At 38.9% G+C, this 104,786-nt stretch overlaps 1 protein-coding gene across 1 annotated transcript; it reads right to left on the bottom strand.

Annotated features, from left to right (window-relative positions):
- Window positions 1-355: 355 nt before the first annotated feature.
- On the bottom strand, window positions 356-89,232 carry LOC139156276 (sodium channel protein type 2 subunit alpha-like). Its single transcript, XM_070731701.1, has 27 exons — window positions 89,197-89,232; window positions 64,549-64,872; window positions 62,662-62,780; window positions 61,393-61,482; window positions 59,156-59,284; window positions 57,301-57,392; window positions 53,984-54,220; window positions 51,479-51,542; window positions 49,966-50,107; window positions 49,333-49,539; window positions 47,475-47,756; window positions 43,050-43,379; window positions 40,227-40,356; window positions 37,158-37,396; window positions 36,244-36,417; window positions 32,421-32,777; window positions 27,027-27,476; window positions 15,766-15,886; window positions 12,902-13,056; window positions 9,449-9,622; window positions 7,504-7,626; window positions 5,902-6,171; window positions 5,054-5,107; window positions 3,580-3,721; window positions 2,590-2,690; window positions 2,147-2,417; window positions 356-1,837 (listed from the first exon to the last, which is right to left on the bottom strand). The coding sequence occupies exons 2-27, from the start codon at window positions 64,819-64,821 to the stop codon at window positions 666-668; spliced, it is 5,898 nt and encodes a 1,965-aa protein (XP_070587802.1). The 5' UTR covers window positions 64,822-64,872; window positions 89,197-89,232; the 3' UTR covers window positions 356-665.
- Window positions 89,233-104,786: the final 15,554 nt, after the last annotated feature.

The raw sequence follows: 104,786 nt of genomic DNA on the forward strand, positions 1-104,786 counted from the left end.
GCTGGACAATATTTTTTCCCCCATGATCAAACTTGCAGGTCTGAAGGATCTTGCAGATAAACTTTGGACGAGCCTACAAATGCCTGACAAGAGTTTTAAGCCTACAATAGTTAAGTTCCCCAATGATCCTATCATTATTATAAGTAATAAAGTTATATGTATATATATGTATATTTATATATAAATATAAATCTGTGAAAAATCAATTGTTGCTGGACATAATCACAAACAATGATTTGTGAACAGAAATACAACTGCACTAACAATTTTGTCAAATATGACGTAAATGGCAATTGAGATGTACACATTGGATACAATTATGCAGCAACGGAATAATTTTTGGTTGTTGTTGTTAACACACACCACATACACACGCGCGCACACACAATGCTAATGCATTCTTGCAGCCTATAGTAATTTTGTGAGTCCTCTTCATCTGTGCAAGCTGGTAAGAAGAATTGTTCTTGTCCTCATAAGTCTGTTACCATACTATGCAGTCAACAATAATATTACAAGTACCTTGGATGCATGAATATATTACGTTGATATAGTAGAAATGGTCAGTTTGGCATAAGCTTTCAGCATGATTCCTGTTGGTATCAGTTATTACCTTTCTGATGCTGTAAAAAATTTGGTATAGATAGAATGATAGCCCTGCTTCAGGGTTACTTTCTATAACCCTTGTCATCTTTACCCTTTTCTTCTTTTTCTGACTTTTCTTGTTCATATTTGTCTGGTTTTGTTACACTATTATAGGAAGGAGGTGAAGTTGTGGAGGAGCTTTTTTCTGTCTTTTCCAGAGTTAAGCTCAAACTTAGTTTATCAAAATCCATTTCTGCTTTGCAAGGAAAAATATCCCCACCCCTGTATAAGTATGACATATTGCACACTGGTTTTCTCAGGCGATAATGCCTAAAGGCTCTCTGAATAACCTTGGCCGATTGCTCCTCAAGTTTCCGTTTCAGGGTGGTTGTAATTGGTTCATAGGACACTTTTGAGGGATTAGCAGCCATAAACCGGTCTTCCATTTGCACACGGAGGGCATCCGTTTCATTGCTTTCACCCAAAACACGCTTTGTAAAGGCAAATAAGATATCAAGGCAGTGAATCCTGTCACCACTCACAATGGGTAGGTCCATCGCAATTAGCTGAACTTTGTTTGGTTTTGGTATTAGCAGAGGGGGCTCTAATGAGGCAGCAAAATCAAAGAGCTTGCTGTACTCTATAAACTGTGTTGCACCTGGATCAAATTTTTCCCAGACTTCATAAAACATCTCAAAGTCATCTTCCCCTAGTGGTTCAGCACTTTCTTCGGTAGCCACACTGAAGTTCTCCAAAATGACAGCAATATACATATTGACTACAACTAAAAATGAGATGATAATGTAGCTAACAAAGAAGAAAATCCCAACTGAAGGATTGCCACAGTCTCCTTCAACTGAGCTTCCTGGATGAACTTTTTTAGGATCACAGTCTGGCTCCTTGTTGAGAATGGGAAACAGCAGATAATTCCAACCACCGGAAGTGGTAATTTGGAAAAGGCAGATCATACTGTTAGCAAAAGTTTCAAAATTGAACATGTCGTCAATCCCAGATTCCCTTTTAACATAGGCAAATTGGGACATTCCAAATATGGCATAGATGAACATGACCAGGAAAAGGAGGAGACCAATGTTAAATAAGGCTGGGAGAGACATCATCAGGGCAAATAGCAGAGTACGGATTCCCTTTGCCCCCTTGATTAGACGCAGGATTCGGCCTATCCTGGCAAGTCGGACCACTCGAAACAAAGTGGGGGATACAAAGTATTTCTCAATGATCTGTGACAGGCACATACCTAAACAAAAAAAGGACAACACCCACTATGAGTTAAAATTGTATAGTTATATTTCCATACATTTACTGTATATTATTGTAACTTTAAATCAGGATGAAATAACATCCTTATGATTTCGTTTATCTTAAATTGGCTCTATCCTCTTTTTCTAAGTGATTAATAAAACAGGAATAGAACACTAATTCAATGTATCCTGTGCACAAAAATGCATGTTTTTGGTTTTTTAGTAAAGGTGGGAGAGCTATTGGAAAGTAAAAAAAATATATGCATAGTATAATTTAATCTGATTTTACTTCAAAAGTTTCTTACCTATAATGGAGAATATGATAACCACAAAATCAAATATGTTCCAGCCAATGGTGAAATAATAGTAACGGAGAGCAATCAATTTCAGGAGACACTCCCCAGTAAAAATGACAATGAAAATCAAATTAATCCAATATAAAATATCTTCTACAGAAGAATCCTGTTCAGCTGTTTCCACCATCATGGTAACCATGTTAAGGCAGATAAGAAACATGATGACGATATCAAAGGCTTGTTTGGTTACAAAATCAAAAACAAAGCCTTGTATTTTATTCTAAAGAAGAAGAAAAACAATTTGTTATTATTTCCCGAAGGATTGGAAATCATTTTACTGAGTTATTTTTTCAGTTATTGATAAAAGGATAAATTTTTAATTTCAATAAAACAAAGTATTTTATTTCTATTTATTTGTTTTATGCAGTTAAATAAATAACAAGCATTCTTACTGATGGCCTGGGTATAGGTTTCTGAGGTTTTTTGGATCCCAATTTTTTCATGGCATTATAATATTTTTTCTGTTCTTCTGTCATAAAAATATCTTGACCTCCTAAGTAAAGAAGTAAAACAAGATGATTATAACCATTTACCTCACAAGGACAAAGCTGTACATGGTAGTTTCAAATGTTTATAAAGAAATCAGTTGTTTCCTCAATAAATTAATTGGTCACAGGATAAGAAGAAAAGTTCTTCCTATAAAATTCTACTAACCAGCTGAAACAAAACTATGAAAGATTCTCAAAATGAAGGAATGCGGAACAGTGGAATTTTACAAGAATTTCTGTTGCAACTAATGGTTATTATGTTTTCATAAAATGTTCTGGAGTTAAGATGAAACATAGAAGATATTAATACTACATTACTAGATTTTAATACTACATTAATCAGGATACACAGGATACATGGAATAATAAAGGATAGCAATGAGTTCCAAAAAATGTTTCCAAATTGATGCAATGGAATTAAAACGGCACAAATAATTCAATGTACAGGTAAGCCCTCGACTTATAACCATTATTGAGGCCAAAATTTCTGTTGCTAAGTGAGACATTTGTTAAGTGGGTTATGTGTAGAAGTTACAACAACAACAACAACAACAACAATAATAATAATAATAATTTATTCGATTTGTATGCCGCCCCTCTCCGTAGACTCGGAGCGTAAAATGTAATATATAGTTACTAATTTGAATGAAACAATTATATTGAGAACTAATTTAAACTCATTCAGAAAAATGTCATTCCAGCCTTTTAATTATAACAATTAGTATACTAAAGTGAAATCAAATTGTTTAATTTTATTTATATATTTATGAAATTTATTTGCCACCCATCTTGTATCCAATGACTGTGAGCGCCTTGCAACATTAAAAAAACACATTAAAATCATCCATTATAAAAACCCAGCCAATAAAAACATTAACAGACATTAATGAATACTTATCTTCTTTTTCTGTTGGTTGAAATTATCAATGATGACTCCAATGAAAAGATTTAAAGTGAAGAATGAGCCAAATATAATGAAGCCAACAAAGTAAAGATACATATACAGGTTATGCTCATACTGGGGTTGCTTTTCTATCTATAAAATAAGGAGGCATGGGAAAATATTATCCAATGAGCTTTCAGGAATGATGAAGAATTTGCGTGCTAAATATTTGCTGAATGTCACCATAAAGGAACAATGAAATAATATACAGAACTTTTCATTTTTTTCCTTCCTAGCATATTCTCATAGATGCATGATCCACTTTTTTGGATTAACTGAGCCTTGAGCCATTGGTTGATCCATTGGAATTGACTGACCAGTTTGTCACAGCTGTGGGCTAAGGTAGAATGACTGACCCAAAGTCACCCAGCCAGCTTTCATATCTAAGGCAGAACTAGAACTTCTGGTCTCTGGATTTCTAGGCTGGTGCCTTAACTGCTAGACCACACTGTCTCTCTATATGGAATGTATAGTTATATCTTGAAATCAATTTTCTTCAATAATTTCCCAGGAGATCTGTGAGGAAAATACTTTGTATGACATTAGAAGCCGTAAACAAATGCCGAAAGAGGTCCACCTGGGATCTTTCTGAATATAATTCTATATTATCATTGGATATTCTTATAAGAAAAGCGGTGTGGGGTGCACTGATGCAATAATGGAAGAATCTGGTATTAGCTTCCTTAAAAGTTATTCTCTTCAACAGTAAATTCTGGAGAGAAGACTGAGAATTCAATTTAGATGAGCTGGAAGATGATCAAACTAAGTCCCAAGGAGTTCTGAAGAAAACAAAATGGCTGCTCTCTTGGTGAGGAAAAGTTCAGCACATGTACCATATAGTTTTCAAATGTTGCTACTACTGCCAAGACAAGTAAAGGAGATGAACGACAATTTTATTTATTTATTTATTTATTTATTATTTGGATTTGTATGCCGCCCCTCTCCAAATTACTCAAAGCTCCCTTGGGAAGGAGTAATAGGATTTTGTCTCAGTATTCTTGGCTATTAGTGAGACTCCTCCCAATATGGAAAGGGGAAAAAATGGAGAAAAGCAACATTTGTCTACTATACACAGATCTAGGTATCTGACAAATAATTACTCTGAAGATCTTATTATTCTTACCAAAAAGAAAAAAAGTAAAACCAATGAGGCAAAAATTAGGAGATGGTCCTTGCTGCTCCTAATTTATAACCCAGGATAAAAAGTCAAAATTCTGCTGCTTGGCCTAATGAATAATAAGCCTTCTAAACTCCAAGTTATCTTCTGATATCTAGAGACCAAAAAGATGTTCAAAGCATCTGACCACTGAATGAATCTTAACTGAAAAGAGTAAGATTAATTCAGTAATGCTCCTTTATATGATCTGAAAGCAAAGCAAAATCTAGTTATTATGAACATATGGAGATTTGTCATCCTATACTTACTCCTGTTGAATCAACAGCAGCATACATTATTTCCATCCATCCTTTAAAGGTAGCCTGAAAAAAAAAGTGTCAGTGTTGGTATATGGCAGATGCTGTTCCATTAATAGAACTATGCACACAACCTTGACTTCAAAAGGAAAACCTTTATTTGGAATAAAATGAAAAGCATCAGAATAATGAACTGTGCTAGTCTACAAATGACCCTGAACTAATTTTAATGGCCAAGTAAATATTCTGTAATTTTATAATTTAGCTTCTGATACCTGGGTAAGATGCCCAGCAATATTGACTAATGCTAATGCATACTTAGCATTGCCTGGATGAACTTTAGATATAGTTCTTTATCAGGACTGTCAAACACCTGGCCCATGGGCGGGATGCATTATACACTAGCCATATCTGGTTTAGCGAAGGGGGGGGGGAGTCCTGATACGTCACATGATGCTACTGTGACAATATGAGTTTGACACTTCTGTTCTTCACTATCCTTATTTTTAATGGAAGAATAATAATGAAGAATTACATTGAAGCAAAGCATAAATATATTAGAAGAAAAATTGAAACAGTGAGTCATGGCTATTTTACAAAAATCACTGAATTTACTGGTTTGTATCAGTCCAATGGCTTTCATTTGACAAAAATGGTGAAGATACAGGACGAACTCTTCCAAAGAAAATGTTCTGTTGATATGTTGTTCCTACATGCTAAGTATTGGTTGCTTGAAAATAGGGATGTGGATTGATAAAATTTGGCTAATGACATCACTTGTTTCCATTTTTCCTATGAAACCACAGACTACATAGTTTAGATGGAAAGGTATTACTAGTATCATACTGATAGTTACTTACAACTTGAAGAAGAGAGAGATATCCAGCTCCAACATTGTCAAAGTTGACTTTAACATTTCTCCACCTGGCATAATCTAAAGTCACGCAGACATTTTTAAATGGAACAATTAAATGTGAAATCCTTACTCCATCCGTTTTATTAACACATTCAAAGAATGTACCAGCAAACAGATTTACACCCATGATGCTGAAAATTAGCCAGAATATAAGACAAACAAGAAGCACATTCATAATCGAGGGTATGGCTCCAACCAGAGCATTCACCACCACCTGGAGAGAGAAGAACAAAAATTGTGAAAAAGTTTGTAGATCTACATCCAACAGCCTTATGGCAACTTGAAAGATGAAATACATTTGTCCCAATACAGAGTGGGCTCAGATGAACATATTATCCTAGGTTTGCAAAAAAAGAAAACAAGAAAAAAAGCAATGAAGCAGAAATTGCCTGCAGTGTAAATATATAAAACTAATCACAGATCATTTACTAGGCAACATTCACAATAAACATGCTGATGTGGCCCACCAAAAAGCAGCAGCTAGCAAGAATTGTCCTTCTCTCAGGAATATAAAATAGAAGAATCTTAAATATTATGTTTCCACAATTAATTTATAAGGTAGATTTTTTTTTTAAAGGAATCAGGAATTTCGGGGAGTGACAATTCATAATCATTCCATTTGACATCTTTGCACTGATTTGTCAAGAAAGTATGCAAGTTTTATAGTGGAAGAGGAATTCATGTTAGTCAAATACATTAGTGAGGCAAAGAAGATTCACTGAAATATTGCAGTGATGTATTTAACAACCATAGCAAAAAAAATGGTCATGAAAACCAGGCCTTACTCATTTAACAACCGTCTTGCTTACTACCCCCGGTTCCAACTGGGATTGTTTTAAGTTGAGGACTACCTATGCATTATGATTCTGTCTGCCCTGGGAAGACATCTAGAGTAGGATCTGCCCCAGGTTGTGTTCTTTGTGGAAAGAATGAGAAATAGAAGGCAAGACACCTTAGTGGGTTTGGGAGAACACCCGCCCTCCTCCTGTTTCATTTGACAATTAGGTCTTGTTACTGCTGGGTGTTTCTTTTATGCTGCATTTATTCACCTTTCTTACATGTAAGATTTTTTTTTTCATAATATAAAATTAAATCTAATTTATTTTAATTAGATTATAGATGTCGACCCATCTTGACAATCAGGATCTACATCTTATTTTTAATTAAAATAACTCTATGAAGTACTCATTTTTATATACTTTTTTTCTTTTTAAATTACAGCTTGTTTGGCAATAAACAAAGCAATGAAATCTGTTCTGGGATTAATTTACGTTGCCTTATGTTGCAGTTTTGCATAATGTGTCTCTCAAATGGTTCTAAGGATAGCTTTAAAAGAACAAGGCACTTGGCTGTAAAAACCATTCGCCAAAGTGACTGTGGCTACGATAATCTTCTCTGCAAATCTTTATCCTTGTTACAAGGAATGTTCCTAATAGTGGAAAAGCCAAACAGCAAATAACTTCACCCAACAAATTACTCTATGGAAACCCCCAATGAATCAGCATCTACAGAACAGCTTGTTACCAATAACTTTGGTCTTACTTACCCTCATTCCTTCAAAGCGGGATAAGGCCCTTAAAGGTCTCAAAGCTCTCAGGGTGCGAAGCGATTTAATAGGACCAAGTTCAGAATAGTTCAAGGCGTTGGCAATTAAACTGACTAAGGAAACCTGTTCAAAAACAAGAAGTACTAGCAGATCAAAATCATGTCACTGAAGAATTGCTGGGGGGGTGGGGGGAGTGTCCTGTTTAAAAACATAATTAACAAAAAAGACTTAAATGATCAAACGGATTACCAGATTAAAGTGTCTGAATGGAACGGTTTAGATATTTAACCTATATTTTTAGAGTCTGCTTTTTTTCACTGTGAAGGAATTCAAGGCAGCATACTAATAGAACTATAGTATTTTTAAGCAAAGTTATTTCATTAACTCAGTGATGACAAACCTTTTTTGTTTGTGTGCCAAAAATGAGTGTGTGTGTCTGCTGGCATGCACGTACATGCCATTGCCTCCCCACATCCATATGCACCCCCCATGCTGTTCAAGCACACAACCTTCCCTGTCCCCGTGCATGAGCACAGGCCTCACTGAAGCCTGGGTTGGTGAAAAAACGGGCAAACAGAAGAAGTTCCAAAAAACAGACTTCTGGTTTGTCCATTGTGCTGTTTTTCATACTCCGGAGCCTTCAGGGAAGCTTCCTGAAGCCCTGGAGTGCAAAAAAACAGAACAGCAGGCAAAACAGAAATCTATTTTCTGAACTTCCGGTTTGCCCACTGAGCTTTGGGGGTTTTTTTGCATTCCAAGGCTTCAGGGAAGCTTCTCTGCAGCCTCTGGAGGACGAAACAGCCTTCCCCAAGGCCGAAATTCAGCTGGCTAGTGTGCGCATGCACGCTGGAGCTGACAGTGTTACGGTTAGGGTTAGATGCCCTCCTATATGGATCTGCGTGCCACCTGTGGCATGTGTGCCATAGGTTCGCCATCACAGCATTAACTGTTCTAGACTAGCTTGTTTTGACATATTAACTGCAATGTGTACCTTGGTCACATGACCACAAAAAATGTCTTCGGACAATGCTGGCTCCCTTGGCCAAACCATGGAGATGAGCACCAGGGTCCAGGGTTCAGAGTCAGATATGGACAGGGAAATCTTTACCTCTAAAGCAGGGCTGTCAAACTCAATTTTATTGAAGGACACATCAGGGTTGTGTTTGACATCCGGGGACCGGTGTAGACATGGCCAAAATGGGTGTGGCCAGCTCAATGTCACTCATGTTAGGGGCGCCTATGGTGGTCCGAGTGCTCTGCCACAGAAAAGGGGCTTCTGAGCTCTGTTTTTGGCAGCAATGGCCTCTTGTAACCCTCTGCCAGTGAAAATGGAGCTTGGGCGTAAAAGCCCCCCTAAGCTCCATTTTTGCTGGCAAAGCATTGCGTTTCAGTCCTTCACTGTTTCCAAGGAAAACCTGCGGGCCACATCTAAGAACTCCAGGGGGTCAGATCTGGGCCCCGTGCCTTGAGTTTGACACCCCTGCTCTAAAGAGTCAGTTTTCTTTCCAATTACCAGGCAATATGAAATATTTATACACTAAACCAAAACTAAAGAATCAATATACTAATATAATTAGCAATGACACCCAAACTTAAGTTTATTCATTCTCTCAGCACTGGGGAAGAGACAAGGGCAAAAATACTTCCAAAATCTGACAAAGAAAACAGGCAATCATCAGGAGCTAACACTGACTCAATTATCCCCTGCCCTCCAAGACAGAAAATATTAGGAGATGCTTTGTGAGAATACAAAACTCGTGCCAAATATGATAATCTCAAAAGTTTTTAAGAATTTCTCTTTTAAAATAAAACTGTTAATATTATTTTAAAAATTAGATTATGGAGACCAGTGGATGCCCCTGTGATTGCTCTGGTGTCACATACAATCACTTGCTGCATTGTTAGGTTCAGACTAAGACATTAAGTAAATGGAGTCAGGACTTACATCTACAATCATGAAATCCAGCCAGCACCAGGCGTTGGTGAAATAGGTTTGAAAGCCATAAGCCACCCACTTCAGAAGCATTTCTAAAATAAAGATGTAGGTGAAGACCTTGTCTGCGTATTCCAGTATGGTCTTGATAGTCTTGCGCTGCTCAATGTATATGTCTTCGAAAGCCTACGAATTAAAAAAAATAAATGAAAGTAAGGTCTAAAGGTAAAGGATTAAAAATGGAAAAGGAAGGAAGATAAAAAAGAAAATACCGTCCCCCCTTAAAAACACTGGAAGTTTTTAAGAAAAGATTGGACAACCATTTGTCTTAAATGGTATAGTGTTTCCTGCCTGAGCAGGAGATTTGACTAGAAGACTTCCAAGGTCCCTTCCAATTTTGTTACTATTGCTATTGCTATTACTGTTACTATTTTCTTCTTCTTCTTCTTCTTCTTCTTCTTCTTCTTCTTCTTCTTCTTCTTCTTCTTCTTCTTCCTTTTCCTCTTCCTCCTTCTTTTCATTAAACATGAAACTCAGTCAACTGAGCATTTAAAAATATATCACAAATATAATTGATTAGCACTAACGATTGACATGAATTGCTGCCAACATGCTAGGTATCAACCAAGTATCTTCTTAAGATGTATGATATTCTAAGTAGCATAGTTTTTTTTTGCAATTCTGCTGGTGTTATTGCAGAAAGCTGCAATTTCTTGATGTATTTTTTAAAAAAATTTGGGACATGGTACTAACTGCCTTATTGACAATGGATATCACTGTCACGTTTCATCCATAATCGTATAGTTTCAATGGGCAGGGTTCGTGATTTGTTTTCCAGTTCTTTCTGGAGATTTCTGGAGTCTCTTGGTACAGCAATATTGTATGTTTTGGTTTTAGACAACTGTGATATCTGGCGTGTTGTGTTACAAATGACAATCTGTCTGTATTCGAAAGTCCTACAAGAGCTTCACCTTCTCATTTTTGACAATTTTGTCCACTTTATGTTCTCATGCTTTTTTGGATACAGGTAAGTCATATTTTTTATATAATGACCAGTGGATTAATTTAGCAACAATGGTCATGTCAACTGCGGAGAGGGGCGGCATACAAATCCAATAAATAAATAAATAAAATAAATAATTAAACTGTGTAATCAGTTTGCGTGATTTTATTTAATTGGATTTGTATGCCACTCCTCTCTGAGGACTCGGGGCGGCTCACAACATGTTGCTGCATTAACATATTAAATGTGAAACAGTTTCAACGTTTGTCATTGAAAAGTCCGCAGTTTGTACCGTCAGTGATTTTTTTTGTGTTTTCACTTTCATGGCGTTAGTTTGTAGTGCTTGTTCTTGAGCAGCAAATATTAAACATTCTGCTTCTTTCTTGATGGTTCCCATATTAAGCCATGCCCATTTCAAGTTATTATCACATTTTCCTTCAAAGTTTTTCAAGTGTGGTCCATTTTTATAATGTTCTCTGTTTTCACAGCCTGCAGCAATTTTTCTGTGTCTTGATTCACATAGTCATTCAAACTTCGTTTTTCTTTTTCTACAGTTTGATAGATTTATAATAGACCTGTGCCCCTATTCTTCTTGGCAGCTACAACATCATCATCATCACTTTATTATTATTATTATTATTATTATTATTATTATTATTATTATTATTATTATTACTACTACTACTACTACTACTACTACTATACATCACGCAGTCCTAGGTGCTTGGGAAGTGCCCGACTGGTGATGAAATACGAAATCCAGCATAGTGATCTCGTTTGCTGTGTTGTACTGACATTATTATTATTATTATTATTATTATTATTATTATTATTATTATCCCCATTATAAAATACTTCCTGTATTTCAAAGTCATGAAGACAAATCTGTTTGCCCCAGTTACTTTGGGACCTTCCCATTTTTGTTTCCATTTACCTTTTCTACCTGTCTATCCAGCCTAGTCTTTTTCTTCTATCTCACCTCCTCTAATGTAATAACTCATTTCTCTTATTCTCTCCTACCTCTTAATTTAATTTAATTTAATTTATTTGATTTATAAGCCGCCCATCTCCAGACGGACTCTGGGCAGTGTACAACAATAAAAACAGTATACAATAATTAAAAACCCCAGTATTAAAAGACATTCATTCACCCATCTATCATTCATCACTTCTGGGTAGAGCAGGGCCTATCTTAACAATCAGTGACAAAGAGGTTCCTTTTGTACACTATTTCTATTTTTTTTTTTAAATCAGTGTGCAACAGCAGGCAGGGCAATGCTGGCTAAATTGTAGCTCTTACCTAAAGGGGTAGATTTAAGACATCTGGTAATAATTCTGCTAGCTTAATTCAGAGCAACTTCTACTTTCCCAACATCTGCTGATTTATACAATACTGGGCAGGCATATTTACCTGCCAAGTAGCAAAGAGCTAGAGCTGTTGTGTTACGGACTCTTAGCTTGGCATATCAGGTAAAGCTCATTAATGAACTCTAACTGGATCAGACCATCATATGCACTTAATGGACCACGTTGTATGAATGGTTTTTACATAAATGCTGCAAACATCCAAAGAGAAGGGAGACCGTTAAGAACCAAAGTTTTTAAGCTCTTCATCGCCATCTGTTGGTTGTGTAGATTTTAAGCCCATATATAGCATTTTTATATCCCATACATATGAAACTCTGCAAAATCCTCATAAATGTCCAATTAATCATAACTGACATTTTATGTTCAATGTACCACAGCACAGGACTTTAATAATCATTTCATATTCTCAGAACTGAACAGTATTGAGAGCCAGTTCCCTTGAATTTATCAATGTTTCAAACATTTATTAATATTTTAATGAGCTTCCAGATAGAATCTGTTTGAATTGAGGCTGGTTCTATCATATCCTTTATAATATATTCAACAACGTCATGACAGAGAACTAGGAGCTTAGAGACAGAGAAATTTTTAAAACTTATGAGGATGCTACAGAGAAGATAGGAAATTGTGGTCAAAACAGTTAATCTCAGCCAAGTATTACTAACAAATAATTATTCAGATTATTAAATGAAGCAAAGGAAAAATAAACGAGAAATAACAAGGATACAAGAGAAGAACATCTGGAAACATGTAGAGCTATCATATGATTTCATATGTCTCTATATTGCGTAAATTAAACAAAATCTTCCATTGGATGTTGAAGTGACCACTGATAATACCAGACAAGTTTTTCCCATAACGAGAGTATCACCATAAATGTTTTCTCTCCTTTAGTGGTCATGTACTCAATTTCCTTTGTATAAATAATAAGACTGCCCCTCCAATTAATCTAATTATTTCATTTCACAAACAATAGAACTTGTATGGGAAGTAATAGGGAATCCTGTTGTAGGATAAGCAACTATTATCCTAGATGACTTGATTATCCTACAACTGTTCCATTTCCAGTTGGATATGGAATACATTCCACTTACCAAAGCACCACTGCTTAGAAGAATCATAAAGACAATGAAGGTTTCAAACCAATTGTGTTCCACTATCTTAAAGCAAGTTTTGCGAAGGTTCCACCAGCATTTGCCTTGCCCAGACTCTATATCGATCTGACAACATTTGAATTTCTGTACACAGCCTAGAAACCAAAATATTTGCATTAAACAAATATAACAGCCCTAAAAAAAGAAGAACCATTTTCTATGACAACACAAACTTTTTATAGAAACCCCTCCACTTTGTTTCCAGAACTGGGTTTTGCACATGGAAAGTGAGTTTCTATTAACTGACAAAATGCCAATTCAATAGAAGTCTTAGAAACAGAAGGGAAGGAGGTGACATTTCAGATTCCACTTCCTCTGCAGATTCCTGGGCCACCTTCCACACTGTCCTGAACCCCGAAGCATCCCATGTATGTGTGCCAAATGTTGAAATAGTATCCTATTGTGATGATACAAGCTCTGCCCTTTACATATGTGTCTTCTGTAGCTTCATATACATACGGTGTTTTGAGTGATCCTTGTCCACTTCAGGTCATGTCTGATTCTGAAGAAGATGAGCCAGGTCCCTCAGGGTACCCTGGGCCAGGGGGGGCTGCCAGAGGAAGCTGAGAGTGAGGGTGAGGCAGACTGTGACTGGGGAGAGCCTGAGGGGGCTGACGTGACAATGGGAGATTGGTCCCTGTCAGACAGTGAGGAAGACATATTAGTGGAAAATAGTTGGATTAATCCACGCTATAGAAGAATAGCTAGAAGGTGGGAGGAGATTCAGAGTAAAAGGTATTAATTCACAGCCTTAGCTCTTTGAGGTGTGATGTCACTTCCAGGAAATATAAAGGAAGGGTTGTAGGAAATGGCATGGATTCTCAACGTTTGTTCCATGGAACAGCAGAGAAACTATGGTGTTCTTGAAAAGAAGTTATAAAAATCATGATCTCTGCCTCAAAAGACATTCTGTGCTGGATTTCTCTGCTTACAAAAGTCTTCAGTGAGTACTGCCTATATTTTGAGTAATGAGAAAAGGGTTATCTAAGGAATGTAATAACGACCGAGTTTGGCACACTTCCTAGACTCAGAGTCGAAGCTGGTTTTTTAATGAGATATAATTCTGCTTCTATGCTACTTTTAAATATGCATTACATTCATGTATCCTGATTGAGTGAAATAAAGACTGAGTTTTATTACTAAGAAGTGATTTTCTAGGGATTGGAGTTTATTGGAGCCCACAAACAGAATGTACGCAAAAGGGCAAAATTGGTTTCACAAACAATAGAGTGCTAGTTTAATCATTTTGGCAAAAGTAACATGTATGCAGATGCTTCATATGAACCCAAATGGTTGGAATCAATTTTCATTAGGTACAAGTAGGAGCCAAAGACACCAATTGGATTGGCTTTGTTATTATGCTATTTCTGCTCATAAATTTCTGGAGTCTTTTCTTAAGTATTATACATATTCCAAAGTCATGGATACAGCTTGTTAGCACTCAATGTATGAATAAAAAGATGGAAGAATCAATACAATCCCCTTGATAACTTGGCTCATTGTTGAGGGACGAAGAATACTATGACAGTAATTTTCTGCTGTTCACCTTTAAATTAGCATTAGATTCTTTTACATCAAATTTTATAAATCACTAGTACTAAATTTAACATGCACGATAGATAATAAATTACTATTCAATTAAATTAATTAGATTTGTATGCCGCCCCTCTCCGAAGATTATATCATCAACATACATGGCATTGAATTTGGAGAGCTAGCAGGTTGGCTCACTCAGGTTTCTTCTAATCTGGCAGGGATTCCTCTTAAAGATCTGGGGAATCTTTAAGAATCCACAAGGAAATAAGCAATCTTTTCAAATGGTCACTCTCTCTGTGTGTATATGTGTGCGTGAGTGCATAATAAAAGTCTACTTGTTTGCTTTGTTGTCTGGAATATGTTTTACTTTCCATTTATTTATTTATTAGATTTGTATGTCGCCCCTCTCTGTAGACTTGTAGCGGCTAACAACAATAATAAAACAGCGTATGACAAATCTAATATTTAAAATAACTAAAAACCCTTATTAAAACCAAGCAAACACACAAACATACCATGCATAAATTGTATAGGCCTAGGGGGAAAGGAGTATCTCAATTCCCCCATGCCTGACGACAGAGGTGGATTTTAAGGAGCTTACGAAAGGCGAGGAGGGTGGGGGCAATTCTGATCCCTGGGGGGAGCTGGCAGGCATATTGTTATTTTCAGAAATAACAGCATGAAGATTGAGGCTGACAAAAGGCTGGAAGCCTAAGACCAGACAGGACTGTTACCAAATCAGGGTACAGGTGCCCTCCATTTCCACAATTAAGAAATCGTCTTTGCACTCTGCTTAATCACATGAAGAAAATGAATCAACGTATAAGTTCTTATTTTGCAGTCTGTAAACGGCAAATTTAGTATCCATATCCTGGCAAGTGAAAAACTGTCTACAACCTAATTCTCATTCTCTAATTCCAAATGTTCCTGTCAGTCACATTACAAGTGAGCCTGAAGTTTGAGTCTTTCATAAACTTGCATTTTCTTTTCTTTATCGGCCAAGAAATTGATTCTGTAATAAATGATTTCACTCATAACCTTTCAGTAGCTAGCTAGCAATGATAAATCAAGGTATACAGCAATACAAAGATAATTACAAATTGTAGGTTCAGATAAAAATTTCTGGTGGTATCATATACAGATTAACAAAGTACGTTTGTTTGTTTAATGCAAGGGCTGAAAAAGGCAATCATTTGCAAATCTCCCAAAATAAATTTACAATGAATACATACAATCACCACAATAAACTTGGTCCCTTCGATACGTACCATCAGTAAAACAAGGTTTGGGTTGTGGTGGGCCTTTGGGTGCATCATCAGATTCTTTGTCTCCCACAGGTTCCAAATTAATTGTGCTACCTTCAGTGGAACTGGATATAGTACATGTTTTCTGCAAAGAAGATCCCACAAGGCATTTTAAAGAAAACAATACTTATTCCAAATGGATGTTAGGCATGCAATTGTGATACTTTTTACTTTTTTTTTTTTTGAAGAGGACCTACTCTTTCCTGTTCTGACCATCTCTTACTACAGGGGTGTCAAACTGCCGTCATCACGACAGGGTCACATGATGAATCGCAACTTCCCCCCTTCATTAAACAGGGCATGGGTGTGGCCAGCATATGTTGTATTCAGCCCGCGGACTGCAAGGTTGCCATCCCCATCTTAGATGGTTCTTCCTGCGTCTACTGAGAGGAATTATTGATTCTGTCAATAACAGTCTGGTTTGGTACAACAACCAAACAGGACAGGTACAAACTTCAATGGATAGTTAGGACTGCAGAAAAAAACCCAATTGCAACCAGCCTGCCTTCTATTGATGGTCTGTATACTGCATGAACCAGAACGAAAGCAGAGAAAATATCTACAGATCCCTCACATCCTGGGCATAATCTGTTTCAACTGATCCCCCTCAGGTTGCTGCTATATGGCATTGCATGTCAAAACAACTAGACGCAAAGATAGATCCCCCTGCCTCCACTGCTTTTAAAAAAACATTGGCATCAATCTGGAGAGAGTTGTGTTTTAGCCATCAGTAAATGTTCTATTCTGTTACTCTGTCAGTCACAATCCCTTTTAAAAAAAGCAAAACAAGTTATGTCTCAGTCAATGGTTTAGATTTACATTCATCTCTTCCTCATAAATATCTCGTGTTATCTGCTGAAGGCTCAAGCTACTCATAAGAACTAATGGAAGTTTCAGATTAATATATGACATGGTGCAGACACCTGAGCAAAGATGATGATAAAAATGGCGTGTGCTGTCTGCTATATGTGCACTTAACACAGCAGTGGGCTACGAGCTGGAACGCTAAATTGCGCTTGGTGCCGCGGCTCATAAGTGCTTACGGAGCCAGTGTGATTTTGCTTCTGCACCTGTGGAGGTAGAAAAATCACGCACGGAGTTGCAGGGAAAACCTTGCCTAAACACGGGTGCATCTGCGGCTCCATGCGCGATTTCCACATGTGCAGAAGCAAAATCGCGCTGGCTCCGCAAGCACTTATGAGCCGCAGCGGTAAGTGCAATTTAGAGTTCCGGCTCAAAGCCCACCGTTGACTTAACATATTGTAAAGTCAGTTTGCCACTTCTTATCATGGAAACATTTTATTTAACTGAAGTTCAATTAAGCTAGGGAAAACAGTGCTAAAATATTAAACAATATTTCAACATAGCCAAGCAACACTTAAATCACTACTGTACTGTGATAGATAACAAATAAATTGCATTCCAATAGCCTCTGTTTTGCATCCTTTCTTGCTGAAGCACAAATGTGTCGATTTTGGCACATTTTAAAACTATTTGTTATTTTGGTACACATATAGATATGGATATCCAGATTGTTCCGGGGGGAGGGAATCAAATTGTGACTATATTCATTTAATATCTACCAATCTTGAAAACATCATCATATATGTAAATGTGATTTAATGTAGCATTCTGGGCAAGGATGGAACAGATACAAACTGGATAAACAATCGACATATATGATTTTCCAAAATAAAGCAAATTAGTTTTGGTAATGGTATTTTCCGATCTGTTGCAATGTTATTACCATAAAGTATAACATCAGAAATGAATTCAATGCAACACAGCTGGATGACTATAATGAACAATGAAAGCATATGTAAAACAGTATAGGATCATTCACATCAAAATTGCTGCAATCCAATTTTCCTTTTTTTAATTTGAAAGATACAAAATAAAAGATACAGAATAAAATATATTTTTTTTTTATTTTTAAAATAAAAATACACACATTTATACATTTATACATTTATACATTTAGATTACCAGATCCTGAAGATGAAAGTCAAATACTTTGGCCACCTAATGAGAAGGAAGGACTCACTGGAGAAGAGCCTAATGTTGGGAAAGAATGAGGGCAAAAGAAGAAGTGGGAGACAGAGAACGAGGTGGCTGGATGGAGTCTCTGAAGCAGTATGAGCTTAAATGGACTCCAGAGGATGGTAGAGGACAGGAAGGCCTGGAGGAACGTTGTCCTTGGGGTCGCAATGGGTCGGACACAACTTCACAACTAACAACAAAATAAATTTATTTTGTTTTTCATTCAGTTCCACTCCTTTTTTTAAAGGAAGCCCATGAGCATAAAGTGAATGAAAACAAAATATTTATTTATAATATATGACTATTTGTCTGCCACAGCTTCACTGGGCAGCATTATCCAACCCACGCATTGACATTTCACAAGGAAAGGAAAGTCACTTCATCATCCTGCTACATGGTCTTCCTTGAAATTGTCTTCTATAATTACCTGGGTGAGAAACAAACTACAGGGTAGATATTCAAATATACTGTCTACACTCTCCTAATGAGAACCACTGGAGTTTGAACTTCTATTGCATAAGGCTGCATAGGCCTTGGGTTCACTGAACTTTGGCAACACTTGTCTAATCACTGATGGTCAAAAGAAAGGATGTCATAGGAACATTTTCTCCCATCTTGGCTGGGGAAGAATGCTACCAGAAATCTCCCAACTCTTGGAGAAAGCCTCAGCTGGTTTTATGAACAAGACAGACGTGTCATCCCCAAACCCCCAACACTTTACCCTTAGATTATCTATGGTTGACCTATCCAGATTCCTAAGAGGTCAGTAAGGGGCAAGTACAAGTGCACTATTGATATGTTCTATTTGTCTTCTTTTCTATTATTTCTTAGATATATTTTACTATGAGTATCTCCTCTATAACCTTCATCATGTATTTTATTATGTGTATATAGATATATACCCACTAAAAACCCCATTGTGTATTGGACAAAATAAATAAATAAAAATAAATCAATCAATCAAAAATCAAAATGGGTGCTTGTACGTAGAAGTGAGAAGACAATGGGGAGGCCAACTTAGTCCCAAAGATTCATTACAACAATCCCTCCTCTGCATATTACTTAATCTTCTGCAGCTTTCTGAGGAAATGGAAACTTTTCCATTCTGATTACCGAAGAGCAGATAAACTGCCTGAGGGAAGACACTTGTATTCAGTTCCTTGCCTGTTACACAAATGACTTACGCATTATTGGAAAAACAGGCAATATAAGAATTGCAACCACTCACAACAAGAAAGCTATAACAAGAGCCGGGGTGGCGCAGCAGGTACAGTGCTGTATTGCAGCCCACTGAAGCTGACTAGATCTCATCACTGGCTCAAGGTTGACTGAGCCTTCCATCCTTCCACGGTGGGGCAATAGCTTGGCTCTGTTAAAAAGTGCTATTGCTAACATGTTGTAAGCCACCCTGAGTCTAAGGAGAAGGGTGGCATAAAAATAAAATAAATAAATAAAATAAATAAATAACTAAATATAAGAATTGTGTCTGTTAAAATAATCATATGCAGTGGAACCTCGGCTAACGACCACAATCCGTTCTGGAAAGTTGGTTGGGACCCGAAATGTTTGGTATACAAAACAATTTTCCCCATAAGAAATAAAGGAAATAGATTTAATTGGTTCCCAGCCCGTTGACTTGCTAATAAAGTGATCCCATTCCAGGACCACCCACGATAAACGAAAATCCACAAAATGGGATTTTTTTCTCTCCCCCCCACACACATTGTCCCTCACTCCCCCCCTCTCTTTACCTTTCGCCTCTCTGCCTTTGCCTCTCTCTTGATGAATCCTCGCCAGGAGCTCCTGGAGGCTCTGCTCTGCATCCAGCAGCAAAGCGTCGCTTTGGCAGGGACAAGGCAGGTGTGCCGCTGAACTAGATGGTCCCGCTGGGGCTGGTGGCGGCAACTGCTGAGGTAGCTCCAGCGGCTTCCCTTCAAGGAGCAGCAACACTGGGAATGTCATGTCCATGTCCCAGGCCCCTACCGCAGCCACTGTCCTTGAAGGGAAGCCGCCAGAGCCGCCTGGACCGGCTAACTCAGAAGCGCGCCTGCCTTGTCCCTGCCAAAGCGACGCTTTGCTGCTGGGTGCAGAGCAGAGCCTCCGGGAGCCCCTGGCAAGGATTCCCCAAGAGAGAGAGACGAAGGCAGAGACAAGAGGTAAAAAGAGAGTGAGGGACAATGTGTTGGGGGGGGGGAGAGAAAGAAACCCCCCTCGCGATACTGCATGAGAACATGTGGCATTGTAAAATCAGGGGTGACTTCCCTTTTGTGTCACTTTCTGGTCAGTCACATGTGATTGACATGGCTGTTTGGTATCCGATTTTTGTTCGGTAGCTGGTGCAAATTTTAAATGAAATTTTGGGTTGTTATCTGAAATGTTCACTATCGAAGGCATTCACTAGCCGAGGTTCCACTGTATCACTGTCCTTATTATTGTCGGCCGAACAGTAATGTTTTCTAATCATTCTAATATGGACATTTTTCTTACACCAAATGTTACAACAAGGACTGGAATGAACATATGCATTCTAAACTGGATTATGAAACAAGGGTAAAGAAAATGTTTAAGTAGCTAGATATGTATATCATCAGATTGTTTTAATTGTTGTTTAATAGCCAGAAAATTCTGGGAGTTGAACTCCACAAGTCTCAAAGTTGCCAAGTTTGAAGACCTCTGACCTAGTACCTATCATAATAGTTGTAGTTATAGCTAGTCATTGTTAGTATAGTTAGTATTGTTTTATACTTATAGGAAGACCTATTCTAATTGTTTTCTCAGAAGGTAGCAGGACAGTCACTTATACATGTAGCAATCATGTTATAAATTTAAGATAACCTTGAGTGGTTTATGGACAAAAACTTTAATTTGTATAATCAAAATCTGTATGTGATTTATTGTTTTCTACTCTAAGGCTAAGCAAAAACCTTGAACTTCAAAAAAAGCTCCACTGAATATACCAGTACTAGAAAATTAAATATCACATTATAATTTTAGCATTGTAATGTTCAATTAGGTTATGTTCAGTAATTCACTTCCTATAGAAAAGACCATAGACCATGCATTAAAATGCTATGTAACAATAGTCAGACATGGTGAAGATTGATCATTGATCATGCTGTAATGAAGGCACATGACTCAAATACTAGATCAATTCATACATGTTTCTATTCATTTGCAATGGATGGAAGTGGCAGTTATTGTAAACTGATTATTAGCATGCATGCCAGTCAATTGTTATTCAACATGGAACATGTAGATTTGCTAAGACAACCTGTTCAAAAGAGGCGACACATGATGATCTGCCTTGTTTAAAAGCACCAGAGGTGCACTCTTGTCTGATCCTGCTTGATTTAAGTCCTGTGGGAAGTAAGAATGATAGGAAACAGGATTGAAGATATAATTGGTTTCTGTTTCAGTAAATGTGATGAACATGGCTTCAAACGTTTCTACTACAACATTCAAACAAAAAAAAAAACCCTGTGAAAAGTAGGGCAAACATAGCAAGTGAATAAAAACTCAATTTTTAAAAAGTACACATTAGGAATATTGCTTGCTGTGGCTTCAGGTGTGAGCCATAACTGACTGAAGAGACCTATGCGAAGGAGGAGAGATGACAATTTCTGTGAAGAACTAAAGATGAGCAAGTGGACAAGGCCTTCCGATCTCTCTGGAGAAGAGATAGAGAGATCCACCATGAGTGCTCTGAATTGCAGCTTCTTTCTAGCTTCTTTCTAGGTTCTAGTGGACCATTCTAGTGAACCTAAGACCATTGGAAAACACATATTTCCGAGGGTCTTAGGAACCAAAACACCGCTCCTCTAGGCGGTGTTTTGGTTCCTAAGACCCTCGGAAATATGTGTTTTCCAATGGTCTTAGGCCACTCCACTATAACACCGCTCCTCCAGGAAGGGATTGGCAGCAGGGTTTATAGATTAGGGAAGATTATCATAGTAAGAACGGCAGTGAAAAATATCTAGATTAGGGAAGAATATTAATACTTTGGTTCTTTTTTTTTATGGAGGATACTTTTTGCAACTCCAATAATGGAGCAATAACAATTTACATTTATTTTGATTTGTTAAAATAGAAATGACATACTGATATAATGAAAGAAGTGGAATAAATGAATGGAGTAGGGAATGTATTTTAAAATTTCTAATAACAACCCTTCCTCCTATGTATGGATTAAGATATGATATGAACAGCGTTTTTTCTTTTCCTATTCTTTTCCGCTCTTCTTTTTTCTTTTCTTTTCTCTCTTATTCTTTCTTTATTTTTATTTTTTTCTCTTTCCTTCCTGGGCTTTTAAAGAGTCATAAATTTGGATACTTTCTATTGTTAAGGGAAGTTATGATAAAAAGAGGTTTTTGTTTTTTTAAAAAAAATAAAAGTAGGAATGTGTTTTCTAAGAAGGGACTGAAACATGATGGAATAGCTAAGAAAACCAGCAAATAGCCAAGAGAAATTTAGATAGCTATAGCATTTTAAATATAAATGAAAGCGAAGAACGTTATCTAAAATCCAGATGATAGCATTTGGAAAGGAGGTAGCATAGGATGAATGATATGTACCATAAAATAATTGGATGAATAATTTGAAAAATTTGATTAATTTGATTAAGAAATTGGCATTTGATATTGCATTGTATTATATTTTAATTTGAGGTATGTAAATTGGAATCTCTGCAAAGTGTGAAAAACAATTAAAAAAAATTATACCCAGGAACCAAAACACAGCTCCTCCAGGCAGGTCGACCCACATGGAAATAGACTACTGCAAAAAATATATATCTGTACCATGTGAACTTCTGAGCATGAGCAAAAGCTGAATTTCCACCACTGTGCATCTTGTTTTAGTGGTGGGGGCTTTGCTATTTTAAAAAAATGGCATTGGGCATGTGTGTGCAGGAGGAAGTGAACCAGCAGCAAGGTAAGCTAGAACCCATCCCTGAGTTTCCTAATATTTTTATTATTTTATGGTTGGAGGTCACCACAACATGAAGAACTATACTAAAGGGTTGTGGCATTAGGAAGACTGAGAATCACTGTTCTAGGGGATCATAAAATATACTGCTCAAAAAAATAAAGGAAACACTTATATAACTCCAAGTAAACCAAACTTCTGTGAAATCAAACTGTCCACTTAGGAAGCAACACTGATTGACAATCAATTTCACATGCTGTTGTGCACATTCAACTTTATGCAGAACAAAGTATTCAATGAGAATATTTCATTCATTCCGATCTAGGATGTGTTATTTGAGTGTTCCCTTTATTTCTTTGAGCAGTGTATAATATCTCCAACAGGTTTGAGCACCAGGAACTGAAGGACACAACATCTTTGCTCTCTTCAGTGGTGGAGCCTTTCATAAGGACACTAAGTCAGCAGAGATTTTAGTTACATTTGGAAATGTTCAATTCAACCATATGGATATTAGAGATCTTCAAAGCAGGGAGATTAATTTGAAACCTGATAAGTTTTACCTTCTTCTTGGATTTAAGAAATTTTAAGAAGAGATTTAAGAATTTAAAATAATATACAAAAAAAGCAAAATAAATGGCAAAAAGAACAAAAAGAAAAAAAGAGTGGATTTAATAAATTTTTAGATGGAGTGGGAGACTAGAGAGATTTGGAATCTTGATTATTTTTGCCCTACGATTTGAAAAATAAGTATATAATTTATTCAATATACTTAGGGAAAATGACTAAAGTGGAACCTGAGGCTCGATGAAGCCTGCACATGGGCACTAGAAAAAACTAAAGGATCAGGCAGAAAAAAATGTGAAAATGGCTGTCAATTATAATTTTATCTTATCTGGAAGGAAGTTTTTGAAATATGGATTGAAATAATAATAAGTAATATTTCAGTAAGGATACAGACTTAATTGGATAAACCTTTAGAAGATACAGAGAAAAACTAAAAAAAACCCCAACACTAACACAGACATTATAGAGTCAGGGCACAGAAGACAATAAAATCGAGGTTACCAAACTAGGAGGCAAATCAAGAAAATCTGGGCAAGAAATCCTGAACAATGCCTCCTTACAGGATTTACTAAATAAGCTGGTAAAACCTTTGAAGACTCCTTTTAAATCCAAAGAGTGATGAAATGTCAAATTCTGAAATGCCATAGGAATGATTTAAAAGTCAAGATTTGCAGAGGGAAAAATAAAGAATGCAAAGTTGGACTATTTCACCAGGAATAAACTATTCATTTGATATTTCTGGGAAAAGTCCCTAATTGATGTTTTGCAGAATTAGAATTTCTAGATTGGGTTTACTTACAAACTTAGGCTATAGGGAGATTTTTTTTTTGTAACTTTAAAAGAGGGTGAAAAGTTAGCATACTAGCGTAGTTTTCTTATGATGAAGGTGGGAAACACTTCATTATTGTCTTTGTTGCCTTTTTTCTCTTCTTTATTCTACACCTTTTGAACTTTCTTCTAGTTTAGTTTATATTCATTTTTACAATTATTTTTTTATAATATAGTAATAGAGAATTTTTAAATGTACTCATTTGCTGCAAAGCAAATTGGAAAATTCTATTTTCTTTCTTTCTGCACTTTTGCTTTTCTTCTTCATTTGCTAATTCTGTTTTTTATTAGCTTGAGTCAACTTTCATGTGTTTTGTAAAACCTAAATATTAAAAAAGTTTTACTATGTTTATTAAAGATTTTGACAATTATCAACCAAAAGGAATATTGTGGAAACCTCCACAGAGCAATTCCAGAAAAAACATATGTTAGTCCAGAACAAATCAATTCCAAATAGATTAATCTGTGCATTACACTTTTATAGAGGGTGGAAATTTTCCTTTGGAAAAACTGTTGTGGGATAAGGAAAGAGAAAGTCATCTATGCAACCTTGAGATACTCCAGCAAATTCACATGGATGCTGTGGGACTTTAACTGCTTAATAAACAGAAGGGAAAATAGAAAGAAGAGTGAGGTATGTTAGTTGCCTTGAGTTATTTATCAAAATAATAAAAGCAGAAAATGAATGCATAAATAAAATAGGTTCATTATATTAGATATGTAGGATAATTCGCAGTAACCTTCCTTTCTTTTCCTGTGCATCTCTAAAGTTGGATACTGAACTTTATATTATACAAACATGATAATCACAATACAAAATTACAGTCAATCTTAATCACAATAAGCAAAAGCAGTAATGTGAATAAAATTTGATCTGAAGCTGAATTGTTCCCATTAATCTAACAAAGTTTAAGTAAAGTTTGTCTATGTTTGTCCAAAGCTTCTTAACTTGGAAAATAATAATAAAATAAAATTGTTCATCCACTGTTCTTTTGTACCTTATTCTTTGCCCCTTCCTCTCATAGTCATGTTGGTATCAAGTGCCCTGTTGGTTTCAAGTGCCCTGTGTGCCCTGTTCAACAGGAGAAGATAATGTATGGTACTAGAACATCAAGTGGCCTTAACAATCTACTAGAAGGTTAGATAAAAAGAAAGGGGTTGGTGGAAAGAGAGAGAAAAGGAAAATGGTGTTTTTGACTCCAACCTCAACTAACCTCATCTTCTATAGCATTCAGGGTTTGCCAACAGCTGATAAACAATGAAGATGCATCTTTACTTGGAGGACAGAATACCATTTATGTGCACAAATAAAGAAGTGAAGTTAAATAATAACATCCTGTGTTTAAAATTCTTGGAGAATGAGGCAGGCCTACTAGTGGAACGGAAAAAACCACCTGGTATTTATACTGCTTTTATATGTTGTAAGCCGCCCCAAGTCTTCGGAGAGGGACAGCATCTAAATTTAATAAATAATAATAATTTATTTATTCATTTGTAAAATTTATTAGACATCTGCCTTTCCACACTAGGGCGAAATCCTAGTTCCATAATCTAATCTCCCCATAAATTTGGGAAGTTCTAAGTTCAAATCCATCCTTAACCATAGAAGCTCACAGGTTGACATATGACTAGTCTCTATCCCACAAGATCACTGTGAGGGAGAAAAGATATCTAGTTTGAGTTCCTGAAGGAATATATATATATATATATCTAAATAAATAAAATATTATTACATGATTGTTATTGTAATTAGTGCTCTTTCGGTTAACGCTAGCTTCAAAAGGACCCTGGGTATAACTATTTTCAAAATTTTGACTACCTACTTCAAACACAACAGCATTTTATATTCATACATTCATACATTCATTAAGTCAAGTTAAAGATGTATCTCCCAGATATTTGGGTTGAAAAAAGTGTAAAAGTTATTGAGGTTTCTATGAAAATCAATTTTGAGAAGTCAACAACCTAAAGAGCTGGGTGGCGCAGCAGGTAGAGTGCTGTATTGCAGCCCACTGAAGCTGACTGTAGATCTGTAGGTCAATGGTTCAAATCTCATCACCGGCTCAAGGTTGACTCAGCCTTCCATCCTTCCGAGGTGGGTAAAATGAGAACCCGGATTGTGGGGGCAATATGCTGGCTCTGTTAAAAAGTGCTATTGCTAACATGTTGTAAGCCGCCCTGAGTCTAAGGAGAAGGGCAGCATAAAAATAGAAAATAATAATAAATAAATAAATAAATATTTCAGCCATTAATTTGAAGTGTGTAGATGGTATTCAACAACAGCATATTAACAGAATTATTCAAGCTTTGGCATGGTGTATGTTTTACTCCTCACAGCATCTTCTCCCTAACTTTTAGACTGTGTGAAATCTGTATTTCACTCTGCAGATATGTTGTATTGTATCTGTCATGTGCACTTATATTCAAAAATATGTTAGATGTCATTCTGTGAATGAAAGGACACATACCATACATAGTTTTGTATTACATGGTCAAAAGATAATTAGGTTGTTTAATGGTCACAAGTCAATACTAATAAAATTAGTAATTTCAATGAAACCCCAACTTACCAGCTTTTGACACAATAGACTTCATATCCACTAGAACAAATTTCTTTAACTTTTTGTAATTTATCTACTCGTATCATTAAACAAGTGATACAAATGAAGTAAATTGCTACAATGCTCTATTTTTAAATTCTACTGGCCAGGCATGATTCACAATTAGTCCAATAAAAAGATATTTCACTTTATTCAAAAATTAAGAATCCTTTAAAAGATTTAAGTCATAGAAAACTAATGGCACTATGGTATACATCGACAAATAACTCAAGCATATAAACAGTATTATTGTATAAAATAATGTCTTACTTCTTTGTTTTCTTCAAATTCGGATATGCTGCTAAGTTCCTCTGTGTTGAAATGTTCAAAATCAGACTCTCCCACTGCAATCGGTACAGTAACAGTAAGATTTGGGTTATGTATGAATGACATGTGATCAATGTTGTCGACGCAGCTGGTAATCATTCTAGGCCTCTGATAAACAGTTGTTTGGTTGATCTCCACTATGGTGTGGTTAGGAATGCCCTTCTCTTTCTTATCGTTTTGTTGATTAGGTGCACTTAATCCAGAAGTGTCCTTGCATCTTTGCAAAAAAACAATTTGCACAAATTCACATATCTTCCTCTTTATGTAATTTATTCCCCTCTGAATTCTTGATATAGCAATCTGTAGATTATTTGCTTCAGTTTCCTGCTCTGGAGCAGCAAGGCTGTCTGAACTGAAAGAACTCAATAATAATGCCAGGAAGAGGTTTAGAAGCTGGAGGATGGAGTAGGGAAATACATTAATTAGATTTTTTCCCCTTCTCTAGTTAATCATTTTGACATCTTGCTTTTGACTTTCTACCAATTGCATGCATTCACCTTTTAAGTTCTGATCATAGTAAAAAAACAACCACAATTACTGATTCTAGGTTTTCACCTTTGGCAGACAGGAAATCAAATTTATTTGCAGGATTTGTGTGTGGGGGTGGGGGTATCAATTCCATAAAAAAACACATTTGTATAATAAGACCTATGGTATTTTCAAAGTATATGATGCACCTTCCCCCCCCCCCCAAAAAAAAAAACCAGGGTAAAAACTTGGGTGCGTCTTATACACCGAATTTAGCCCCACCCATCCACCCCCACTCTTTGGTCTCTGACTGCCAGCAATTTACCTCCTCCTAACAAACAGCTGCAGAAACTGCTTAGCATAAGTCACTGATTATCTGCCTCCTGACACTCAGCTGACTGATTGAAGTTGCCAGCAAGCTCATGTGCTAAAATGAAAGTGAAACTAAAGCTGCAGGGAGGCAAATTGCTGGAGGGGTCAGACTGTGCTGAAACTGGCTGTTTGTTTTTTGCTGCAAGGAAATACAGTGGAACCTCAAGATACGAACCTAATTGGTTCCAGGGGGAGGTTCGTAACACGAAAGGTTCATAAGACGAAACATTGGTTCCCATAGGAAACAATGTAAAGTCAATTAATCCGTGCAACCCAAAAAAAACCCCCGCAAAAAACCGCTGCCGCCGGGCTGTGACCTTTTAAAACAGCCGTGCGGCTTCCCAGCCGGGCTGGGGGGCTTCCCAGCAACCCCCCCAGCCCGGCTGTGACCTTTTAAAACAGCCGCGCGGCTTTCCAGCAGCCTCTGAACGCCAAACGCGGAAGTTTGGGTTTGGCGTTCGGCTTCGGGAGACGGCTGGGAAGCCGCGTGGCTGTTTTAAAATGTCACAGCCGGGCTGGGGGGCTTCCCAGCAACCCCCCCAGCCCGGCTGTGACCTTTTAAAACGGCCGCGCGGCTTCCCAGCCGTCTCCCGAAGCCAAACGCCAAACCCAAACTTCCGCGTTTGGCGTTTGGAGGCTGCTGGAAAGCCCCCCAGCCCGGCTGTCACCTTTTAAAACAGCCGCGTGGCTTCCCAGCAGCCTCCGAACGGTTCAGAAAAAATTTGCCTCTTCTTACGAACTTTTTTCGTGATACGAACGCCAAACCCGAACTTCCGGGTTTGGCGTTCGGAAGCTGCTGGAAAGCCGCGCGGCTGTTTTAAAAGGTGACAGCCGGGCTGGGGGGCTTCCCAGCAGCCTCCGAACGCCAAACCCGGAAGTTTGGGTTTGGCGTTCGTATCACGAAAAAAGTTCGTAAGAAGAGTCACATTTTTTCTGAACCCCGGGTTCGTATCTTGAGTTGTTCGTAAGACAAGGGGTTCGTATCTTGAGGTACCACTGTAAGTCAATTTGCTGTAATGCCTATAGAATGTTCAAATTATTCTACTTATTTTTTAAAGACTGCTTTATTATTAACTTAACAAAATGAAGAAACTTTTTACAACAAATGCTTGATCTGAAGAGGCCCAGTGCTTTAAATAGCAGAGAATACTTCCAGAAAGCCACAGCAATTTTAAAGATCTGTAAAAGTATATTCTGAAATATAACAGTATCCTGTTTTAGTATTAAGATAAGGCAGCTGAGTTAAACTCTGACTTAGTCATGTTTAGAGTACCGTATTTTTCGCTCTATAAGACGCACCTGCTGATAAGACGCACCTAGATTTTAGAGGAGGAAAATAGAACAAAAATATTTTGAGCCAAAAAGTATCTATCACACATGAGCAAGTTCTTGCATCCATAATTCTATCCTTTCTGTGTCTTCCTCCCTCTTTCCTCCCTCCCACTTTCCTTTCTATCTCTCCCTCCCTCTTTCCTTTCTATCTCTCCTTCCCTCTTTCCTCCCTCCCTTTTTCCTTTCTATCTCTCCCTCCCTCTTTCCTTTCTATCTTTCTTTCCCCCTGCCTTTCTCCAAGCCCTTCCTTTTCCCTCTCCCTAACTACCCCCTTCTCCCTCCTTTCTATCTCTCCCTCCCCCTTTCTCTCTCCCTTCCTTCATCTTTCATTCCCTCTCTCTCCATCCCTCTTCCTTTCTCTCTTCCTTCCTCCCTCTTTTTTGTTCTTTCTCTCTCCCTCCTTCCCTCCCTCTATGTCTTTCCCTCCCCCTTCTTCCCCCCTCTCTTTCTCTTTCTCTTGCTTTCTTTCCCTGTCTTTCTCTCTTTCTTACTTTCTCGCTTTCTTTCTCATTCTTTCTCCCCTCCCTTCTTTCTCTCTCTCTTTCTCTCTCGTTCACCACGCCGGCAACAGAGAGAAAAAGAGAGAGAGAGAGAGAGAGTGAGAGAGAGTGGAGGGCGCCGTTGTCTTCGCCTCTTCCTGACAGCTCTGCAGCGAAGAGGAAACAGTCGCGCACCGCCTCCCGGGAGCCCAGCCGATTTTTGGAGCCGTTTTGTTTTCAGTTGGGCTCCCGGGAGGCGGAGCGTGGCCGGGTACCGTGTCTTCGCCTCCGCGCGCTGCCTCCGCCCGGCCGAAAACAAAACGGCTCCAAAAGTCGGCCGGGCTCCCGGGAGGTGGTGCGCGACTGTTTCCTCTTCGCTGCAGAGCCACACGGAGGCGAAGACACGGTGCCCGGCCACGCTCCGCCTCCCAGGAGCCCAGCTGAAAACAAAACGGCTCCAAAAATCAGCTGGGCTCCCGGGAGGCGGAGCGTGGCCGGGCACCGTGTCTTCGCCTCCGTGTGGCTCTGCAGCGAAGAGGAAACAGTCGCGCACCGCCTCCCGTGAGCCCGGCCGACTTTTGGAGCCGTTTTGTTTTCGGCCGGGCGGAGGCAGCGCGCAGAGGCGGAGACACGGTGAACGGTGCTTCAAGACCTCCCCGCCTCCTGAAGCGATTCCCGTAGCCTTCCCAAAGGCTCGGAACCGCCAACACTCCTCCGGTGCCGCTCCGCCTCCTAAACCTTCGCGGTGGAGGCGTCCCCCGGCCGAGCACTCCCGGAGGCCGAAAGGCGCGGCTCTCTTCAGGGTTGGGAAGAGGAGAGGCGGCGACAGAGGCGGGACACTTTTGGTGAGTATATCGCCGCCCCCCCTCTGCTCCAGCGCCTCCCCCCTCCCTGCCTGCAGCTTCGCTCCATAAGACGCCGCTGATTTTTCATCCTACTTTGGGAGGAAAAAACCTGCGTCTTATGGAGCGAAAAATACGGTAGATCTATTTAAATAATTGGGGGGAGTTAGTGTGATTACATTTAAGAAAATTTTCTGGGATTAATATACTGCCATAATATACATTTCTCCAATTCTTTGTTATTTCTATGGGTCAGACACACATCCACAGAAATACACAGCAAACAGTCTATATCATTTGTGCCATCTGCTGTTTGGAAAATTGCTGGGAGGCAGAGGCCTTTTTTCCTTGTCCCCCCCCCCAAAACCCCCCAACAACTAAGGTGCATCTTATACTCGGGTGCGTCTTACACTCCGCAAAATACGGTAAATTGGCTGGTTGGTAACACCAGATCAGCACTGTTTTGAAGATAGAATGGGATGGTATAGTGCTTGGGAAATAACAAATTAACTTGTAGGGGGAAAAAACCCCAAGGAGAATCTGTGTGATGAAAAGCAACACAAACATATAGCTAAAATACAGGCCTGCTAATACAGTCCAACTAACTTTACCTCTAGGCTACACTAAGTCTGCACAGCAAACTGTGGATGGTTAAAATATAGTAAAGTAGTAATATTTTACTGTTTTCACCAAGCAAGTAATAGAATAGTCTTGCTTGTGAAGTAAATGCCTGTAAATATGTAAATCGATTACTTGAAACAAAAAGAAGATTGCCCACCATATTTTTGCAATTACAATAGAGGAAACCGAAGGCACAATACTTGAATTTGAGTTGCATAGACTTTTAAGTTTAGCATTATGCCAGAATCAACACTATGCCCATCACAACACTTTAAGGCTGTGACAGCTATCTAAAGTTGCAGAAATCACAACAGTACTGAAAAAGTGATTTTTTCACACTTACAATTATTGCAAAACATTCCCCCAGCCCAGTCACATGATTTACATTGGGCTGCTTGATATCTGATTCATATTTATGACTGTCGCAGTGTCCTGGGATCATGTAATCCCCTCTTGCATCCTCTTGACAAGTAAAGTCCATGGGGAAACCAGATTCACTTAACGACTGGGATACTAATTTAACAACTGCAATGATTCACTTAACAAATGTGGCAAGGAAAGTTGTAAAATTGGGCAGAACTCACTTAACTTAGCAACATAAATTTTGGGCTCAATTGTGGAAGTATGTTGAGGAGTACCTGTATAGGGATCTTTGACATTCCTTGTAACTCTCGGATTATACAAAAGATATTTGAAAAGATGGACTCTAAATTTTGGTGGGAATCTGCAACAGCAGTTTTCTCAGCAAAACTAGTTAACTGACCTCATCAACAATAAGAGCTGTATAATATCAGACAATGCAGTAGAAACAATGCCATAACAGCTGCATACAACAGTGTCTACAAATACTTACCACCAGACTCCAAGGTGCTTTTCAAGAGGTAACTGGACCAATGGTAGGTTCCTACCAGTTGAGCCCGGTTCACGCGAACTGATAGCAATGGCGGCGGGAAGCTCCACCCACCCAGAATATCATCATGGAGCTTCTGCACATGTGCAGAAGCGTCATGCGTGTGTTCCGTAGCAAAGGTAAGTGAAACCCACCAATGAACTGGACTTCCTTTGTTTTTTCTTTCAAGACTTTTTTTCCCACTTCTGAAAAAGTTTCTTGGTAAAGAAGCAAAACGTTTTCAAGGAAAAAACAAAGAAGTCCATTTGCCTTTTGAAAAGCACATTTCGGACAACCATGATCTGAATAACTGAGAATCTCCATAGCTACTTACCACCAGGTTTCCAATCACCATCACCATCATAAAAACTGTCAGGCAAAGGGGTTGACCTGAAACCTCCATACAGTCCCACATGGTTTCTATCCATTCTCCACAAAGGACTCGAAACACGATCAAGAATGAGTGGAAAAAGTCATTCATATGCCAGCGTGGAAGTGTACAGTCTTCTGAAATTTTGCATTTACAACTATCATAGTTTTTACCAAACAGCTGCATACCAACCACAGCAAATATGAAGACAATGATAGCTAGCACCAACGTCAAGTTTCCTAAAGCTCCTACTGAGTTCCCAATGATCTTTATTAACATGTTTAGAGTCGGCCAAGACTTTGCCAGTTTGAACACTCGAAGCTGAAAACAGTAATGGAGAATTCATATGTAAGAAAATTTTATATTATATAAATGAGGTATTGGTACAGGCTGGCTAAAATGCAGCCACACTATTAGCTGTAAACGTGTAGCCTGTGAATTGTTTTAATTCCTCTTGTACCCATTTATAATACCACAAACCCTCTCAGATTGCAAAACTCTCAATTTTTAGCAGTAAGGGGGGGGGGTTGTTCTTATAATTAATTCTCTCTCAGAATACTTTAAAATTCTCTAATTACTTTTAAAAAATAACAAATCAGAACTCTGCTTCTATGCCACTTTAAAAGTGAACCCCATTTCACTAAATGGGGTTGAAATAAACACAAAATGAAAGAAAAATATTCCAAATCGGAGGGGGGTGGAAAAACGTCGGAAAGTAGGGCCCTGCTCTACTTACATATGTTACATACTGAACAATGGGCTTCAGTTACAGCACTGAAAACATAGACTTCTTTAAGTAACAATTGCCAAACAATGTTCACGTTTCAGTTTTCCTAGACTCCTTGCTCTGTTTTTTTAATTCTTGGTGTGCTAGCACGAACTGAGAAAATATATTAATGCTTAAAAAAAAAACCCAACCCAAATCATCCAATATTATTTCTTTACCAGCAGCAATTTTTGGAAGGAAAATAAAGGCCTCATCCACAGACCTTCCTCACCACAGCATCAAAATGGATTGTTAAATCTACCGTAGAGGTTACACCCTTATATGGAAGTGTCAAGAGTCAGCATCCCAATTAAGCCAGATCAAGATGATCTGCCAGTGTTCATCTGGGAAAGATACCGCCTCCCTTGCAGAGAGACTCTGAGGTAGATCACTTGTAGTACCACTGCAGCAGAATGGGTTTCAAATTCTGTCACTATCGGTTCTCTATTGCAGTGTTTCCCAACCTTGGCAACTTGAAGATATTTGGACTTCAACTCCCAGAATTCCCCAGCCAAAAAAAGCCTCTAGAGATGTTAACCTGATCCTATGCAGCTTTTGCTCAGGCAATCTCACTCTACTCGCCCACAAAACTTTTGCCAGACCCATCCTAGACTACTGCTCATCTGTCTGGAACCCATACCACATCTCAGACATCAACACCCTTGAAAATGTCCAAAGATATTTCACCAGAAGAGCCCTTCACTCCTCCACTCAAAACAGAATGCCCTACGAAAATAGACTAACAATCCTGGGCCTAGAAAGCCTAGAACTACGGCGCCTAAAACACGATTTGAGTATTGCCCACAGGATCATATGCTGCAATGTCCTACGAATCAATGACTACTTCAGCTTCAACCGCAACAACACAAGAGCACGCAACAGATTCAAACTTAATACGAACCGCGCCAAACTTGACTGTAAAATATATGATTTCAACAATCGAGTTATCGAAGCGTGGAACTCATTACCGGACTCAATTGTGTCAACCCCTAATCCCCAACACTTCTCCCTTAGACTCTCCACGATCGACCTCTCCAGGTTCCTAAGAGGCCAGTAAGGGGCGTACATAAGTGCACTGGTGTGCCTTTCGTCCTTTGTCCAATTGTCTTTCCTTTCTTTCACCTATCTTATATATTCTCTTCCTTTCATATATCCTCTCCTCTAAGTTCACTTTCACCCTCTTTTATATTATCACATGTCCATTTTTCTTCCTATGTATCTGTGTATTGGACAAATGAAATGAAATAAACAAACAAACAAACAAACAAATAAATATCTTCAAGTTGCCAAGGTTGGGAAACACTGCTCTATTGGGAGCATCTGGGTGGGTGGGCAGAACTTCCCACTGCCGTTACCAGTTTGCCCCATCCAGGGCAAACTGGTAGCAAACCACCACTGCACTGCAGGACTGTCCCCCCTATGCTTCCATTTGGCCATGGAGCTTGCTGCCTCTGTGACAATTTATGCCGTTGGAGACAACAAAACGTCCCAGCAACCCAAACTCTTTCACTAGTTTCTAGTAGCTATTTCAGAAAGTTGCCATTCCTTCCAATAGCTGCTGATGTCAATAGAGCAGGAAATCACAGGAAGAGTTCCTTCAACATCCCTGATCCTCTTGTCTGGCTTCTGCCCTTACCTCTGTGCTTCTCCCTAGTGACAGAAACCATTGTCCTGTCATGTGAATGTAGCAATCGTTGTAGCTTTGTTTTGGAGGTATCTTATGAATGTTATGGAGGCAATGAACAGCTCTATTTTCTTTCCATAATGTGTGTTTGTGTATAAGGAAAAGCCATACACCTGACAGCCTTATATCGGAAGGCGCTTGCTGCTATTCAGTGTGAATGCTTGTGAAATCCAGGCTGTTATTAATTCCAGAATGGCCTAGAAATTTCTTCAGGGAACTTGATTTCTTTCTAGGAAATACAAGCTTTTCATTCTGCTTCCTTTGAATTTGCCCTTCCCAGATCAAACACTGCCTACCACAGAAGTTACTTCAAACGAAGATCTTGGTATATTCAAAAATCCCAATCTGGTTTTTCTAATATAAAACTTCTGACCTTTTATAACAATCTCCAGATAGGATAAACACAGTCTATCAATTCCAGAGATTTTATGTGTTATGTTCTCTATGGTTAGATCCTATGTAGCTAGATGTTATTAATGCTGGAAACACAATAGTGAACTCTCTTTACATTACATATTCCACATAGGTTTTCTATTCTAGTAATAATAGCGAAAATGCTTCCTGCTGAGTAAATTGTAGACTCCTTCAGTATTTTCAACTTATTCCAGATAAAGAGGATATTTAGGGCGGAAAGGTTGCTTCATTTAAAATGCACATCCGAAACAGGGAGTTTGCATTCTCATTGATTGATTTGATTTATACGCCACCCTTCTCCAAGGACTCGGGGAACCCAGGACCTAGCACATTATATATTGATAATGCATTAAATCAGCCTGTTTCCCTGTAAGAAAATAATCATATACATGGATATTCCCAGAGTTGGTTTTCTGCTGGTTCGTACCAGTTCAGGCAAACCGGCAGTAGTGACCTGTGGGTGGGCCTGCCCACCAGCCCCGGAGCTATGCTGTCCTACTTAGGCTTATTTTGTTGTGCGTGCATGTAAGCTGTGCACATAAGCAAAGCACATGCATGGAAGGCCGTGAGTATGCATGTGCACATTTGCGAACCAGTAGAGAAGGTAAGTGAATGCTACCTCTGGATATTCCATCCAAGTGTTTGCAAAACTTCTAGTGAAGATCTTGGTATATTCAAAAATCCTACTCTGGCTTTTCTGATATAAAATTTCTGTTCTATTATAACAATCTCCAGATAGGTTAAAAGGAGTCTGTCAATTGCAGATATTTTATGTGCTTTCCCGCTTAAGTGAGATAATCTGCAGATATATGCACAACTTGCTAGATCCACCAACTCCAGAATCCACGTAGAAGGATTTTTATCTTAAGGAAAATTGCAGCTATGTTTAAAAAAAACCATCCCCTTAAAGTTCAGATATTTACCAGTCGGAAAGATCTTAAGACTGACAATCCATCCACATCTTGAAGACCCAGCTCCATTAAACTCAGGGTTACAATGATGCTATCAAAAATATTCCAGCCTTCTTGGAAATAATAATAAGGATCCATGGCAATTATTTTGAGGACCATCTCTGCAGTGAAGATTCCAGTGAAAACCTAAAGGTAGAATGCAATCAGTTAGTTATTCCCATGAAAACATCATGTATTATTTTGTTATTTGTAGGCCCCGAGTCTATGGAGAGGGGCGGCATACAAATCAAAATAAAGAAATAGATAGATAGATAGATAGATAGATAGATAGATAGATAGATAGATAAATACAGTTCAAGAAACAATACTTGAAAGACAGTGAAAAAACAATTGTTTAAATCTCATTTGTTCTCCAGCTCCCACTGAGGAAATCAATGGCTTGACATAATTTTAAAAGAGCTGAAGTACAGGAGAACTTATATCAAAGGGCAGGGAATGAACCATGGAAGGTTTGTAGGGGGAAAAAACAGTATTTAACAATTTAACAACTTTCAATCCTGGTCTCTGGAGAGGGGCGGCATACAAATCTAATAAATGATAATAATAATACACAATTCTCGATCAGAACACCACCTTCCTTTACAATCCTATTGTTATAACCATAATTCTGAAAACAAGAAACAGGGCCATGGGAACCACACATATTCCATAAAATAGACTCCAGATGTAATCCCAGGAAGGATTTCAATATTGTGTTGGAAAAAACAATGTTTGCTATATTGATGATTCCTGCTAAAAAGGCACTGAGGTCTCACTCAGATTTATATTTTCAAAAAGTTTAGAGAGGCCCATTTTTGGAAAGCTTTCTTAGAATTTATCATTTTATGAATTATAAAATCATTTATATTTATAATTACTTGACTTACCATATTTCCATTTTTAAGAACACCACTGAAATATTCATCAATTGGATAATGTTCCATGCTCATGAATAGTGTATTTAAAATAATGCAGATAGTAATTCCAAGATCAACAAATGGATCCATCACAATTAAATGAATAATTTTCTTTATTTGTAACCATCTATCAGAACAATTCCAAATCAAGTAATGGTGGGCAAATTTATTCCAGCATGGTGGACATTTCTGTCTTGATTCTTCAAGTTCTAAAGGAATTGAAAACATAAAAAACAACAACCCACCTTATATTGATTTCATGATTTATATTAATCAGAAAACAACTTCATTAAAATCTGAATGGCAGGTTCATTTCTATCAATTTTCTGTCACAGCACATTTGAAATACTGCTACTTAAAAGGGCAAACCCATTTCGCAGATATTGTAACAATTGTTAAGACAGAAAATGAAGTGCTGGATATTTTATTTATTTATTGCCATCACACAGAAAAGCAACTGTAGGGAGTGCGCAAGAAAAAAACCTACTGTTCAATCAAAATATTAAAACAATTACAATTCAAAATACACCAGGCAATGTTATTATTTATTAAATAGAGAAAAAATGATGCAGCCATCTTTTAAGACCACCATTTCCTTGAGATACTTAAGCAGCCACGTTTTGAGGGACATCGAGAAGCATATCAAGGAAGGGGGCCAATTTCATTTCAGAGATGAATGGGTGAGGATGGTGTTCCACAGAATGGGCACCACAGCAGAAAAGGCCATTTCCTGGGTCACACTTAATAAAACTCTTTCACAGACGGCTGATGTAACTTGGTGAAGGTGGTCCTTTAACTAACCTGGCCCCTTGCCATGAAGGGCTTCAAAATCAACATCTTGAATTGTATCTGGAAACAAACTGGTACCAATGAAGCTTTACAGAGCAAAGATGTGACATGTGCCATTCTAGGGGCATGCATAACTGCCCAAGTCACCATATTTTGCACTAGTTGAAATTTCCAGATACTCTTTAACAGCAGTCCCATGTACAATGGTCCCACCCAAGGAGGTGATCAGGACATTATTCTTTGTCAGTCACTTGTGAGTAGAACCTCTTTCAACAGAAACAGGCACATGGCAAAATTGTTACCAAAAAATATCCTGCACCATCTTGAGCATGATGACTGGAAAAATGATGGAACCAACCTGTCCCAGTTCAAGACTCTATGACCTGCACCCCATTGTTCATCTGCAGCCACATCAGAGGACAATGGTGTAGGGTCCTCAAATGTATATGGAGAACTGTGCATTGATCTAATTGTAACTTCTATTCAAACAAAGAGGTGTGTAGAATTTGATCTACCCTTTGTTTCTTCCTTACTATAACAAGACACCTAAATTAAAAATGACGTGTTGATTAAGGCTTTGTCATACTTTATTCTAGTACTTGAAAAAATCTTCTTCTAAAAACACATCCAGTGTACTCAAGTGGGCCACGTGCATTTTTGCTGGGAGAGGGTTTCCGGAGGCCGTCACAGCCAAAATTGGAGCTTGGGAGCCTGTTTTCGCTGGCAGAGCACTCAAAGAGTGTTTTAAAGTTTTACAGGTGTGAAACTTTCTTTCTTTCTCTCTCTCTTTCTTTCTTTCTTTCTCTCTTTCTTTCTTTCTCTCTCTCTCTCTCTCTTTCTTTCTTTGATTTCTATGCCATCCTTCTGCTCAGACGCAGGGTGGCTCACATCAAGAAAAAATAAAATATCTAGAAATCTAAAACTTAAAACATCATAAAACCCCATTTCTTAAGAGCCCAATTTCTTAAAAACCAATTGCTCATATCCATCCAATCATATATATCAATTCATTCGGCAGCCGGGGCTAGATGTTAAAATAAGACGGAGTGGCTGTGGGTTTTGCCTCCCAGGGACAATTCCATCTGTCCGTCCATCACCCTGAGGGGGGAATCATTGACCCCCTCAGAGAGGGTCCGCAACTTGGGCGTCCTCCTCGATCCACAGCTCACATTAGAGAAATACCTTTCAGCTGTGGCGAGGGGGCGTTTGCCCAGGTTCGCCTGGTGAACCAGTTGCGGCCCTATTTGGACCGGGAGTCACTGCTCACAGTCACTCATACCCTCATCACCTCGAGGTTTGACTACTGTAACGCTCTCTACATGGGGCTACCTTTGAAGAGTGTTCGGAAACTTCAGATCGTGCAGAATGCAGCTGAGAGAGCAATCATGGGCTACCCTAGGTATGCCCATGTCACACCAACACTCCACAGTCTGCATTGGTTGCTGATCAGTTTCTGGTCACAATTCAAAGTGTTGGTTATGACCTATAAAGCCCTTCATGGCATCAGACCAGAATATCTACAGGACCACCTTCTGCCACAGAAATCCCAGCGACCAGTTAGGTCCCACAGAGTTGGCCTTCTCCGGGTCCCGTTGACTAAACAATGGGAAGAGCCTTCTCTGTGGTGGCCCCGACCCTCTGGAATCAGCTCCCCCCAGAGATCAGAATTGCCCCCACCCTCCTTGCCTTTTGTAAGCTCCTTAAAACCCACCTCTCTCGTCAGGCATGAGGGAATTAAGATATTAATTCCCCCCAGGCCTATACAATTTATGCATCGTATATTTGTGTGTATGTTTGGTTTTTAATAAGGGTTTTTAGTTATTTTAAATATTAGATTTGTTATATGTTGCTTTATTACTGTTGTTAGCCGCCCTGAGTCCACGGAGAGGGGCGGCATACAAATCTATTAAATAAATAAATAAATAATTGGCCTCAAGCCTGTCAGTAGAGGTGGGTCTTTAAAGCCTTATGGAAGGCAGGGAGGGTGGGGGTGGTACGAATCTCTGGAGGGAGTTGGTTCCATAGGGCTGGGGTCACTACAGAGAAGGCTCTTCCCCTAGGCCCCACCATACAACATTATCTAGCTGATGGGACCTGGAGAAGGCCAACTCTGTGGGACCTAACCGGCCGCTGGGATACATGAGGGTTAGGGTTAGCACCCTATTAGCTTTGTAAAGCTTTCCATATATATATTCAAAGTTCCATAGCAGATTTATTAGACTAGGCACACAGCTGTAGACAGAAACCCACCTTCCATCGTGTTTGTGATAACGCTCGCTATGCTCATTGCTCTTTGCTTTATGTTGGGGTCTTCCAGCAAATCCATTGATATCTGAAAAGAACTGGACCGCCTCTTTTTGCTTTCCATCTCAGAAGCAGTCTATAGTGAAGTAAGAAGACTAAATTATTAACATGATCATGGAATCGTATTATATTAGATCTATAACCCAACACAAATAACTTCAAGGAGTTCATGCTACTGCACATGCACCTGAATCTTTCTGTACTTCTTAAGCTTAAACACAAGTCAACCATAGAACAACTTTTATGCTTGTTACACATAACCAACTAAACCTCTACAACAGGCCAGTTTAGCATTTTAGCTTAGAAATGTCCCAAGACCAGGTTTGCACCTCAGGAGCTCGTAAGGGCTCATGTGCAAATCTTGTGTGTTATTTTGAATATCTCTCTTCTAAAATAATTGAAACTACATTTCAAGTTTCCCAAAGTCACACTTGGATCAGGATTACAGATTAGGTTCTTGACTCAACCTTTAGCAGGGATCAATCTATAGGAGGGGTGTTAAACATGGCAGCAGCATGTGACATATTGGGACTTTTTTCCCCTTTGCTAAACTGGGTATGGGCGTGGCCAGCGCATGACACATCCAACCCATGAGTCACAGATTTGACTGCCCTGATCTATAGCCTCATGTGGCACATTTTTTAAAGTTTAGTTTTGCAAATCCTCTTTGGTTCAAGTAGAATCTGTTGGCATAGTTTCCTGCTATTTTGAAATGGAGTATATACAAAAACTATAAAATAGATTTTGGTTTCTACAAATATTGGTGGCACATACACAATTAAGAAAAGAAAATGAAATAAAGTTAAAATACTGCCCAATAAGGGAAAAACTCCAGAAATTGGTGGCATCACTCAGCACTATGTCATTGCTATCCCATTGCCTTAGTCCCATTGTCTTCTATGTACTGGTGAATATGAATCTTATTTTCTGTAGAACTGTAACACTTAGAATTGAAATGATCGTGAATATTCAACTACATTACCAAGACACGAATATGATATATGTAAACCAAACCATGAAAATTCACACTAGGGGTTAGAAGAAATTGTTTTATGTTTAGATAACCTGACACCTTCAACATGTGAATCTAGAAAGAAAAATTAAGTCATGCAACAAAAGTCATTTCGGCAAACAGCATTATGTTTTTGAGCCAGTGCTCCTCCAGGCCTTTAATCCATTCTGAACAAGTTTTTTTTTTATAAAAAATCAATAACAAATTTATCCCAGGTGAATCTTGTTACATGCTCTGCCTAGCAATAAAAATATGACTTAACTGAGCTTCAGCATGCCAACCATAAACCAGGGAAGATATAATACTGTATGGAACTGCAAACACAATATATAGTTAAATGTGATCTAATCACGCTTATTATGTGGTTATATCGTATTTAATTATTGCACCCCCTTTCAAAATCAGGAAATGAGTTATTACAAAGTTATTACACATTACTGATTAACTTCACCATACCGGGAACTGATGTTAATCCTACAGCATACTCTTGAGTATACAAAATGGTTCTTCCACAGAAAACAGAATTAAGATTTTCCTGATCCTGGCACGGAGGGCAGGATAGTAAGTCAGGCAGGTTTCATCCTCCATTGTGCCCACAAAATGGGCAATCATGTTATCTGAGTTTAAATTTGTGATGCTCCACACAAATTTATGTCTATCTATGCAGAGATGAACATACACACACACACAAACCCTACGAGCATTCCAATATACAGGGTCAGTTTAGGCAGTAAGATTTATTGGTGTTCTTTCTGCCTTTTTTTTTGTAAAGCTGCTTTTTAGGAGACCTGCTGACTCAGAAATTGGCCTTACTAGGCTAAAGTGCCATAGAACATGGAAGAATGCTGGCCTTGTAGCCAGAGCATGGAATAGTTAACTCTCTATGGTGACAGAAGTGCCTTTTTGTCAAGGAAAGGCAATGGGATAGATACCAGTGGGAGAATTAAAAAGAGATACCAGCAGCTGTGGCATTGTATGGAAGAGAATTAAGTAGGGGTGGACAATCTGGGGGGATTGAGTAGCAATAGCACTTAGACTTATATACCACTTCATAGTGCTTTACAACCCTTATGCACCTTGTTTCTCTAAGCGATTTACAGCGTTAGCATATTGCCCCCAACAATCTTGGTCCTCATTTTACCAACCCTGAAAGGATGGAAGGCTGAGTCAACCTTGAGCCTATCAGGATCGAACTCCAGACTTTGGGCAAAGCTCGCTTGCAATATTGCATACTATATATCGCCACGGTTCATACCACATTGTGTGGGCAGGGTTGCATTCCCAAAAGTAGGAGACCAAGATAAACAGGTAAGATCAAGAAAAGTTTACTCCAAACAAATAAAGTTAGTGGAATGTTGCCCTTTTTGTACATTAAAAAATCACATTAAACAGCTGTTTTGGGGGGCACTTCTAGAAACAAGGTACATAATGGATCTTTTAGGCATGGATGAACAGGAACAAATCAAAGATAAAGGAGCAAAGAAAGGGAAGGTCCTATTTGCTAAGCATAAATTAAATGTAAACATGGCAATAAACACTTTGGTATTTAATTTCATTTTAAATCTTGTTTTCCTTTAAATCGCACTGTGTGTACGGTGTTTGCAAATGCATGCAGCAGAAGTCAGACCATTCATTTTTGGGTAGCCCAGTGTTAAAGCCTGGAGAGGGGCAAAAGCACTTTCAAGATGCAGAGGCATTCAGGATTTGGATTCCATTCTGGAGGCTCATCATGCCTACACTAGTTAAAACTTCCTTACACTGTCATCGGTAGTTGCGTTATCTATTATCACCTCTGGGAGAAGCTGTCCAGTAGGCGACAGGAGCACAGGTGGTCCTCCTACCAAGGAAACCACCCCATTGCAGTCCACACTGCTCTGCATCTTCCCATTCATTGGAAAAAAGGTCTGACTAATGTTGCTGCTGCGACGGTCACTATGCCTGCGTACAACAAAATAGGAACCATTCCGGCTTCCGGCTTCTTCAAAGGTGCTGTGCTCACTATCAGCATCGGAGCCTCCTTCGGTGGTTGGTCCTTTGAAGCTGGAGAAGCTGGCCCTGCTATTGCGCCGTGTGGGAAACAGCATTGACTAAGGAGACAGAAATTGAACCATCAAGTGAATTGTATACAAATCTCAGCTGGGTGCTAGGCAATAACTTTGAGAGGAAAAGTACAGTTGATTTTAAGTCTGATCTCATTAAACCTCTAAACTGATTTCATGGAGATCAGACATGGTTCCTAGGAGATAAAGTAATGCAGGTTTGACTCAGAAATGGGGAAATGGAATTACAAGACATTATAAAAAGGTTACCCAAGTCCTGACAAATTAGCAAACATGAGAAAGAAACTCAAAACATTCAAATATTGTTTTCTGCCACCTCCTCTTGCCTCCAAGGATACCGTCTAAAACAGGGGTCCTCAAACTTGGCAACTTTAAGACTTGTGGATTTCCACTCCCCAAATTCTCTACCAATTATGCTGGAAGTTGAAGTCCACAAGTCTTAAAGTTGCCAAGTTTGAAGATCTCTGGTCTACAATCTCATCTTTATTTGCAAAGATAGTCATGCTTCCATATTGATAACAACCACTATTTTCATTTTCTAAAAATACCTATATGGCTGTGTGAGGCTTATGAGATTTCTTAAGAATGTGGTTAATAGTGTTTTGAAATACAATAGCTGTTCTATTTTTTTTTAAAAAATAAACAAATTTCCTACTACGGCTTGACTTCCTGGCTCCAATCCTCCCCCGCAGGGAGGCGGAACCAATGAAGATGTTCCGCCCCAGGCGCCTGATGGACCCAGAGGGCTTTCAGACGGCGCTTGGGGTTATTCCAGAGGCACTCGTCCACAGTTCGGCGGAGTCTCTCGCGGAGGCCTGGAACAGGGCTGCAGCGGGGGCTCTTGACCGGATTGCGCCTTTGCGACCTCTCCATGGCGCTAGACCCCGTAGAGCCCCATGGTTCAACGAGGAGCTCCGGGAGTTGAAACGCCAAAAGAGACGTCTAGAGAAGCGATGGAGGAAGAGTAGGTCTGAATCCGATCGAACACTTGTAAGAGCTTTTATTAAGACTTACAAAGTGGCGCTCAAGGCGGCAAGATGCGCGTACCATGCCGCCTTGATTGCATCAGCGGAATCCCGCCCGGCCGCTCTGTTTAGGGTGACCCGCTCCCTTCTTAACCAGGGGGGAGTTGGGGAGCCCTTGCAGAGTAGTGCCGAGGAGTTTAACACGTTTTTCGCTGATAAAGTCGCTCAGATCCGGGCCGACCTCGACTCCAATTGTAAAACAGAGTCGACTGACAACGAGTCAGTCGAGGTGACTGGGGCACGTACTTGTCCACCTGTCTGGGAAGAGTTTGATCTGGTGACACCTGATGAAGTGGACAAGGCCATTGGAGCTGTGAGTTCCGCCACCTGTTTACTGGATCCGTGTCCCTCCTGGTTGGTTTCGGCCAGCAGGGAGGTGACACGGAGCTGGGCCCAGGAGATTACCAACGCTTCCTTGGGGAGGGGAGTTTTTCCATCACTCTATAAAGAAGCGCTTGTGCGCCCCCTCCTCAAGAAGCCCTCCCTGGACCCAGCCGTACTTAACAACTATCGTCCAGTCTCCAACCTTCCCTTTATGGGGAAGGTTGTCGAGAAGGTGGTGGCACTCCAGCTCCAGCGGTCCTTGGAAGAAGCCGATTATCTAGGTCCCCAGCAGTCGGGTTTCAGGGCCGGTTACAGCACGGAAACCGCTTTGGTCGCGTTGATGGATGATCTCTGGCGGGCCCGGGACAGGGGTTTATCCTCTGTCCTGGTGCTCCTCGACCTCTCAGCGGCTTTCGATACCATCGACCATGGTATCCTTCTGCACCGGCTGGAGGGGTTGGGAGTGGGAGGCACTGTCCTTCAGTGGTTCTCTTCCTACCTCTCTGGCCGGTCGCAGTCGGTGTTAGTGGGGGGCCAGAGGTCGACTCCTAGGTTTCTCCCTTGTGGGGTACCTCAGGGGTCGGTCCTCTCCCCCCTGCTATTCAACATCTACATGAAACCGCTGGGCGAGATCATCCAAGGACATGGGGTGAGGTATCATCAATATGCGGATGATACCCAGCTTTACATCTCCACCCCATGCCCAGTCAACGAAGCGGTGGAAGTGATGTGCCGGTGCCTGGAGGCTGTTGGGGCCTGGATGGGTGTCAACAGACTCAAGCTCAACCCGGATAAGACGGAGTGGCTGTGGGTTCTGCCTCCCAAGGACAATCCCATCTGTCCGTCCATCACCCTGGGGGGGGAATTATTGACCCCCTCGGAGAGGGTCCGCAACTTGGGCATCCTCCTCGATCCACAGCTCACATTAGAACAACATCTTTCAGCTGTGGCGAGGGGGGCGTTTGCCCAGGTTCGCCTGGTGCACCAGTTGCGGCCCTATCTGGACCGGGACTCATTGCTCACAGTCACTCATGCCCTCATCACCTCGAGGTTCGACTACTGTAATGCTCTCTACATGGGGCTACCTTTGAAAAGTGTTCGGAAACTTCAGATCGTGCAAAATGCAGCTGCGAGAGCAGTCATGGGCCTACCTAGGTATGCCCATGTTTCACCATCACTCCGCAGTCTGCATTGGTTGCCGATCAATTTCCGGTCACAATTCAAAGTGTTGGTTATGACCTTTAAAGCCCTTCATGGCATCGGACCAGAATATCTCCGAGACCGCCTCCTGCCGCACGAATCCCAGCGACCGATTAGGTCCCACAGAGTGGGCCTTCTCCGGGTCCCGTCAACTAAACAATGTCGGTTGGCGGGCCCCAGGGGAAGAGCCTTCTCTGTGGCGGCCCCGGCCCTCTGGAACCAACTCCCCCCGGAGATTAGGACTGCCCCTACTCTTCCTGCCTTCCGTAAACTCCTTAAAACCCACCTTTGCCGTCAGGCATGGGGGAACTGAAACATCTCCCCCTGGGCACGTTTAATTTATGCATGGTATGTCTGTGTGTGTGACTGTTAGCATATGGGGTTTTTTAAATATTTAAATATTTTAAATTTATCTGATTGCTTATGATTTGTTTTTTACATGTTGTGAGCCGCCCCGAGTCTTCGGAGAGGGGCGGCATACAAATCTAAGTAATAAATAAATAAATAAATAAATGTTTAAGAAGTAATCAAAATCAACATGGGCCAATAGATCGACACATATATTCTCTCCCCCCCCGCCCCAAATTTCAATAAATGATAAAAGGTACTTCCAAGCACATCAAATTTACTGCATGAAAGGTCTATCAATAAAACTCTACACATGATTAAAAGAAAATTAAACTATAATTAGAGGTTCCATTGAGATGACAATTTTTAACTGGTAGAATCCTTGTGCTTAACCCTGCTGTTGTGTTTGCATTTACTATAAACTTGTACTGTTTTGGGTGTAACAAAATGTAACAATCAACGTGTAGCAAAAAGTTAACAAAATGGGAAAAAAACCTCCACATTTATAGTAAGAACCCCTCAAAGGAGGAAAAGTCAATTAATCACAAGTTTTAGATCTGCATGACAAATAATTTACAGGGTCTTAAATTTCATTTTGGGTCATATAGACCTGAGAGCATAGTAGCAGGTTCTTATTAATAAGTCATGAAAACATCCAAACAGTACATTTAAATAGATTTTTTTTTGCTATTCAGATACTTAGCAGCAGCATTCTGACTTTCCAATATAGCAACAAAGACCTGTGAAGCCACTACCAGCACTGTCCCAGTTCGTGGAAAAATTGTATTCCACGAAACTGGCCCCTGGTGCCAGAAAGGTTGGAGACCACTGCTCTACTGTTTTTGTTACCTTGTTTCCCCAAAAGGAAGATCCTGTCTTATATTTTTCTTGAACCCTGAAATAAGCACTTGGCCTTATTGCCATTCACCTGATTGGGCTTATAATCAGGGGATGTCTTATTTTGGGGGAAACAGGGTAGAGAAATCTTATTCTTGTCTCTCCAAATTTCATACTTTTATCACCTCCCCCTTTTCTAACTGTTTGGCTTTCTAATAACAAAAAGATGCTATTAAGTTCCTCAAATTACTGCAAGTAATTACAAGAACTTGAAGACCGTAAGGACACAATAGGTTTATATACGTCTTTCCTTGCATGAAGACCACAAAGTGTCTTTCAGGTCTTCATCTGCAACAATTTGGATAGATATACCCACAAGATAACTGACCTGGTATGGAGAAATGACCCTGTTTTCATAAGAGAGTCTATTCCCTTCCAAGGAAAATCGAAAGTCTTTCCTTCGGATGCTACTATCTGATTCCGATTTTGGAAACGTTTTGTTGTCCCCTCCAGGTTCGCCGACAGACAATTCTCTTTGCCGTCTTTTTTTCCTTCGGTTTCTTCTTTCTTTGGCACTTTTGGAGCTTGATAATTCTGAAGATGTTTCAGAAAGCCTTCCAAGAGTACCATCGTCCCTGGAATCTATGAAAGCTGCTGCTGCCATCAGTGCCTATCATATGAAGGGATCAACTTGGTAAGTGCTCTTCACACAATTTAATTATTTAGCATGATGCTCATTACTGACAAAGAACCCAGCTTGAAGAATACAAGTGGGAAAACCCCCCAACAATATGCCTGTATCAAAATATTAGCAAATGAGTACATACCAAAATAGGGGCTCTTTTTGTTTCATAAAACAGTGATGGCGAACCTTTTCCCCCCTCAGGTGTTAAAAGTGTGTGTGCACGCACTATTGCACATGCGTGAGTGCCCTCACCCATAATTCAATGTTTGAAGGCAAAAACGGCTCGCCCCCCCCTCGAGGCACTCTGGAGGCTGGAAATCGCCCATTTACTGACTTCCGATGAGCCCAATAGGCCTGTTTTTCGCCTTCCACAGGCTCCAGGGGCTTCCCTAGAGCAGTGTTTCCCAACCTTGGCAACTTGAAGATATTTGGACTTCAACTCCCAGAATTCCGCAGCCAGCAAATGCTGGCTGTGGAATTCTGGGCGTTGAAGTCCAAATATCTTCAAGTTGCCAAGGTTGGGAAACACTGCCCTAGTGCCTGTGGAGAGCAGAAATGCCCTCTCCTGCCCCTGGGGGCCCTCCAGAAGCCAAAAACGCCCTCCCAGAGCCTCCGTGTTAGCCAAACAAAAAATAAGCTGACCAGTATGCACATGCGCAATGGATCTAAGCTAGGGCAACAGCTCCTGTGCCGGCAGATACAGCTACACATGCCACCTGTGACACATGTGCCATAGGTTCACCGTCACTGTCATAAAACCTTTTGAGGGTTTTGTGACACCTATGGACCCCTTCTTAGAAAAACACCTTTAAATGCATGCATCAAATACATAAATAGATACTACATTTCAAAGGAAATCATTATACTCAACTACAGGTATCAAAATAGTTTAAAAATAGTGATATAGAATACAATATATGTGCTTCATTTCACCGCTGATTAATATGCTTTCTATCAGTTTGATAAAGGCAAGACATCATGAACCCAGATAGAACTTTATTTTTATAAAACATATCACAACAGGCATTGGTGTACAAACACATACAGCTAGTCCATGACCAACGACTGCAATTGAGTCCAAAATTTCTGTTGTTAAGTGAGACATGTGTTAAGTGAATTTCCCCCCATTTTTTGGCCTTTTTTGCCATTGTTGTTAAGTGAATCACTGAGATGATGAGTTAATAACACAAATGTTAAGTGTATCTGGCTTCTCCATTGGTTTTGCTTGCCAAAAACTGTCACATGACCTTGGGAGGCAGGAACAGTCATAAGTATAAACAAGTTGCCAAGCATTTGAATTTTGATCACATGACCATGGGGATGCTACAAAGGTTGCCAATGTGAAAAACAGTCATGGGTCACTTTTTTCAATGCAGTTGTAACTTTGGACAGTAAATGAACTGTTGTAAGTCGAGGACTACCTATACCTCGAAAATTTAATATATTTCTTGAGATTACAGTGTTGCATGGGAGTCTCACAAAGTCCTTCCAAAAGGAAAATGTTTTGGGCAGTCCCTACTTATCTATATTTATTTGTCTTGAAGAATTTAGACACCAGTACCTGAGCTTCCTCTTGTTGCCTTTTCAGATGCTCAAGCATTTGCTGATACTCTGTCTCTTTTCGCTTAGCTTCCTCAATAGTAGCTTGGTTTTGCTCATCGTAGGCCATAGCTACTACTGCCAAGATCAGGTTGACAAGGTAAAAAGAACCCAGGAAAATCACCACGACGAAAAAGAACATGTATCCTTTGCCAGCAGCCCGCAATGTCTGGGAAACCAAGTAGGAGTTACTAAGTTAGTAAACAAGTGAATGTTAAAAGTTATGTGTGTATCTGTCTCTCTATATTTATATATCTTCCATTGATATTGTCTCTTAAAATATACAGAATGAACAAACAAACCTTGGATCTATTAGTCAGCAGTATAAACATCTTTTCTGAATTTCATACATGTGGTATTCAACGCTACCACCATGTATTACTTGTTTAAAAATGGGTAGGATGAAACTGGGAAGCTACATTAAATGATATCAGGCTTTTCAATGCTGCACATGAAGTTTAGCTGTTTCTCTGATGGTTCATAGCAATTCTTCATCAAAGACATATTCACAATATGATAGGGTGGCTTATTTTTCAGTCGCTTGCATAAATAATTTTTGGTCCCTTCTCACAATTAAAAATATTGTTAATCTCACCTGTTGATAAAGGTTTTCCCAGTAATCCTGAGTCATCAACCGAAAGAGTGACAAGAAAGCCCAACTAAAGCTATCAAAGCTTGTATAGCCATAGTCCGGGTTTCTACCGACTGGAACACACGTGAATCCTTCTGGACACTGCCTATAAATCAAGATGATGATCTGAGCATTTTTACACTTTCTAATTAAGCACATGGAATATGTCTCCGAGCAAAAGGAAAGGAATAACTGCATTTTGTACCTAGAAATACTGAGATGCATGGAACAGTTGAGAATGAAAACTTCATTGTAACTTATTTAAATATTCTTGAAGAATTCTGTCTTTGGAAATCCTGATAAATTCTAACTAATCCCATATCCAGGATTAATATGTGAAATTACCTCTCAAATTTCATACTTCCTCAAATCAAATCAAATGCACCAATCAGAACGGAAATTTCAAATGCACTTTAAAATGCTTGTTTTAGACTAAAATAGCTTCGACATAAACATTGAACATGTAGAGATATATCAGGCAGATTAAAAATCAAAATACAAATTACTATATGAATTTATAAAGATTTAAAGATCTTGTAGATAACAAAAATTATCTATGTATGTATTCAAGGCTGACATGAATCAGAACCAGACTAGCCTCAGAAAGGACATCACATTACTTATTTTATTTATTTATTTATTTATTCATTTGTCCAATACACAAATACATAGGAAGAAAAATAGACATGTAGTAATATATATAAGGGTAAAAGTGAACTTAGAGGAGAGGATATATGAAAGAAAGAAAATATACATGATAAGTAAGAGAAAGGAAAGACAATTGGACAGGGGACGAAAGGCACACCAGTGCACTTATGTACGCCCCTTACTGGCCTCTTAGGAACCTGGAGAGGTCAATCGTAGAGAGTCTAAGGGAGAAATGTGGGGGGTTAGGGGTTGACACAATTGAGTCCGGTAATGAGTTCCACGCTTCGATAACTCGATTGTTAAGAAGTTAAGAAGATTCTTAAGAAGTTCATCTCATTGACACCCATCAGAGTGAATATCTGAGGTTCAGTCCCCTTTGGATGGACTTTCCATTTTTGGATGCTCTTCCTCCTACTTTTCTTCTTAAAGAAAACAGATAATTTCTACCTCTACCTAAACTAGTTTTCAATTCACACCTGTGTGAAGGAGTTCCCATTAACTTATCATGACTTTCAAAAGTAATTATATTTTGTTATCCTGTTAAAGAAACCCATTTTTTTGGACTAAACCAAATTTTTATTTAGGACTTTACACTAAACGGGGCCTGTAAAACAAGAACTTGAATATTCTTGCCATATTATAAAGCAAGAAATATTCGATTTCTCAAATTTTCTTTTCTTAAGCAACAGCTTTCCGTATAACGTTCCACGATGCCAGAAAGAATCCCCAAATCTCTTCCATAGCTTCTGCTCAAATATGTTAGCATTCAATGGACTACCAGATTTAGTTAGATTACTAATATTGGATTTCTCTTCTAAACTATACTTACCCAGCATCTGAGTTATTACCACAGAGCAAGGCATCCTTTGCACCTTCCAAGTAGTAAAAGTGCTCTGGTAAGAAAAACAAACAAACCTTATGATATTTTCATTCAGATCACAATCACAGCTTTCTGTTTGTTGCAGAAAATATTTTCACCTTAAGAGCCATAATCCAATAAACCAACCAAACGCATTAGAAAGTAGTCAAGAGGCACAGAAGAGATTTCTATTTTTGATAAAATGGGTATTTCATGCATAATATTTTGCCATTTTGCTCCTTTGACTGAAGAAAATCCCAAACTTTCTGTTGATGCTCTAAACCAGTGATGGCAAACCTATGGCACGGGTGCCACAGGTGGCACGCGAACCATATCTGCAGGCACGTGAGCCGTTACCCAAGCTCAGCTCCAATGTGTACGCTGGTCAGCTGATTTCTGGCTTGTCCGGAGGCTCTGTAGGGCATTTACAGCTTCCAGAGAGTCTCTGGGAGGATGGGGGAGGGCATTTTTGCCTCTGGAGCCTAGGGAGGGCAAAAAATGAGCCTACCGGGTTCACTAGAGTTTGGGAAATGGGCTGTTTCAGGCCTGCAGAGGGCCTCTGGGTGGGGCGGGGGAGGCCATTTTCGCCATCCCAGGCATTAAATGATGGATGTGGGCACTCTCACATGCATGATAGCACACGCACACACTCTTTCAGCTCCCCAGGAAAAAAAGGTTTGCCATCACTGCTCTATACCATTATTACTAATTACATGGAATAAAAAAAAATTAAACAAAAACAAGCAAAAAGCTTTATGATATGTCTTTTTTGTTATAAACTTTTAAAACTAAAATTTGAATTTTTCTAAAGAATTCTTCATTCAGTACTTCAGATTTACATGTATATTGTAATAGAATACAGTAGTCCCTCACCTATCGCTGGTGTTACGTTCCAGACCTGGCTGCGATAGGTGAAATCCGCGATGGGGAATTTATCGACTGATAGTACTTATTTAAGTATTTATATTGTAATTGTTTGGTAAGTTTTCATTGTTTTAAGTGTTTATAAACACTTCCCACACAGTATTTATTTTAGATACAGTATTTAAATACAGTATTTACAATTTTAGATATATTTTTTTTAAAAAAACCTGCCAATCGAGTTCGGCGGGCTGTTTAAATCTGCCGACCGACTTCCTCAGAAACCCGCGAACCAGCGAAGATCCGCGAATGATTTTTCTCATTAATATTTCTTGAAAACCCGCGATGAAGTGAAGCCGCAGTAGGTGAAGCGCGGTATAGCGAGGGACTACTGTACGTGTATGTGCATATAAGTAGAACAATTAACAGCCCTGGTTTTTCATCCAAGAAACTAATTTAAAATTTGTATTATGCGCAAATGACTATGTCTTACGTGTGATGTGTATAGCCTCTCCAACTCTCTTGCCAACATAAAGCAGTCCATACTGGCATGAGAATGGGGAAATAAGATAGACTAACAGTGTGCAATCTGTTCTTCTACCTTTAACAGCAACCTGTTTAAAATGTATGCAAATATAACTGTGGTACTGTCACTAGACTTGTATGGAAGAAGACAAAGCAGTTAGGAATCCAGGTTAAGAGTGTGTGTATGTGTGTGTGTGCCTGTGTCTGTCTGTGTACAGATTAAATTCAAAGAAGTTGATTAGTCTGATGTTATCATTATATTCCTGAATACATGCAATTATTTTTTATTATTATTTAATATCTTTACTTTTCTGTAACAAAAAAAAATCTTAGGAATCCATGTGATTCTGTAAATGAAGACTAAAATATATAAATATATGTATATAAATTACATATGTATATAAATTACAACTGACATCTCTATCGGGAAAGTGGACAACTAGATTGAAGGGAAATTGTTATTTTTCTCCAAATAGGGAACTCCTACCATTTTCAAAGATCTCCATTTTTTTCTTTTGACATAGCAACAGAAACCGCTAATTAATTAATCTATTTCTTTGACTGAAATTTAGCTGCAAGTACAAAGCATGAGATTGACTATTTATTGCAGTTTTACCTGAGATTGACTATTACAACTCTTATTTGAAATGGAGTTTTTACTAACAGCAGTGATTTCCTTTCATTTAAGCCATTCATTTTCAATGATCTATACTAAATGAATTAAATTTATGTGGTAAATAGTCTAGAGAAGCCACTAAATAAAATTAGTCCAGAAAAAAAAATCTTAGATTAATTATTATTACACTATTGCCAGGCAATGTCAAGCAAATGGTATTTTCATTTTAATCAAAAAGACCACAAATGAACGAAATATTGGAAAATACAGTGCCACCCAGTGGAACAATTGAATGATGGTAGTGTGATATGAGATAAAGTCACAGCAATACTTTTGATTCCACAAATATTTTATGAATTTATAACTGGTCAAACATATTGATTGGATTTATGGCAAAGCTTAAATTCATATCCAAGTACTCTAGTGGGTTATTATTATTATTATTACTGCTGCTGTACTTATTTAAACATTACCTTTAATTTTAGTATATTCAGACCACATGAACTCAGTTCCATTGTAGTATTTCTGATAGTATGGATCTTCATAAGAAGCGTTACTCAGGGGCCAAAACAAGCATTTATGCTTCAACTGACCCATGAACAACTGCAATCCTATTAGCGCAAACACACTCAGACAAAACAGAGTCAAAATCATAACGTCTGAAAGCTTCTTCACTGACTGAATGAGAGCGCCTACAATTGTCTTCAGGCCTAAAATAAAGAGAAAGGCATAATCCCAAATTAGCTTCCATTCGCACTCTAGGTGTTGGCAACTGAGATGAATTAAAACATTTCATGCAAGCATAACTATTTTGGAAAGTCATAACTTTTTTTTGCTGAAGGAGAAAGCCTTCAAACTCTTGAGACGTAAGATATTTTAAAGAAAGGCAACTATGCAGGAATATAAAAAGCGTCATCACCTCAACAGCGTATGCAACTGGAAGCCAACTAAAATAAATTTAGTTATTCTTACTTTTCAAACAGCTAATACAGGGGGTAGGCAACTGGGGGTGTGTGAGGTAATTTTAATTTTGAAAGCATGAGTTAATTACAAACATTTGATATGAGTAGACGCCCATTTACCAGAAGTGAAATTAGGCCTTCTCCCCAGTATGTTCTCTGTGATCCCAGTGGGACATGAAGCGTTCTTGTAATTCCACAGAACATTCGAAGATGCAATTTTGCTTCATGATGGTTTTTCACATATATAAAAGGAATTGTTAAACAAAGCCAAGCAGGATGGCAAGCAAAAGAGGTGTCATGGGCATGCTGATGCCCAGGGGCACCATGTTGCCTACCCCTGATCTGATGTGAGGAAAATTTTTACCAATAGTAATTTATTTTCAAGCATGACTTAACCCTGCTGTTCTGTTTAAGAAAAGTAACAAATCTTATGTTCCCGGGTCACCCTGACCCGGACCGAAAACTCTTCATTTGCAGTGCTTATGTTTGGTCTTTTTGAAAGCTTTTTTCACTTGGAAAGTAGTCTGAACATTTCTGCACACAATGATATGAAAATTGAAATGAAAAAAGTAAATCTTATTGGTTTATTTTGCGGATATAATGCACGCCCCCCCTGTTTTTGTGAAATTTTTTTCAATTTATGGATAGTTTTGCTTGCAAAATGCATTCTATTTTACTAAAGTTGGTATGGGATTGGTAGCTTGAACATTTCTGAACATAATGATATGAAAATTGAACTGGAAAAAATTGATGCATATTGGTTTATTTTGTTGATGAAATGCACGCCCCCCCGTTTTTTTAAAATAGTCTTCACTTTATGGATAGTTTTGCTAGCAAAATACATTCTATTTTACTAAAGTTGGTGTGGGATTGGTAGCTTGAACATTTCTGAACATAATGATATGAAAATTGAACTGGAAAAATTGATGCATATTGGTTTATTTTGCACATAAAGTATGCCTCAATTATTTCAATTTATATAAAAATTATGCTGTTAATTTCAAACTTACATACTTTTTTTTAGTAAAATGGATTTGTTTCATAAAATTAGTTCTCTGGCTACAATGTGGTTGATTTTCAAAAGGATATTCCAAATATTTCTAGACAAATATGTATAAACAGTGACAATAATGGCACACAGCAAGGCCGAGGGGGGGTGGCCCTTTTGTGGCAAAAATAAACCAATAAGAACCATTTTTTTCAGTTCATTTATATTTTTCTTATATTCAGAAATGTTCAATTTAGTATATCAAACCTTTTGGGGGAAAATTCCTTAGGGATTTGTAGCCTTAAAAAATAGAAATTGACACGAAATTAAAAAAGGATGGGGGGAGGGGCTTTTTGATCAAAATAAAAATATAAGTCTCAATTTTTCCAGTTCAATTTTCATATCATTATGTTCATAAATGTTCAAACTAGTTTTCCAGTTGAAAAAGTTTTCAAAAAGATCAAATTCAAGTACCTAAAAAAAATATTTTTGGTCCGGTCACATACGAACAGAAACAGATTCAAAGTTATGATTTTTTTTTGCCCAGAAAACAATTAGCCACCACCCCAAAAATATTTTTTGATGATCAGCATTGTTAAATTGAGTAAATGAATGCCTAAGATTTTAAAGAATATTTCGGATTTGGAGCATAAAAAAATAAAAAGTGAAAATGGTTGCAAGCAGCCAAGGGGGGGGGGAGGCCTTATTTCTGATGTTAAAAAACCAATAAGAATCATTTTTTTCAGTTCCTTTATATTTTTCTTATATTCAGAAATGTTCAAGCTACCAATCCCACACCAACTTTAGTAAAATAGAATGCATTTTGCAAGCAAAACTATCCATAAATTGAAAATTTTTTCACAAAAACGGGGGGGGCGTGCATTATATCCGCAAAATAAACCAATAAGATTTACTTTTTTCATTTCAATTTTCATATCATTGTGTGCAGAAATGTTCAGACTACTTTCCAAGTGAAAAAAGCTTTCAAAAAGACCAAACATAAGCACTGCAAATGAAGAGTTTTCGGTCCGGGTCAGGGTGACCCAGGAACATAAGATTTGTAACTTTTTTTGCCCAGCAAAAACTAAGCCCCCCACCCCCCCAAAAAAATTCTCATAGAGAGAACCCCTGAAATGATGAACCAACATGAAATTTCAAGTTTCAGATATGCAGGGAAAATTTTTTACAGGGACTCAAACTTGGCTTCGGGTCACATACGACCCGAACAGAACAGCAGGGTGTAAGAAACATCTCCTTTCAAGCCAGAAAGTGGTTTGGAAGATAAGCTACATTCATGCAATATCCATGCAGTTCCTTTATCAGCTTAGTATTATTATAAGGTTTACTAGCAATCTAATTTTCTAAACACTAACATCCTCATTCCAAAATTATTTCAATAAGCAAAGTCTATCTGAATATGAAAAGTGCAACCATTTTTCATATTGTCGTGTGAAAGAAAACGAACTATTTTCATGTGCAACATACACAATTTTTATTGCTATCTCATGCAAAAATGTGTTAAACTCCAAGGCTGATGTCTTCACCACAGCAAGAAACAATGAATTGTTTCTAGATAAATAATCTAGATTAGCAATTAAATTGGCCAGATATGACTGTAGTTTTGACAAATTAAAATCAGCCTCTGGGTTTAACCTAGCTCTCACCTGGAATGACTGATATTGTTTTCAATGCCCGGAGAACTCTGAATGTTCTCAACGCTGAGACATTACCCAGGTCCACAAACTCTGTCACATATCTGTAATAGGGGAGTTCACACACAAACACAATGACAGTTGGACACGTACAAGGGACCTAACATCTTACACCACTTACATCTTACCTGGGATTACAGAAATAGTTTTCAAAGCTCTCAATACTCTGAAAGTTCGAAGAGCTGAAACATTGCCTAGGTTTACAAATTCTGTTAAATACCTGTAGAATTAAACCACAGTTATTCAGAGTAGTGGTAGATTTCACGGTGCTTACCTGAGTATCTGTTTGAGCTAAATCCTTTTGGTAATTAAATTGCCATATAATTTAGTTTTAGCGATTTTACATTCAGCACGTAGAGTTGAAAATAATTCCCACCATGTTCACTGGGAATAACACCAAGTGAACGCTTGTAAGTTTGCAATTACTATCACTGAAACTATGAGTAGCAAATTTGATTTCAATGATTAAAGACACTTTAATCATCGGTTCTGGTTTTTTTAGCAGATTGAAACTTATTTCTTGTATTGTATTTCTTGTATTAGAAGTCTGAAACTTATGGCCTGTATTTCCATGCCTGTGTGAATGTATTGTGGTGAAATAAAGTACCCCCTCTTTAAAAGGAAGCTGCACTCAACCCTAACAATGCACTACCATATACAGAAACTGTCAGCGCTTTGTTAGAAGCTTAGTGTACATCACAGTTGTTAGTGTGATTAATAAATTTATGTACTACTTTCAAAGTGATACTGATTATTTAAATGAACAATTTAGGGCCACAAGGGTGTATGTGTATTTGTATGTGTATGTATACGTATTTGTAGATGTACATATATGTACATATATACATACATACATGTACATATACATATATGTATGAAGGTCTTGACATATTTGGGTTTCTTCCTGTGTAAATTTCAGAGATTTCTGGTGACGTTTCGACCTTATTGAAATGTCGCCAGAAATCTCTGAAATTTACATGGGAAGAAACCCGAATATGCTAAGACCTTCATAACTGTACCTGTGAAAATCTACAAAAACACATATATGTACACGCATGAAATTCAGCAAACCCCCCCCCCCCCAAAAAAAAACGTGACACATAAAGATAGAATTGTCGGCTATCAATAAAACTGCCTTGGAAATGGCCCTGGATTGGGCCAAGAGAGAAATAAAGAGCTGTGATGTTCCTTCAATACACCAGGGTGATTCGACACAAAAATATGTAACCCTTCCCTGATGCAGAGCTGAAGGGATTGGATACTGTAGCCTAGAGGATAATTCTCTGCCTTACAAGGCAAAGGTTGCAGGTTCAAGTCCCAGTGGGTATGGCTAGCTGATGAGGCCAAAATAAGGCCAAAATAGATCTATCCTAGTCTCCCTTAATTTTCAAATTCAGCAAAAAAAAACCCAAAACATGTAACATATACATGTATATGTATACATGTATGTGTCTGTATTTCAGACAATTTGAATCAGTTATACCTTATTATTGCTTCAACAAATGAAATTCTGACATTTAAGAAAAAGAGGCACAAAAACTGGATTAGATATAGCAATTCATCCTTCACATTCAATCTACTCCAACACCTCCAGAAAAGATTGTGAAGAAATATGGATTGGATTTCAGGACAAGCTTTTTGCTGAAAGAAACTACTTTACTGGTAAAGGGAGCTAATTATGACCAAGAAAAATTAAACACAACTGAACTAAACATGAGATTAGTATGGTTTAGTTGTAGTATGTGGTGACAGTTTTTCCATTCTGTTCATTCTGGGATTCCTGCACCTATCCTAGAGCAGTGGTTGGGGTGGGAAGCATTGTCCATTATGCCCATTTCACTAAGGAAAAGCTATTCACAATTCATAAACAATATGATTAATATATATCAAAATTGTCATGCAGGTGCAATATTCGGGATACTGGTTTTTTTTTTTAAAAATACATACATCACCAATGTAAAAAAAAAGAGGCTGAATACTTACGCAAATGAAATGACAAGAAAATCAAGCCAATTCCAAGGATCTCGAAGGAAAGTAAACTTATCTATACAGAAACCTCTTGCAAAAATTTTTATGAGGGATTCAAATGTATATATTCCAGTGAATGTGTATCTGAAGGGGAGAAAAATCCAAGCAAACTTTTTCATTCCCGCAGGATTTAATATTTCCTATTTGTTTTATTATTGCCTCCTTTTCCTTTTATTTGATGCCTTCCACTATTGCAGATATTTCTGTACTTAAAATGATAATTTTCTTTTCCACTTGCTCCCCCCTCTCTCCTTTCATTCTCAATTTCTGCTCCAACATCTTGGAGAGAAGGGCAGGAACAGTCTCATCATCAAAAAGATTATACTACTGGATTTTTCACCTTATCTTTTATACTGAGCATAAAACACTACTGTAGATATACACTTTATTAAAAGTTTTAAAGATTTATAAAGATTTAATATAACTTTAGACACAATGCAAAAGGACTGCTTTTAAATTCTGTTAAAGTTTTAAAGACAGTTGGTATTCAACATACCAAAATTTTAATACAGAAAGGTAATATTCCTCCTTATTTGCTGAATAAGAAGGAAGATATATTAGTAGAAGGAACATATATTTGTTTATTATTGAAGTTATTAAGACTAGCAAAAAAAATATCTAAGCCTTTATCATTTTATGGCAACATACTGTATTACATGTTTTATTTTGGATATATAATTCTTCCATATTTTCTCCCCATAAATTCCATGAGATTCATTCATTCAATCATTCATTCGTTCGTTCGTTCGTTCGTTCGTTCGTTCGTTCATTCATTCATTCATTCATTCATTCATTCATTCATTCATTCATTCATTGTATTCCGCCCATCTCCCTAAGGACTCTAGACGGCTCACAACCAAAAATTAAAACATACAAATAATATTAAAACCTCTAAAAACAATTTAAAAATAGTTTAAATCCCACCATTAAAAACCATACATATGATTTATGGCCGGATCTTGATGTAAACCATCAGATCAATGGCCCCAGGCCTGCTGGAACAGCCAGGTCCTTTTCAAGATACACATGAAAGCTTATGTATCTGATATTTGTCACGTGATCTCAAGACTGTGCCTTAAGTGCTATCATTTGGTATGGTAACAGCTAAATGACCAAAATAAAGGCGAAATGTGAGTTTTTGAAAAAAAATTAAATCAATCAATCTAAAGCTTTCTGAAATAAAGAACTGTCCTTTATAACAAAAAATGTATGATAATCTGCCGATCAGGGAATTTATCTGGTTAGTCTTTTGTCTGGTCAGCTTCAGCACATTAATTTGCTGGTTTTGAGCCCAGATGAAGTTTCCCATCTGATTCTGTCTGACTTTATGAGCGGTGCTCATCTCCATTTCTTAGTTGAGGGAGCCAGTGTTGATCCAAAGGTTTTCTGTAGTCATGTGACCAGAATAACTATATGCCAAAGGAGCATGAAATAGCAATAGCAAGAGCACTTATATTCCACTTTACAGTGCTTTATAGTTCTCTCTAAGTGGTTTACAGCTTCCAACCATCTGAGTCCTCATTTTATCCACCTCGGAAGGCTGAGTCTACTTTGAGCTTGGTGAGATTCAAATTGCCAAATTGCAGGCAGCTGGCAGTCAGCAGAAATAGCCTGTAGAACTGCACTCTAACCACTGCGCCACCACATCTCATGCTGTTATCTTTTCACTAAAGGGGTACAAATTAATCCAATCACATTTGCATGCTGTCAAACTGCTAGGTGGGCAGGAGCTGGGATGAGAAATAGGAGCTCTCCAGTTGCCAAGCTCAGCATCTTTAACTGCTGAGCCATCGTCTGCCATTAAGTTGCATTAATAGTCTAAATAATTTTTTCCCTGGTACGACTACTGAAAAATGTATCACAGGCTCTTCTGGCTCAATTACTGCTGAGAGTTGCCAAACAGCTGATCAGAGTACCAGGCAATGTAGCTGAACTCTGTTTTCAACTGGCTCACAACATTCCAGAAAAAGTTAACAACTGGTTCTTGTAAGTCAGTATGAGTTGGCTGCAACACTACCACTTGAGGTTGGGTTTTTGGGGGGGGTGGGGGTGGGGGGGGGGTGATAACCAAAAGCAATCCATAAAACACCATTATTTTTCATCTTGTTGTAAATCTACATCACTGCCTAGGTACAATATTATCACGAGACTATCTATTTAGGACTAGGAAAACAAACAAATTGTGTACTTACTCTACCATCTTTGACCAGTCAGGAGGTTCTTTCAAAGTCATGAATACACAGTTTGTGAGAATAGTAAACATAATAAAGATGCTGAATAATGTTGGATTATGTCAAGGAATATGTGACAAATTCTAGACAAATACTAACATCTACCAATTCATTTCAATATATGTCTGCTCAAAAATAAGTCTATTTAATTGAATGAGATAAATAGGAATCAGTTTATTCTCTAACTAGCAATAGCACTCAAGACTTATAGTTTGCTCCATAATACTTTACAGCACTCTCTCGAGCGGTTTGCAGTGTCAGCATATTGTCCTCAACAATCTGGGTCCTCATTTTACCAACCTCAAGAAATGGAAGGCTTGAGCCCTGTTAGGATCAAACTCCAGATTGTCGGCAGAATGAGACTGCAATACTGCATTCTAAACACTGTGTGACCAATGTATCCATGTTTTTTAGGATACTGGCTTATAAATATTAATTGTATGAATCGATGAATTCAATTGCAAATATAGCTATACATTCCATATAAAAATGCTATGCCAACATAAAAAGTTACCTCAAAGATAAAAGGAATCTGGTAACATCTTTTACAACTGGTGAATTCTGTTAAAAAGCATAAGCTTTCATGAGCTGTTGCTTACTTTATTAGATACTCAGGATGGCTAAAATAAGCTGGAGAGGAGAGGGGAGGGGAGGGGAAGGAAGGAAGGAAGGGGTATTCCAAGTCAAATGATATCTACAAAGAGAAGAATATAATACAGTGTTTCCTCGATTTTCGCGGGGGATACGTTCCGAGACTGCCCGCGAAAGTTGAATTTCCGCGAAGTAGAGATGCGGAAGTAAACACACTATTTTTAGCTATGAACAGTATGACAAGCCTTCCCTTAACACTTTAAACCCCTAAATTACAATTTCCCATTCCCTTAGCAACCATTTAGATCATTACTCACCATGTTTATTTATTAAAGTTTATTAAAAAAAATATTTATTAAAGTCGGATGAAAGTTTGGCGATGACATATGATGTCATCGGGCGGGAAAAACTGTGGTATAGGGAAAAAAACCGCAAAGTATTTTTTTATTAATATTTTTGAAAAACCGTGGTGTAGACTTTTCGTGAAGTTCAAACCCGCGAAAATCAAGGGAATACTGTATTACCAAATTAAAATTAAGGAAGAACATGTACACCTCTCTGGCAAAGAAAGTGATGCTGCTGTTTAAAAAGCAGTTTCATAAGAGAAAGTTTTACATTACTTCTGTTGTAAAAGGATATGAATGAACTAAAATCTTTATAGAAATTCTTCTAAGAGTACTGAAAGGACTCAGCATATATAAGGCAGGTGTGGCACTGAATCTGAAGATAGTCTTCCCTTTATTCAATACTATAAATGTCTGATAAGAGAAAACAAAATATATCAATGCAACGTTGTAATCATGTTGATTTTTTTTCTTCAGTTTTACATCAAGTTGCAGTTCAAACATTCCAGATATTCAGGGTTTTCTGTTATGAGAAGGAGTCTCCATGAGCTATTCCTTCCCTTATGAAAGAAGAGTTTTCAAAACTTTTGAATTTCATTTTACACTAAGCACAATTCTGTATCATATTCCTGTTCTGGTATTCATTTGTTTATAGAATGTATTGCCAGCTTTCTTTTTAACAAACAATTATACTGGGGTTTCAGCACAGCATTAAAACTACAAAACTTTCAAATTACAACAGCTTACAGCTGTAAAATCATCAGCTGGAAAAATCTTAATAATTACTGCAGGATTAATTAAACTCAGAAACACTGAAACCTGGGCAAAGACAGCATCTGTAGTAAATGAACTGGGAAGATTCCCAGACTTTTATATTTTTTGTTGCCTATTCTAACTCTTTTTTAGTATGCGATAGTGACATGTCATATTATAATTTTGCACGATAACAATAAAAGTGCTCCTACTTATCACATTCTCCTAGTATATTGTAATGAAATGAATACACCTTCCTTAATTTTAAGGTAGGACCATGGTGGGTTACATGATTAGGATGCTGGGATGGAAGTTACTAAGCCAATGTTCGAGACCCGAGGACTGCCCTGGACCAATATTGAGTTCCCCTCCTTCGCTCCATCTCCTGCCAGGGACATGAAAAGAGCCCCTAACTGAGTGTCCCCTGAGCAACAGTGATGTCACTGGCTAATCATTTCAATCCAGGTGTGCCTCGGTCTTTCTGACATGAGTGTCCTATTCCCCATTCACAGTATGATTGTATGTAAATCCACACCTAAGGCAGCTGGCTGAGAAATTGTCTACTCTTGGAATAAGAATGGTAGGCATTGTAGACACCTGCCGTGTGGCATTTATCACAAAAAATTCAAAGTAAATAATTATTTAATGATTATGCATTTCAGTTTGCCGCAAGAATATGGCAAACAAGGCATCAATTTTCCATTTCAGTACAGATACTAGTTGATTAAGCAAAAAGAGCAGATTTGTGGTGCATTTGTTATAATGTTAAAATAACTGCCAGGCAAGATGCATTCACTAGCCCAGGAGTGTCAAACTTGATTTCACTGAGGACCACATCAAGATGTGTTTGACCTCAGGGGCCCAGGGTGGGCGTGGGCAGCTTGTCACTCATGTCAGAGGCTCCTGTGGGTAGCCTGAGTGCTCTGCCAGTGAAAACGGCTTTCAAGCTCCGTTTCTGGCTGCGATGGCCTCCTGCAACCCTCTGCCAGTGAAAACGGAACTCAGGAGGAAAGCTTTCCTGAGCTCCATTTTCACTGGTAGAGGTACTGCAGGCTGGTGGTTCACTGTTTCCAGGGTGGCTCCATGGGCCAGATGTAAGGATCCCGTGGGCCCACAGGTCTTGAGTTTGACATCCCTACACTAGCCAAACACTGCTAGTCAAGGTTATACTAGTGGTGAGTTGCTCCCGGTTCTTAGAACAGATAGCACCAAAGATAGGAGTTTCTGCCCACCTGCCTGGGACACTACTATGCTTGTGCAGAAGGGTTGCATGTGCTTGCTTTTGCATGCATGAACCAATAGTAATAGTAAAGGGTTTTAGAACCCACCACTGGGTTATACGTATGATTTGTTTCATCCAAATTACACAGTGAATATATACTCGTTTGTTATGAACCATGCTTTGGTTTCACTATTTATGAACACTTACTTTTTTATTTGCATAATAAGGGTCCAGGTCTTCCAAGGGCTCAGACACGAAACGAGGAGGGAGGTCTCCATAAATAAAAGGCAATGGCTTCCCTGCTTCCAAGTCAGTATTGGGCTTTGGCTTGCTTTCATCGTGGTCCTCCTCCTTTTGCTCTTGATCTACTTTTTGTTTGGCTTTTTCCTCAGTGATCCTTTGCTCAATTGCTGCAAGTGATTCCCGAGTGAATCGGAAGAAGCAATCGGGTCCTGGTTGTGCAAACAGTGCGTGTGCCATTTTTTCATTCTGTAAGTTTTAATTACTTTTTAATTCCTATGAAAGAATGACCTATGAGAAGGAGGGAAATCATAAAGAGTTTAAAAAAGAAGAAGAAAGGAACAACAACAACAGCAAAAAGGTTTTGTGTGTCTCTATAAAACTCTTCCAAACTGCAACAGGAAAATAATCCATAGATTCCTGGCCAGGCAGATATGAAATTGTTATTGTTGTTATCTGAAGTTGTTGTTGTTGTTGTTGTTGTTATTATTATTATTATTATTATCATCATCATCATCATCATCATCACCACCAACACCATCATCATCATCATCATCATCAAGATTTTCCAAATAAAATTAAGGTTAAGGTTCTACCTTTCAGTGAGAATCAATGGGATAAGGTACAGTAATCTTTAATCATCTACATTCAAAACCCAGAATTAAAGTTTTGTAGTATTTAAAATGCCATAATTGATTCTAAAGACTGAAAACATTTGAATTGTATCAGAAAATTGTATGTCATCTTACTATTAGGCATTTGCATGCAAAATCAAAATATGCAAGAATCGTTTCTTTGTTCCAAAGTTGTACAGCAAGAAATTCAACTGATAATCAATCTCTCTCACACACCCCGTCTCCTTCATCTATTGTTTAGTACTAAACATATTTATCAGGCTGAAAGAGTGGCTTTGGGATTGTAAACAGACCATATATAAGCTTCTGCAGTGGCCCATTCCACTAAAAAGGAAAGAAAAAAGGGCACAGGTATAGAGAGACCTTGAGTTATGACCATAATGGCAATGACCACATGCTCACCTTGTTTAACGATCCTTACCCTTACCCTCACCAATGTAGTCATTAAGCAACTGTGCTGGCCATTATATGGAGTACGGGGTACATCAGTGGTTGGGGAGACACCAGGAGGCCGAGTCCATGCTTGGGTCCACTTGACCCAGGCCTCCCAAGGCACCCCCCATCTCAAGGCAACCCATGCTCCACTTCATGTTCCTTGAGGTCCCTGTAGAGAGCAGGCCAGATTTGTCACATGCTGGCCACACCCATGCCCGGTTTAGTGAAGGGGAAAAAAGTCCTGATACATCATGTGATGCCTTCGTTGAAAAGTCGGAAGACCACCAGCATTGGAACAAACGCTTTATTTAGAAACAGCATGGCAGGATGGCAGCAGACGCCGGCGGAAGAACAGGTGACGAACTTGTTTACAATATACTTTAAATACTCCCAGCCGGCTGAGGGAACAACCAATGAAATGTATATATTATTCCCGCTTAAACTGTAACTTAACCGGGTGGTAACAACCAATCAGAGACTTCCCCCCAACACGCAATTGTCTCTAGGCAAACTACAAGGCTTGTTTCTATGCGGAGACATAACTTTCGTGATGACATAAGTTTGACAACCCTGCTGTACAGCTCCCCCAGGCAATGTTTTCACAAAAATCAATTCTCAGGCTGAAGGATCTTGACCATAGAAACCACAGGAAACATAACATGCACCAATATGTTATCTGTGAATGATGTAATCTGTGAAACATTTCATGAATTGTGTGCCATGATGCAAATAATGCAGAGTAGGCAATTCTCATCACTTATACAATAATATCCTGACATATGTGATGTCACTCTGTCCCCACCATCCTGGTAAGTGCAAAATGTTCCATCTCAGCTGTAAAGGAAGAAGAATGCATTTGGCAAGTTGTAACTGCTTAGATGCCAAATGTAGCTTGAGTTTTAAACAGATTGAGCACTTATGATGATGATCATTCTTTCTGACCACCAGAGGAACCAATGAAAAGATGACAATGAGAGAACCACGCAACACAGAACATCGCACTGCACTTTTCTGAATGCAAATCAAACATTTGTGTGAAAGGAAGTGCCCCCCCCCCAGTGCAAATAGCAGGTGCAGCAGAGCTGGTCCAATCTGAGAAAAGGGTCAAAGCTTAATCCCTTCTCCAAGCCCTTGTTACTTATTTTTAAGAAGCTGTTTTAATAATTTTTATATTGTAAATAATGTCTCATTCAATTTCGCCCTGAGCCACTGAATAGTTAATGTACACCATACTTATGTGTACACACAGTATAGAGCAAGTCCTTCTGAACACAGAGGAGTTAACTTAGAATCACTATTGTGTTGCATGTGTATCTTGACTAATGCATCTATTTTTTTTACCTATGCACCAATTTAAAAGAAAAAGCAATATGGAAACAACCCCCACCTAAAGTAAATATTTACTTTAATCAGCCCATGTAAATTCAGCATACATTAAGCAAACTCTTACTTGCTTTACATAAACCACTTGTGGTTTACTGTATTTTATAGATGCCAAGTCCATAACAATAATTACTCTAAAATATTATTCAGTATTTTACTCTCAAAACCTCTTTATAAAGAGGAAAACATAGAAAGAGATCATTAGACTGAGATCAACATAGGCCAGTTTGATTAAAATGGAGAGCCCGTTTGACCTTCTGGTTAAGCCACCAGCCTGGAAGCCAGGAGCCTGAGTTCTAGTCCTACCTTAGGCATGAAAGCCAACTAGGTGACTTTGACCCTTTTCTTTCTTCAGTTCAACTTATGACACAGGGCTGCTGTTGTCATAGCAAAAACAGAAGATAAAATGAGATGTGTTCAATGCTTTGAGTTACTTATTAAAAATTATAAAGGCGGATTTTTAAAAACCCTATAACTCCCACAGGACTTCCATTACAGCTGTACACTAGTGGTGCACATCCTTTTCAACAGATTGAATAATGTCTCTTTCATATCTTTCCCAGCATTAGGTCTACATTTTTTTTACAGCAATTACATATATGCATATATAGATATCAAGAAAACTATAGTTTTGCCTTACTATCTGTTGAGGACAAAAATCACTAAAGATAGAATCAAAGCTTGATAAGAAAGTTGTGTTCTCCAGATGTGCAGCTAGATAAAATGAGTGTGTAAGAAGGCAGCTGGTTTCCTCCATTACATTGTATCACCTTTATAACAAATGGATGATTTGGTTTTGACAAGGTGAAAGCTAGGAGTCCTACTAGTAGTATGATCCAGCAGTTTGTCACAGCTGCTAAAAAGCCAATGCAGTCTTATGTTGCATCAACAGAGAGATAGCATCAAGAAAATAATTTATAATGTCACTTTATACTAGAGCAAGACCACACTTGGAATAATGTGTCCCGTTCTGATCACCACAATAGGAAAATGATGCTGAATCTCTAGAATTAGTGTAGAGAAGAGCACCAAAGATGATAAAGGGTTGGAGACAACCATACAATGAATAGTTAAGGGAAGTAACCATGTCTAGCCTAATAGTCACTAAACTATATGTACCACTATTAACTCCCCAAAACAGGAAAAACAAACTACAGTGGTACCTCTACTTACGAACTTAATTTGTTCTGTGACCAGGTTCTTAAGTAGAAAAGTTTGTAAAAAGAAGCAATTTTTTCCCATAGGAACCAATGTAAAAGCAAATAATGCATGCGATTGGGGAAATCACAGGGAGGATGGAGGCCCTGTTTCCTCCCAGGAGATTTCTAGAGAGGCCTCATGGAGGCTTCTTCCTGCCTTTTCTGGCCCTGTTTCCTCCCAGGAGATTCCTAGAAAGGCCCCATGGAAGCTTCTCCCTGCCTTTTCCAGTTACAGTTTCGGGGGCTTGGGTTCTTAAGTGGAAAATGGTTCTTGAGAAGAGGCAAAAAATCTTGAACACCCGGTTCTTATCAAGAAAAGTTCGTAAGTAGAGGCATTCTTAGGTAGAGGTACCACTGTACTCATAACAATAAGGACGCTCCAAGCCCCACCCCCCAAAAAAATTCTGGCAGAAAAACAAAACTGGCTACAAAGCTAACTTCAAAAGCCACTACAAAAACTTATGCCAACAAATAAAGACTGAATGCACCAATTATCATATCAGTCAAGAGGAAAACCTTCTGCACACAAAATTGAGCTTGCTTCCCAAAGTTGTGACTGTTCTATCACTGGAGGTTTTGAAGAAGATGATGTACTCCATTTTGTTGAGAACTCCTGCCTTGGTCAAGGAGCTGGACTAGACATTCTATAATTTCATAAATAACAAACTTAAAGAGATGAGAACCATCCCACCCTAAAAGGACCTAACAATAAAGACTGTAATGATGAAACCATTAAAACCAACTTCTTTAACACATTCGACTCAGTCTTTGTAAACAGCAACAATGTGTCCAATATTTCCTAGTCGAACTACAATCAATTACAATGATATAATACACATCAATTTCACAGAAGACAAATTGTCTTTCACAGAAAACAAATTTTTGGAAAGGCACTATGCAATCTAAACAAAATCTCTATCGGGGATGGGTTCTAACTTACCTTGCTACTGATTCACTTCCTCCTGCGCTGTGTGGCCATGCCTCATAGGCATGCACATGCAGTGCCAAAAAAATGTGTATTTTTTAGAAGCCAAAAACACATGCAAAGTGCTAGAAACTTGCCTTCTGTGCATGCTCAGAAGAAAAAAAAATATAACCTCTCCTCAATTTTTTTTTAAAAATGGTGGGGCAACACATGAACCGGTTCTGTGATGTCATGATATCACCAGCAGGTTGCTACCGGTTCAGGCAAACCAGTTTGAACAGGGAGTAATCCACCTCTGATCTCTATCCATTGGACCAGATGAACTATGTGCCTACTTCTTAAAAAAACCTTACCACTGCTCTAGCAGAACCACTGAGCATAATTTCTGATAAATCTTTCAGGACCAGCTCCCTATCCAACCTATGATCACTAGCCAAGGTCATTACTATCTTCAAAAAGGGAGAGCCCCGAGCCTAGTTAAAAATTACAGACCGATCTCTTTATGTTGTGTCACATGCAAAGTCATGGAATCAATCACTAACTAATCTATTACTCTCCACTTAGAGATAAACAACCTACTCTCTAACAAACAATTTGATTTCAGAAAAAAAAAAATCTGCAATCTACAACTTCTACGTTGTAAAAACATATGGACTACACAACTTGATCAGGGCAAAGCAATAGACACAATTTACATAGACTCCTGCAAAGCCTTTGAAGCTCATCAGAGGGAGATCCAACCTGGAACTAAGGAGAAATTTTCTGACAGTGAGAATGAGCACCTTCTTCAGCTCTGTCTTTATTAACAGCAACAGCTCATGCTCAGCATTTCCTAGTCGCAGCTCAACTAACTTCAATGATCTAACACAAATTGAATTTACAGAGGAAAATGTTAAAAAATCATTACACAACCTAAAACCTTCCCTTTCTATCGGACCAGATGGACTATGTGCATATTTCTTAAAAAAGCTCTCCTCAACCCTGGCTGAACCCCTAAGCATAATTTTCAAAATATCTTCTAAAACTAGCTCCCTATCTAAACTCTGGTCTCTAGCCACAGTCATCCCTATCTTCCAAAAAGGTGATCCAAGCAACGTTGAAAACTACAGACCAATCTCCCTGACTTGTGTCACTTGCAAAGTCATGGAATCCATCATAAACCAATCCATTACACTTCATCTTGAAACTAATAACCTACTTTCCAACAAACAATTCGGTTTCAGGAAAAAATTGTCCTGCAACCTACAACTCTTACATTGTAAAAACATATGGACTACCCAACTTGATCAGGGTAGATCAATAGCTGCAATCTATATAGACCTTTGCAAAGGCTTTGACTCAGTAGTTCATGACAAATTTCTTCTGAAGCTAAAATCCTAGGGCATCTCTGGATCTCTGCATGATTGGATTTCAGCGTTCCTGTCCAACAGACAACAAGTGGTCAAAATAGGTAATGCCATATCTAATCCTGCTCCAGTTAACAGAGGTGTCCCACAAGGCAGTGTTTTAGGACCTACTCTCTTTATACTCTACATAAACGATCTCTGTGACAACATGACAAGCAATTGTGTTCTCTTTGCTGATGATGTTAAACTATTTAATACTGTACTACTGACAATACTTCTTCCCTTCAAAAGGACCTTGACCATGTAGCTGAATGGTCTACCAACTGGCAACTTCAAATCTCTACCAACAAATGCTCTGTCCTACACATTGGTAAAAAGAATCTGAATACTAAATACATACTTGGTAAAACTGAACTAACAGCAGACCCTCACTCAGTCAAAGACCTTGGAGTACTCATTTCCAATGACCTAGGTCCTAGAGCCCACTGTAACAACATTGCCAAAAAGGCTTTAAGAATTGTAAACCTAATCTTACGTAGCTTCTTCTCTAGAAACACTGATTTATTAACCAGAGCATACAAAACTTTCATCAGGCCTATTCTAGAATATAGTTCACCTGTGTGGAATCCACACTGCATATCAGAGATTAATACAATTGAAGGAGTCCTTCACTCCTCCTCACATAACAAATTATTCTACTCCTCCAGACTTCAAATACTAAACCTAGAAAATTTACAACTATGTCGTCTCCGAACTGATTTAACTGTTGTTCATAAAATCATACATCATAATGTACTCCCTGTCAGTGACTACTTCACCTTTAACAACAACAACACAAGAGCATGTAATAGATACAAACTGAATGTAAATTGCTCCAAAATTGACTGCAGAAAATACGATTTCAGCAATAGAGTGGTCACCGCCTGGAACTCATTACCTGACTCTGTTGTTGCTTCCCCCAACCCCAAAATCTTCAACCTTACATTATCTACAATTGACCTCTCCCCTTTTCTAAGAGGTCTTATGTGCCTAATGTCCCTGTCCTACTGTCTTATTATCCTTTCTATTACTACGTTCTACTTATGCTATGTTATGTTAACATGTACTATAATATTATACTTGTTTGACAAACAAACAAATAAACAAACAAACAAATAAATAAGAGCTTGCTCCCCAAAGTTGTGAGTGTTCCATCACTGGAGGTTTTCAAGAAGATGATGTACCACATTTTGTCCAGAAGAACTCCTGCCTTGGTCAAGGTGATGGACTACACGACTTCCATAGTTCTTTCCAGTTCTATAATTCTATGGATATGTCACAAACTGTTTTTAGTTCCTGCAGCCTTCTTTTGTGGAGCCTAGGCCTCATATTTTTCGTTTGGAAAGCACTGCTTGAAATGATCCATTGCCACTCAATTAATGACAAGTGCTCTATCTGGCACTAAAATTCAAAAGTTCTGGCTGGCTTCCCTTGCTGCCTGTCTTGCTCATAGTAGAAGCTTCCAATCAGCCCTTTGTCTCAACACTCAAATGTCCCTCACACCCTTCCCTTGCTTTCTTATTTCACCACACAGCTTCTAAGCAAATGCTGCAAAGAAGCAAACATTAAGAAATTAAGAAAAATCAAGGTGTTTCACCCATGCCTGCACTGTTTTGTTCCTTAACCCCAATAAAATAACGACATAAAAAGTACTCAGGAATATCGTCAGTATAGTAGGAAGATTTTTTCCCCTCCCTTATCCTTACTCCCATAAAACTTTATTTATTTATTTATTTATTTATTTATTTATTTATTTATTTATTTATTTATTTATTTATTTATTTATTTATTTATTTATTTATTTATTTATTTATTTATTCGATTTGTATGCCGCCCCTCTCCGAAGATAGTCCTTGCTTACTAACCACTTGTTTATGACCTTCTGAAGTTATGAAGGCTTTGCCAAAGGAAATTTAACAACCAGTTCTCGAAGTTACAGTTGTTTCAGACTATACTTTGGGTGCTTGGCAACTACTGTGCATTTACAGCAGCTGCAAGAATGGGGGGGGGGGGGGCCTCAGGATCTCCATTTTTGGCCTTCACAGCAGGTATCCAACAAGCAACATTAAAGGGGAAACCAGCAGGAAGTTGCAAGTCATTATCAAGTGATGATTTGCCTAACAACAGCATACAGATTTGCTTAACAACAGCAGCCAGAATTTATTTTGCAAGTTGGTGCAGTCACATGGCATTTCACTCAGAAACACCCGACACATGCCTTTTGGCTACAGTTAAGTAAATGCAATTATTGGCAATGAACTACTGGAGTGAACATATCAGAAGCAAGAAATGTGATGCACTTTTTTCTCTCTTTTTAACACAGGCCAAGAAAACCAACAAGTTTACTTACTGGAGACTTTAGTCGGCATAGCATTCTAGGAGCAAGGCTTCATATTGTTAATGGGCCATATTGTTAAGACTTAGACTAACTTTATTGTCACTTTGAATGTATGCTAATCGGCATACAGTGTTCCCTCGATTTTCGCGGGTTTGAACTTCGCGGAACGTCTATACCACGGTTTTTCAAAAATATTAATCAAAATAAACATCACGGTTTTCCCCCCTATACCATGGTTTTTCCCGCCCGATGACATCATATGTCATTGCCAAACTTTCGTCTGCCTTTAAAAAAAATTTAAAAATAAACTTTAATAAATAAACATAGTGAGTAATAATCTAAATGGTTGCTAAGGGAATGGGAAATTGTAATTTAGAGGTTTAAAGTGTTAAGGGAAGGCCTGGGATACTGTTCATAGCCAAAAATAGTGTATTTACTTCCGCATCTCTACTTCGCGGAAATTCGACTTTCGCAGGTGGTCTTGGAACGCATCCCCCATGAAAATCGAGGGAACACTGTATATTAAAATGAAGTTTTGTTGCATTCATCTCTCAAAGGGTCACTATCTCCAATATACATTGTTTGTTGTGTAAACAAACGCAGGGCTACTCTCAAATCCTATCTGCCACGATGTTTCAGAGAATTGCAAAGAATTTGTGGAGGGTCAAAATGCAAGATGCAATAAAAGAACTCCTTCAACCCTGCTGCCAATACAAATAGACCTGGATTAGCCATAATGACTGGGACTAGAATTTCTGAAACTAAGTGATGTGGTCATATAGCTTGACATGTGACTGCATCATTTAGCAATGGCAAATATCACCTGGCAAAGGACCTATCTATATCATTCCCACCTTGGTCCCTCTTAGCTTTGGGCCTCAGTAAGACAAGCGAATGGTTTCTTTTGGGTATCTTGTACTGCACTGCCTTCTGTGACTCTGCTTTGCTCACCCAACTATGCTGTCACCTCTGATTGACCTTCCTTGACTTCTTCCTCCGGCGGCTGATGACATTACACAAGGCAGTGTGCTGCCTTGTTCAAATTACATGTGCTTTTTTCACAAGGCTAGGTAAATGCATCAAAGCCTTGCAATGAACCCACATGCAATTAGGACAAGGCACATGAAATAGTTTATATTTTTGAACCATTCTTTTTTTTTAAAGTAGGTTTCAGAATCAGAATGAAAAATTGAAATTTGTTGCTATTTCCTATTTTGTACTCCTAGTACAGAATGGTATAATGATTAAGTATAATAGTATATAGTGGTATATTATCCAGTGTATATTTGGTATAGTGATTAAGGCACCAGACTAGAAACCTAGAAAGTGTGTTTTATCAGTACCCTGAGCATGAAGCCAGCCGTGTGAAGCAAAGGCAAAACATTTTTGAAAAATATTGCCAGGAAACCTGCAGATACCTGTCCAAACAGCTGCCAGAGCTCAATACAAAGGCACACAAAAACAAGAAACACAAACAACACGCCAAGTATATTGTGTTGGATTTATACTATTGTCAGAGTTCCAAGTAATAAATCCATAGCAAGCAAAACTCTGAGGCAGGCTGATTTTTCAAAGAATAACTTTATTGGAAATATCATACAGGCACATATTGGGTGAAAACCGACTCTGAAGTCTCCCAGGGTTTTCACCAAATTAAAATTGTAAGTTTTTCTACTTTCTCAAAACAATTAGTCACATAGTCCAATCACAATACGCACTGGCAGCTGGGTAGCATTAGCCCGCCTTCCTCTAAGGATATGTGTGAGGATATGTTGTTGTGGCTATAGAGTCCTCTCTTATCTCAAATCCCCACTCCCTGTCCCTTAGCTCCAGTGTGGCAACACTGAAGCAGTCAAAAATGGCTTCAGTCAGATCAGTTTTATAGTTGACAACTATCTTGGTCCTTATAAACAAGATTGCTGTAAAGGATTTTGAATTGCACAAATGGAGAGACAAAGGGAAACTGTTTAATGACCCTGGGGTTAAAGAGGCAACTTACAGAAACTAATACAGTAGTACCTCTACTTAAGAACTTTTCTAGATAAGAACCAGGTGTTCAAGATTTTTTTGCCTCTATTTAAGAACCATTTTCTAGTTAAGAACCCGAGCCGGGAAAAATTTTCCAGGAAATTTGAGAGTGGCATGAAGGCCCGGCCAGTTTCCTGCCATTCCCCCTTTAATCCCAGCCATCTGGGCTGCCAGAGGACCCTTTTTAGTGGTGCTTAATGAGGCTTTGACAATCCAGAGTGAACAAAGCATTCTCCTTTCTCTAAACGCTTGGACAGGGAATAAATCTCTGCCAGCACCCAGAGAAAAGAAACGCTCCCTTTGCTCTGGGCAGTCGAGGAGTCACCACAGCGAATGAAAGGCGCCGGCTACAAAGCAAGTGAATGAGAGGAGAGGGGAGCCCTTCAGCATGGGAAGGAAGAGGCAGCAGGTAGCAGCAGCCTGTGTATGGGAGGCAGTGTATGGGAGGCAGCCTCGCACCGGTTGTATTGGAGGCGCGTGCTCCTCCTTGCCGCCTCAGTCACTCTTTTTTTTAAGCCTTAAAGTTTTAGATTTTTTTGATTCCCCTCCCTTCTTCCTTCGGCAGTGACTCTCCTCCTCCTCTTCTTCTTCCTCCTCCTCCCACCCAAATTCCGAGCTCTTATTTCTTTCCCAATGGGTTTGCACACATTATTTGCTTTTACATTGATTCCTATGGGAAAAATTGCTTCTACTTAAGAACCTGGTCACGGAACAAATTAAGTTCTTAAGCTGAGGTACCACTGTACTTGTTTTTTCTTTGGTGTAACCTTCCCACTCTAGGGGAAGGTTACTGCAAAATTCCCATTTCCTCCTGATCAGCTGGTTCTAGGGAGGCAAAGAATAGATGGGGGCAGGGCCAGTCAGAGGTGGAATTTATGGGTTCTCCAAACTACTCAAAATTTCTGCTACCAGTTCTCCAGAACTGGTCAGAACCTGCTGAAACCCACCTCAGAAAGGGAGTATTCAGCGTAGTGATTAACCTAAACCCTGATGTACAGCAAACAGACAAAACTCACATGTTCATAATTTTACTAATGAGAAAGCCCAAGTTATTTGAATTTCTCAGTTTGGAAATGCAACAATAAGAATAAAGCCTGAACATTCTGAAGGTACATTTAGCTCCAAGTCACAGGGCAAAGCCTTCTCAGTCCACAGGTAGGGCTCAAATGATGCTTTGGGTTACCTGTCTTCTGGTAGGTAAATAACAGAGATGAAATTGAAGCTCTTAGTAGGACTCTCCTTCCAATGGCTGATGGTTTTGTGGATGGTTCCTACATTCTCTCTCCACAAAGAAGCAGCGATTAGATCAGTTGTTCCCAAAGAGAGGTTTTCCCTAGCTGATTTGTACAGGCGGCATGTCAACCAGCATCTGGCGTTTTCGACATCTCAAGAGGCACCCTTAGTTTACATAAAGGGAGCCCAAGCAGGTGAGGGAACAGCTAATGTGTTTACTTGTAGCAGGTGACTTAGATGCAGCTCTCTTGATATAAAAACAACAGACAAATGTTGACGCTTAAGGCCGAGAGGAGCAAAGCTACAATTCAGAATCCAGATGAAGAGAAAGCTTTTGTACAACTTTAAGTGTTTTATTACACATGCTAGGAAAAATAGCCTTTTGATGATGTTACCATGATTTTCTATTACAGTATTTATTATTAGATTTTTTTTCTTTAATCTTTCTGCCTTTATGTGCTGTGCACCTGTGATATGTTTACTGCAGAAGGGTGATAAATAAAATGTGAAAATAGTAACAGAGCACGCACTGTTATGATTGAAATCAAAAGGATGTTTGAATACATCGATCAACTACTGAGATTTCCTTCTCATTTTAAAACTTCATTCAGTTTATCTGAATTACTAATACAGTAAAAGTATTTTTGAAACTTCAAATACATGGATTATTTAACAAATCATAAGATACTCACTCAGACTTTAGTTTCATACCTTATTCCCCCCCCCCTGTAATCCTACTTTAAATTTCCATGGACTAAAATCCTTCTAAGCAAACCATTTCATCCTTTTTCTTTATCTCATTCTGTCTTTTCGTATAACCTTTCTCCCAACACTAAAGCATAATGCAGTTTCTAAAACTCTGTTGTTTAAGAAACACTTGGCAAAATATGATTTCCATAGTGAGCAATGAAATGCAAAATCTCCTTCAATTTCAACTTGACTTGTGGTGACTTCATGGATAAGTTTACAATGTTTTCTTAGTAACTAAAAAGATTGTATTTGCTCTAGTAATATATAACTGGATTTCTGTTGATTTCCTCCAGAATATTTCCTTTTAAATTTCTCAATCTAGTTTAGAGATTCCTGGGTGGTCTCCCATCCAAGTCCTAACCTAACTTATTCTTTTGGAAATTAGCTGAAATTGGCTAGATGCTGCCATCTAGTTATAAAAATACAATAAAACCTCCATAGTTGATCACCTCCTTACATTGACCACTTCCCTAAATTGGTCTAATTTTCATAGACTGGACTTATACTATATGTACACAATAGAAAGTCAACCTCTCTATATTCACCACCTCTGTAAATTGTATCTTGACCACTTCGGCATGATAATAATTTACTCTCTATAATTTGACCAGTTGAGTCTGGTGTGCACCAATAGCAAGCAAAGAAAAATGCAGACTTGATAGCAATGAATTTCTTTCAAGAATACAATATTTTTGACTTTAATTTGGCAATTTAACAATGATAATTATGGATTCATTTTGTAATATAAATTGCACAGAGACTTACTTTTTTTCCATTTCACTTTCCACTTTTTTTGGACACTAACACCCCACCCCACCCCACCTCCACACAAAAGAGTTTCATTTAGCATAATAACCCCTATTGATAACTAGTGATGGGCGAACCCAACGGTGTTCGGGTTTGGCAAGTTTGGACGAACTTTATGCAAAATTCAGCCGAACCCGAACCGAACCCGAACTCAAACCCGAACGGGTAATCCCTCCCACGAAGAGATTCCGGGGGCGGAGCTTTGACATCACCGGCAGGTTGCTAAGGACGCCAAGGTGATCACTTCCTGGATTCCAACGCCGAACGCCGAACATGACCCCGAACTTTGCCCGAAGTTTGAAAAATTCAGTATGGACCCGAATTGTGCGGGTTTAGTTTGCCCATCACTATTGATAACTGTTATCAATAGCTATTTGTAAATAGCTTACAAGATTACAAAAGTGATTGCTTCCTTATTTCTTACAGTTTTGTTTCATATACTGGGCACATCAAGTTCTGAATAGGGTCTTCATCACACAGGTTCTAAATACACAGTAACAATATATGGAAAAATCTTATGGTGGCAGTCTGTATGCTGTTTCAATTAGGATATAGCACTCAGAAAAGTCAGGTTCAAGTCAATTTTCAGCCATGCAAACTTGCTTGATTAAATCTCGGCCAGATCCTATCTCTGTCGATGCCTTTCTAATAATGTTACTGTATGGATACATTTGGAAAGGGGAACTGTGGTTTCCTGATATGATAGGATAAGACATTTAATGAACGAGTGTGTATCCACTTAGAATCAGTAGATTCTGACTTGAGGAATAGTGAAAGAGACAGGTTTGTGAGATAATTCACATTTTCTGCTAACACTAACAATTTTCTTTCTACAGCACTTTTATTTCATTTATATAGGTAGGGCTATATTTGTGGCACACAATCTTTTCAACAGTGTCAGAATAAAGGAGCAGATTCACAGATAAGTAGCATGATTATTCAAATTCCAGCTGCTCCAGAGCTATTTATCAAGTAGGATTCTATCCTTGAGAAATATTCTGACTTAAAATAGGTCATATGGTTGGAGAAAGCTGATTCAGGCAGATGCATTTTTATATATATCCTTCACAATTAAATAAAATTTATCAGATTCAATTAAAGTATATTTTAGATTAATTCATTTTATCTTCAAATCGTGCTGTTCACAGAAAATGATACATCCGGGCACATGCATCATAGAAAAACATAGATCAATTGCAATGCTTTTTATGCACAGATATCAAATATGTTTGCTGGTTTGGTGTAAGAAGTTCTGAATTATTATGGCTATTAATATTTTTAATTGATACAGTTACAAGACACAATACCAGATTTTTAAGCAAATATTTCTTTTTCACTACTTTATTTAACAGTACTTAATAATCTTTGAGGAGGAAAAACTACTTTTTAATTCTCTAGAAGCCCAACAATTAACTATCAATTCAGATGACTTAAAGTTAATAAAGAAATTGATTAACAGAATTTGACGAATATTAAATTCATTATTTTTATCTGTTGAATAATAGAATATGATGGTTTTATGCAGCACTGAGTTGAGTTTTAAATTATTTTCCCCTCCTTATCATGTTCCAGAAATAGTTTCGCTGCAGGCGAAACTATTGTTTAGTTACCACAATTGGGACTGGAAACTTGATGGTCAAGCACAATAGTCACTAAATGAAATTGGGATTGTGCTTAGGATCTTTCTTCAGCTTTTGTTTCCTTTATAGACCTGTGAAAGTCATAATTATGAGGACCGTCACAAAAATACATTTTCATCACTGTCATAACTGAATAGTTGGTAAGCAAAAACAACGGCTATCTGTAATGATCTTATATTACAAAATATTAACTTTAGAATGTCACAGCTTAGTTCTTCACTCAGCAAATCACTGAACAGGAAATTTTATTTTGTGTTTGCTTTCACAAAATGGCAATAGTGGTTGGATGGTCTATTCATAGGGCATCTTTAAACATCCTTCCCAGCCCTTAGCCAAATTCTAAGATACTTTCTACTACCTAGACTTAATTTTCTTTTTTTATCCTCTACAGAGGTAGATGCATTTAAAAACATAGCATTTACCATCTTATAAATACATTTTTAATGAATTCCTCTAGTGCTTATTTGGACTCCAAAGGCATCTTTGTAAATAGAATGAGCCTAGAGACCAGTGCTTTAGCTGTAAAATGCCACATTCTATTAATTCTAAAAAATAAATGGTAATCTTTTTAAGAATTCAAAGTGGAATAGAAAACCAGGTAGACGCCAAAGAAGGCAATGTGTGGCACCACATTTCCTAGGCCTAAAATACATAATTTATATTCTAAACATATCTGGACTCTTTTCATTTGATAAATTAAGTGCTGATTGAATGTAATGGCTGCCAGAGCAAATTAGGGGGCAGCAGAACATACAGTCCTAGGGAGAGGTGGTGGATTGTTACTAAATCATGTAATTAAATTAATATTGACCTTTACTAGTATAGGTAGTCCTTGAATTATGATTATTTGTCTAGCCACTTTTCAAAGATACGGCGCTGCTAAACAAATGGTACTTGTGCCTGGTCCCCAAAGGTATAGCCATTGCAGAATTCCTGGGTGTGTGTGTGTGTGTGTCATGTAATCAAAATTTAGATGTTTGGCAGCTTACCCTCATTTAGAGGTATGGGGAAGCTTCAACTCCCACCCCTGCCTTTCAGTGGTGGGTTGCTCTCAATTTGGCCTGGTTCTATGAACTGGAGGCTCCACCCAGGATGCTTCTGCGCATACGAATCGGTAGCAACAAGTTTTGCCCTCCACTGCCCTGCACTCTCCCCTAGATATCCTTTGTCACCTTCTTGCTCCTGCTATTGATGAGAACCTGGCACTTTTCAAAGCAGCTATTGACTGTATGAAGCTTTCTCCCTGAAGCCACGCCTGGTAGTTTCCTCAAGAGACCTAGAGGAGAAGGCCTTGTGTAGTCAGCAGCTGCCTCATGAGGAGTCAAGGCTAGGGATGGCTGACTAGCAGCAGAAACAAGAAGATAGCAAAGGTCCTCTGTGCAATGCAGCATAGGGCGGCAGGGGCCTCCGAGTGCAGAGTGATAAGGGCAACTCCCTTGTGGGGTTTATGGTGCTGAATTGGACCAGGACAGGTTGGAAGCTTCAAGGGCAATTGAGGCTTCATGATGTACCTCTGGGACAGGTTACCTGTGGCTTCTAGGGTTGGCTGTGCCTTGCAGGGGTTGTGGCTATGGCTTCACCCCATTGGGGCAGGGCTGGGAGGTTATTGTGTTGCAATTCAGTGGTTTTTAGGTGCCCCACAGCACACCACAAAGACCTGGTTCTGGGGCTGCTTGTCATCCCATACAAAAGGCCAGAGATGGGTGGAAACAGGTGGTTGGAAGGAGCTGAAGTCCCTTATCTTGGAAGAAAAAAGGAGGGACCAAACTTGGAATGGTTCGGATTAGGATGGAACCTTGTCTAATGACTAGTGAAATTTGATTAATGATGACAATGGAGAGTGCCAGGATTGCTGTCACTGAAGTCACATGATATCAAGATTTACAACCACATTGCTTAATGGTTCCAGTCCCAATTGCTGTCATAACTCAAGGATTATTATCTGCAACACATTTTATAGAAAATTTTGCTGCATTATTTCCCACTTTTAATGTCTTATTTTAATTCCTAGATACATTTTGAATACATTTTCTATTCCTAATTTTTGGAATTTATCTTTATATATGTGGCCTCAAATTTTAAATCATTATAGTATGTATTTCTTCTTTCTTTTGGTTAAGCAAACATGAGCAAAAGCATATACTGTACAGCAAAATATTGGAAGAGAGATTATTTTTACCACATGTGCACAGAGCTTTCTTGCAAATAAGAAAACAATTACCCTGCATAAATAATTATTGGCCCTTGACCACAGCTGTTTTAAATCATTTTAATAACCCGCAAAGACTTTGCATCAAAGCCTCAAGCAATTATTTATAGTGCAGCCTATAGTATGCTTAAGCATGTAAATGTATAAATATTCTGGAAGAGAGAGATAATAAGAATATCCTGCTCTGTTACTAACCTTCGCAAAGCTCTGTACCGAAAAGGTGGCCACAATGTTTTATTTAACAAAAAAAATTAATTTTAAAATATATGACCAATTAATAATTTAAACTGCTACTCTGCAGTATTTCCAAGATTTTACTGTGCACATACCAGATCTACAGAAACAATGGAAGCCTGCGTGGCCCAGGCCGCTGAGGTGGCAGTGCTGTGGGTGGTCATCTCCTCAGGTTCCCTGACCAGAGTCACAGAAGGATGGTCTGGAGGCCAATCCCTCTCAGTTGTAGTTCCTGTGGACACAGGTGGGTTTGCAAGCTGGAATGGAGGGGCCATCTGAGATGGTGAAGCAGGGGTGAGCTACTGCCCGGCCGGGGTTGGGGACGGAGTGGGGTAGCGAAAATGGAGCTCCACCCCAGCGTACCCAATTTGCACTGAAAGATGTTGAAAGAAAATGCAGGGTGTCCTGCATAAGCCACGCCCACAGTGTGGTAGGATAAGCCCATCTGTAGGGCTTATCCTACCACTTATCATTGGATAAGCCCATCTGTAGATAAGCTGTCTTTTGAATTTTTAATCAAAATATCATGAAAAACACACCATCAACATATAAGGTAAACTTTGAAATGTCAGCATTTCAATTTTCAAAAGTGGCTTATCTGTAGATGGCACATTTTTCATCATATTTTGATTACAAACTTGAACAACAGCTTATCTACAGTGGGACATGAACATCTATGGAAAATACAAGTACTTAAAAATTATTACTACATATGCACAGATATACCCCTCTGGACAAGTCACAATCAATTCTGGAGATGTATTTTTTAAAGATTAAAATTATTTATATATTTACAAGGATATATGTGGTACTTACTTTCTCTTTTAATATTGCAAAAATTGAATTTCTTGTAAATTTTCCCTTTCAACCCCTTCTCCTAACTTTTTCTTTCTTCATTTTTATACCAATACCTTTTTCCAAATTCCTTTTTTTCCCTTTTGAATATATTATTTGTGTAGGTCTATTCTCAATTCCTCCTAGTCTCTTCTCCCTATTACCCCACTCATTTTTAAATTGCTTTCTCTGATACCAATGCTCCCCTCTTGCTTTTTTCTTATCACTGTAAATCTCAGTGTAAACCAATCTGCTTTTTTTCATTTTTTTTCATTTTTCTTATCATTGTAAATCTGTATTTTAAATCCACTTAACACTTATAAAATATTTTCTTCAGATTCTTTGGGTTTTTTTCCAGTCGCTTTAACTTCCACCAAGCCAGTTATAAAAACATCAGATTTGGGCTTTTAGACCTGCTCCTTTGACTTTCTCTATTGTATGTCCAATTGCTAGATAGTCACACACTCTGTTGTTCCTTTTAAGTTTTAAATTTCTTATTTTAATCATTAAATTGGACAAATACTCAAATAATACCTCTCTCCAGCACAAATGCTTAGATCTTGTCCCCCAGGCAATCCACAATATTTCCATTCAATTAGTCCAATCATGGCAACAGAGTCGTCTTCCTCAGCTGCTGGTTGAGAGGCTGGTACTGGCTCCCGGGGGGCTTCGCAAGCCCGCCCGACCACCAACTGGTGCCTATCTTCTCCCCCGCCCCTTCATGTTGGATGTGACCTGGTTCTGATCAGTTCCAGGTCTCTGAACAGCTGGGATTCAGAGTTCCCTGCAGAGGGTGGGGGACATCCCTACCTTTGTGATGTTGCCATGCCCCTCCATAAAACAATTTTCTAACACATTTCCAGAAGGTTCAATTAAAAATGTAAGGAATAAAATTGTTTTCAGTATCTACATTTTGCTTTCACTCAACTTGTCTAGGGAGAGAATCCAGCAGAATGGTATGGACTAAAAAACTGACTATAATTTTTCAAACAAGCTCAAGATTTCTTAGCGTTGTCAGTGGATTGTTCCTTAAGCATTCTACCACTTTCCAAACTGCCTTACTCAAATGGCTATTGGCACTGTCCTGGTGTAAACTATTAAAGAGCAGGACTAATCACATTTACGGAAAAGTGGTTTCAGTGGTGAATGATTATTCTTCCCTTCTGCAACCTGTCTTCTAAAGTTTATCTAAAGCACCAATCCAATAATAAACAAAAAAGCAAAGTAAATAATGGAAACTATTACATGCTAAATGCATGAAGATATTTACAAAATTATCAAAAAAGAAATTTTTTGACAATGTTCTTTTCTCCTGAATAAAGAAAACAAACACAGTTCAGGAGAATCCTGCTGGCTAAGGTTTTACCCTATTAATATAATACAAAATATTGTAATTGTAATATAAGATATTTAAAGATTTTAAATTAAAGTCAGTAGTTATACACACTGGGCAACGCAGCTCTAATGCCAATTTCAAGCCAATTTTGACCTTTTACTGAATTCTGCTGCTTAAGAAAAATGTTCTTTCCCAGTAGTTCTTATTTTGAGTTCATCTATTGGTAGCTTCTTCATCCATATTTTAAGAGATGAAGACTTTCCAAATTATCAATTCTCAAGAAATATGGATAAAGAATATCTTCTCCCATCTTCCCTCTCTTGAAGAACTGTCTAGGATGCTAAGTAGCCTCTGCTAAGGTTTGAATTTCTTCATTCCCTTGCCTTCCCTCTTCCTTAAACTGGGGTTCATTTTGTGAATTAAAGGACAAGTGACAGCATTGGCTGGGAAAATAGAAAATAATCTAGATTGTCCTACTGAAGATTCCTCATCAATCTTCTGAGAAGCCCTTGAGCCGAAGTTCATAAAACAAAGGTTAGTCTCTTCATATATATTTCCTACTAGCTAACTAGGGATGAACTTGAAACAAACAGCCAAAAGAGTAGCTAGAGTGGTGGTTTATAACTATTTAAAATTATTTAAACTATTATTTAAACTATTTAAAATTCAACTATTTAACTATTTATTTATATTATTTAAAATAATATAATATAATAATATATTTGCAATGCTGCAATTTCACTGAGGCTTGCCTCCCTGGGAATCCCCACCTCCGGACTTCCGTGGCCAGCAAAGTGCCCGTTTTTGCGATGCTGGGATTCCCCTGCTGGGATTCCCCTGCAGCATTGAAAAAATGTGGAAGTCTGGAGGTGGGGTTTCCCATGGAGGGGAGCCTCAGGGGAATCCCGCCAGCTTGAAAACGGGTGCTTTGGCTGGCAAAAGGGGTGAATTTTGGACTTGCACACATTAATCGCTTTTCCATTGATTCCTATGGGAAACATTGTTTCATCTTATGAACTTTTCACCTCACGAACCTCATCCTGGAGCCAATTAAGTTTGTAAGACAAGGTATCACTGTATATTGTATGTACATATCAAAGCTCAACAAATTAATTTATCATTGTATTAATAGACTTAATACTCAATTTCCACAATGGTAGTAACATTTTTGCATAAAGCATTTACACCTGCCTGCAAAATAAAGCCAAGCACTACAAAAATCAAACCATACACAAGAACTCCACATACCATAAGCAGGGCCGCCGATAGGGTGGTACTACTGGGAGTGGCGTACCGGGCCCGGGCAAATTGGAAAATGGGGGGGGGGGGGGGGCGGCGCCCGCCAAAAACTCCCCAACCCAGATTGCGATGGGGAAAAGCGCGCCAAGGAAAGCAAAAGGACCAGAGACACCTCGCCAAACTTCGCCTCTGCGGAGCTTCTCTGACCGCGGCCCGCACCTTCTTCCCACCCCCATGAGGAAAGAAGGCAGGGAGGCCGGCAGACAGGCAGGGAGCCCCGATCACAGCCGCGGAAGAAAGCGTGGGGGTGACTTGGCCCTCTGGAAGCCAAGCCGCGCTGCTGGGGAAGCCGGGAGAGGACTGAGCCTGGCCGGCTTCTCCGCCGGCCTTGTGTGTCCCCCAAGGATTGCGAGGGCAAGATAGCAGCGCCTTTCGGCCTCCAGAGGTGCTGGGCCGGGGATTCGGGGGGGGGGGCGTGAACACCGCCCGTCGCCCGGAGCCAATCGCCTTCCTGCTGCTGGCGCTGGGAGCAGGTAAGTGCGCGTGGCCGGCCGAATGGAAAGGGCGAGGTGCGAGGGGGAGGCAAGGTCCCTCTTTTCATGCATCCGCTCAGTGAGCCTCTCCTTCCTTCCCTCCTTCCATTTCTTTCATTCCTCCTCTCTATTTTTATTTCTCATTCATTCTCTTTCTTTTCTCTTTCTTTCCTTCTTTCTTTCTTTTCTTTCTTTTTCTTTCTTTCTCTCTTGCTCTTTCATTCTTTTTTTTCTTTCTCTTGCTTTCTTTCTTTCTCTTGCTTTCTCTCCTTCCTTCCCTCCTTCCATTTCTTTCATTCCCCCTCTCTCTTTTTATTTCTCTTTCATTCTCTTTCTTGCTTTCTTTCTTGCTCTTTTTCTTTCTCTCTTTTACCTTCCCTTCCTCTATTTCTTCTTTTCTTTCTCCTTCCTACCTTCTTCCCTCCCTCCCTTCCTTCAGTCCTTTCTCTCTTACACTCCCCTTTCATAAGTTTCCTTGCTTCCTTCCTCTGTTCCTGTCCCTTCCCCCTTTCTTTCCTTCCTTCCCTCCCTCCATTTCTTGCTTTCCTTCTCCTTCCTCCCTTCTTTCCTCCCTCACTCCCTTCTTTCACTCCTTCCTCTCTTACTCTCCCCTTTCACCTTTCCTTGCTTTCTTTGCACCCTTCCTCTGTTCCTGTCCCTTCCCTCTTTCCTTCCTTCCTTCCTTCCTTCTTTCTTTCCTTCCTTCCTAGCTCGCCCTCGCCTTTCTTTCCTTCATTCCAGATGGGAGTGCCCCCTCAAGACACCCGCCTGACTGCTGGTACCCTGCTTTTTCTTTCCCCTCATCCTTTCCAGCTCCTCGCCGGTGGCTGCCGGGTGTGGGATCCCCCTCCCCTCTCCCCTCGCTAGAAAGCACATGGTTTTTTGTCAACAAGAAGGGAGAAGTGCCAAGGAGCCGTAAATAAGCCTCGCTCCGCCTGACCGATGCCAGGAGGATCTTTCTTTCCCTTGTCACTCCCGCTTCTTTCTTTCTCCTGGACGAGTCCATACAATCAGCTTAACCCAGTTCCTGAAATAGCCTATGGCAGTGCTTCCCAACCTTGACAACTTGAAGATATCTGGACTTCAACTCCCAGAATTCCCCAGCCAGCGTTAAAGGAGTTAAAGTCCAGATATCTTCAAGTTGCCAAGGTTGGGAAACACTGGCCTATGGGACCGCCTCGCTTGGCGTGAAGCGGGAAATGATCCCCGGGGGATGGAGTGGCTTGGCGACTTAAAATAGTTTTAAAATGGCGGGGGGGGGGGGGCAGACACTTAGGCTGTATGGGGCCCCAAAATTCCTGATGGTGGCCCTGACCATAAGTAAACAGCAATAGATTTTTCTAATTCATAATGGGTGGGTTATGGTCAACTTTTATCAAGTGCCTTACCAAAGTCTAAATACATTGGATTACCTTTGTCTACTAATCTAATCATCTAGTGGCAGAAAAAAAGAGTAAGATTTGTTTAGCACGATCTACTCCTTAACAAAACCATGCTGCTTTCTAATAATTCTCTTGCTTCTTTATAAGTGCTTGCAAACTCCCACCTTACTTATATTTCCTTGGATTTTTCCAGGCATTTATGCCAACTGGATTAATCTGTACTTCCCTGGATTCATTTTTTTCTTTTTCAAAAAAACTTGACAATATTAGCATTTTTCCAATCTTCTGATGCTTCCCCAGAAGTTCTCAAAGATTACTGTAGTTAGTGATTATATCTGTCACTTCTTTTAGCACCCTAGAATATAATCCAACTGACTGCAGTCTTGAATTAATTCAAAGCAGTTAGATATTTTCTCACCTATTTGATCTGCATGTCTCTTTTGCCTTGCCATGCTGCAACTTTTAATGAGTTGGACCATATTTCCTTTCATTAAAATACAGATGCAATATAGAAATTAAGCTATTCGGTCTTCTCCCTGTTTCTGATACCATCATTCCTTGATTTTCCTCTTGCTTCCCACATATTCAAAGTATTCTCCACTGTAAGATTCAGTTCATTCAGGTTATTTCCAGATAGCATGTCCAATAACCTGGATATTTATGGGAACTCAAGCATCAAGACATTGGTGCATTTGTTTCTATATTTCAGATTGCCTAAGCACACAATCAGAGCTCACTTCCTAGGCAAGACAGAATATTCTTGTACTGGATGGAATTATAGAAACGAATCCTACAGTATTAGTGCTTTCCAGAGTGACAGATCTATTTTTAAGGAATAAATTAATCTCTTTAAATCAAGTTAAATTGGCTAAGATATTTACGGTCAAGCAAGCGTTTTTTCTCATTGTTGGAAAAACTGGAACAAATCCTTGATTATCAACTTTCTTTTAAACAAGGCAACATAGAGGAGTTCCAAGTTACTATAAGGTTAATTTTTACTTCAAACCACATAAACCACATCCTTTCTCTTACTCCCACAAGAAATTTGTAGAAAAGGAACGATAAAGAATGGAATAGCACGCCATTGTGTCAAATAAACACGGTAATTGGATAGCTCCTATTGTAATCGTGTCCCTTGTCCAAAAGATAAATTTAGGCTGTATGGAAGTTACATTCATTGTTTATTCCATTCCATTTGCTTTACCAAACACAAATGATCTACACTGCTGCAAGCAAAAGCTCCAGACTTGATGATGTTACCTAGTTTGGATAATGAAATAGCTGCAAGAAAACAATCTAGCTCCTCTGAGGACCTCTTCATTTAAATCGTGAGCTACAAATATTCTGCTTTATTGGCTCCAGACTTACTGTATGCCTACTAGCAGCTGTATTCTTCCTAAAATGACAAGCCTACAGCCAATTAGATTTAGTTGAATTCTCTATTGCAGACGAGGATCAGAAGAAAAAACATGATTATCCAACACAAAATAGCCTATTCTGCCCTGTTAGGAAAAAAAAAAGGAATTGTAGCACTACTCCTTATTCGTCACAAATGTCCTTTAACTTAAAATGTAGATATTGGTAATCACACCCATATTCATGTGGATAATTGCTTTTTATCAATTCTAAAAAAAAAATATGAAAGCTTTACCTTCTCAGGATTAAACTTCATCACACAGCATTTGTACCCGGGGAACCTAATACTATATGCTCTACTTTTAACCAGAAGATATCCATCACCTTTGACAGATGCATCAAAGTATATTCGGCAATCTTCTAAAAGACACATTGTTTAAAAAAGAAAACTACTTGTCATTATGCTTGTAACTTGCTAAAAGGGGAAGGAATATAAAGGTTAGCCTGGTCAAACAGTTTTGTAAAAAAAATAGCACTCCATTCACTGCTACATGAGATGTAAGATTTTCTGGCAGCCATTTTAGATCCAGAAATGGGATTAACGTGTCAATGTGCAATGTACAGAGTTCATTCTTATAGTCAGTCTGAACTGATGTTCCAAATAGAATAATTTCTCTCAAGATATTTTGTTTCTAATGTAGAGACATCAACTGTTAGCTACACAGAGTACTCACCTTATGATGACATTTAACAGGATCCAAATTGATTATGAAAGCTCAGCAGATTGGCCCCCAGGTGTATTTACCCTGAGGAGGTCCAATTCCATATGCGTTCTACAAAACTGAAGATTCCTCTCTCATCGTTCATCGCCCACTTTTGGAAGCTAAGAGGGGGGGGGGGAAAGAAAGGAGTCTGCTGAGATGCTAAATGTTTCGGCAGATTTACGCATCCCAAGTCATTTTAGCTTTTAAAAAACCCATAACATTAATCCCACAGAAATGGATTCACAATCAACTGTTTTAATACTAGCAATGTGTGCTCCTATTTACCTCTCCCCATTAGGAGTTTAGCAGCTGTGTTCTGGCTTAAGTGCAGTTTCCAAGAAGTCTTCAAAGGCAGCCAATCACACGATCCACTTTAATCATCTAGAGGAACATAACATAGCATGCAGAACTGTGGACAAGCAATTTCTCTCAAAGAACAGGCACAATTCAAATACTATGGTAATAGTTTATGCCATAAATGTTACTTGGGCCTTCACTGATTAATGTATTCAGAACAATTGCCAATGAGGCAACAACCCCCAACATTTTCCCCAGGGATTTCAATTTACCTATTCCGGTTTATGACAGGTATCATATAGACCAGTGTTCTTCAACTAGTGTGCTGCGGCACACTAGTGTGCCATGAGACATGATCAGGTGTGCCATGGGGAAATTAAACACGGGTCCCCAAACTACAGCTTGCATGCCGGATACAGCCCGTGGAGGCCATTTATCTGGCCGCCGCCAGCCGCTTCCATCCGAACATAAACATTCCCCTCACAATCTTTCCAGCTATCAGCGACAGGAAGAGTGGAGGCACAGGGAATGCTCACTGACCAATCACCTTCTAGGATTCATCCCGACCACTAGCGATGAACCAATAGCAGGCCGTCTCTGATCCACACCCAGGAAGGGCCCCGCTCAGGCTTTCATTGTGTGGCCGAGGCTAGTAATTGAAGTTCCTTCTCCTCCCCATGGTCCCAATTTCTAATCCTGGTCAGGACTGGAGGTAAATGTTGCCACCACTAGATGAAGCCTCAGCCTCAGCTGGTTATGTCTATCCTGATGGTGTACAGTGATCCCCCGTTTATTGCGTCCCCAACCATTGCGAACAGGGTACTTCGCTATTTTTCAACCCGGAAGTCAAAAATACCATCTACGCATGCGTGCCGGGCACGCATGCGTAGATGGCAGCGGCTTCCCTGGGTCTTCCCCCTCTTGCTGGCGTCAGCGAGGAGTTTCCCCACCGCCCACGCAAACTCCTCGCTGCCGCCCGCCCTTCGCCCGCCCACGCCGTTCATTCTCGCCGCTTTTGAGCTGTCCGGAAGCGAATTCGCTTCCGGACTCAGCTCAAAACCGCCGATAGCAAGCGGCAAGGAACGGCTTGTCTCGGCGCTTTCGAGCTGTCAGCTCGAAAGCGCCGAGACAAGCCGTTCCTTGCCGCTTGCTATCGGCGGTTTTGAGCTGAGTCCGGAAGCGAATTCGCTTCCGGACAGCTCAAAAGCGGCGATAGCAAGCGGCAAGGAACGGCTTGTCTCGGCGCTTTCGAGCTGTCAGCTCGAAAGCGCCGAGACAAGCCGTTCCTTGCCGCTTGCTATCGACGGTTTTGAGCTGAGTCCGGAAGCGAATTCGCTTCCGGACTCAGCTCAAAACCGGCGATACCAAGCGGCAAGGAACGGCTTGTCTCGGCGCTTTCGAGCTGAGTCCGGTCAGCTCGAAAGCGCCGAGACAAGCTGTTCCTTGCCGCTTGCTATCGGCGCTTTTGAGCTGAGTCCGGAAGCGAATTCGCTTCCGGACTCAGCTCAAAAGCGCCGAGAGCCAGCGCCCCCCGGACCCCCAACCCGGGTTTGGGGGGCTGCTAGGAAGCCCTCCATGCCGGCGGCAAACAGCCGCCCCGCCCCCAATCTTCGGCTCCTCGCTAGCGCTGTGGGAGTAAAAACACCGTCTGCACATGCGCAGACGGTGTTTTTACTTCCGCATCGCTACTTCGCGAAAACCCGCTCGTTGCGGGGGCTCCTGGAACGGAACCCTCGCAACGAGCGGGGGATCACTGTATATAGATATTTGACCTTTTTCTTTTTATAAGAGGTCCCTGAAGAGGGTGATATACAGTGCATCACAATGCTATATGTATAATATGTACAGTGTTACAGTGTCATTTTGTGTCATTTTATTTGGTGGTGTGCCCCAGGATTTTGTAAATGTAAAAAATGTGCCGCAGCTCTAAAAAGGTTGAAAATCACTGATATAGACATCAAAGCAGTAAATTCATATAGATAATGAAAAACATAGGAAGCAAAATAGCCATGTAATTCCAAGAAAAGATACCAGAGCTATTTGCCCCAAAATGCAACATATTATGGAAAAAAACAATGCAAAATCAAAATAAATCTGCTGGTAAATATATTTAACCTCTCGCATATATAGAGAATCATCTGAAGAGCATACAACCAGGATTCTATGCACTTATTATTGAGTGTATATTGAAGTGCAGATATAAAGTTAATGTGCATTTGAATTCATATCTCAACAAAACAGATGGCACAAACTTACACTACAGTGGTCTTCTGGCATGTACATATTTGATGGACTTCCTCAATTGCTACACCTAATGCATCCAGAGCAGAGTTAGTCAACCTTGTCACCCCCTGATAATTGGAAAAACTGTTATATAACTTGCTATGCTATGTTATGGCAATGGTGGAGGATTATGAGATTTGCATTACAAAACAAATAGAAGATGCTGGGGTGAATATCTTTGAATGAGCAAAGTATAGGTACGGTACTTTTTAAAAAACAGACTGGTGTGGTGAGTGTTTGCAATGCTTTCTTCAAAATGCCCTCAATCTGTGGAAACTACATGCATCAATTATTTTGCATCAATACTCAGCCAGACATTGCTACAACAGTCTTCCGGCACTTAGCCATAAATTCTATGCTCATATACTTTACTGAGAATTAAATCACACAGAATTCAAGGGTTTGTTCTTCAGAAAATATTGAATGAACCACACTGCACATTCTTTAAAAATTGTTTAACACATTAGCATTCCAATATAAACAGAGGAATTACCACGATAAGCAGATTTTAAACACAAATCTTGATAAGGTGGCTATAGTCTTTGTTACCACACATTGGTAATACATTTTTACCAATGTTTTAACCCTACTGTTCTGTTTAAGAAAAGTAACAAATCTTATGTTCCCGGGTCACCCTGACCCGGACCGAAAACTCTTCATTTGCAGTGCTTATGTTTGGTCTTTTTGAAAGCTTTTTTCACTTGAAAAGTAGTCTGAACATTTCTGCACACAATGATATGAAAATTGAAATGAAAAAAGTAAATCTTATTGGTTTATTTTGCGGATATAATGCACGCCCCCCCTGTTTTTGTGAATTTTTTTTCAATTTATGGATAGTTTTGCTTGCAAAATGCATTCTATTTTACTAAAGTTGGTATGGGATTGGTAGCTTGAACATTTCTGAACATAATGATATGAAAATTGAACTGGAAAAATTGATGCATATTGGTTTATTTTGTTGATGAAATGCACGCCCCCCCCCGTTTTTTTTAAATAGTCTTCACTTTATGGATAGTTTTGCTAGCAAAATACATTCTATTTTACTAAAGTTGGTGTGGGATTGGTAGCTTGAACATTTCTGAACATAATGATATGAAAATTGAACTGGAAAAATTGATGCATATTGGTTTATTTTGCACATAAAGTATGCCTCAATTATTTCAATTTATATAAAAATTATGCTGTTAATTTCAAACTTACATACTTTTTTTTAGTAAAATGGATTTGTTTCATAAAATTAGTTCTCTGGCTACAATGTGGTTGATTTTCAAAAGGATATTCCAAATATTTCTAGACAAATATGTATAAACAGTGACAATAATGGCACACAGCAAGGCCGAGGGGGGGTGGCCCTTTTGTGGCAAAAATAAACCAATAAGAACCATTTTTTTCAGTTCATTTATATTTTTCTTATATTCAGAAATGTTCAATTTAGTATATCAAACCTTTTGGGGGAAAATTCCTTAGGGATTTGTAGCCTTAAAAAATAGAAATTGACACGAAATTAAAAAAGGATGGGGGGAGGGGCTTTTTGATCAAAATAAAAATATAAGTCTCAATTTTTCCAGTTCAATTTTCATATCATTATGTTCATAAATGTTCAAACTAGTTTTCCAGTTGAAAAGGTTTTCAAAAAGACCAAATTCAAGTGCCTAAAAAAAATCATTTTGGTCCGGGTCTATATGACCCGAACAGACTAAGTGTGACTTTTTTTTTGCCCAGAAAAAAAAATTTTCCCCCACCCCCACAAATATTTTTTTGATGGTCAGCATTGTTAAATTGAGTAAATGAATGCCTAAGATTTTAAAGAATATTTCGGATTTGGAGCATAAAAAAATAAAAAGTGAAAATGGTTGCAAGCAGCTGAGGGGTGGGGGGAGGCCTTATTTCTGATGTTAAAAAACCAGTAAGAATCATTTTGTTCAGTTCCTTTATATTTTTCTTATATTCAGAAATGTTCAAGCTAACAATCCCACACCAACTTCAGTAAAATAGAATGCATTTTGCAAGCAAAACTATCCATAAATTGAAAAATTTTTCACAAAAACGGGGGGGGCGTGCATTATATCCGCAAAATAAACCAATAAGATTTACTTTTTTCATTTCAATTTTCATATCATTGTGTGCAGAAATGTTCAGACTACTTTCCAAGTGAAAAAAGCTTTCAAAAAGACCAAACATAAGCACTGCAAATGAAGAGTTTTCGGTCCGGGTCAGGGTGACCCGGGAACATAAGATTTGTAACTTTTTTTGCCCAGCAAAAACTAAGCCCCCCACCCCCCCAAAAAAAATTCTCATAGAGAGAACCCCTGAAATGATGAATAGTCATGAAATTTCAAGTTTCAGATATGCAGGGAAAATTTTTTACAGGGACTCAAACTTGGCTTCGGGTCACATACGACCCGAACAGAACAGCAGGGTTTTAAAGGTAACTAATTTTTATAAATTTGTATGATTGCTAACTCAGACAATATGACTCTGAGTAGAATATGTAAAAAATGAAAAAATCAACATACACTAAACCAACGCATATTAACAAGTAGACAATAAATGATAAAAAAAGTACAAAATAACTTCTAAAATTGGGACGTCTAAAAAAATCAGACCAAGATATATCACTTCAGAATTTTTCCACCTTTAATATATAAGCTTTACAATCCAATTGAAAATCAAACTGAATTATTTTAGGGAGAAAATTACAAGCTTCATAAGTTCATACCTTCTTATAAGTAAGGCTATGCTCAGAAATAATCAATCACATTCAAAGTGATGTTAAATAGCATCAGTATACACCTGTTATCAATTAAACTAACTGTTACCAAGCCCAAATAAAGTCTATCTGTTCTAGTAGGACTTTTCTGACATTTACTCAGTTACCTCTTATAGCCCAGTTGTCAAACTGGAGGCCCGCGAGCTGGATATTATTATTATTATTATTATTATTATTATTATTATTATTATTATTATTATTATTATTATTACTATTACTATTACTATTACTATTATTACTATTATTACTATTACTATTATTACTATTACTATTAACATGCCGCCCATCTCTGATGATTCAGGACGGCTTACAGCATATAAATTCATATAAATATTATGCGCAGACCATGTCCACCTCAGCTCTGCAAAAGGAAAAAATGCCATGAAACATCATATGATGGCAACGTGACACCACAAATTTGACACCTGTGTCTTATAGCAAAGCATGTTTGAAGAGCATCAAAGGGATCGCAAGGTATGGGGGAACTAAGACATCTCCCCCAGGCTTTTTATATTTCATGTTTGGTGTGCATGTGCTGTATGGTTTTTAATTATTGGGGGTTTTATATATTTTTATTATTAGATTTGTCCCATTGTTATACTGTTGTTATTACTGTTGTGAGCCGCCCTGAGTCTTCGGAGAGGGGCGGCATACAAATCTAATTAATAATAATAATAATAATAATAATAATAATAATAATAATCATCATCATCATCATCATCATCATCATCATCATCATCATCATCATCATCATGGTATCAGTCAGAAGAAGAAATTTCCAAGGGATTGGATATACCATGAAACACAGTGAAGACAGTTATCAACAAGGACAGGCTCAGAGTACAAGAAGACCTAGACAGACTATCACAGTGGGCCCATACCAACAAAATGAGGTTCAACACCGACAAATGCAGAGTCCTCCACCTCGGCAAAAAGAACCCTAGACATACATACAGCCTGGGAGATACCCCACTCAGCAGTAGTGACTGCGAAAGAGATCTTGGAGTCTTGGTGGACAATCAACTAAACATGAGTCAGCAATGTGCAGCAGCAGCCAAAAAAGCCAACTCAATCCTAAGCTGCATCAACAGAGGAATACGCTCCAAGACCAGGGAAGTACTAATACCACTCTACTATGCCCTGGTCAGACCCCACCTGGAGTACTGCATCCAATTTTGGTCACCTCACTACAAAAAAGACATCGAAACTCTGGAGAAGGTGCAAAAAAGAGCAACCAAAATGATTAGGGGACTCGAAACCAAGACTTACGAAGAGAGATTGAGAGAACTGGGCATGGACAGCCTAGAAAAAAGAAGGTCTAGAGGAGACATGATAGCAGTTTACAGATACTTGAGGGGTTGCCACGGTGAGGAGGGGGTCTCTTTATTCCCCAGGGCACCAGAGGGCCGGACAAGGAACAATGGTTGGAAGCTGACCAAGGAGAGATTCAACCTGGAAATAAGGAAGAACTTCCTGACGGTCAGAGCGATCAACCAATGGAACTACCTGCCAGGGGAGGTGGTGAACTCCCCAACTCTGGACACCTTCAAGAGGAGATTGGACTTCCATTTGGCTCGGGTGCTGTAGGGTTTCCTGCTCAGGCAGGGAGTTGGACTCGATGACCTAACGGTCCCTTTCAACTCTATTAATAAATAAAATAAAATAAAAAAATAAAAGTAGGGCAAATATGACACAGTAGTGACATTACCAAGAACTGGATGTCCTTCCAAAATTGATGAAAAAAAGAAAACTGGTCCAAGAGGCTGCCAAGAGGCTCATAGCAATCTCATAAACATGCTGCAAGAATTTCTGGCAAGTACTGGCTGTGTGCTACATACAACAATCTAACATGCCTGGTCAGTGGGGTAGAGTGTAAGATGGAATCCATTTCTTACAAAGAGAAACATTCAAACCTGGCTACATTTTGCAAAAGCCAACATCAATGGTTTCATGAGATCAAGTTTGAACTTTTTGACCATAATTCCAAAAGTATGTTTGGTGCAAAAGCAATACTGCACAACACCAAAAGTACACCATACCTACAGTGAAAGGTGGTGGCGGCAGTATTGTGCCCTGGGGCTGCTTTTCTTCATCTGGGGCTTTAGTGAAGATAGAGGAAATTATGAACAGTTCCAAATATCAACCAATGTTGACACAAAATGTTCAGGCCTCTGCTAAAATGCTGAAGATGAGCAGGAATTCCCCTTTGAAGGTAATGATCCAAAGCATACACCCAAATCAACAAAACAATGGTTGCACAGAAGATCAAAGTTTTGGAACGCTGAGGCCTGAATTGTATTGAAAATCAGTAGAAAAGGGCTTGGCCTAGGAGATGCCCTTGCATTCTGACAGATTTGGAGCATTTTTGCAAGGAAGAGTAGGCAAAGTTTCCCAAAGGAAGATATGCTATGCTGATAAGCTCCTATTCCAAAAGACTGAATGCTGACATAAAATCAAAGATGCTTTCACAAAGTTTTACTTTAAGGCTGTGCATCTTTGTGCAACCACAGTATTATATGTTTTTATTACCTTCTTCCCCCCAATTGTTTGTTTTTCAATTGAATTGTACAGTTATGTGTTAAAGGTTTGAAAAATTGTGGATTTTTTTGTGATTTTGTGAAAAAAAGTCATTTTATCTTAGTCTGATTATTTTTATATCTCAAAAACCTGCCATTTTATGAGGGGTGTGTAGATTTTTTTTATAGCTATTGAATATACAGTATACCTATATAAAAGCTGTACACACCATGTTTGATTCTGCATACCTAAATATTCTTCCAATATTTTTTTGATCTGCAGTGTAAGATATTTCACTTTTGTTCTACTTTTTATGAAATTTCTGCAAGATAATCTGTTAGCTGCCTAATAACAACAACAAACATTTCTTTCTGTCATCCTAGTCTGACAATTTGTATCTGACAATCAGTTCATAGATATCCAAATTCTAAGTTGCAATATATTTACTAATCTTTTTTTAAAAAACCAGTCAGTCTCTGAGTGTTTGTCGTTACAGGCATCTCCTAACTTAATACAACAGAAGGAGAGAAAATAGACCACTTGGCATAGAAGTGAAATGTCTCCAATTCCCAATACTTTCACACTATAGCAATCTCCCCTGTACTTGAGGCTATCAGATGCACTGGACTACATATCCCAGCCAACATAGGGACTCTAATACCAGTGCAACTTCTAAGCCAGGGTTATCTTATTGAGCAAGGCTGAATTAAAACAGAACTTTATAATCCATATTGCCCCACTAAAGTGCTTTCTCCCTGGCTTGAGTGAATCAGCGGGTGAAGGAACAATTCCTTTATGCAGAAGGCATGAATAATTTAACAAATCACTAATCAGTGTAAGATATCCCGTTAGTCTGAGGCACTTCCCTTTCCATCTACTTCCTTCAGTCAGTGAGACTGCTAGTCTAAGCAACACAGAAATGTGAACATTTCTTTCAGGTATCATATTTAAGATACATGTGCAACTAAATTACATATGCCACAACTTGATTCCAAAATCCCCAAACATTGGCTTATTTTCTAAATACACAGAGTTCTTCCAATAACATCACTTAACAATCTCATTATTTGGGGTCGGGTGGGGGACTAAAAATAATCAGAATGAAATACATTCAAAACTTGAGCCCAACCCTTGGCCTGGTGCAGGAATCTAAATTAAATATTCTGCGTGACACCCTTCATCCCGCTCACCCCTCCTGGGGCTAACCACCCATCTCCTTTCACTCTCTTCTAAGGCTCAGTTCACAAGGCTCAGGAAGCAGCATTCATATTGATGATTCCCTCCTACAATTGGAATTTAAATTGAAAAGCGTTGTATGATGTAAAATAGCTGTCAATTGAGAATCCCAATACAGTAGTACCTCTAGATACGAGTTTAATTCATTCCAGAAGGGAGCTTGTATGTCAAACAACTCGTATCTGGAACAAATGGCTTTAGACTTTGTTTTTCCCCTCCGAGATAACCAGAAGCAAGGATTCTTGCGCCACCTAGTGGACGCTCGGCTTCTATCCCGAATTTGAGCTCGGGTCTGGAACAGAAATTTCTCTCCCCTCGTGGCTCGTAACTTGCAATACTCGCATGTGGAGCAGCTCATATCTAGAGGTACTACTGTATTTGGAAGATGGTAATGGATGACAGGGAGAGTGGCGTAGCTTGATTCCATTTTTCTTTTCAGTCTTCTCCCGCCCAAGAGAGAAAATGACCAAACAAATCAAAGTAAAACAATTGACACAAAGAGAATTTGCAACTCATGCTGATATACAGATTCTTAGGATTACCATGAGAGGTCTGAATTTCTCAGGATTACACTAATTACATCGGAAAATATGTAAGAAGCTTACAGATGCTACCTCAGAGTCATGGGCATAACCTGTACGAGAAAACTATAGAAGAACAAAAGTTGATCCTACCTTCAAAAAGAAGAAAAGAAGGACACTCCACCTAAGAGAGGCTGGTCAGCTTCATGTCAAAATCCAGCAAACCCTGGAATAGATGATTAAGCAGTTGGTTCAAGAGTTTTTAGACAAGAATACATTGCTTGGCAGGACTCTGCATGAATTACCAAAGACAAATCATGTCAAACCAACCAGATCACAAATAACATCCCCATTATCTGAAACTCTGAGTTAGAGTTCATTATAGCCTCTGAAATTAAAGAATCTCCTTGGAGGAGGAGGAAAAAAAATGGGAGAGTGTTCACCAAGAACTCTCTAATGATATGAGGTTAATAAGTTAATGGGATACTGAACACATACATATTTCTTCCTTTGACTTTAACTCAATACTGGAAAGGAAAGCACTTAAGAGTATAACTGAGCTTTTGAATTCAAAGCCAAGTAGTGTCTTACTATTCTGACTACTAGCTTGAAAGGAGGTCTTTTGGGCAGCTATTCCTTGAAAAAATAAAAATAAATGAAATGAGAAGAATATCAGAAACTACAGTATAAACTAGTGGGATTAAAATCTATAGCAATTTTAAAGGAGTTATACCACTCCAATATTTTCTCAAATAGCCAAGTTGAATATTGTGCTAACATGCATTTTAAAAAATTAAGAAAAGCTGAAAAGTTAACAGACTAAGATTATGGGAGTTGATGTCTAATTCATCTGGTAGACAGTAAACTGAGGAAATAATCCACTAGATTTATTTTTTCCAATGGTCATAGTTGGTTTTTATATGTCATGATCCCTAATTTATACCAACAGCATTTAGGCCTATATAGCATCTCATAGCATTCTATGGGCGGTGCATAATATAGAAACATTATTTGCATATTGCTCCCAACAATCTGGGTCCTCATTTCACTGACTGGAATGGAAAACTGGGTCAATCTTATCTCCTTGTCAGGATCGAACTCCAGGCTGAGGGTAGAGTTTGTCTGCAATATTGCACTTTAATTACTGTGCCATAAGACTTCCATTTTATGACACAAAAGTATAATTTCACTCAACTAGTATATTTTCTGCTAAGTGACTGATAGAAGGAGCTATTGTTAAAATTTTCTTCAAACATTTTCTTGATATTGAAAACTCATAACTGGAGTAAGGTGGATCTTAACACTATTGATGAGGAACACCAAGCCTAATACTTGTCTAGAATTATAAGTCTGGAAGGGACTTTGTGGGTCTACTAATTCAACCATCTGTCCAAGGCAGGAATACTTATACCATTCCAGACAAACGATTGGCCAATATTTTCTTGAAAACCTCCAGCCATGGAACATCCACAGTTCTAGGACGCAAGCTGTTCCATTGATTGTCGTTCTGTCAGGAAATTCCTCCTTGTTTCCAGATTGAATTTCCCTCTGATAAATGTTCACCTATTCCTTCGTGTCCTGCCATCAGGTGCTATGAAGAATAAATCACTGGCATCTTCCCTATGAAGCCTGTTCAGTATTGGAACACTGCTATCAGGTCTCCCCCAAACCTTGTCTTTGTTAGGCTAAACATACATAGTATCCTTGGCCATTCACCATACAATTTAGCCTCCCAACCCTTTACTATCTTTGTTGCTCTTCTCTGAACACTTCCTAGGGCTTCAGCATCTTTTTTGTATTGTGATGATCAAAACTGGATGCATTATTCCCATTGTGAGTTCACTAGGGCAGCATAAAGCTGTACTATCACTTCCCATGACCTTGATGCTATTCCTTTGTTGATGCATCTTATTATGGTGTTGGCTTTTTCATGGCTGCAACACACTTCAGGCTCATACAGTGGTTTACTAGGACACATAGATCCCTCTTACAGACACTACTGTTGAGCCATATACTGTGTATCACGTACTTGCACACTTGCTTTTTCCTGCCTAAGGGCAGGTTCTTACTTTTCTCGCCACTGAACTGCATCTTGTTGGATAGGGCCTTATGCTCAAGTCACTCAAGGTCCTTCTGAATCTTGAGTCTATCTTCTAAAGTGTAAGCAATTTCCCCAAACTCAGTGTCATCTGCAAAGTGGATGTGGTATGTTTCTTCATATATCTACTTCCTCCCATATACAACTGAGAGACCAACTATTTGGGAGAGTTGAATTTAAACAGAGGTAATTTGTCTCTTTATTCTAGAATTCTGAATCTTTTTACAGGTGTCATTCTTTTTTTGTGTTTAGAAAGCAGGGACATTTCTGTATGAAATTCACTTTTAATTCTCAGTGTAACATAGCAGAAAAAAGAGAATTGATAAAATATATTCCAATTCATAGGAATGGACCTCATTTGACGCAGAGATAATAAACAAATGCTTTGCACTGGTGGACACATTTGGAATTTTGAGCACATGTATGATCACTCTTGTAAAGTGGTTGCTAATAAATAATAGGAAGAGTTTGTTTACACAGAGGTTGCCATGAAGGTAGAGACAGCCACACAATATCCTTGTATCTGAAGGCAAAGTAATAAAATCATTGCTTTCTCTAACCTTCTAGAATGCTCTCTAACACCTCACTCATCTTTTTTTCCTGGCCAAGTAAGAATATTTATATACAAACAATGCAGCCACCTCCTACTTTCATCTTTTAAGAAAACTTGTAGGACCCATGCATTTTTGTAGATAAAGATGACAGTGGCTGGCAGTGTCAGTGGAGACTGAGACTTTCTCAACAAGGATTATAGGGGGATATTATGTGTGCACATGCATGCACACATACACACACACACACACACACACTATGAAGTATATACAGTGGTACCTCGAGATACGAGTTTAATTCGTTCCGGACCTGGGCTCTTAAGTCGAGCAGCTCTTATCTCAAACGACTTTTCCCCATAGGAATTAATGTAAATAATTTTAATTGGTTCCAGCCCTCAAAAAACTCACAAAGTTAGTCTAAATTATGCAGAAAGACATGTTTTTAATGAAGAAATGTACATGTACATATAAATGAATAATGAAGTTTCTTTCACTTAACTTGTAAACTTTCTTAAACTTTTAAATTTACATATGTTCAACTTCTCTGCCACCCAATCCTGTAGGACAGAGGTCCCCAACCCTTTTTGCACCAGGGACCGGCTTTAAGCGATCAAGAGAGGAATGGGTGAATGAATGGACGGAGGGTGGGAAGGAAGGAAGGAAAGAGGGAAGGGACAGGAACAGAGGAAGGAAGCAAGGAAACTTATGAAAGGGGAGAGTAAGAGAGGAATGAGTGAAGGGAGGGAGGGAGGGAAGAAGGTGGGAAGGAGAAAGAAAAGAAGAAATAGAGGAAGGGAAGGTAAAAGAGAGAAAGAAAAAGAGCAAGAAAGAAAGAAAGAAAGAAAGAAAGGGGGAAGGGACAGGAACAGAGGAAGGAAGCAAGGAAACTTATGAAAGGGGAGAGTAAGAGAGGAATGAGTGAAGGGAGGGACGGAGGGAAGAAGGTGGGAAGGAGAAAGAAAAGAAGAAATAGAGGAAGGGAAGGTAAAAGAGAGAAAGAAAAAGAGCAAGAAAGAAAGCTGCAAGCACCCCCCCGAGCCCCCCAGGCCGGCTGCAACCTTTTAAAAAACGCGCGCCGCTTCGCAGCTGTCTCCTGAAGCCGAACGCGGAAGTTAGCGTTTGGCTTCAGGAGACAGCTCCTTGGTGCTTGTATCTCGAATTTGGGCTTGTAAGTAGAACAAAAATATCTCTCCCCTCCCAGCTCTTATCTCGAGTTGCTCTTAAGTAGAGCAGCTCTTATGTCGGGGTTCCACTGTATTCTGAATTCCAATCTACAATTCCAAAATACATTATCTTACATTGTCAATTTGCTATTGCCTATGATTGAAATTAATTGCCACACAATGGAAGCAATCCTGATTGATTGATGATTATGTGCCCATTAAGTCAGTATTGACCCTTAGAGACCACATAGAAAAAAATTCTCTATGACTATGAGTAGCTGTCCCTACTCAGGTCTTCCAACAGTGGACCTTTTGCTACCTTATCTAATATTAAGAAAAACAAATTAAAACCCATTATTACTAAAAACAATCAATGCTACACAATCACACCACACTCAAATGCTACAAGTCAGAAGGGGGGTGGATTAGTCCCCCCATTCCTGGCCACATAAAAGGGTCTTCAATATCCTGCGGAAGGCGAGGAGGGAGGGGGCAATTTGAATCTCCGGGGGGAGTTGATTTCAGAGGGCTTTGGCCGCCACAGAGAAGGCTCTTCCCCTGGGGCCTGCCAGACCCGGAGAAGGCCAACTCTGTGGGGCCTAATCGGCCGCTGGGATTCGTGCGGCAGAAGATGGTCCCAATTCTGGTCCAATTTCTCCAGCATTTGAGTCTTCTAAAGAGAACTAAGTCTGTACGTAATGAGTCATAAATATAAACATGGTCATTGGTGTCTCATGAGAAAATCATCTGGGTTCAGTGATCCATCTTGTTTGGCTCCCAAGGTATTCTCAAAAATCTCCCCAAACACCAATTTTCAATTGTGAATATATTTTGTACTCAATTTTTATCCTTTTATCACGAAGAAATTATGAGGCAACCTTTAGTAATAAAATTGGTAAGAGAACCTAAATTCTTTTCTCCATTAAAAAGTTTTTTCTTTTAAATGCAGCGATCACTTTTTCTTCAACTCAAAAGGCAAAAGTGAGATTATAAGAATTGTACTTTAGCACACAAGGAACATACCAGGTTACCTTCTTTGTGTGTGTCAATATGTTAGGAATACACAGATGCTACGAAAGGTATACACAGCGATATAAACAAATTGTGTATTATTATCAAATATTCCAGCTGTGCTCACTTATTTTTCAAAACATATATCTATGTAATGTATCTTTGCAACAAACCAAGGTAAGCCTCACAAGTCTATATCCTAAAAAAGAATAAAGAACAGAACCTGTGGGAAATGTTTTAGAAACCATTTCTAGACATCTATCCTGATCAAAAGAAAACCTTAAAATTGCAAATCAATGTCCATAAGAACTCAAACACAGCAGGATGATAACTCCTATCTTATGACAACAGAAATTTTAATAATGCAGAAACACCAATTCACTAATTAACCCCTTATATTAAACAATCTTTCTTTTTTTCCCCTCTAGGCTCTACAATTTATGCATGGTATGTCTGTATGTATGTCTGGTTTTATAATAAGGGTTTTTTAGTTGTTTTAGTATTGGATTGTTACATGCTGTTTTTATCACTGTTGTTAGCCGCCCCAAGTCCACGGAGAGGGGCGGCATACAAATCCAATGAATAATAATAATAATAATAATAATAAATAATAATAATCTGCAAAATACTATTTCAGAATTTAATCTTTTTAACGTGGCAGGTAGATTGAGTGGTTAATCTTCGACCAAAAAGAAGCTGCTTAAAAAGTATTACTCTGGTTGTCAAAGTCCACATCTAGTATCAAAGGGATGAGAATCGTAACTTGTTCTGCTTTATTATTTTTGTTCTGATGAGTTGCTTTAAAAAAAAAAGTGAATTAAGTCTACATTTCTTACAAAATCGGATGAGAATTCAAGCTATTTTGTTGCTGCCAAATTTGAGCAGTGTGATTTTAGAGACTGAAAAACAAAGTGGACAAGGGAGATGACCTGTTTTGCTGCATATTCCTTATGTAGATGAAGATAATCAGTAGCAATAAATTAAGGCAGCAAATGATTAAAACAATTATTTGCAAATAATAGCTGCTTATGACTAAGCAGTTTCATAGCTGCAAGCTATGGTTACATCACGTCCAAATTGAATATCTCTGTATCCAATGCACAAGCAAATTAA

This window comes from Erythrolamprus reginae, chromosome 1 (genome assembly GCF_031021105.1).
Source record: "Erythrolamprus reginae isolate rEryReg1 chromosome 1, rEryReg1.hap1, whole genome shotgun sequence".
Taxonomy (NCBI): Eukaryota; Metazoa; Chordata; class Lepidosauria; order Squamata; family Dipsadidae; genus Erythrolamprus; species Erythrolamprus reginae.

Bases quoted from the DNA above. Each gene is read 5' to 3' on its own strand.
- LOC139156276 (XM_070731701.1), bottom strand. From the start codon at position 64,821: ATGGCACACGCACTGTTTGCACAACCAGGACCCGATTGCTTCTTCCGA. The intron at 37,397-40,226 runs GTGGGTTTCTGT...CAATTCCTTTAG, and splicing joins TATCACAAACACGATGGAAG to AACTTGAAGAATCAAGACAG. The intron at 27,477-32,420 runs GTAAGTAGCTAT...TCCATCCTCCAG, and splicing joins TGGTGATTGGAAACCTGGTG to CTTCTAAACCTCTTCCTGGC.